The sequence below is a fragment of the Equus asinus genome, chromosome 20 (genome assembly GCF_041296235.1).
Source record: "Equus asinus isolate D_3611 breed Donkey chromosome 20, EquAss-T2T_v2, whole genome shotgun sequence".
Taxonomy (NCBI): Eukaryota; Metazoa; Chordata; class Mammalia; order Perissodactyla; family Equidae; genus Equus; species Equus asinus.
The window spans coordinates 15,892,084-16,026,337 of record NC_091809.1 but is presented as its reverse complement, the minus strand read 5'-3'; the positions used below and the strand labels follow the sequence as shown (position 1 = coordinate 16,026,337).

At 55.6% G+C, this 134,254-nt stretch overlaps 12 protein-coding genes and 1 long non-coding RNA gene across 26 annotated transcripts; 8 read left to right on the top strand and 5 right to left on the bottom strand.

Annotated features, from left to right (window-relative positions):
• Positions 1-6,942: 6,942 nt before the first annotated feature.
• TNFSF9 (TNF superfamily member 9) lies at positions 6,943-10,232 on the bottom strand. Its single transcript, XM_014843638.3, has 3 exons — positions 9,734-10,232; positions 9,134-9,164; positions 6,943-8,038 (listed from the first exon to the last, which is right to left on the bottom strand). The coding sequence occupies exons 1-3, from the start codon at positions 10,001-10,003 to the stop codon at positions 7,569-7,571; spliced, it is 771 nt and encodes a 256-aa protein (XP_014699124.1). The 5' UTR covers positions 10,004-10,232; the 3' UTR covers positions 6,943-7,568.
• A 15,071-nt stretch (positions 10,233-25,303) lies between these two features.
• TUBB4A (tubulin beta 4A class IVa) lies at positions 25,304-30,618 on the top strand. 2 transcript variants are annotated; one of them, XR_011496114.1, is made up of 5 exons: positions 25,342-25,528; positions 26,063-26,171; positions 26,262-26,372; positions 28,936-30,218; positions 30,553-30,618. XR_011496114.1 is itself a non-coding variant. In XM_014843636.3 (4 exons), the coding sequence occupies exons 1-4, from the start codon at positions 25,472-25,474 to the stop codon at positions 29,991-29,993; spliced, it is 1,335 nt and encodes a 444-aa protein (XP_014699122.1). In that variant the 5' UTR covers positions 25,304-25,471; the 3' UTR covers positions 29,994-30,618. The 2 variants fall into 2 exon arrangements, 1 of the variants encoding a protein (XP_014699122.1); XM_014843636.3 differs by having other exon boundaries at positions 25,304-25,528; positions 28,936-30,618.
• A 5,326-nt stretch (positions 30,619-35,944) lies between these two features.
• Positions 35,945-45,136, top strand: DENND1C (DENN domain containing 1C). Of its 7 annotated transcripts, none has more exons than XM_044753141.2 (23): positions 35,945-36,152; positions 37,370-37,434; positions 37,517-37,560; positions 37,653-37,761; positions 38,061-38,182; positions 38,264-38,333; positions 38,518-38,592; positions 38,688-38,753; positions 38,842-38,895; positions 39,009-39,119; positions 39,920-40,020; positions 40,119-40,164; positions 40,300-40,401; positions 40,491-40,616; positions 41,472-41,576; positions 42,414-42,504; positions 42,593-42,633; positions 42,853-42,924; positions 43,575-43,619; positions 43,689-43,796; positions 43,962-44,026; positions 44,168-44,375; positions 44,474-45,136. In XM_044753141.2, the coding sequence occupies exons 1-23, from the start codon at positions 35,960-35,962 to the stop codon at positions 45,095-45,097; spliced, it is 2,643 nt and encodes an 880-aa protein (XP_044609076.2). In that variant the 5' UTR covers positions 35,945-35,959; the 3' UTR covers positions 45,098-45,136. The 7 variants fall into 7 exon arrangements, with proteins under 7 accessions (XP_044609076.2, XP_070347924.1, XP_070347926.1 ...); XM_014843628.3 differs by having other exon boundaries at positions 36,017-36,152; positions 37,653-37,702; positions 38,061-38,180; XM_070491823.1 differs by lacking the exon at positions 43,689-43,796.
• Positions 42,649-51,943, bottom strand: CRB3 (crumbs cell polarity complex component 3). The gene is made up of 9 exons (XM_044753272.2): positions 51,763-51,943; positions 49,094-49,202; positions 48,897-48,975; positions 48,424-48,611; positions 47,871-48,098; positions 47,491-47,650; positions 46,693-46,763; positions 46,009-46,152; positions 42,649-45,659 (listed from the first exon to the last, which is right to left on the bottom strand). The coding sequence occupies exons 6-9, from the start codon at positions 47,579-47,581 to the stop codon at positions 45,588-45,590; spliced, it is 378 nt and encodes a 125-aa protein (XP_044609207.1). The 5' UTR covers positions 47,582-47,650; positions 47,871-48,098; positions 48,424-48,611; positions 48,897-48,975; positions 49,094-49,202; positions 51,763-51,943; the 3' UTR covers positions 42,649-45,587.
• LOC139041274 (uncharacterized) lies at positions 48,147-50,523 on the top strand. 2 transcript variants are annotated; one of them, XR_011496113.1, is made up of 3 exons: positions 48,147-48,209; positions 49,185-49,287; positions 50,395-50,523. It is a non-coding gene; the product is annotated as an uncharacterized lncRNA (long non-coding RNA). The 2 variants fall into 2 exon arrangements; XR_011496112.1 differs by lacking the exon at positions 48,147-48,209 and adding an exon at positions 48,807-48,945.
• SLC25A23 (solute carrier family 25 member 23) lies at positions 50,551-64,428 on the top strand. Of its 4 annotated transcripts, none has more exons than XM_014843630.3 (10): positions 50,551-50,849; positions 51,936-52,062; positions 52,642-52,729; positions 53,001-53,112; positions 54,087-54,245; positions 54,331-54,483; positions 54,640-54,747; positions 55,532-55,699; positions 59,231-59,381; positions 64,067-64,428. In XM_014843630.3, exons 1-10 carry the CDS (start codon positions 50,694-50,696, stop codon positions 64,306-64,308), a joined length of 1,464 nt encoding a protein of 487 aa, XP_014699116.3. In that variant the 5' UTR covers positions 50,551-50,693; the 3' UTR covers positions 64,309-64,428. The 4 variants fall into 4 exon arrangements, with proteins under 4 accessions (XP_014699116.3, XP_014699119.3, XP_044609149.2 ...); XM_014843633.3 differs by lacking the exon at positions 64,067-64,428 and adding an exon at positions 60,383-62,299; XM_044753214.2 differs by lacking the exon at positions 64,067-64,428 and adding an exon at positions 59,890-60,066.
• A 1,742-nt stretch (positions 64,429-66,170) lies between these two features.
• SLC25A41 (solute carrier family 25 member 41) lies at positions 66,171-71,910 on the top strand. Its single transcript, XM_014843625.3, has 7 exons — positions 66,171-66,505; positions 66,689-66,844; positions 67,349-67,501; positions 67,717-67,824; positions 70,396-70,563; positions 70,668-70,815; positions 71,591-71,910. Exons 1-7 carry the CDS (start codon positions 66,293-66,295, stop codon positions 71,761-71,763), a joined length of 1,119 nt encoding a protein of 372 aa, XP_014699111.2. The 5' UTR covers positions 66,171-66,292; the 3' UTR covers positions 71,764-71,910.
• A 1,452-nt stretch (positions 71,911-73,362) lies between these two features.
• KHSRP (KH-type splicing regulatory protein) lies at positions 73,363-84,414 on the top strand. Of its 3 annotated transcripts, none has more exons than XM_070491828.1 (20): positions 73,363-73,476; positions 73,621-73,714; positions 75,415-75,511; positions 76,159-76,197; positions 76,553-76,592; positions 77,493-77,542; positions 77,794-77,865; positions 78,661-78,718; positions 78,996-79,170; positions 79,373-79,471; positions 79,855-79,953; positions 80,089-80,191; positions 80,880-80,980; positions 81,090-81,234; positions 81,321-81,481; positions 81,569-81,678; positions 82,078-82,166; positions 82,252-82,452; positions 82,542-82,619; positions 82,695-83,149. In XM_070491828.1, the coding sequence occupies exons 1-20, from the start codon at positions 73,457-73,459 to the stop codon at positions 82,970-82,972; spliced, it is 2,109 nt and encodes a 702-aa protein (XP_070347929.1). In that variant the 5' UTR covers positions 73,363-73,456; the 3' UTR covers positions 82,973-83,149. The 3 variants fall into 3 exon arrangements, with proteins under 3 accessions (XP_070347929.1, XP_044609097.1, XP_070347928.1); XM_044753162.2 differs by adding an exon at positions 83,930-84,414 and having other exon boundaries at positions 73,442-73,714; positions 82,695-82,855; XM_070491827.1 differs by having other exon boundaries at positions 73,442-73,714.
• Positions 84,415-85,719: 1,305 nt separating this feature from the next.
• LOC106832756 (adenylate kinase isoenzyme 1) lies at positions 85,720-100,154 on the bottom strand. The gene is made up of 5 exons (XM_070491830.1): positions 100,049-100,154; positions 98,127-98,326; positions 97,156-97,269; positions 86,661-86,855; positions 85,720-85,912 (listed from the first exon to the last, which is right to left on the bottom strand). The coding sequence occupies exons 2-5, from the start codon at positions 98,292-98,294 to the stop codon at positions 85,844-85,846; spliced, it is 546 nt and encodes a 181-aa protein (XP_070347931.1). The 5' UTR covers positions 98,295-98,326; positions 100,049-100,154; the 3' UTR covers positions 85,720-85,843.
• On the top strand, positions 100,154-109,733 carry GTF2F1 (general transcription factor IIF subunit 1). Its single transcript, XM_014843624.3, has 12 exons — positions 100,154-100,402; positions 100,486-100,532; positions 101,079-101,151; positions 104,703-104,896; positions 105,694-105,864; positions 107,469-107,653; positions 108,236-108,389; positions 108,476-108,657; positions 108,778-108,851; positions 108,928-109,066; positions 109,273-109,390; positions 109,481-109,733. Exons 1-12 carry the CDS (start codon positions 100,391-100,393, stop codon positions 109,683-109,685), a joined length of 1,554 nt encoding a protein of 517 aa, XP_014699110.1. The 5' UTR covers positions 100,154-100,390; the 3' UTR covers positions 109,686-109,733.
• A 2,636-nt stretch (positions 109,734-112,369) lies between these two features.
• On the top strand, positions 112,370-113,674 carry PSPN (persephin). The gene is made up of 3 exons (XM_014843681.3): positions 112,370-112,546; positions 112,966-113,134; positions 113,221-113,674. The coding sequence occupies exons 1-3, from the start codon at positions 112,493-112,495 to the stop codon at positions 113,526-113,528; spliced, it is 531 nt and encodes a 176-aa protein (XP_014699167.2). The 5' UTR covers positions 112,370-112,492; the 3' UTR covers positions 113,529-113,674.
• Positions 113,675-113,798: 124 nt separating this feature from the next.
• ALKBH7 (alkB homolog 7) lies at positions 113,799-115,589 on the bottom strand. The gene is made up of 4 exons (XM_044753257.2): positions 115,278-115,589; positions 114,430-114,603; positions 114,210-114,334; positions 113,799-114,023 (listed from the first exon to the last, which is right to left on the bottom strand). Exons 1-4 carry the CDS (start codon positions 115,479-115,481, stop codon positions 113,861-113,863), a joined length of 666 nt encoding a protein of 221 aa, XP_044609192.2. The 5' UTR covers positions 115,482-115,589; the 3' UTR covers positions 113,799-113,860.
• Positions 115,590-117,303: 1,714 nt separating this feature from the next.
• CLPP (caseinolytic mitochondrial matrix peptidase proteolytic subunit) lies at positions 117,304-121,704 on the bottom strand. The gene is made up of 6 exons (XM_014843622.3): positions 121,423-121,704; positions 121,241-121,312; positions 120,644-120,740; positions 119,650-119,837; positions 118,737-118,842; positions 117,304-117,650 (listed from the first exon to the last, which is right to left on the bottom strand). Exons 1-6 carry the CDS (start codon positions 121,606-121,608, stop codon positions 117,481-117,483), a joined length of 819 nt encoding a protein of 272 aa, XP_014699108.3. The 5' UTR covers positions 121,609-121,704; the 3' UTR covers positions 117,304-117,480.
• Between the last annotated feature and the right edge of the window lie 12,550 nt (positions 121,705-134,254).

Below are 134,254 nucleotides of genomic sequence, written 5' to 3'. Positions count from 1 at the left end.
GCCACTGAAGTGGAGCACATGAGCTTAACCACTCGGCCACTGAGCTGGCCCCCCAAGTCTCTCTTCTTTACCCTTATTGCCAGCACCTACAAAAATGCTGGCACATTAAAAACCTTCAGTAAACATGTGTTGAATAAATAAATGAGTGAATGAAAAAGTATTCTTTAATCTCTCTCTGGCGAGTCAACTCCTTTGCACATTTGACATCTTTAAACTTTAATGAGCAATGGTATTTAATCTTTAAACTTTCATAATGTCCCTGAAAGCTTGATAATGGAGGATTTTACTCAGATTTCAAGGAGTGTCCTAACAGATTTTATTATTGGTGCTTTTAAATATCACTCAACCTAAAATAATATAAAACCTTTCTAGGGAAATGAGTTAAATCTATTCTGGGGTCTTTTGTTTGTTGTATTAGCTCTGTTTCTTCAGGTATCGGTTCTTTTCTGCGGTTGTGGAGTTTGGAATGTCTCGTTCATGGTGTTGATTTCGTCACATGCCTGGCAATACTTTGTTGTCTGCTCATTTTTGTGTTTGAAAATTCCAGTTCTCTCCTCTGTGCTATTTACTATAACTTGACTCAGGAGAGGAATACTGGTAACCTGACATTCTATATCCACTGATTTAGCCTGAGGGTGAAATATATCGTTGGATCTGTTTAAAAGATGGACCAGAGAATAGGGTAAAGCGAATCCACCCACCTTCCATGTCTTTTTCTATGTAATCACCTTGATAAATGCCCCAAAACTTCCTCCCATTTCTTGAATCCACTCATGCTACATTTGGAATTTCCTAGAACTGCCCCAGCCTCTCAGGTTGTGCTTCCCTCTGCTTTCATTCTTAGTCATCCTCATCTTGCCTAACTCATCTTAAATGAACGATTCCAATTTACATTCACAACATGGTGGGAGGAAGGAAGGGGAGACAGCAAATGACAGAGCAAATGGGGCAAAATATTAACAACTGGTGAATCTGGATAAAGGATATCAGGGTGTTCTTGGTACTCTTGTCACTCAAGCAACTTTTCTTTAAATCTGAAATTGTTTCCAAATATTAACTATTTTTTTTATAAAGCTGTGTCTATAGGCAATCTCAAATTCTTCACTTGTCACTAGTTTCTCAGACCACTCTGATGCAACTTGATCCACTCACGCCCCTGAAAGCAGCTCTTATAAAATCACTCGTGATTCTGATGATTCAAAATCCGGTAAATATTTTCAGTTCCATCTCAACTGACTCTCAGCAGTACCGGACACCAATGACCACGACTTCCTTCTTGAAACAGAGTCGTTGGAATCCGACTTTCCTCCTTCCTGTCTGGCTGCCGCTTCGCAGGGTTTTGGGCATACCTGACCTCCCACGGAAACTACATATATTGGAGTTCCTCGGGGCTTCATCTCAGACCCTCTTTTCTGCTACCTTGTTACTTGTTTTTCTAAGAGATCTCATCCTTGCCCAAAACGTTCATTCTATAAATATAGCAACAACTCTCAAATTTCCATCCCAGCCAAAGAGCTTTCATAGCTACAGAATCAACTCAATATTCCCACGTGGTCACTTCAATGGCACCTGGAAAGTCCACATATCCCAAGCTGGCCTATGATCTTCCAGGATCCCCAATCCGTAAATGCCTCCACCTTCTATCCAGTTGTATGAGCCAAAAGTCTAGGCTCCCCCCCTCTTCTCCATCTTGTCCATATTCAAAGCATGGCCAATGCCTATTCCTTCTATTATTTATTTCTTGTATGCATTCATTGCCTCTCCATCTTCAAAGCCAGCACTCCAACCCAAACCTCCCACCATCTCTCACTTGGGTAATTCCATGGGTCTCTTTGTCTCCACTCTACCTCCCATACAAACTCTTCACCCCTGCCAGATCGATCTAGTTCTAACAAGCTACTCTGGTTTCTTGTCTTCATAATACTCCATTGCTTTCAGGATAAAGCTTTGGGCTGGCATCCATGAGCCTGCATGGGCTGACTCCCTTATCCCCATCTCACACCACTCAAATCACTCTCCTACCTCTGGCCCTTTGCACGTGCCAGAACTCACTACCTAGGACTCACTTCCCCAAACCCTCTCTTTACCTGATGCACTTCCAACCTTAGATGCCATCTCTCCATGACCCTATCGATGTAATAATAACATCAGCTCCACGTATTGAATCAAGTGCCAGGCACTGTGCTATATAACCCTTTAGCTGACTTAATACCCCCAAGAGACACAAAATTTTTTCCAGTTTTACAATTGAAGACACTAGGCCTAGAGAGATAAAGTCACTTGCCCAATGATGCACAGCTTAGCTAGCACTGGCAGAACCAGGGCTTGAACTCAGCTCTGCGTGACTCTAAAATGCATGCTCTGCATGATCCAGCAATCCCACTTCTGGGCATATATCCAAAAGAATTGAAATCAGGATACCAAAGAGATATTTGCATTCCCGTGTTCACTGAAGCGTTATTCACAATAGCCAAGATATGGAAGCAAACTAAATGTCCATTGACAGATAAATGGATAAAGAAAATGTGGTCCATCCATACAATGGAATATTATTTGGCCTTAAAAAAGAAAGAAATGCTGCCAAATGCCACAACATGGATGAACCTGGAGGGCGTTATGATAAGTGAAATAAGCCAGTCACAAAAGGACAAATATTGCATGCTTCCACTTATATGAAGTATCTAAAATTTCAGCTTCATAGAAACAGAGAGTAGAATGGTTGTTGCCAGAAGCTGGGGGAGGGGAAAATAGGGAGTTGTTGTCCAATGGGTATAGGGTTTCAGTTATACAAGATGGATAAGTTCTTGAGATCTGCCCCACGACATTGTGCCCAAGTTAACAATACTGTACTGTGCCTTTAAAATTTTGTTAAGAAGGTAGGTTTCATGTTAAGTGTCCTTAAAACAATTAAAAAAAAACCATGCTCTGCTGACCTGTCTCCATGTCTTCCTCACTGTACTGCTCTCAACACACACATACGCACATGAGAAGCAGGTGCAAGGCTTGGGGCTCTTCCGCTCTGCCTCCCTCATTGGAGACTCATCCTACAGGGATGCTGGGATGGGAGGAGCTAAGAGCGGCTCCAGACTCATCCCCATCCTGGGCACCAGGAGTTTCCTGAGTAGACCAAGCCAGAGTCTGTGGGTAGCAAGAGAGGGACGAGAAGCAGCCTTGACTCTTTGCAGAAGGATTGGACAAAAGGGCATGGGAAATGCCCGCTGAGAAACCTCAGACTGGAAACGCCCCCTCCAGAGGAGTACACCCACTCTGATGGTGTGGGCGCGTCATGGCGCCATAACACCCCCACGTCTTATAAATGATCTTAATTCGCATGCTAACCCCTCATACAAGTCCACATTGCCTGATCCCAACCTCCAGACACCAGACGTGTTTTGGAATCCAGAATTTACAAGAGGCATATATTAGCCCCTCCAAGAGCTTCTAGGATAGCACTCAATAATCAAGCATATTCATATCCCTGCTTATATGAATATTCAGACTCAGGAATAAGTAACGACCATAAACACATTCACACGGGTTCGGTTAATTTGGGCTTCCAATGGAGTCATGCAAATTTTTCTGTTTGGGGATTTTTAGAGTCGTGGATGCAGGATTATGAAGCTGTGCTTGTCTTTACAACACCTCATCTTGGTGTAATTGCCTTTGTTACTTTATAAACCCCATCTTGGCAAGGGTGTCTTCCCAACGTCACAGTTGTGTCATCGTAACCCTCTCTTCTGTGAACTGTTGCTTCTTTGTAACACACCCGTGTGTCATTGTAGAACTCCGTCTGAATATTGGTGTGTCACTACTTGAGAATTCCGCATTTGCATTGTTTTCTTTTTGTTACAACTCCTTAGCACACCCTCCTATTTTCACTACATACTGTCTCTCTATTGCTGGCTTTGTCGATCAACTTTTCAACATCCCAGTTGTATCCCTGTGTTTTCGTAACATCATTTCTGTCTATTTGAGGCTCCCTCTAATAATAGTCAAAATTTACTGAGTGCTTATCAAGAGCCAGGCACTGTGCGCTGAGGGTATATTAAAGGTATCAACTTCTGCAACCTTCCGTATTGGTCTGCTAGGGCTGTCATAACAAAGTGCCACAAATGGGACAGCTCAAACAGCAGAAAATGTTTTTTTTTTTTTTTTTGCAGTTCTAGAGGCCAGAAGCCCAAAATCAAAGTGTTGGTAGGGTTGGCTCCTTCTGACGGCTGTGAGGGAAGATCTGTTACAGGCCCGACTCCTTGATCTTTAGATGGTCATTTCCACATTCACGTGGCGTTCTTCCTGTGTTTGCATGTGTGTGTCCATCTCCAAATTTCCCCTTTATACAAAGATGCCAGTCATATCGGATTAGGGCCCAGTCTAATGACCTCATTTTAATTTAATTATCTCTGTAAAGGCCCTATCTCCAAATACAGTCACATTCTGAGGTCCTGGGGCTTAGGAATTCAACATACAAATAGGGGTACACAATTCAACCCAAATTTTTGTGTATTCTATGAGGTCGCCTGGAAGTGACCAGGGTTGCAGGAAGTCCAGCTGTAGAATTCACACTGCCAGTCACTCTACCCGTTATTGGCTGTGTGACTTGGGCTGACCTCCCTGGGCCTCAGTTTCCTTGCTTGTGAACTGGGGCTAAAAATGGAATCATACCTACCTGATGGAGTCGCTGAAAAGCAGTCAGTGTGTGGGACCAATAAGCATGAATAAATGTCAACCGTGGTTATTGTCACTATTGTAGAATTCCATCTGCACACCTTGGGTCTTGGTAATATCCTACATTATGGGGCCCAAGCATCCTTACTGTGTCCTCCCAAAATTCACATCTTTCCTGGAACCTCAGAATGTAAGCTTATTTGGAAATAGGGTCTTTGTAGATATAATTAATTGAATTAAGAAGCAGGCATACAGGGGTTGAGTGAGCCCTGCATCCAATATGATCAGTGTCCTTATAAGAAGAAGAGAAGAGAAACAGACAGAGACACACAGAGGGAAAACGGCCACATGACAGGATGGAGGCAGAGATGCGAGTGAAGCAGCTAGCTGCAAGGCATGCAAGAATTACCAACGCCCACCAGAAGCTGGAAGAGGCAGGAAAGGATTCTTTCCTAGAGCCTTTGCAGAGGGCACGGCCTGGCTGACACCTTGATCTTGGACTTCCAGCCTCCAGAACTGTAGGATAATAAATGTGTGTTGTTTTAAGCCACTCAGTTTGTGGCACTTTGTTAGGGCAGACATAGGAAACTAATGCATAGGTATCTCATGTCACTGGGAAGAGGCAGGTCAGAAACTAGGTCGCTCCTCGGTCTCCCTAGAGCTCTGTGGTCTCATCTGTGAATTCCTGCACACCTTCCTCCTCTCCTCTCTCTCTGCACATGGGACATTCCACGCTTATCTCTCACATACACCTTCCCATTCCTGACTAATACCGTCTCTGAGGCCAGACCTGCCCACATTCCTGCAGAGGAGATCCGATTGGCCCAGCTTGAATCATGTGTCCCCCCGGTCCAATCAGCTGCACCAGAGGAGTAGCATCACCTGGTGCCAAGGATGCTATGCAAAACAGGCAACAACCACAGTGTAGCCAGTCACTGACCAATCAGATTTGACGCTGGCCCCTGGACCAAGAGTTCTGAGGACCACTCTGCCTCCATCAACCCCGCAGGTGCACTGGCTTTTAAGGCTTTGGATGCTGGGTCACAGGGCCATCCTAGGGGTCCAGAGGAAGCCTCCAGCAATGGGGGCAGGGAGTAACGGGCACTTGCCAACTAGTATGGGGCTAGTTTAATAACTTAATGACCGGTATGTCCATACTCATGGGTGTCAGCTCAGTGTCAGCTCTGCCCACTCAAGAGGGAGTAGGGAAGAAACTCTTTGAGAAGGGGTAGCGATGGGTCAGGCAAATGACATTTACCTCCACATCGAAATCTTCATTCCCCATCCCATACCCTCCTGTCTCGCCAGTGCAGGCCAAGCTCTCCCACCGCTGCTTCCCTCATCCCCATCCCTCCTAAGTCCCATCAAGGTCCCCGGCTCCATGGAGATTTCTGTCCACCCCAGCCCCTTTTGTCCTATGTCTGTAAGGAGCTAAGTCCAGCTGGTTTATATGGGCCAGTGGGCAGAAGAGCCACATGGCAGGGAAATTATGGGGCTGGGGGAACTGGCCCCATCTGGAGACAAAGAGGGACAGTGGTGTGCTGGTAAATGTTTAACAACCAGCTCTCTCTGGTGGGGGTGGGGGAACAAATTTATTGGCATAAGTGACGTGTAGGACGCAATTTCCAAAAATAAAACGTGAAATACTCTGCATTGCAAATTCCATACAATCAACTGATTCTCACAGACGGCCTTCTGATTGTTCCTCCTTTTGTACCCAGAGCCCACCTGTAATTGCAACTGACAAACGAGTGAAGGTAGGTTGATATTTTCCTTAAAGACTAAGAAGAAATGGAACAACAAAGATGGATGTCCGTATTCACTTGCTTGTCAACGACATGAGGCACTTCTTTGCTAAATCAGATGATGGTTTGAAAACTCTAGATGAGGACTTCCTCAATTTTTTCATGTGCTATTCACAAGGCAACAGCTACAGACAAGACACACTTTTAAGTCTGATCTCCATAATAACATCCTTTTCTCCAGCACTTTGAATATAGGCGATCAAGAAACAATAAATCACTTGACTTGGTTCCCAGGGTGTAAATACTCACCATGGCCAATTGTAAGTGGCCAGCGTGATGTCACTGAACGCACATTGGCCATCAATGTCCTGCAGAACAGCATTAGGCAGGATTTCCAGAACCAGGTATGACAGAGGCAAATCACAAATGAGAATAAATAACAAAATCCCGAAGGCATAGGGTAGTTACGAAGTCTCAAGATAACTGACATTGTCTGGCACAGAGTAAATAAATAGTCAATACAGAGTGGTCATTAGGTTTATAAATATTTTATTATACAGTACTTTGCACTATCTCATGCTCTCCCATCTGGCCCAGACACAAGGGGTTGCACACAATCAGTGTCAAGCCAGCTAGCTGACTGTCAGCTTGGCCAAAGCTGGGGTTTTTGTCTCTCTTGTTCACGGCTGTGTCCCCAACACCTAAAACAGTGCCTGATACACAGTAGTTGCTCAGTAAAAGTTGCATGAATGAATGAAGCTCACACAGCATAGAGCTACGCAGACCCCCAAAAGCTAGCCCGTGAATCCCATAGGGGGGCTGGGAATGAGTCTTTATTTCTCATATATTAACATAAATAAGGATGGGGGGGGCTGATGTTTCTCTAGCCCTGCACAGTGCCCAGCATGTGGCAGACGCTCAATAAATATAAACCGAATGGATTAATATAAAGTACACCGTCTGAGCTCAGGCTCAGAATAAATACCAAGAATGAGGCAGGGGTGATAAAGTGATCTGCAGAGTCCTCGAGGAGGGGTGAGCAGCAGGAAGTCCCTGCCCGGCCTGGTGAGGTAGAGTAGCTGGGCCCCATCACCAGGGGCCCCAACAAAGGCAGACAGGATTCAGTCTCCGTCCAGAGGGTGGTACCCAGGCCCGGTGTCACGTGGGCAGCGGTGAGGGGAGTCCAGCGGGGGCCACGCGGAAGAGGCCCAAGAAGGTGGCGCCTTGTGCAAGCTGCCAGGTAGGGGGCGCCCCAGCCGCCGCGGGCAGGTGGACGCTCAGCAGGTGGACGCTCAGGCGCTGGCCGGCGCCCAGATGCAACAGACTGCCCCGGAAACCGACAGCCCGCGAGTCCCGGGCCCCCGAGGAGGGAGGTGGCAGGTCCAAGGTCATGGCCAGGGCGGCGGCCCCAGTGCGCGGCGGCTTCAGGCGCAGAGCAGCGGAGACCGAGCCGGAGCCAGCGCTGGCCACCACGGGTTTCAGTTCCAGGTGCAAGAAGACATAGTAGACGCCGGCCTCGGCGACCACCAGCTCTTGCGTGCTCTCGTCGTAGCTCAGGCCAGGTGCCAGGGACACACCTGCCAGGCCCGGGTCGCTGTGCCAGCGCAGGAGCCCTTTGGTCAACCTGACTGTGGAAGGAAAGGAGGGTGCACTGAGCGTGGCAGCGGGACAGGGCGCATGCAGCCCTGGGGATGCGGACGGGGCTCTGAGCAAAGGTGGGGAGGGGTCTCTGAGGGAGGAAAGAGGTTCCCAGGAGGAGGTGGGGCTGGGGAATGAAAAGAGGGGATAGAAGGGAGGAAGGGAAGAAGGGCTTTCGAGAGAGGACTGTGAGGAAAAGAGAGGGTGGGGAGAGGAGGGGACAGAGGGAGAGATCCCTGGGACCCAGGAAAGCAGAAAGGAGGTGAGCAAGAGAAGATGCGATGATGCCATGCAGAAGGAGAGAGGCGAGTCTGACGGGGGAGGGGCTGAGGGAGGGGGTCAGAGGACTCCTAGCGATGGAAGGAAGGAGGCGGTTTGGAGACGGAGGTGTGGGTGATGGGGGAGCGGGGGAGCGGGGGAGGGGAGGGAGGCAGGCTGGGGGAGGGGTCAGAGGGAGGGTCACGGAGGCTGCCAGGAAGGAGGAAAATTTCATGAAGAAGGATTGGAAAACTAGGGGACTTTGGGGAGGGGGCGGGGGGGAGAGAACTGCGAGAACACTGAGAAAGGAAAAGGGACAGGAAGAGGGGGGGAGGAGGGGACTCCCGAAGGAGAAGAGAGGATGGGGAAGAGGTGTCTGACGGAGAGGAAGAGGGAGGGGGAGGGGTGGGGAGGAGGGTCTCTAGAAAGCGGAGGAGTAGAGGGGAGGGGAAGGGATGGAGTCGAGAGTCTCCAAAAAGGAGAAAGGCAGGGGGAAGGGGATGGGGGGGGGAGCGTCTCAAGAAAGGGGAGATGAAGGGAGTTAGGGGAGGGACTCTGAAAGAAGGAGGTGAGAGAGGATGGCGGGAAGGACCCGGATCTCTGGACGGGCGCGCGGCGGGATCTGAGAAAGCCCGGGTCTGAGGTGGGCACAGACGCGGGTCAGAGGAGGAGGACATCCAGAGAGGGTCAGAGTTCAAAGAAGAGCGGGGACAGCTTTCAGAGAGAGGGGAGAAAGGGTCAGATTGGGGGGGTCTCCCTCTCCCGGAACTCCTCCTTAGGGCCCCCCCCCCCAACCCAGGCTGTAGGAAACAGCGCAGGACACTCACCATCCTGAGCCACCAGCTGCGCGAACACGCCCTGCGGAGGGAGGAAAGGCAAAAAGTGAGTGGCAGCTCCCCCTTCCCGCGCCCGCATCCCCTGGAAAGTGGGGGGGTCCCCGGGGTCTGCGCAGACCTTGAGCCTTCGCTCCCCTCCAAAAGAACACACCCACACACACACACACCCGAAGGTGGCAGCCCAGCTAGCCCCAACCCGTGCCGTCTGCAAGGACAGCACACGGAGGATTCCGGAGGGAAAAGAGGACAGATTCCCTCCAGTGGCCCTTGGAACAGGGAAATCTTGGGAGGCAAAGGGGAGACCCCAGGGGTCCGGAAGAAAACTGAGGCTCTCCGGGAGTCCCCTCAGTAGTTCGGAGAAGTGCGCCGCGGGCTCCGCGATGGAGAAAGGGGTCCCCTCTGAGGCGCGGGATACAGATGGGCTTTCACAGGGGTGTGGGATGAAAAGGGCGCCCCCTGACGTCCTGGATAAAGAAAAGGAGCCCTCGGGGGGTCCTTCCACCCTTGGCCCCGGGGGTGCGGGATGGAGAAAGGGTCCCAGACGGGGAATAGGGGGTCTCCCCACGAGGCCCAGCTCGGAGCGTGTCTCACCTGCAGCGTGTTGGGGAGGCGGGCGCTGGCGTCCGGCGGCAGCTCGGGGACCTCGGGGAGTCTCGAGCTGGGCGCGGGGCCCGGGCTGGGGCCGGACGAGGCGGGGGCGCCGGGCAGAGCCCAGGCGCGGACCGCGCAGAAGGCACAGGCGCCGGCGAACAGCAGTAGCGCGGCGCTCACCGCCCAGGGCAGCGAGCGCCAGGCGCTGCCCGGGGGCGCCGGGGGCCGCTGGGCCTCGGGATCCGGGTTGGCGCTGGTGTTGGAGACCATGGCCGGCGGCAAGGGGCTGGAGCCAAGGTCGGGTGCTCCTCGCTTTATAGCGAATCCGGAAGCCCCACTTTCCGGGGCGGAGCTGGTGGGGATGCGGGCGCCCCGCCTGGTCCATTCCCGCGCGCCCCGCCCAGCCCCCTCCACCTTCCGTCCGAACTCTCCCTGACTTTCTCTCTGGATTTCTCCAACTCTCCGTCTCCTTTCTCCCTCTCGCCCTCCGTGCTCTGGCGCACTGCTTCCCCTTGGTCTCGACTAGTTACCCGTCTCCCCAGTTCTCTCTCCGTCTCCTCCTCTTTGTCCCTTGGGGTGCCCCTTTGTAATTCTGTGTCTTTCCTTTTCTCTCTTGCGTGTCTCGCTCTGTCTCTACTGATTGTCTCTGCGTTGGGTCGCAGGAATCTTTCTGTCCCTCTGCCTCATTGTTTCTGTGTTTGTGACTCTGTCTCTGACCCTCCCTGTCTCTGTCTCTCTGTGTCTCTCCTTGTCTCTCTATGTCTCTGACTCTCACTTTCTGAGTCTCTGTGACTCTCTTTGTCTCTTTCCCCTCTTTGTAACTCCCTAGCCCCCCATCACTGGGGCTACCCCTGGGAGCCCCGAAATCCAGCACTTCTGCAAAGGGGTCTTCAGAGGACAAACCCCTTCTCCTCCGGAGCGTAAGCCCCGCAGCGGAACCCTGAGCGCCATGCTCAGTCCTCCCCCCACCCTCCCCCACCTTTCCAGGACCCCTGGGCCTTCCCAGGCCTGCCCACACCCACCCACCCAGACACTTCCCGTCAGGAGCCCCCTTTGGACCCCACGAGCAGAAGGCTGGAGAGTCCAAGTGGAGAAATTCCCCTCGCAGGAAAGGGACAGTCTTGAATGAGGCAAAGGAAACTCAAACTTCCCGTTGCTCTCCCCTGGTGGAGGCGGGGGCGGGGAGGAGGAGAGGCAGAGAAGCGGCCAAAACTTGGCCCCAAAAGAGGAAGCAACCCTAGATTGAGAGATGGGCAGCCCTGGAAAAGTCCTGGCCTCCCGCAGAAGCCCTGCTCTGCCTAGACCACCCAGGTGGATACTGGCCCACAGCCTGACTCTCTCAAGGTCTTACTTTCCCTTTGGAAAATTGGAGGGCGGACCAGGCAATCGATGTCAACCCTCCGCCAGCAGCCCAGGAAATGTGGGGGAATTTTGGTTCAACTAAACAAGTATGGATGCTGGCCCTGTGGTAGATCCTGTATCAGGCCTCGCTGGGGAATTACCGGGAGAAAGCCATGATGACATTGATACACAGGTGTTAAGTACTTCCGTTATCAGAAGGGTTGATAAAGCGTGAGCCCCAAGCCAGCATCGCCTGGGGACTTATTAACTACGCAAATTTCTAGCACCTTAAATTAGACCTACTGACAGGGATCTTTGTTTGAATGAGCGTTCCAGAAGGTTCTCAGGCTCCCTCAAGTTATAGAACTCACTGCATGGTACCAAGGTTATTCCTTTGCACCTGCTGTCCCCCTGCCTGGGATGTCCTTTCCCCAGACGGGCGGCCAACGGACACCCTCTTGCCGCTCACGTCTCCGTTCCGACCGCCCTTCTAGATGAAGACGATGAATTGGGCACCAGCGTCTACTTTCACTGTCTCCTGAGACCCCATTGCAGTGACAGTTAAGTCATTGTTGTCAAGCCTAAACCAAAATTGGAAGCCAGCAGGGCGGAAAGCCAGAAAAATTTTCCTAGCAGAATCCTACCACCGATACCGGTGAAGACTGGGCTACTAGTGACCTCCACCAGCTCCGAAAGAGAGTGTGGTAGGTGGCAGCTAAAAATAGAAGACTTGTCTGAAAGTAATTACCCAATAGCCGCACCAGCTCTTCTTTCCATCAGGGTGGAAAAGAGCTGTCCGGTTTTGGTTTTCTGTTTTTGTTTTTTGTTTTGTTTTGTTTTTTGGTGAGGAAGATTGGCTCGGAACTAACACCTGTTGCCAATTTCCTCCTTTTGCCTGAGGCAGATTGTGGAAGAGCAAATATCTGTGCCCATCTTCCTCCATTTTGTATGTGGGACGCCACCACAGCGTGGCTTGATGAGTGGTGTGTAGGGTAGAAAGCAGGAATGTTAAGCAAAATTGTGAATTTGAATGCAGGAGCTGAAAATTCCTGTACCTCCACCCTCATCCTCACTCAGCATCCAGGACCTAGAAGATGGCATGGAGAAAGACTCTCCCCGCCCCCAAGAAATCTGACCAACGAGGCAGAAAGATTTAAAGATGCTGAGGCCAAAGGACCCTCCCCTGCTTTATCACGCTGCCAAGAAGCTCACAGGCCACCAGCCAATCTGTTGGTTATTCAGCCCCACCATACAGTAGGTGACAGCCAAAAAGACAAAAATGAAAGTGTCGCTCCCTTAGGTCCTGGTCACACCATCAAATTTCCTTACTAATAGTTTCCACCATCTAAAATATTTTTGTTCATTCGCTTACTTGCTTACAATCATTTTCCACCACGAAATTAACTGCTGAAGAGAAGCATCCTAGTCAGTCACGTTCCCACTCGACCGCCAGTGCCTAGAAAATTGCAGACTTCAATAATAATCATCGAGGAATGAATGAATCAATGAAATCTAGCATAATAGTTAACCGCATGGGCTCCAGACGTCAGTGAACTACCGCTCTTGAACTAGGAATTTTTCCTTTGGCTGGTTTTGGCTTTACGTGGCTGGAAAAAAAAGTCAAAAGAAGAATATTTGATGACCTCTGCAAGGTATATGGAATTCACATTTCCGTAAATAAAATGTTATCGGCACAAAGCCATGCTCATTCATTTACATATACAATACTCTAGCAGAGTGGAGTAGCTGCCACACAGACTGTCTCGCCAGCAAAGGCAAAAGTATTTACACTCTCTGATCCCTTTCAGGAAAATATTTGCCACCTCTGTTCTAGAATGTTGAATTTCAGTTCTCAAATGTCTTGCTGTGTGATCTTGGGCAAACTGCTTCACCTCTCTGAGCCTCACTGCTCACATCTGTTCAATGGGAATAACAGTCGATCTCAAAGAGTGGTTGAGAGCTTGCTGTGGGCAGAGCCAGGCATGTAGTGAATGCTTAATAAAGGTGAGCTGGCATGGTTATGATCACTGAATCTTTTCTATATCTCTGGTACACCAGCACCCCCAAAATGGGGATGCAGAAACCAAGACTCCAAAAGCTGAAGTCACTTAGCCGGGGACTCACAGCAACTGTTCTGAACAGCTCTCTGTCCTCCGAAAGGCTTGGCAGAGTTCTGTACGCCCCCTCGACCGAGGGGAAACAAGGCCTAGCAGCCCGCGGAAGGCTCAGGCCGCAGCCAGGGAGCACCATGACGCGCTGCTGTGGTCGGCACATATGAGCCAGGTGGCCCCACCCACCATAAAGCTCTCAGCATCATCCTTCTAGCACCCCCACGTTCTGTGGAGTCACACCTCTGTACTCAGCTGTCTCCCCAAGGCGAGCGTGGGCTGGGTCCTCACCCTCCCCACCACAGGGCTCAAGAGAGCCATTGGGCAGGAAGCAGTTGGAGGGGAGAGCACCCCTCTCCCACTCGGAGGCCCAGGGAACAGGTGCCTCCTCCGGGAGGTATGCCTTGATTTTTTCTAGCAAAACTCATCTCCTCTCTCTGGGTTCCTGACTGTCCCCCATCCCATATGCGGCCTTCCCCAGTGTCAACCCTTAGCTGGCCTGGATCCTCTGGCTCCCCCAGGGCAGAGGCAAGCCTCATGGAGGACATCAGTGATGTTTGTTGAGTAAGATCACAAAAAAGAGAGCCAGCGAGTGAGCGAGTGAGCGAGGGGCCAAATGGGGGTGTGAGAACTGAGCAAAGAAGAAAAAAGGGAAGGAAAGAATCAAGGGAGATCGGTCTTGAGCTGTGGGAGGGTTAACAAGGGTTGAAGGAGGAAGGAGATACAGAGAGGGGGATTGTGTGGTCAAGTTAAGTGAGTTGCTGGAACAGCCGGATCCCGAGTCTCCTGGGCCCTGGAAAGGGCAGGAAAATCCAGGCTCGCATGTGAGTGTGTGCACCCTTGTGCAGTATTGTGTAAATGCTGCACGGCATGGAGGTGCAGAGCAATTAAGCCTTGCAGAGTTGGGGTGCATACTCGGCTGCCCTGGAGATGTGTGTTTCCAATGCGATGTTGCGTGTTCAGGGTTGAGGAACGGGGGTCCATACGTGCACAGCTGTGTTTCTAGTTGAGGAACAGCCATAGCACGAGATCCAACCCACCTGGCTTCAAATCCTAGCTCTGCTTGTTGCTAGTTGCATGATCTTGAGCAAATTCTTTCCCCTGTGTGTGCCTCAGTTTCCCCATCTGTGAAGCGTGCCTAACACCAGTGACCACCTCACAGGATCACAGGGAGAACAGAGAGCCAGAATAGCACCTGGCACACAGTAGTGCTCTCAAGGGTGAGCCATCCTTGCTGCAGTGTGGTGTGACACTGTAACAGTTTGGCATCTCCGTGTGACCGTGCATAGGGGTTGATCTCGTGAATGGACCACCAGTGTCCAGAAACTACTGTGGACATCTGGGCAAAAAGATAGACAGGCAGGAATGTCTGCTGCCAAAATGTTCAGAAATAAAACGAGCAAAACAGTCATCGAAAGAGAAATAGTCATATGATGGCTCGCAGAATCAGTTCTGCGATCAGTCGTGGAATAGGTTGAGTCATCTCTTTGGGGCTCGATAGAGATCTTTAAGAACTAAGAAAACAAAGATGCAGGATGCTAACCATAGAATGCGGCTTTTGTTTCAGAGCAGAGATATATCTGCACAGCACATTGGTGGAAGGGATATAAACAACTGGGGGACTCGGGGGTGAGAGAACGTGGTCCTTTCACTATGTATACTTTTTGCTCACTTGCATTTTCCGTGTGTTGCTGTTTTGCATTGTTTTGGTTTTTTGATGCCTAGCGCAGAATCAGGTGTGCACACATAAAGAAAGAAACCAGTGGCCTGAGCTGAGTGGAAGAAGGGAAAATTTAGCACCAGTGACATCAAAGGCAGGAAATAGTGTTTTCCTGATAAGGGGCAGTGGAAGGACGTAGGAATGGGGAAGACCCAAGCAGACCAGGGCGGAGCCCTGGGGACACCTCGCAGGGGCCAGAGCATGAGAAGTCAGCTCATTCTGCTGGGAAGCAAGCCAGACTTCAGGGGAGGAAGTCCCAGCAGGGCTGGCTGCCACCTGGAAGGGACTCTCCGACTCCGCCAGGGAGGCCACCAGACAGACAGTTAGACACAGGGGTCCAAAAGACACCCCCCATATACAATCACACAAACTGAGACAGATACACACTCACACTCTCCCACACACACAGAGAGAGACATAACTGAACACATAATCATAGATACACAACAGCAGCCACCAAAAGCTAGCCAACAGGCACACACAAGGACACACACTGGGACACAAGAGATACATATTCTGGGCATATACGACCAAACACACAGAGACGAGAAGCACAACTGCAGACACACAATCGCACACCTACCAAAACAGATGTGGAGATACACAACTGGCACATATAGTCGCACACTGAAACACAAGCACAGGTGCACAAGAGCACACACGTGGACACACCCATGGCCACAGTCACTCACACCCACTAACCCATAAACAGCTTCGGAGAGACTCAAACGCCCTGGGCTATGCAGAAACACACAACATCAGACACCCAGAGACCACTGAAGGCACCCATGTCACACGCTAAAGCAGGTTGACCTGGAGAGACACCCAGAGCACTTGAAACGAAGACACAAAGTACAAGGGAACAGGGGCCAGCTCCGTGGCCGAGTGGTTAAGTTCGCGCGCTCCGCTGCGGGCGGCCCAGGGTTCGGATTCTGGGCGAGGACGTGGCACCACTCGTCAGGCCATGTTGAGGTGGCGTCCCACATCCCACAACTAGAAGGACATGCAACTAAGATATACAACTGTGTACAGGCGGGGTTTGGGGAGATAAAGCAGAAAAAAAAAGAAAGATTGGCAACAGTTGTTAGCCCAGGTGGCAATCTTAAAAAAAAAAAAAAGTACAAGGGAACACAACCAACGGAAACCCAGGCCCCATCCTTCGAATCGCCCAAGATCCACCACCCCCTAGAGGGGACTCTGGCTTTCTTTCGGGGGACCCGTCCCTCCCTCCCTTGAAGAACCTCTGGGTCCCTTTTCCTGGCAGCGGCCCCGGTGGAGGCCGCGGGCGCCCCCTGGTGGACCAGGCGCCTCAGTCCAGGGCTTTACGGAGTCGGGGGCTGGGGGTCCAGGCTGAAGGGAGGAAAAGGTGCTTCCAGGTCTTTGGCCTCAAATGCAAAGCGGAGCGGAGAGAAGGGCGGTCGGAGCCGCACCAGGCAGCGCCTCGGACTCGGAGACAGAGCTTGGGAAGCGAGATTGGAACGAAAGACCCTCACCCGCCTCCACCGGTGCAGCTCCGCGTCCCCGCCCTAAGCGCGCAGCTCCCGGGACAGCAAAAGCTGCAGTGAGCGGCGAGGTGGATTCCCATTGGTCGGCGCCCGGCGGGGCGGGGCGGCCTTTGACGCAGAGGGAAGGGTCCCCGCCCACCCAGCCAGGGCTCTCAGCCAGAAAATGACCACCAGGGAATCGCCCCGCACGGAGACCGCCGGCCCAGGAGGATTATCACTAACTCCGATGTGACTTTGACCCGCGGGACCCTGAGAAAAGTGGCCTGCACCCTCCCGGGCAGACCCCCGTCTCCCAAGCCCTGTCTGCTCCCCAGCCCCGCCCACTTCCCTGTCCATCTCCCTAGGCCACTCCCACTTCCCCAGCCATCAGCTTCCCAGGCCTTACCCACTCCCTAGCCCCGCCCACTTTCCCGTCATCCTCCCTACGCCCCGCCCACTCCTCAGCCATCAGCCTCCCAGGCCTTGCCCATTCCCCAGCCCCGCCCACTTCCCTGTCAATCTCCCTAGGCCACTCCCACTTCCCCAGCCATCAGCTTCCCAGGCCTTGCCCACTCCCTAGCCCCGCCTACTTTCCCATCATCCTCCCTAGGCCCCGCCCACTCCCCCAGCCATCAGCCTCCCAGGCCTTGCCCACTGTCCAGTCCTGCCCACTTCCCTGTCAATCTCCCTGGGCCCTGCCCACTTCCCCACCCCCCACTCCCTAGCCCCACCTATTTTCCCATCATTCTCTTTAGACCCCGCCCACCCCCATCTATCAGCCTCCCAGGCCCTGCCCACTCTCCTGCCCCACCCACTTTCTATCTTTCTCAGTTGAGCACCACCCTCTCCCCAGGCTCTGCCCTTCTGTCGTCTCCTATGTAAAATCCTCGCCCCTTTCCTGGGTTTCACCTTTCCAGAGCCCTGCACCCCCTTCCCAGTCCAAGCCTTCGACCCATCCCCATCCCTAGTCTGACTTCCCTGGGGACTTCACGACCCGTGGGTCTCTGGCCATTTTGTCTCCTTCCATTAGGCCCTGCCCCTTTCGTCCCGCCCTACCTTCTTCCAGGCCCCACCCACAAGATCAGACCCTACCCCAAAGCCGTCAAGTCCCTGGTGTGGGATGGGGGCCCCTCACTAAGGTGAGGGAGAGAGACCTCAGCTTCACCGGCCCCGCCCATCCTGGGGAAGGCCACGCCCCTTGGCCGTCTAAGCACCGCAGTGCAATGGGACCCCGCCCCTGCCCACCTGGGTCTTCCCCCTCCGGGCCCTCCTCTCCCACTGTGGCCCCGCCTGGCTCAGGAGTTCTGATCCCAGTCGGTCCACACCGTCTCCCACCACACACGGTCTTGGCCTTGCCCGAACTGGTGATCCGGTACCAGTGCCTGTGGCCAGGGGACCTGCACGGACACCCCTGGGCCGTCCGCTCCTGACACCCAAGGGGCGTGGCGAGGTCTGTCTGCCTGGCTGTCTTGATCCGAGGATCGCTGGACTGGAGGCTGGCTGTCTGCCCTGGTGTGTGTACTTGAGCCGTGTGTCTTCACATCTGTGTGTTCACCAGCGTGTTTCTGGGAAGGTGCTGACGTCCACATGTGGCTGTGCATCTTTCTTTTTTTTTTCAGACTGTCCTATGACTTTATTTTCTCCCTTCCACCATTTATTTTCAGTCTTTCACATAACTGTATTTACGATATGTCTTTTGGAGTTGTGTATCTGGGTCTGTCTGTGTGTCTGCAGGTGGGGAGGGTGTCTATTTGCATTGTGTATCTCTGTGTATGTTTGACTGTGTGTATGTTGTTCGCGAGTCCCTGGTTCTATCTGTGTGTCTGTGTGTCTGGGGGTGGTCTGTGGTGTACTTATATCCATGTGAATGTATGATTCTCCGTGTGTGTGTGCTTGTGCATGAGTGTGTGCACGCATGCGTGCATCTGAGTCTATATTTAGGTCTAGCCATGTCTGTAGTGGGGTCTGAGTGTAGAGCATATCTGTGTATATCTGTATGTGTTTGTGTGTGTGTGTGTCTTTGGGTCTCTGTGTTGCGTTGTTGTGTTATGTGTTGTACTGGCTTGGGGGAGGTGTGTTTACTGTGGGTGACCCCTATGTGTGCACTTAGTCTATGGGAACCTGTGACTATGCATTTGGGTTGGGGGTGTATCTCACGGCGTTTGTGTAGCTGGGTGTGTGTCTGAGTCTGTATGGGCCTCTGTGTATTGTGGGTATATGGTTGCATTGTGTCTGTATGTGTGTTATCTGAATCTGTGTGTCTGGGTCAGACTGTGCGGTTGTATTGTGTAATTGTGTATGTCAGACTCTGTGTGTGTGTATCTGTGTGGCCTGAGCTTGCCTAGGGTCTAGATGTGTGGCCGGCATATGCCAGCACCCGCCAACTCCCCAGTGGGCAGAGCTAGTGACCAAAGCCCCGTAGCCAGGGACGGGAGGCCAGGCTGGGACACTAGTATTGTCCTTTCAGTGTAGGAAGGGAGTTGGGGGCTGTGGAGGCTGGGTTCCAGCTGCCTAGCTCCACCAGACTTCAGTGGTGACAGAATGACAGAGTCAAGAGAAGGGTGGGAGGCCTGGGGTAGGCTTTTAGGGGTGTGAACCTGACAGAGAGCCCGGCACCCGCTGAATACAGGCCCCCCTGCCCTCCTGACTTGAGGATGGTGATGTCTGGTGAGGGGCCCCGGCCCCTGCTCAACACAACATTCGCACCAATATCTCTCAGCTCAATCAGCTACAGAGCCTTAGATATAGGCATGAACACACACAGAGCCCAGACAGAACCACACATGCACACCAGCACAACCCACACATCCGTGGACACACTGCATAATCTCACACACGCACGGATCACAGACAGATGCACACCCATCCAGGCGTGTACCCGTGTGTACCACAAACGCCTATTCACACCACATATACACATGGTGCATGATATGTGCATGCACCGAGACACACACATCTCCATTCACGTACATCCCCGAGCCCACAGGTGCACGTACCACGCCATACACACACACACACACACACACACTTCCACAAACACATGGTCACATACGTGCAAAGACATGAAGATTCACACACACCAAGAAAGACACACAAGAAAAATCACAGCCAGACTCACAGCTATGCAGAAATACACACGCACCAGGAAACATCCATCCACGTACACCCGTATATCTACACTAGGAAACATACATGCACAGAGACATACTCACGTAGCAGGTGACATAGACTTAGATATCCATAAGCACATACACACATGCACACATATTCACAGATGCAGAGACACACAGAGCCACCATCACAGCCTTGCTGCCCTCCCCCCATGACCAGGCTGTGGAGACACAGGAAGGACAGCCTGGCCAGAAGACCTAAGGAGAGTAAGCCTCAGTGACCCACCATGAGCATGGTCTTCTCTGACCCTACAGTCAGCATCCCCACTGTGCTGAGCGAGAGCCGTCTGCTAGCCCCCTACATCGGTCGGTGGCTTCTTTTGCAATGACACCACCATCAAATACCTCCCTGGTGGCCCATTACATCATCAAGGACTCGGCCCCCATCACCATGAGCTTCTTCATCTCCATCTTCATGGTGAGGACTGGTCACTCTTACCACACATGGTGGTGCCATGCCATGGGCAAGCTTCACCCCCTTTTCTGGCAGAGTGAAAGCCCTGCCCACTGTAGGCCTAAGGAAGGACGAAGGACTACCCCAGTTCCTACTGAAATGGGAAATCTCGTTGCTCGATGGCGTGGAAGAACTCTTTTCCTTGAGGAAGACATAGGGCTCACCCCTTGTTGGCATAGACTAGAAGAAACCCTCGCCTCTCTGCCTTGGGCCTGGAGCAGAGGGAGTCCAGCCCCTTCCCCCAGTGGACAGGGAGCCCTCATCCCTTATATTCCTAAAGCAGGAAGCTGTCCTGCCCCTTTTCTGGGGAGTTGGGAAAGCTCCCCCTTTCAAACACACAGGGAACATCCTGCCTCTTTCTCCTGGTGGAAAGGGAAGTCCCACCATTTTCAGGCATTTAAGAGGAAGTCCATTTTTTTCCTGGTATAACAGGAAGTCCCGCTCCTTTAGATATGGGATAGGAAGTCCTATGTCTGACATAAACTAGGAAGACGTCTCACCTCTTTTCCTTGTATAACAGGAAGTCCTGCCCCTTTAGATATGGGATAGGAAATTCTATGTCTGACATAAGCTAGGGAGATGTCCCACCTCTTTTCTTTATATAACAGGAAGCCCCGCCCCTTTAGATATGGGATAGGAAGTCCTGTGTCTGACATAAACTAGGGAGATGTCCCACCTCTTTTCTTTAGATAACAGGAAGTCCCGCCCCTTTAGATATGGGATAGGAAGTCCTGTGTCTGACATAAACTAGGGAGATGTCCCACCTCTTTTCTTTAGATAACAGGAAGTCCCGCCCCTTTAGATATGGGATAGGAAGTCCTGTGTCTGACATAAAATAGGGGGATGTCCCACCCCTTTCCTTGGTGAGATGGGATGCTATGTCCCTCGCCTTGGTGAAATAGGAAATGTGTCCATTTCAGGTACAGCGGTGGGAGAAGTCGCCCATTTTGATGGCGCGATGAAATGAGAAGCTGCACCCTTGTGCCCCACTTGGTGGGAAACCATACCGTCCTTTCTACACAAAGTGGGAAATGCAACCTGTCTGAGAGTGAGGGTTGGGGATTTCCCACTCTTGCGGCCCCTCCCCCCAGCACTCAGCAGCGATCCCTGCCCCCTCCAAGGCGGCCCCACAGATCAGCCTGGGAGAGATGATCCGTGTCCCGAGCCTGCAGCTGAGCACAATGGCCTCCATGAGCAGTGCCTCCATGGCCATGGTCTACAAGCAGCTGGGAGCCTTCCTGTTTGGTGGCATGGCCACCTCCTCCCTGACCGACATCACCAAGAGGACCACAGGTCACCCTCGGCCCCACTTCCTGGCCGTGTGCCTGCCAGAGCCGGCCTCCAGAGCACCTGCATGACCAGTTACACCTGCACCGGGCACCCCGAAGATGTCCTCCATGGCAGGCGAGCAGGATGGGCGGGGAGGGAGACCCAGGAAGCTCCCAACCCCAGCTGATGTCAGCACTGCCCACCCCCCATCCCCCAGGAAATCCTTCTGCTCTGAGCATGCCTCCTTTGGGATGTACTCCATGGTGTATCTGGTGAGGAGTGTTGGCGGGAGGCAGGCCACATACTCAGCATGGCCAGAGAATGCTCCATTGTCCCCCCCACCACCCACCCCCCATGCTTGGTGCCAGCAGTGCTGGGCACGGCTTCCAGAGAGCTTCTGTGTGCTCCCAGAGTTGGAAGGGCAAGAACGGGGAGGGCCTATCTTCTCTTAAGACTTATTCAGCATCTCTGCCTCTGAACAGCTACTTCCAGAACCCTGCGTCTCCCCCTCCTTGCAGCTGGAGACAGCCGTGCCAGGCTAGGTCCATGCCTAGGGATAGGCTCTGCCAGGAGCAAGGGGAAGGGAAATAGGACCCAGTAGAGGTGTAAGGCTAAGGTCTGGGTGGCGAGGTGGCCGGAGGAGCGAGGGAGCCTCTGGGAAGTAGCTGATGACCCACGGACCCAGTGGACAAAGAGAGCACAGATTCGTGGAAGCAGATGGCACACACTGGAGCCAGCCCAGAGCACCCGCGCACCATGGTGGGCAGACACAATGACACAGACAGAGGCCCAGGCCACGGAGCACGTGACAGTCACCCGGCTGCCTTCACAACAGCAACATTTTCTTCCTGAAAGATGACCCATTCAACTGCCAACCTATTTTTTTTTTAAGACCAAGTAACAAAATAATTTCAGCTTCCTGTAGCGATAAAAGAGCAGAATCTTTGAAGCTGGCATGTAAGGGCTCCATTCCCAGCCTTGACTGCGTGTGACACTGGGTGAGATATTCAACCTCCTGGGGCCTCAGTTTCCTCATCTGTAAAATGGGTGTGCAAACAGCTCCCGTCTCCCAGGGTTGTGGTTTCATGAGCTAAAATATAAACAAGCTGATATACTCGAAGCACATAGATCTGGCTTAAAGGTCACTGTGATTAATAACAGGCAAGACAGACTCCCTCTGTCCCCTGGGGGGGTTGGGGGATGGGGTGCATGTCAGCAATGCCTAGAGGCACACAGATGGGGCGACAATGTGGCTCCCCGTGTGGCAGACCACACACAGCTAGGAGACGGGTCTTCCCCCAGTTTTGCAGACCCCGGAAAAGGTGGCAGTTTCACGAGCAGAACGTTGTGTGTCTCGGGGAATTCTCTTGCATCTTGAGTCTTCCCCGGGTCTCTCCCTAGAGCACACAGCAGCCCCTCGCCCATTCTTCTTGCTCGTACCGAGGAAGTAAATTTAGCCCGGTGTTTCAAAATGAGACTTTTCTTTTTTCTGTTTTCCATTTCAAAATCAGGAGCCCAGCCCCTGCTTTTTGAGGGCTCCCCAGTTCCCACGCACAGGGTCTCGCTTGCACTGCTGGGGAAATCTTTCGACATCTTACCATTCTCCCGACACTAGCACGTGGTCAATGGCATCAAGCTCTCTTATGGTGATGGTTGTGGAGGCCACAGCCAATACCCTCTATAGAGGCTGAAATCCGTTTCTATACAAAACTGGCAAGGTAGAATGTCTTACCTCAGGCCATGGCTGCCCAAGGTCGGAAAGGCAGGGGGGCACAAAAAGGCAGCCCCGGGGTGGAGTCCCTGGTGACTGGCTCCCAGTGCTTCAAGGAGCTGCCCGCCTGCCCCCCAGCTCTAGGATGGGGACCATCCAGCTCCTTTTCTTGTCCCTGGCTCTGTTCACCCTGGATCTCGGACTATCAGCACCACCCCTCTGATACGATCTTTGGATTCCTACAGGGAGCCCTGATGGCTTTCTCTGGGGTAGATGATGCTATGTGGCGCTTGGGTACCAGGGAGGGTCTGCTTGCCTGGGAGCCATGGGTACACCTGGCCCTCCACCTGCCAGGTTAGGAGCCGAGCAAAGGCCAGACTAGGGAGGGGCCAGTCACGGGGTGCAGGTAAGGTCAGCCCACCCCAAACCCCTCCCCCTTTCATCCCCAAAGGCTTTCTACATCTCCAGCCTTTCTACATCTTGGGCGATGCCAGGTCCCAGCAGCTCCAGATGCTAGAAGGCCGCCTGGCTCCTGCTCGCCAACCTCTTCCCGCTTCCCCCACCCTGGATTCCTCCCCTGAGGGCCATCAGGGGAACACAGCGATGCCCTGAGGCAGAGAAAGATAGAGGGTCCCCATGGCAAGGCCTGTACTCTCCCAGGAGCGGTCCCTTCCCAGTAGACGCAACCCAAGAAGCTCCACCTCTCTGAAGCTAGCCCACGCCCCACATCAGCCCCGCTCTAGTGGAGTGACACAGGGAACCCCATTTTCCCAAATCAGCCCCTCCCAGCAGGGCCACTTGCACTTTTATATCTTTCTGACTCTTGATACATTAAAAAATGAAGAGCGTTTACGAGTTTTCGATATATATTAACATGGGTGGGTGGACCTTGTTTTTCCATCTGGGCATCATGCCTCACGGGTCAATTGTAACATGTGCGTTGGGTAATAACCGCCAAAGTCCAAATCAGGGTTTCTCGACCTTGGCCTTGGTGACGTTGTCATTTGGGGTGAGATCATTATTTGCCGTTGGAGGCTGTCCTGTGCTCTGTACAATGTTTAGCACCATCCACCCACTAGATGCCAGGAGCACACGCAGGCACCCCATCCAGGCACGACAACCAAAAATGTCTCCAGACATTGCCAGGTGTCCCCTGGGGGCAGAATCACCCCCGGGGTTGGGAAACACTGGTCAAAATTAAGAGGTCACTGGTGAATGTGTTGTCCCAGCCACAGAGCGGACCGGGCTGGCCCCACCCCCACCCCACAGTAGCCACGGGGAATGAGGAGGAAGCTCCCGGGCTGCGCGCTGGAGGCTGCCAGCAAAAGGTGGCCCCAAGAGGCCTGGCCTTTGGTTCAGGGGCAACACGGGAAGTTTTATCCAGCCCCCGATAATAATTGTAACCCTAGCAGCTACAATTTATCGTTTATTCCCGGCGAGGGGGAACTGGGCCCATCTTGATAACCGGGCCACCTCATTGGACGGTTCCAGCCGGCCCAGAGGGCGGGCATCCTTGGCTGCCCCATCTTGCAGAAGAGGAAATTCAGCCATAGAGAGGCAAAGCGGCCCAGCAAGGTCACAGAGCTAATAAACGCGAAGGGAGGGCGATGACTTGGAATAAATTACAACACTGGAGCAGAGAGACGCCGATCCGAGGGGAGCAGGGCAGCCCCTCCCAACATGTCATCCAGCCCTATGTCTGCATTAAGCCTTGATGTTCGACCCCAGGCAAGGCTGGAGGTGACCCCACCCGCCGTGGACCCCCAAGCCCAACAGAGGTGTCCTGGGGGAGCCATCGGCTCCCACAAGCATCCCCAGACGGGGAAGGAAAATCGAGGACCCCTCCCCCCAAAACAGATCGCAACGCCAGAGCTCCCAGCTGGGCTCCACGAGGAGCCCTCCCAGTTAACGCAAGGGTTCTGGCGAATGAGACCTAAATGGAATGGGGAGGGTTGCTGCGGACAGGGAAACTGAGGCAGGGCCGCCGAGGGGGGCGGCGGGGGGAGGTGTGGAAGAGAGGCAGGACCGCCCGGCGGCTTGTTCACTGGGCGCTCTCCCTCCCCCGCCCGATTGTTGCAAATCCCGGGTCGCCAAGCCAGGCTGGGGTCGGGGAGGGGTGCGGTGGGCAGGGGGAGATGATACTGACGGCGCCTGAGGGGGCTCACCCCCACGGCCCGGGTTGGGGGCGCATGGGACACCAGCAAGCCCCAGCCTGCGACCCCGGGGGTCTCCAGGCTGCTGGGGAGGGAGGTCCCTCCACCCCCCGCCCCCGCCGCCTCCGTCCGGGGGCGGGACCAGGGGGCGGAGCGGGCCGGCGACCGGCCGTGACGCGGGCCCCGCCCGCTCATATAGAGGCGGCCCCGGGGCGCAGGGACCGTGCTTCTCCGCCGCCGCCGCCGCCGCCGCGTCCACCACCAGCCCCGCCGCCGCAGCCCCAGCATCCGCATCCCCGCCTACGCGTCCCCCACCAGCGCCACCGCCATGCGGGAGATCGTGCACCTGCAGGCCGGCCAGTGCGGCAATCAGATCGGAGCTAAGGTGCGCGGGGGACGGGCCCGGGGAGACGACGGAGGAGAGCAGAGCGGAGCCCTCGAGCCCCGCAGAGCTCCCCCACCTTGGGCCTTTTGGGGGACGGGGTCCCCAGGAGGCTAGCACCCCGGGGACGGTGGGGGAGGGGCGCGGGGGGAAGGCCAGACTGGGAACAAAGAGGCCGATGGGGGTGGGGCCCAGGCTCCTGTCCGCTGGCCGCAGCTGGCTTCACAGCTGGCCCTCTGTCCCCTGCACACGCACAAAGAGACCGCGCCCCTCCCCGCGGCTGCAGTCAGGGCGCGCTGACACCAGCCCACTTGGCTGGGGTGGTGACTCTGCTCCACCCCGCCCCCACCTCTCCCTTCTTGCTGCCTCATCCTTGTCTCCCGCCTCCACCCCTTGCCTCTAAGTCCCCCATTCACCTTGCTGGGGGGCAGGTGGCAGCTAGGGAGGTGGCTGGGGGTCCCGGGCCCAGGGAGGCAGGGGCAGGCCTGACGGTGGCGGTCCCCGTCTCTCCATCCTTACCACCACCACCCTGTCTAGTTTTGGGAGGTGATCAGTGATGAGCATGGCATCGACCCCACCGGCACTTACCACGGGGACAGTGACCTGCAGCTGGAGAGGATCAACGTGTACTACAATGAGGCCACAGGTAAGACACAGGGGCATCTGCGGGGCTGGGAGGGGACGGGATGCTGGTTCCTGGCGCTCGCCCCAGCTGCCGCCATCTGCTTCCCTGCAGGAGGAAATTACGTGCCCAGAGCCGTGCTGGTGGACCTGGAGCCGGGCACCATGGACTCCGTCCGCTCCGGCCCCTTCGGCCAGATCTTTCGGCCTGACAACTTTGTTTTCGGTGAGTCATCAGCGTGGAGCACAGGCATGGGTGGGCCCTCGTTCCTTTCACCTCCGAATGCTTGATGAAAGTTCTCTACCCCCAGCATCCGAGATGACAGCGACCGCGGGGGCCCAGTGCGGGAGGCGGGACGGGCAGTCAGGGCTGTGATGGGGGGCACACACACACAGGCCGCTGTGGGAGCCCAGGGGAGACATCTGATGGGGGGGGAAGGCTTCCTGGAGGAGATGGCATTTTATTTAACAGTAGGACAAGGGCCGTCCTGGTGGTGCAGTGGTCAAGTGCGCACGTTCCCCTTTGGTGGCCCGGGGTTCGGCAGTTCGGATCCTGGGTGTGGACATGGCACCGCTTGGCAAGCCGTGCTGTGGCAGGCATCCCACATATAAAGTAGAGGGAGATGGGCACGGATGTTAGCTCAGAGCCAGTCTTCCTCAGCAAAAAGAGGAGGATTGGCAGCAGATGTTAGCTCAGGGCTAATCTTCCTCAACAAAATTAAAATAAAATAAAACAGTATGGACAGGAGCCAGACTGCCCGGATGCAAATGCCACCTCTGCCCGTTTATGCCTTCGACACTTACTGAGCACCTCCTGTATACCATGCCTACTGTATCTCCTGGGGATACAGCCGAGAACGACCTGGACAAAGCCGTCTGTCCTCCTGCAGCTGACAGCCCGGTGGAGGGAGATGAGATGCGAAGAGACATAAGTAAGACTCAGCCATTGAGTGAGCTCGGTGACTTTGGGTGGCCTCCTCAATCGCTGTGTGCCTCAGTTTCCTCACCTTTAAAACAAAAATTACAAAAAGGCCTACTCTTGTCAGGATTGCACAGCTTAAACCTGTTAATACGCGTGAAGAACTTAGAATTGGGCCTAGCCCAGGGGAAAAGGTAAATGAGCATTGGTTGTCGTTTTTATTATCCTTATCATTATCAATGTCTGCAGCCCTGAAGATGAGTAGGACGTGGGCTGACCAGGGGACATTAAAGGGAAGAAAGTGTGCAAGACAGAGGGAACAGCCTATGCGAAGACAATGAGCACATTTGCAGCACTCAGATTCAAGGGGCACGCACACTCTATGAACGTCCTTCTAGGAAACCCTTTCTGGGCCTGCTAGGTCAGGCTGGCTGCACTCCCCGACTTGGCCTCAGGCCCCAGGCTCCACCCTCCCCCAGCACCCCAGCACCTCTCCTCCTTGGAGCACGGTAGTTTAGAGTCTGGAGTCTAGAGTTTGCTGGGACAAGCTGTGTGACCTTGGACAAGTGACTTCCCGTCTCTGGTCTCTGCAAAGATTCAGCAAGATAATGACGCTGCTGTGTGCATATGGTGCACAATAGGTGCTCAAGAAATGGATGTGGAAAGACTAAATGAGGTTGGCCAAAGGATGTGAGGGCTCCTAGGGTGACCATGGGTGACCCCAGTTGGGCCTCTGGGAGGCAGGGCTGGGGTGGGTGGTGATGAAAGTGCTGACTCAGGAGCCAGACCACCTGGTTCAAACTGTTCTCTCTGAGGAGATGACGTTAAACAGAGACCTGAAGGAAGAGTCAGCCATGTGAGTACCTGGGGGGAGAGCATTCCAGGCAGAGGGAACAGCCAGTGAAAATGGCCTGGGGCCAGACCGGGCCTGGCATGTTGGAGGAACAGCCAGGAGGCCCGTGTGGCTGGAGCAGAGGGAGTGAGGGGGACCAAGGGAGGAGGGAGGGCAGGGAGGGGACGGGGCAGGTCATGCCGGGCCTGGGGGGGCTACAGGGAGGACTCGCTTCTCCCCACCACGGGAGGGGGAGCCTGGAGGGCTGTGGGCAGAGGAGGGCCGCCGACCCAGGGCTCCCGGGCGCCCTCTGGTGGGGGCTGCAGGGAGGACAGACCATGGTAGGGGCCAGTCCAGGTGAGGGACGATGGAGCCTGACCAGAGTGGAGGCAGACGAAGGGGCGAGAAGAAATGTTACCTGTTCACAAAAATACCAGCCAATGTTCTCACGCTCATCCTTGTCTTCCTGGAGCTTGTGCTCCCCTGCGCGATTACAGACAATAATCATGATTAGTAAGACGACACAGGTTCGTCGGGGCAAAGGAGAAAAATAAAGCAAGGAAGAGGAATAAGAAACGGGAGGGGGTGCCGTTGTGTGTAGGGTGATCAGAGAAGGCCTCGCTGAGGCGGACAAAGTCCTGAGGGAGATAAGAGAGGGGCCGTGTGGGTCTCTGGGGGAAGAGCATTCCAGGCTAAGAGAACAGCCTGTGCAAAGGCCCTGGGGCAGGACCATGTCTGGTATGCTGGAGGAACAGCGCGGAGGCCTGTGTAGCTGGAGCAGAGGGACTGAGGGGGCAAGAGGGAGGAGAGAGGGCAGGGCCTGGTGGGCTTGTGCTGGAAGATGGGAGTCCTGGGGTGATTTTGAGCTAAGGCGGGACATGATTCGATTTAGGACCCTTCTGGCTGCTGGGCGAAGCGGGGCAAGGATGGAAGCAGAGAGAACAGTTACCTTATGCCACTCCTAGGATGGCTGTGGGTGCCGTTGAGGGCGGACTCTCCCCATAACTGCCCGCCCGTCCCCTCGCCTTCCCCCTCCAGGCCAGTCCGGAGCCGGCAACAACTGGGCCAAGGGCCACTACACAGAGGGCGCGGAGCTGGTGGATGCCGTCCTCGACGTGGTCCGGAAGGAGGCGGAGAGCTGTGACTGCCTCCAGGGCTTCCAGCTGACCCACTCGCTGGGCGGGGGCACAGGCTCGGGCATGGGCACGCTGCTCATCAGCAAGATCCGGGAGGAGTTCCCGGACAGGATCATGAACACCTTCAGCGTGGTGCCCTCGCCCAAGGTGTCGGACACGGTGGTGGAGCCCTACAACGCCACCCTGTCCGTGCACCAGCTGGTGGAGAACACCGATGAGACCTACTGCATCGACAACGAGGCCCTGTACGACATCTGCTTCCGCACCCTGAAACTCACCACCCCCACTTACGGGGACCTCAATCACCTGGTGTCGGCCACCATGAGCGGGGTCACCACCTGCCTGCGCTTCCCGGGCCAGCTGAACGCCGACCTGCGCAAGCTGGCCGTGAACATGGTGCCCTTCCCTCGCCTGCACTTCTTCATGCCCGGCTTCGCCCCGCTGACCAGCCGGGGCAGCCAGCAGTACCGGGCTCTGACGGTGCCCGAGCTCACCCAGCAGATGTTCGATGCCAAGAACATGATGGCCGCCTGCGACCCCCGGCACGGCCGCTACCTGACGGTGGCCGCGGTGTTCAGGGGCCGCATGTCCATGAAGGAGGTGGACGAGCAGATGCTGAGCGTGCAGAGCAAGAACAGCAGCTACTTCGTGGAGTGGATCCCCAACAACGTGAAGACGGCCGTGTGCGACATCCCGCCCCGCGGCCTGAAGATGGCCGCCACCTTCATCGGCAACAGCACGGCCATCCAGGAGCTGTTCAAGCGCATCTCGGAGCAGTTCACGGCCATGTTCCGGCGCAAGGCCTTCCTGCACTGGTACACGGGCGAGGGCATGGACGAGATGGAGTTCACCGAGGCCGAGAGCAACATGAACGACCTGGTGTCCGAGTACCAGCAGTACCAGGACGCCACGGCCGAGGAGGGCGAGTTCGAGGAGGAGGCCGAGGAGGAGGTGGCCTAGGGCCCTCCGGTTCATTTCGTGTCCGCCCCCCTGCTAGGCTGCCGACCTCTGACCCCCCAGAGCCCCCCTCCCACCCCGTGAACCCCACTTCCCCTCTGACCCTATGACCTTCACTTCTCCTCCGACCTTGACCGACCTTTCACCCTTGAGCCCCACTTTCTCTCCAGCCCCCTTGAGCTGTTCCAACTTCCACGTCCCCGTGAACCCTGCTTCACCTCTGACCCCGCAAACCCCGCCTTTAACTCCATGAACTGTCCCTCACCCCTGACCTCCCCATCACCTTTGACCTGCCCCACAAACCCCATGGCACCCGCAGGCTTAGAAGACCTAGTTTACTTTTGACCCCTCCCTCTGAGCCTCCCTTCGCCTCCAGCCTTGCCTCCCCTTTGACCCCTGGGCTCCACCTCCCCTCTGACCCCACCTTCTCCCTGGCTTGTTTGAACCCCCTGTTTCCTCCCTGAACCCACGCCCCTGAGCTCCCACCGGCCTTGGCTTTCCAGGGCTGGTGGAAGGTTGCAGCTGGGAGAAAGAGAAACCCTGGAGCATGTGGGCAGGAGAGGCCGTACCCCCGACCCGACCCTCTCTCTTCCCCCCCATCTCACCTTCAATAAAGAAATTAACTGTTGTCCTGCTGTGTTTCCGTGGAGTGCATTTTTCATCCCCCCGTGGGAGGGCTGGCAAGTGAGAGCTGCCCCCTACGGATGGAGGTGGACACTGAAGGGACATCTAATCTGGGGGTTGGGGGGAAGCGGGGCAGAGATTTCAGAGTCAGACAGGCCAGGCCAGCTCTCTGGTGCTGAGTAAGCCACTTGCCCTCTTGGAGCCTCGATTTTCTCACCAGGAGAATGGGGTCACAGGGGATCATTCATGATCCCCACACACCCACCTCCGGGATGTTTGTGAGGATTCTGGAAAACTCGTGGGCACGCAGCCTGGCATGGAGTGGGTGCTTGGCGACGAAGCTGCTACCATTCTCTATGGGGCATCTTGCAAGTATGCAAAGCAGGAGGGGCGAATGTCTAAGGAAGGATGCTGGGAGATGGCAGCCTGGGCCAGCAGCCGAGGAGCAGAATAACAGTCACTAACACATAGGGAGCGTTTCGATGGCCTGGTGCATGCTTCATCTCATGAGACCTCACACCGACCCCGTGAGCTCTGAGCTTTTATCTCCTTTCAATGAAGGTTTAGAGAGACAAAGTGTATCAGTTAGTTTTCGCTGCGTGACAAAGTATCCCCAAAAGTCAAGGGGCTTAAACCAACCACCGTTATTTATTTTGCTGCCAAAGCTACAACTCGGTCAGGGCCTCAGCAGAGCAGCTTGTCTCTGCTTCCCGTGGCATCAGCTGGAGAACCTCATCTGGAGGCTGAGGGATCTATTTTCAAGGGGATTCACTCACGTGGCTGCCAAGTTGATGCCAACTATCGGCTGGGGGCTCAGCGGGGGCAGGTGGAAGGAGGGCACCAGTATCTCTCCACAGTCTCATGACCTGGCAGCTAGGTTCCCCAACAACAAATATCCCAGGAGAGCAAGGAGGAATGCATTGCATTTTTCTGACCTAGCTCCAGAAGCCACATAGTGTCCTCTGGCTTTCTGATCAAGGGGGTCACAAGGGCTTGTCCAGGTTCACAGGAATGGGATATAGACTCCGCCTCTTGAAGGTAGAGAGGCAAGACTCCAGAAGAGCATGTGGGGTGGGAGATAGGCTGTGGCTATCCTTGGAAATCACAATTTGCCACACAAAGTCTCTTGCCCACGGTCCCATGGCTATCAAGTGGTGAGCTGGGGTTCAAACCCTGACAGTTTCATTCTAGAACTCTGATTCAACTCTGTCGGCCAGAGTTCAGTGTGGGGACAATTTGAAGCATGTTAAACAGAAAAGGATTCAATACAGGGATTGATGGACTTACACTATCGTTGCAGGGGCTGAGAGAGTGGGCTGAAGGCCAGTGCTTCTTAAACTTTAGTGTGCAAAGAATCACCCAGGACACAGCTTCCTGGGTCCCACCCTAGAGTTTTTGATTCAGTAGATGTGGGGAGTGGGGCCCAAGATTCTGCTTTTTTTAAATATATATATATATATATTTTTTTTTTTTTTTTTTTTTTGCTGAGGAAGATTAGCCCTGAGCTATCATCTGTTCCAATCATCCTCTGCTTTGTATGTAGGTCACCACCACAGTGTGGCTGATGAGTGGTGTAGGTCCACACCTGGGATCCGAACCTGCAAATCCGGGCCACCAAAGGAGAGTTCGCCGAACTTAACCACCACGCCATGGGGACAGCCCTGGACTTTGCATTTTTAACAAGCTCTCGGGTGATGCTGATGATGCTGCCTATGAGACCACACTTTGAGTAGCCCTGGAATAGGTCAAAATGCCATGGAGCTGAGCCACCAGGGAGCTGCTTCCCCTGCTCGGTGAGAAAGGCGAAGAATCAGGAGGATGCTACCAGAGCTAAGGAGTTCAAGAACACCTCCCAACACCAACAGAGCCGAGATAGGTCCACTGGAATGCCGAACAGAAATTACTAGAATGAACATAAAACAAATTTACTTAAATATCCAGCAGGATACACACACACACACAGGGTTCTGCCTCACTTCTACCTTCCAGATCTCTCAGGAGCATTTCTGATTGGTGGAACCAATTCTCCATCCGGGACCAGAGCTGCAAGGGATTCTGGGAGATGTAGTTTTTTTTTTTTCCATTTCCCAGCTTCTGCCCTACAAGGAAGGCAAATCAGAAAGGCTAGAAGGCGGAGAGGAGAGATGCTCAGAGCCAATCGACTGTTTCCACCACACTCTAGGCTAGACCACCAGACCCAGACTGGGGTCCCAGCACCCTCAGTGGATCCCACTGCAGCCAGGAGGAAGGAGAAGCCTGGGGAAGACATCCATCCCACAGTAACTGTCCTCTCAGCAGGCCCAGCACAGCGCTGGGTGGGAGAGCAGAAAGACAACGGACCAGGCAGTGGACTTGGCTCTCTTTATCATCTCCAACCTAACGTGGTCACACAAGAACTCCCTATTCTGCCCCCAAAACATCCCCTTCCCCTGATAAATGGCACCACCCCATTGCTCAAATCCCAAACCAAGGAGTTCAGCCTTGACTCCTACTTTCCTATACCCAACACACTCTTCGTATCTTTTGCTGAGTCCAGTTGCTCTGTCTCCAAAACGTATCCCAAATCTGATCTCTTCTTTCTACCTGTCTATACTCTGGTATAAGCCACCATTATTGCTCACGAGGACAACCCCTCCAATCGCTTCCCTGGGCTCTCTGCTGCCACCCCTGCCCCCTGCAGTGTGCAGGGTCCTCCTTCCACAGCAGCCAGAAAGGAGCCTTTACATGCAGATAAGTATCTATCCTTCCTTTGCTCAAAACCATCCCACGACTCCTATCTTACTCAGACTGAAACCCAGTTCCCACCTTGGTCTCCACCCCTTGCTGACTACATCCCTGTCATCCTCCCCCTCATCCATTAAGCTGAAACTACAGTGGCCTTCTTTCTGTGCTCGACCATATCAAACTCGATTCAACCTCAGGGCCTTTGCACATGCTGTTCCTGCTGCTTCCTTCTGCAGATGCGTGCATGGCTGGCCCCTTCTCATCTACAGGTTTCAGTTTGAATAACGGCTCCTCAGAGAAGCCTTTCCTGCAACTCTGAATTAGCACCCACTCGCTCTCCATTAGCTATCTCGTTTCATTTTGCTGATAGCACCCATCGCTAACTCAGATTATCTTATCCATTTGTATACTTGTTTCTTTTATCTGTTCCCTTCCTTCCCCACCGGAATGTAAGCTTCATGAGGACAGGAATCTGGTCTACCTTGGTCACCACCTGGGTAGGACAGCTTGATGTAACACAGGCCCTCAGTAATTATTTGTTGAATAAATGAGCAAGTGAATGAACAAGGCTTCATGACATCCAGGAGGTGTTTTGTTTTTCTCATTTTAAAATGAGAAAATGGAGGCCTAGAGAGTTTAGAAGGGGACTTCTAAGATGACCCCTAATGATCCCCATCTCCTTTAGTCATGTTCCTCTGAGATTCCCTCTCTTGAATGTGGGCTGGACCTAACGATGGCTTCTGACCAACAGGATATGGCAAAGATGATGGGCTGACACTTCCAAGACTGGGTTCCAAAAGATTGTGACTTCTGTCTGGATGAAGTCTCTATTCCCTTCTCACCTTGCTCACTTTGGTGAAGCAAGCAGTGTGTTGGAAGGTCCACGTGGCAAAGAAGGGAGGGCAGCCTTTGGCCAACAGCCAGCAAGGACCTGAGGTCCTCAGTCCAATAGCCCGCAACTAACTGAATCCTGCCAACAGCCACAGAGTGAGCTTGGCAGCACATCTTTCTCCAGTCGAGACTTCAGACGAGACCACAGCCCAACGGACACCTTATTACAGCGGAGAGACCCTTCAGCAGAGGACCCAACTGTGTGGTGCCCAGAGTCTGACCCATAGAAACTGTCAGACAACATATTTGTGTTCTCTTAAGCCATTAACTTCAGGACAACTTGTTACATGGCAATAAATTACTAATACAGAGAGACCAAATGATGCCTAAGGTCACACAGACATTAAAGAACTGAGTCAGGTCTTGAACCCAGGTGTCTCTGACACCAAAATCATTCTCTTAACCACTTAGCTGAACTGCCTCCCATAATAATAGACAGAACATATAAAAAACTTGATTCAGGGGGCTGGCCCACTTGGCATAGAGGTTCACGTATTCTGCTTTGGTGGCCCAGGGCTCACCAGTTCAGATCCCGGGCACAGACCTACACACTGCTCATCAAGCCATGCTGTGGCGGGCGTTCCACATACAAAGCAGAGGAAGATGATGGGCATGGATGTTAGCTCAGGGCCAGTCTTCCTCAGCAAAAAAGAGGAGGATTGGCAGCAGATGTTAACTAAGGGCTAATCTTCCTTAAAAAAAAAAAAAAACTTGATTCAGGTCTGCTCTCAAAAACATTTTCCTTGAATTCTCTCATCAAACCTTTATGGCATCTCTGAAACAGGCACCATGTCTACCTATGTTACAGATACAGCAACCGACGTGCAGAGAGCATTCTGCTTTGAGGTCACCCACCAGAGACATGAATTCTTTTATCCCCACCCAATGGGTTTGCCATTGGGTATTTGTCCTGAATTGGAGTGAACTGCAGACATGAAGCGGGCCTCAGAGGTCTCTGCAGCCTCCATGCCCATCTTACTCCATTTAGACTGCGACAGCAGAATACCAGAGACTGAGTGGTTCATAAACAATGTATATTTACTTTTCACAGTCCTAGAGTCTGGAAGGCCAAGATCAAGGCGCTGGCAGATTCTGTGTCTGGTGAGGACCCACTTCCTGGTCATAGATGGTGTCTTCTTGCTGCGTCCTCACAGGTAGAGGGACAAGGGAGCCCTCTGGGGTCTCTGTTATAAAGCCACTAATCGCATACACGAGGGCGCCACCTTCAAGATCTAATCATCTCCCAAAGGCCTCCACCTCGTAATCCCATCACCTTGGGCATTAGGATTTAACATATAAATTTGGGGGGACACACATTCAGTCTGTTGCAAGGTCCAAGAGTAGGTCTCTGTGCCTGTCTGCTGTGTGTGACTATTCTAGCCTGTCTGTGTTCGTCACTTCCTGGCTCTGTGTGTGTGTGTGTGTGTTGTCTGTGTGTCCCTGTTCTGACTGCTGTCTGTCCACCTCCTGAGCTCCCCTGTGTCCACTCTCAGGCCCGGCTCCCTCTGGTGGTCCTACAGGGAATGGCCAGTGAGGATGGACCAAAGGAAAGAAGTAAAGTTGAGAGAAGAGGAAGCATTTCAGGCAAAATCTGAATCCTTGGCTGCCATAGAGAGGAGAAACCTTGGGTGCATCAGAGGTGGCCCGGGCTGGCAGGACAGGGCTGGGGGCCTGCCCTGGAGCCTGCATCACCTATTGCCCACCCATCCCGGGGAAGGCTCCGAGGCAGGATGCCTGGGTCTCTCACAGCGGTGGGGGCGGGGGCCTCCCTCTGGGGACGTCACCCGTTAAACTTCCTCTCTCAGCCACACAGGAAGCTGAGCCGGCTCAGGGCCCAGCCCCGAGCAAGCACAGGCCCCCAGGACCCCCGGGGAAAGGGACCCGCCGGGCCGGGCCTGCAGGGACCATGGGATCCGAAGCTGAGTAAGAGCCGCCCCCTCCCCCATCTTCTGGACCACGTTTCCCAGACCAGGCCGGGGCTGGGGCCAAGGGGAAAGGGGCTGGGGCAGGCCCCGGAGGGACCAAGGGCTACAGGGCAGGTGGCCGGAACTGGGGCAGGACTCCCAGCTGGCCTATAGGATGGACTTAGGGATACTCAGGCCACTGTCGGCCGCTCCTCTCTCTCTCTCTCTCTCTCTCTCTCTCTCTCTTTCTGGCTCTGTGTAACTAAGCTTGTAACTCCCAGCATGCACCTCTTGGTGTATCTGAGTGATGGAGAGCATGGCTTCCGGGGGTCAGCAGGGTAGGGGGAGGACTGCGTGTGTCTGTGTGCATGCATGATTGTGTGGGACTGGTGTCAGCTTGAGGACAAAGTGCCGGGGGGTCCCCATGGCAGGGGCTGTGTATCAGCAGTCAGACCCCATCCTCTTCCTCTGTGGCCCTCCAGGTCTCACTGTCGCTCTCTCTGAGCCCGCCTCCCAGCATCCTCTGTGCCGTCGGTGGAGGGGGTAACAGGGGAGGGCAGAGATTGCCAGGCTCACGGAGGGAGCAGGCATGCCGCCCTCCGTTCTCTGATGAGAAATTCAGGGTCAACCCCCGGGCCCCCGTGAAGTCTCCCACCCAGAGACGCACGGGCAGGGCTTCTTGCCTTTAAGACCAAGGGGTCTGCTCGCATTAAGCCAGTCACACTCGCAGCCACGCAAGGAAGCGTGGATGTTATTCGCCCTCACACCGGCTCAGTCCCGCCTGACACATACACTGGACAGTGTCATCCCTTCGGGCAGACACGGGAGAGAACGACAAACACACACACAGCTGCGTGCTCACACAAGTCATGCACACAGCCACGCACACAGCCCCACATGCTCATACAAGGTACACACACACGCACACATGCTCACACAAGTCATGCACACAGATACACACACACCTGCATGCTCACACAAGTCATGCACACACACACACCGTCACACTCTCTCACTTCAATCCTGCTCCCAGTTGGGCACACACACTCAACAGCATTGCATGCACAGCCAAACACAGCTACACCCTCACTGCCGCCACCCCAAGGGGGCATGCACACACAATTGCACCAGTCACACACGCACACACAATCACACACACATGCAGACCCCACACAAACACAACCGCACACCCAGAAGCGAGTCCCTGGACCCACTGAGCCCTTTCCTGTCCCACAGAGGGGGTCCCCCAGCTGTGTTTGACTGGTTCTTCGAAGCAGCCTGTCCTGCCTCCCTGCAGGAAGGTGAGTTGGGGGCATCGGGTGGGGGCGGGGAGACGGAGGGTGGGCCGGGGGCCCTGAACGTCAAGGCCTGCTCTCCCTGCAGACCCCCCCATCCTGCGGCAGTTCCCCCCCGACTTCAGGGACCAGGTACGCAGGCTGGCTCCTTGATCCCCTTGGGGGAGGGGCCTCCATGGCTCGGACAGGGAGGGGCCAAGCAGTGCGTGCTTCTCTCCACCCAGGACGCTATGCAGATGGTGCCTAAATTCTGCTTCCCTTTTGATGTGGAAAGGTACGGAAGGAAGCGGACACCCAAGGACCCAGGGACTCAGACCTCTCAGGGAGCCCCAGGTTCAAACACCCAGGGACCCTAGGGGCCCTGAGACTCAGACACCCAGGGACTCAGATGCTCACACTCGGGGGCCCCGACAACTAGCGACCTACACATGCAGGGACCAATTTACCCAGCGACTCAGGTACCTAGGACTCACAGATCCAGGGCCTCAGGCACTCAAGGACCCCAACAACTAGGGACCTCTACACCCAAGGCCCCAGACCAGTGGACACAGTACTAGGAGCATTGTTGAGGGGTAGGGTGGGGGTCAAGGAGCAGGGCCTGCCAGGTTTCTGAGAGCCTGTCCTGCCTCCAGGGAGCCCCCCAGCCCCGCTGTACAGCATTTCACCTTCGCCCTCACGGACCTGACCGGCACCCGCAGATTTGGTTTCTGCCGCCTGCGGGCTGGCGCCCACAGCTGTCTCTGCATCCTCAGGTGTGGGATATGGGGTCTGGGGGGAGGGGCCGGAAGGGCCTCGGCGAGGGGCACTTCCTGGAACCTGTGTCCTCTCTCCACAGCCACCTGCCTTGGTTCGAGGTGTTCTACAAGCTGCTGAACACAGTGGGGGACCTCCTGGCCCAGGACCAAGTGAGCTGAGCCCACTTCCCGCTCCCGCGGGAGTCCCCGCCCCCGCCCCACCAAGCCCCCAGCCAGGCTCAGAATCCCCAGGCCTGGCCAGAGCCCCTCGGCTCCTCCCAGACCACCCAGCCTGAGTCCAGGCCGTCAGAATCCCCAACCCATATTCGAGCTCAGACACCCCACCCCCACCCAGGTCTCGGAGGCCGAGGACCTTCTTCTAAATCTGCGGCAGCAGCCCCTGCCGGGGACCTCGGTGGGGCCGGAGCTGGTGAGTAGTCCCCAGCGCCTGGGCTTCGAACCTCAGGCAGATGGGGAGGCTGCACCCCAGCCCTGAGGACCCACACGGCTACACTTCTCCCCCAGGGAGGCGAGGTGACGATCTCCAGCGCGCACGGCATCCCGCCCCCTGCCCCGGGGAACAGCAAGCCGGTGAGCGCAGTTGGGGACCTGGGAAGGTGGGGCACCCAGGTGAGGCCACCCCCTGACAGATCGGTCTCCCCGCCAATCCGCCCACCAGCTTTCCTGCTTCGTGGCCCCCGACTCCGGCCGCCTGCCGTCCATTCCTGAGAACGTGAGTGGACACCTGGGAGGGGGACATCTGGGGGCGGGGAGAGGTCCCGAAACCCGGAGGGGGCTGTCGCATCCTGTGGTCCCCCGCTCCCAGCGCTCCTCTCTGCTCCTCAGAGGAACCTGACGGAGCTGGTGGTGGCGGTGACCGACGAGAACATCGTGGGGCTGTTCGCCGCGCTCCTGGCGGAACGAAGGGTCCTGCTCACCTCCAGCAAGCTGAGCACTGTGAGGCGGGGCCAGCCGGGCCCAGGGAGGGGCCAAGGCCTGGCTACGCCCCTCGGGGCGGGACAACAGGGGTGACTCCTAGCTCCAAGCCCACCGGGCGCGACCCGAGGGCAAGGACCTGACTCTGCCCCTAGTCGGGGAATCAGAGCGGGCTGCGCTGTGGCTCCTCCTCTTTGGGAGCGCTGAGTCCAGACTCCACCCTACTACAGGCCAGGACAAGCCTGGCCCCACCCCTCTGCGGGGTGAGCTCGAGGAGCGCAGAATTCCAGCTCTGACCCTGGGGGAGGATGGGGACCAGGGTGTTGGGGGGCGGGTGGAACTTACACGCTGGCTCCACCCCTAGGGGCGGGACCAAGGGAGCTGCATTCTAGCTCCGCCTCCTAAGGGTGGGGTCGGTGGAGCTGACTCGTGGCTCCACCCCAGGGGCGGGGCAAGGGCGGGCGCAATCCTAGCTCCACCTCTTTTGGGGGTGGAGTCCGTGGGCTGAGTCGTTGATCTACGCCTACCGATTGGAGGGTTGCATATTAGCTCCGCCCCCTAAAAGGAGAGACTAGGATTTGCTGAGTCCCGGCTCCACCCGCTCCAAGCACCCTCGTTTGTTGAGTTCTTGGTCTCCACATTCCTAAAGAAGTCTGGGTTTTCGCCTCTTACCCAGTAGAGGGTGGGAAAAGGGTGGGGGCGGAGGGGACAGGAGACTGGAGATATGCGAAATGGAGCCGGGAGAACCATCATCCCAGAGAGGGTCCTTGAAGCTGGGGGTCCAGGCCCTGACTCCACGGCCCCCCACCCGTCGTCTCCAGTTGACCTCGTGCGTCCACGCATCCTGCGCCCTCCTGTACCCCATGCGCTGGGAGCACGTGCTGATACCCACGCTGCCGCCGCACCTGCTGGACTACTGCTGGTGAGGGGCGGGGTCTGGGGAGGGGCAGGGCCTGGGGTGGCGAGAGTGGCAGACCCGGGAGTGGCGCCTGCATGACCTGCCCCCTCGGTGGTCCGCAGCGCGCCCATGCCCTACCTCATTGGAGTACACGCCAGTCTCGCCGAGGTGAGTGGGAGCGGACCTGGACCGCGGGGACGGGCGGGGATCCCTCCCTCCGCATCCCCAGATACCCTCCCCCGCCAGGGATGCTCCGATTCTGAGCGGCGGTCCCTCCTCCCCCCCTCCCCCCACCTCATGCAGAGAGTGCGGGAGAAAGCCCTGGAGGACGTCGTGATGATGAACGTGGACTCCAACACTTTGGAGACGCCCTTCGATGACGTGCAGGCGCTGCCCCCAGACGTGGTCAGTGTCGCCCCCTTCCACCCTCCTGCCGCGTCCGGGAGGCGGAGGCCCCACATCCGCCCGCTTATCGCCGCCCCCTTGTCCTCCAGGTGTCCCTGCTGAGGCTGCGGCTAAGAAAGGTCGCGCTGGCGCCCGGGGAAGGGGTGTCCCGTCTCTTCCTCAAAGCCCAGGCCTTGCTGTTTGGGGGCTACCGCGATGCGCTCGTCTGCAGCCCGGTGAGCAGTGGGGACGCCGAGGGAGACGCCTTGTGGGTCCCTGAAGGGTTCAGAATAATAGTGACACCAAGCTTTACGGCGTATTTACCCTGTGCCTCCATTCGCTCATCTGTAAAATGGGATCCCCATGGCACCCACCCAAAAGAGTGGTATGAGTCAGTGAATAAGCCTGTGCAGAATGCTTGGACAGCGCCTGGCACATGTGAGCACTCGAAAAATGCCAGGTTTTACTATTCCTATCATCTCATCGAATGCTCACAACAGTATTATGAGAGGGACACTCTTACGATCCCGTCTTACATATGAGGAAACCGAGGCCTGGAGAGGTCCCACCGCCGGTGACTGTTGAAGCCAGGACTTCGGTCTGCTGACTTAACCTTCCCCTCCAGTTTCTCACAGCTATTCTATAAAAACTTTGGGGCATTCTATCCTTTGAGCATCTGATGTTCCTGTCAGCTCTGCCCTGACAATACGTCTCGAATCTCCCCATTTGTCCTCCTCTGTCCGCCCTGGTCTGGTCCGCATTATTGCTTGCCTGGATCAAGGCGCTCGCCTCGCCCATGAGTCTCCTCTCGCGGGCTCCCACCTTCGCCCTCCACCATCTGTCCTCTCCGCAGAGGGCTCCTGGGAGTCCCTGAGCCAGGGCTCCGCCCTCCTCTGCCCACAGCCCTCCAGGGCTCCCACCACCCTCGGGGTCAAAGCCCAAGTCCTCCTCGCGGCCCAGGAGTGCAAGGAGGGCACTGCACAAGATCAGGCACACAGCAGGAGCTCAATCAATGTTTGCTACATAGAAATATGGTAGAATGAGGGTCCAGGAGAACAGCGGGGAGCTCGGGACGCGGGTCCTTCTTCCAGGGCCAGCCTGTGACATTCAGCGAAGACGCCTTCTTGGCCCAGAAACCCGGGGCGCCCCTGCAGGCCTTCCACCAGCGGGCTGTGCACCTGCAGCTATTCAAACAGGTGCGCCTGAGGGCGGGGCTGGGGCCGGAGGGGCGGGGAGGGGGTGTAGACTCCGGGTCCCTGGGGGCGGGGCTGGGGCCGGAGGGGCGGGGCTGGGGCGCAGACTCCCGGGTCCCTGAGGGCGGGGCTTGGGCCGGAGGGGTGGGGCTAGCGGCGGACGTCTAGGTCCTATGGGCGGGGCTAGAGTTGGTCCCTCGACATCCCCCACGCACGGGCCTCCAGGTTGCAGGAGGCAGGACTGAACTCTTGGGTTCCTAAAGATGGGAACCCCCAACCTGAGTTCCTGAGGGATAAGATCTACTTCTAGGCCCCTGAGGAGATTGGGGTGGGGTCAGATTCTTGGGTCCCTAAAAGGGGAGCCTCCTGGGTCGAGGGTGGGGGTCCAGACAGCGCTCCCTTTGAGGGGAGGAGGAGGCGGGCCGGGACTCCTGGGCCCTAGAGACGTGGGAGGAAAGTGGAGCCGAACCCCTCGGTTCTTGGGAGAAGCTGGGCTGGACTCCAGGCTCCTTCAGTGCGGGGATGGGTCGTAGGGTCCCTGCAGGTGGGGTCGACTTCTTCCACGGTCACTGAGAGAAGGTGAGCGGGTCTGGAGTAGCGCAGTCTGACTTCCGGGTCCCTGTGAGGGGCGGGGTTTGGCCCCTGAGGACAGGTCCCGACTCTGGGGGTGGGGAGAGTGTTGGACCTCTGCCTTCCTGAGGTGGACTCCAGATTCCTGGGTCCTGGGGGTGGGCCAGGGATGGCTTCTACGCCCGGAAGACGAACGGTCTCCTAGCTCTCAAATTCAGACGTGTCGGTGGCAACCAGGCTTCTGATTTTGACCCATCCCTCCACCCTCAGTTCATTGAAGGCCGGCTGGAGAAACTCAACACAGGAGAGGGCTTCTCAGACCTCTTTGAGCAGGAGATCACCTGCACTGAGGCCTCCTCAGGTGAGCCCTGCACCTAGCACGGAGCCCCCACCCCACCAGCGCCCCAGCCGGAGCCTGCGTTCCATGACCACCTCTTCCCTCACTCCAGGCACCCTTCGCTCCTATCAGCTCTGGGCGGACAACTTAAAGGTGAGTAACACCAAATACTTGTTTAGGGTTTATTATTGAATTAATTTAATCCCATAACAGTCCCCTGGTAGGATCATCATTTTGCTCATTTATACATAGAGGTGAAGAAATCAGAGATGGTGAGGGCCTTGTCCAGCGTCACACAGCCCCGGGTGGGGAGGTGGGGTCTGGGGTAACCCCAGATGCCCAAGCCTCTCCCCCTTGGTGTTCTCTTCCCAGAAAGGTGGTGGCACCCTCCTACATTCAGTCAAGGCCAAGACTCAACCAGCCGTCAAAAACATGTACCGCTCGGTGAGGCTAAGCTAGACAGGCCACTTATGGGGATGACAAAGGCGAGGAGACAGAGGACATTTCCACCCCTCACAGAGACATTTTAACCCCACATTTAAAGTGCAAACATTTTTATCTAAACTGAACCAGCAGTTAAACCATTAACAATTCTTCCCACTTTTATTTTCCATTTACCACACTTGTTTTGGTCAGGATCCTCTGTCCTATTTAAAATGGACAACCAGGATTCATTGGCGAGCATCTTTTGTGCTTTGCAGGCACTACCATCCCAGCTCCCGCCCTTGTGGGTTTTTTTTCCTCCCAAGCCCAGAAGTTTCCCAGGGCCAACATTCACAGTTCCCAATGTCTCCATTAGATTTTCTTCTTCGCCCGGTTTTTGAAGACTGACGCGTTTTTACGATGCTCTGTTTTTGCCACTCCCCATTTCATTTGGGGGTTATTTCCTCCAGGCACATTCCTTTTGTATTAGTCAAAAGGGTGAGAGTTTGGGCGGACTTCCTAGGTGGGATGGGGGAATTGTGAATATATTTATGACACGCACCACAAATAGATGGCAAGACGTAGCTGTCCTTGGGGACGGAGGTGCTGGGTCCCCGAATGTCTAGGGTCAAATCGCTCTTGAGTCTGATTCTCTTTTGGCTCCTCCGTAGGCCAAGAGTGGGTTGAGGAGCATGCAGAGTCTTCTGATGTACAAGGTAAAAGCCGATGACCAATGGGCAGGGGGGAGTGGGGTACGGGCTCCTGGCTTACCCACCCTCTTCTAGGATGGGGCCTCTGTCCTGCACAGAGGAGGCTCCATGAGGGCCCCAACCCTCACCAGCCGCTCAGATTGCCTGCAGCAGCGCCTACCCATCACCCAGCACTTTGGACAGGTTAAGACTCCCCCACCCCCATCCCAACACGCCCCTGGAACTGTCACCAAGTCCTCTCCCATCATCAGCCTCCTTCCAGTCATCTTGCCCCACCCACATCCCACAGGCCCCTGATCCCATAGCTCCTGGGGCCTCACACCCACCCCTCACATCTGTCCTTTGCAGAACCGGCCTCTTCGCCCCAGCAGGAGAATCCGGCTGGAAGAGAGACCTGAATCGCTGGGGGAGAGGTAAGGTTGAAAGGCGGGGAAGGGGGCAATGTTGCAAGCGGGAGGCCAGCACTGATGAAGAGGATGGTCCCCCTCCAGAGTAGCCGGACCAGGCCTGGGGATCTCAGGCTGGCATATCCGAGGCTGTCCATCTTCCCTCAGGACACCCCCTCTGAGCCCTGAGGATGCTCTGGACCCGTGCGCGGAGGAAACTCTGGACAGCAGCTTCCTGGGGTCCGGAGAAGAACTGGATTTGCTGAGCGAGATTCTGGACAGTCTGAGCATGGGAGCCACGAGGACAGGCAGCCTGCGGCCCAGCCAGAGTTTAGACTGCTGCCACAGAGGGGACCTGGACAGCTGCCTCAGCCTGGTGAGAGCCCCCAGTCCTCTCCCATCTGCCCAGCACGCTTGCCAGCCCCTCCGGCATCTCAAGGCCAGCAACTTGCTCATCTCCCCATCCCCACCCAGCCTGACATACCAGAAGGACCAAGATGGCAAGCAGATGATGAGAAACCGCCAGACCCCGAGCCCCTGTCCCTGCCTGCTAGACTGTCATCGCTGCACACCCCCCAGCCTTTGGACGCCACAAGCCTCTCCAAGAATCCCAGTTCCCAGCTGCCCTCAGAGGCCAGCCAAGAAACCTTTTCTCCATCTTCAACAGCATCGACAGACCCCAGCAGCCAAGGGGACCCCGAACCCTCTCTCCCGGAGCCCCATCCTCTAATCCTGGATCTCTCCCCTCCCCACAAGGCAGTCGAGGATCCCACAGCCCAGGAGAGCCCCTGCTCCCAGCTGTCCACAGCATGCCCCCAGCCCAGCCCTCCAGAAGACCCCCATATTCTAGTCCCCACAAAGCCTCTCTTGGATACTCCCTGGACATCCGCACCCCTTCATTCTTCCTCGGATCCCGGTTCCCTAGAAAACTCCAGAGCCCAGCCTTCTGAGGTCCTGCTGGCAGAGCACGCTCACCTCCAGCCCCCCAAGGAGCCAGAAGCTCCCAGATCCTCTGCTGCACCGGCTAGCCACGGTCAGGAGCCCCAGGCCAGGAGCCGGCCCCGAGTCGCTGAACTCAAAAAGTGTTTTGAAAGTTAAGTGTCCTCCAGACCCTCAATAAAACAGCAAGAACCCAAAGCTGGTTTTTTTTCTCGTGAGTTTATCTGGGGGCCCTCTCTTGGCTTAAAAACCCATCGTATCCACCATCTTCCCTTCTGGAGCAGCCACCAGCTGGCTCCTAGGTAGGGTTAAGAGCACCTCCCTTCCAGGAAGCGCTCCCAGCCCCTAGGACCCTCGAAACCTGACCATCCATCTCTCAACAACCTACGAACCCTGCATTGGTCACCTCCATCTAGGCTAATTCCTGCCCCCAGCAGATCAAAAAAAGGTTTAATTATATCTCACTACCAATTATATATGTATATATATATATATATATAAAGTGAGCAGCCTTGCCCTCAGGGGCAAAGTCTATGAAGCACCTTTTTCCCTTCTAAAGTGCTGGGTGGGTTTTTGGCCCAGAGACGGCTCTACCTTCCCCCAAGGTCACACAGCGAGGAAGGGTGATGGATAGAGAAAGGAGACAGCCCTAGATGGGCAGGCAGCCCCGCACCGTCTCCTTGGAGTCCTGGGCAGCCCGGGCCTCGGCTGCGTGGGAGAACTGAAAGGAAAGGAGAGGCGGTGGTCGGGCCTGTGTGGCAGCAGGACAGACGGCCGGGTGAAGATGGTACAGCAAGCGGGGAGGCGGGTCCCCAGCCCCGGCACCCCCAACTGCAGGCCAAGGCAAGCAGAGGTGGCATGCTTTGCAGAGCCCACCCAGCAGGTGCCCCGCGGCCCCCCAAGTCCTCCAGAATCATCAGAAGCCGGTGTCTCGGTGGCGGCGGCTGTGCGTGAGCGAGCGCCGGGCAGTCCTGGGTAGGGATGGCGGCTGCGGCCGGCACCACCATTCAGATGAGCCGCTCCTCGGGCGGCAGCTTGAGGTTGGGGGGTGGTGGCACGCGGGCACCCACCTGCTCCTCACTGCTCGGCCGGTAGGTGCCCTCTGTCTGCCGTTTCTCCCGCAGTTTCCGCACCAGCAGGACCAGCCCCACTGCCAGGAGCAGGACGGCCAGGAGGGAGAAGACCACGATGATAGCAGTGATGGCCCCCTGAGACTGAGGGAGAGGGGACAGGGGTGACCCACCTTAACCTGGGATGCCCGCCCCGCCAACCCCCCCTCCCCCCGACCTGACCTGAGAAGCATCCAGGGGTCCTCATCCTCTAACACCTGCCACTTTTCACGATCTGGTTCCTCCACCCAGGATTCCTGATCCCCATCTCCCATATCTGGGCCTCCCAGGCACCCCCTCCTGCCATGTCTGGGATCCCCCTTTGAAGCAACATGCTTCAAAGTGGGGCTTCTAGCTCCCGCCTCCCCCATGCCTGAGAGGCATATGGGGCTCCCACCCCCCTACGCTTACCATGTATGGTATTCATGTCCACCCCTTTCCTGGGGCTCTTGGTCTCCCTCATCTGGGGCCCTGGGTCTCCCCATTCATCATGCTGGTATTCAGGTCTCTCCCACTTGGGGCTCACCAATGTCTCCCCCTACCCTGACCTGCCACCTCTGGGGGTCTGGGCCCCTCCTCCTGTGACATGTGGGACTCCTGAAGAACATCCCTGCTGCCCTCCTCCCACATATACCCCCAACTCACCAGGGCCCTATTGGAGCCAGGGTCAGGGCCGGGGGTCGTAGTGGTGCCGTTACTTGTAGTGGAGCTCGACACTGTGGGGAGCGGGCATAGAGAGGATAAATGAGCCCCATCTATTCCTGTCTAGTCACATCTGCACCTTCCTTGGGCATGCCCCCTGTCAGAACCCTGCCCGAGTCATCCACTCTTGTAGTAGAGACCGGATGCCTGGCATGCAGGGGCCGGCTCAGCTGTTTTTGTTTCTCCAGCGGCCAGTAGCCCAGCGGAGTCCAGCAGCCGGTAATCAGTGGGGGCTGAGTTGGGGGCTATTAAAATGGATGGTGTCTGGAAGCCCAGAGCTCCCCTCCCCACGCCCACACCTCTCCGGCTGTCCCTCGGCCCTTAAGGATCTGGGCGGATGCTGCATTTCCCTGGAGTGTCTGACTCACACCTCCCCGAAGGCTGAACTGGACTAGGACCGAATGGCCCAGTGCACACCTATGGCCAGCCTTGGGCAACCTGGGCTGGGGGCCCCAGGCAGGGCTCCTCCTGGCTCCCAGCCTGCCAAAACCCTCAACCAGCCTGAGACTCAGGTAGGCAGGCCTCCACGCCCCCCTGCTCACAATCCCACCCCCTCAGGAACTCAGGAATTCTCCTCGACCAACTCTGACCGACCAACTCTGACCGTCCGAGGAAGGACTCAGAAGTTCTAAGTCCCCAGTGACCCTGTAGACTTCTGCCCCCAAGGCACACCCCCCCCCCACCTGCACCTCCCCATTCCTCGACTTCTCAGTGTCCCAGGTACCCAGCGTCGGTACCTACTTTGCCCCCAGACCTGGCCCCAGCGGGCCGGCAGCAGCGGCAGGCCGAGCGCCAGGAGCAGCCCCAGGCCGGGGCGACGGGCTGGTGGCATCGGGGACGGGGCTTCTCGCGCGCGCAGCTCCTACCGCATGTCGGGCCGGCGGTACCTGCGGCCCGGCACCTGCGGGCGGGAGAAGGAGAGAGGCCGGGACGTGGGGAAGGGGGCTGGACCGGGCGCAGGCCCAGAGGAGGGGCGACCCGCGCCGGGCACCCTGGAGTCCCGCCCCGCCCCCGCGGCCAGAGGTCAGAGATTAAAGATTAACTTGGGGCGGCGCGTTCCTGGTCTGGGGAAAGGGGAGAGGAGGGGGCGGCAGGCCACGCCGCGCACCCTGCCGCCCTACCTGGCTCGGGCGCCTTCGACTTCGCTCAGGTTCCCGATGCGGGTCCCTCTCTGGACCCCTAGGTGCGTCCGTCGGTGGCTCGATCGGGCTCCTCCAGCTCCGCCCGCTCACGTGACCCGGAAAGTTTAGTCACTCACCTGGGAGGGGAGCGCACTTCCGGCTTGTGCACCTGAGCCCAGATGAGAGGGCGGAGCCAAGCTGGGGGGCGGGGCCGCGCAGCAGGCGCACCTGTAACAGGAATCCAATCCTATAAGGGGGAGGAGTCAAAAGGGGCGGGAGCGCGCAGGTTTCAGAGGGACCTCCTGCCTGGATGGCGGGCGCGTCTGCAAGATCGCACAGGTGCGGAGACACCCTGGGCACGGAGACATCGGGGTATGAGGCACTCCTGTCTGAGGCAGACTCGGATGGGGAGCCTCTGATGAAAAAACACCCGGGTGGTACACACCTGCGTGGGAGCAAACCTGTATGGAAGACCTCTGCATTGAACCATATCTATTTGGAGTATAGCTGAATGGAAGCACACCTGTGTGGGGAACGGCTGTAGCGAACACACCTGCGTTATAACACCTGGGGCCGGCCGGGTGACACTGGTTAAGTTCGCGCGCTCCGCTTCAGCGGCTGGGGGTTCGCCGGTTCAGATCCTGGGCGCAGACTTACACACGACTCAAGCCATGCTGTGGCGGCGTCCCACGTAGAGGAACTCGGGACACTTACAACGAGGATACACAACTATGTACAGGGCTTTGGGGAGAAACAAAAAAAGGAAGGTTGGCAACAGATCTTAGCTCAAGACCAATCTTCTTCACCAAAAAAAAAAAAAAAAAGACCACCCTGACATAGGGTACAGCTGTTTTGGAAACACATCTGTATTCCCACTTATGAAATGAACAATACTTGTGTGAGGAATTCCTGTGTGAACAAGTGTTGGAAAGACCTGTATGAGACACACTTGCATTTAAGTAACCTATTTGGGACCCAATTATATGGAAACAGAACTATGTGGCTTAATACTCAACTGGAACACACCTGTGGGGGGGCCGTATCATGCATTCCTGTTGAGAAACATCCCCGAGAGGTGAAGGAAACAGCCTCGTCTGAGGAACATCTGCATAGAATTGAGCTCAGATGAGAGGAAGACCTGAGAACGTCTGCATGGGGCTCGCTCACACTGAGGCACATCTGGGGGCGGGGGCGGGTCCGGGCGCAGCAGGACACAGGCTCACCTGTACAGAGGCCCACCTGTCGAGGATGCACTTGTGAAACACCTGTTTGGGGCATCTCCTTGGGAAAACATCTGTATCCTCCATGTTGTAGGGCACCTGGAAGGAGCGCCTGTGAATGAAAACATCCGTGAGGGAGGGGACGAGGCTCGTTTATCTGGGACGCACCTGTTGGAGCACACCTGTCTGGGCAGAAGGTGAGTGGGAACCAAACGTGCCTTCTTCGCAGCTGTGCCTTTGCATAGAAGACAGTGATACTAAGACGTCTCCCTCCTGGGTACTCCAGAGTGACAGTTAAGGAATATCAGCCCCTTCTAGGGTATGGCATCGTGGGTCAGAATCCCATGTCTCCTTAAATCTCCGCTTTGTCCCTTCCTGGGCGTGTGGCCTGGGGAGAGCAGCTTAACCACCTGTTTCCTCATCTGTGAAGTGGGAAAGCCAATCCCACCGACCTGACAGGGTTTGGGCGAGGACGATGCGACAGGTGATTGAAAGGCCTGGCACCGAATTCACGTTTCTGTTCATTATTATTATCAAGCGGTCTGGGCGCCCCTCCCCCTAACGGTGAATCGAGAAACTGCGCCCGAAACCAGCGGGAGGGACTGTCGGCAGGTGCAGGGAGCGCGACAAGCTGAGGCCCCGCCTCCAGCGCTCAGCCCCTCAGTCCTCATCCCCAGCCGCGCCTGGGACACTGAGACCCTCCAGGTTGGTCCGGAGAGAGCAGTCAGCCGGACATCTGGATCCGGCCGCGGCCCCTTTAAGGCTGCGAGGCGAGCCCGGGGCCACGCAGCCCCAGGCAGCCCCGGGGTCAGCGGGGAGGCCCCGCCCAGGTGGGTGGGCGAGGAGGGGCGGGCGGGCGCAGCGCTCGCGGCTCTGGCCAATAGGAAGCCGACTCGGCAGCCGCGCCGCATGTTGATCTTCCGTTTCCCTGTCGGAGAGGAACCGAGAAAGGAGGCGCGCGGGCGGGATGAAGGCAGAGAGGGAGAGCGCCGCGTCTTGATCTTCTGTTTCTGTGGCCGAGTCGGGAATGTGAAATGAGCGGGCGGGCAGGTGGAGGGGTAGATGGCGCAGAGTCGGTTCTTGAGAACGTCTGGGGAAAGCGAGAACTTTAGTTCCTGAAGAGGATTAGGAGGGAGGGAGGTTAAGTGGAAGGGGATTACGTAATCCAATCTCTGACCTATCCCTACCCTGCCCCCTTGGGCAGAGGGTAAACTGAGGCACGCAGAGACGGAACTCTAAAAGCAGAACTGAGACTACTGGTCTCTCTAGCGCCTTTTCCCAGAATGAACCCCGGTGCCCCCTAGGCTGTGCAACACCGGAGCATCCCTGACATCTCTCCGCACACCACTCCGCCCCCCAGCTCCGCCCCCAGCCCCCTCCCCCCAATGCGGGTCGGGGGAGGAGACGCAAGTTCTGGAGCGGGCGACGACGGCTAGCAGTCACCGCCTCCTGCAAGTGCCAGAGCCAGGCGGGCAGCGCAGAGGCTGCGGTGGCCGTGGCCCCGGAGCTGGCCCTGCGGGGCCCCTGGGGGGGGGAGGGGGAACCGCCAAGCCCCCGCTGAGGCCCCCGCTGCCGGGCCTCCCCTCCCCCCCGGGCGGGCGCCATGCGGGGGGGCCCGGGCGACGCGGAGCGGCGGCAGCGCTGGAGTCGCCTCTTCGAGGAGCTGGACAGGAACAAGGATGGCCGCGTGGACGTGCACGAGTTGCGCCAGGGACTGGCCCGGCTGGGCGCGGGCGACCCGGACCGCAGCGCCCAACAGGTATCCCCACCGGGACCCCCGCCTGGCGCGCTGCGCTCGGGTCCTGAGCGCACTGGGGAACGCGAGCCCCTGAATGGAGCGCCCGGACTGCCGGTGGCTGGACTCCGGGACCTGTGCCCAGCCTGGGCGTCTCTGTCCCCTTCCCCCAGCCCACCCGTGTCTGGGCCTAACCCGACTCTCTCAAAACAGGGCCACCGAGGCCCCAGGCCTGCAGCTGGGCTGCCAACACCCGGTCCCCTCCCTCCCCGGGGGTGGGGGATGTCTGCCAGGGAATGGAGCGGTCAGCTTTCCTGCCCACTTCCCTGGACACACCCTCCTCTGAACTCTTTGCACAGCCCAAGACACGGCCTGCTCCCACTTCCAGGAGACACGCCCGCCCCTCCCACCTCCCCCTCCTCTGGGCAGCACTGCCCTCCCGGCCAGCTGCCCCAGCCGCTGGATTTACATTCCCTCTTCTGCCCTTTCCTGTGCCTGTCTCAATGCTCCAGGCTGCCCAAGCGAAGGACCAATCCTGCCTGAGACCACCCTCAGTTGGGGGTGTACCTGTCAGGCAGGAACTTGTTCCGGAGCCCATGCCGATGTCCCCATACACCTGTAGCCCCAGATGCCCCTGGAGCAGCATCCTAAGGTCTCCCATCCAACCTCCCACATTCCAGATGGGCAAACAGAGCCCTCGAGGCTGCTCTGCTGGGACCTGTCGCTGCCCCGAGCTGTCTCTAACGGGAGCTCCCGAGACTGCCATGTGGACAGGTTTTTATAAGAGCCAGCTGGGGAGACAGGCTTGCAGAGACAAGAGCCCACGGCTTCCTACCACTCCCCAGCTCTGTAACCTTGAACAAGGTTCTTGACCTTGAAGAGCCTCGGTTTGCTGGCCAGGAAAATTGGATGACCGCTGTGCACCTCACAGACCTACCGTGGCAGTGGGCAGCTTGCTGAGCAGCGAGCTGGTGGAGGAGGGGGTGACTTCCCCCGCCCCTGTCCTCTAGGGGCTGAGGGCCCCGGGTTCCTGGCGTATAAGCTCATCATGCTCCCTCCAGATCGGGGAGCAGACTCTTGGAGCTCCCTCTGACCCTTCTCCCCGGCCAGGGCATCTCCCGTGAGGGCGACACTGACCCCGATGGTGGCCTTGACCTGGAGGAGTTTACCCGCTACCTGCAGGAGCGAGAGCAGCGTCTGCTGCTTCTTTTCCACAGTCTGGACCGGAATCAGGACGGTAAGGCCCTAGGATGGGGCTGTGGGGGCCCTGGAGACGCCAGCGGGGTGAGAATTGGCAGAGCTCGGAGGAAAGGGGAGGGTGACATCTCCCTGATGACTCATAGGCTATTTTGGGAGCTCTCCTCACCCCCACCTAGGTAGTTCGGGGCCCAGCAGGCCCATCGCACCTCCTTTCCCTTCTGGGGTGGGACCCTTAGTATTATCCTTATTTTTCTAAGGGATAAAGATCCCCCGCTATGGCTCCTGGGTCTCCTATAAGACATAGACACCCCTCATAGCTTCTTCTGGGTCCCCAATATTGCCTCACGATGCCCTGTGACATAGAGACCCCCATCATTATTTCTGGATTCATTTTTTCATTCATTCATGGAACAGAGGACCACCCCCCAACATTGCTTAATTCCACCTTTCTTATCCCAATGGGTCAGGGACCCCCCACCCCCACCCCTCCTGCAAACCTCACCCTGGGGTCCCACCTCCCCTGGTCTTGCTGGACCATCCCCATTCCACGCTGTCCTGCTCCTCATTCCCAGGGTCCCCACACACATCCCCTTCCCACCTCGGTTCCCCTCCCCAGGTCATATCGATGTCTCTGAGATCCAGCAGAGTTTCAAAGCTCTGGGCATTTCCATCTCGCTGGAGCAGGCGGAGAAAATTCTGCACAGGTGAGTAGCTGGGGGTCAGAATCCCAGGATCCCTCAGCCACCTTGAGCCTCTGGACCCCAGACCCAATGCAGGGTGGGGCGAGCCAGGAAGCTGGGCTTCAGAGGCAGGCAGATCTTGGGCCAGCCTCTTCACCTCTCTGAGCCTCAGTTTCCCTCTCTATGAAATGGCAAGCTCTCAGTGCAGAGGATCTCAATCGACCCCCAAAACCGACGAAAACCTCACTCCAACCCACCCCCAGCCCCAGGCACTGATTCTGTCCCACTCTCCCAGCATGGACCGTGACGGCACCATGACCATCGACTGGCAAGAGTGGCGAGACCACTTCCTGTTGCATCCGCTGGAGAACGTGGAGGACGTGCTCTATTTCTGGAAGCATTCCACGGTGAGGTGGGGGCGGCCTTCCTCGCCTGGGGGCTGGGCTCCCTTCCCCCCCCGGGGGCCTTGCTCTAGTCTCCCCAGGACAAGGAAGGGCTGGGTCAAGACTCAGGAGGAGGAGCCACTGGGAGCACCCAAAGGATGAGGCTCAGTTCCTGTCCTCCTCCATTTGGGGCTCAGGGGAACCCCCCCCCCCCGGGGAAGTCTCTGCTATGGGATTGGAGCCCTGCAGACTTACTGTGGTGCCTCTGGGGACTGGCTGTGGGGCATCTGGCTTCTCACAACCCACACAGCTGGCCTTGTTCTGGTTTCTGTCTGCCTCAGCAAAGGATTCTGGGACTGGAAGGACAAGTTAGAGAGCCCCTATCTTCAGAGGGTCCAGTGGGATCCACCAGAAAGCGGGGAATGAGGTGTCTAGATTGCCATTTCCTGGGTGGAAATCCCTGGGCGATGCTTGTGGCAGGATCTGATGGCCTCTGGAGGGGATCCATCTGTGGGATCTGGTGAGATCCTCTTGGGAGATCCAGAGATTCCCAGCCTGGGGGACCCAGGAGGGGGTCAGTTTGAAGTCTATAAGTGGACTCTGGGGTGGGGAGTGATCTCTGTGGAGGGGATCCCTGTGGGATCTGGTGTGACCCCAGGAGGGATCTGCTGAGCTCCTTATGTGGGAGGTCCCTGGTAGGATCTTGTGTGGCCCTGGAGGGATCTTTATGGGGCAGAGTCTTGGGTGTGATCTCTAGGTGCAACTTCAGGGTGGCCCCTAGGAAAGATGTTGCCATCTTATGTGGGAGACTCCCATGTTGGATGTTTCCATGGGATCCGGTCAGAGTCCAAGAGGGATCTCCTGGGCTCTCCCAGCAAAATTCACTGGTGGACTTTCTGGGGGGCCTGGGATTCGTGGGCGAGATGCCCCCATCTAGGACTGCATCACGTCTCCCCGCCCCCCGCATGGCATGATACCCCTGGCCCCTGCCTCCTCAGGTCCTGGACATTGGTGAGTGCCTGACTGTCCCTGATGAGTTCTCGGAGCAGGAGAAGCTGAGCGGCATGTGGTGGAAGCAGCTGGTGGCGGGCGCGGTGGCGGGCGCCGTGTCCCGGACAGGCACCGCCCCTCTGGACCGCCTCAAGGTCTTCATGCAGGTGAGGGGGCCTGGAGGAACCCCCACCTCCCCCTGGGCCTGGGCCCCTGGAGGGGACCCCAAGGCCACCTCGTCTCCCCGCGCAGGTCCACGCCTCCAAGACCAACCGGCTCAATATCTTGGGGGGCCTACGGAGCATGATCCGAGAAGGGGGCGTGCGTTCCCTGTGGCGTGGCAACGGGATCAATGTGCTCAAGATTGCCCCTGAGTCGGCTATCAAGTTCATGGCCTATGAGCAGGTGGGGGCAGGCATGGGGAGGCGGGGGGCTGCACAGGAGGATCTGCAGGATTGGCTGGGGGTGTGGGGGTGTCTGCGGGTCCCCAGGAGTGGGCATCTGCTCCTGCATGGCAGGCTCCACCCTGAGGTCCTACCTGCCCATCTCTCCCACCCTCAGATCAAGCGGGCCATCCGGGGACAGCAGGAGACGCTGCACGTGCAGGAGCGCTTTGTGGCTGGCTCCCTGGCTGGCGCCACGGCCCAAACCATCATTTACCCCATGGAGGTGAGAAGGAGGGACCGTGGCAGAGGCCCCACTGCAGGATGGGGGACCTGCAATAACCATATCACGCCGTGGCGTGATAAGCATTAGGATGGTAACTTTCCCTCTTCTTGATTCGCACTGCAGCTCACTAGAGCAATGCTGTTTCATGTGTCATCTGTCCGGGGATCACAATTTGGATTTATAAATGAAGTCTGGAGGTGCAGTTCAGGGCCAGTATGGTGGCTTCAAAGTGTTAGAGACCCAGTGTCCTTCCCTCTACCTTGTTGTTCTACCATCTCAGCATGGAGCACCCACCTCATGAACCAAAATGGCTGCTTGGGCTCCAGTCATCACAGCCACATTCCAGTCAAGAAGGAAAAATAGACAAAAGAAAGAACACCTCCCTGCCTTTAAGGATGCCTTTTGAATGTCGCACATACTTCTCCTTCTTCTGTTTCATTGGCTAGGACTTAGTCACATGGCTACACACCTAGGGAAACGGAGAAATGTAGTATTTATTTCTAGATGCTGTGTGTTTGCTGAAAATTACAGTTTCTATTATAAAGGAAGACAGGCCAAGATATTGAGAGACAGTGAGCAGTGGCTGCCACATGCGACTCTGAGAGGTGTCACCATCTAAGTATGGAATTTAGGGATCATAGAAGATTCTAGAGAAAGTGAGGTTTTTTTAATTCACTTATTTTCAGGGTATCTCCTTCCAGGAGTAGCTATTTCTAGGTGTCCTCATTCCTGGAATTAGTGATGGTGGAGTTAGCTTTTCCAAGGAAAACTGGGTTCTCCCCAGGTGCTGAAGACACGGCTGACCCTTCGCCGGACGGGCCAGTACAAGGGGCTTCTGGACTGTGCGCGGCGGATCCTGGAGCACGAAGGGCCCCGCGCCTTCTACCGTGGATACCTGCCCAACGTGCTGGGCATCATACCCTACGCGGGCATCGACCTGGCCGTCTACGAGGTCTGTGGGCAGCCTGCCCCTCCCTTCCTTCTTCTCCTCTCTGGGACCTGCCCACGGGACACCCCCTTCCCATGGGGCTGACTCATTCAACCTCCAGAGCTAGTGGGGACAATCCTGGGGTGCAGAAGCGCCAAGGACATTGAGATCCTGAGGAACCCCTTCAGCCTTGGACTCCCCCACTCTCCCACCTCCTCCTGCAAGAACCTTCCATTTGCAGTTCAGCCTGCCAGGGTCTCAGGACACGTGAAAGCTGGGGACCACCCTAGCCCATGGGATCACGGGAGCAGGCAAAGATGGGCTTCAGAATTGCCCATTTCCCCCAAAACATGTGTGGGACCCAGCCTCTCTCTCCAGACTGCTGTCATCTTCAGGGCCTGCCCATTTCGGTGTCTGCTGTCACCATAAAAACCAGACCCGGTGACAGCATCGTGGCATCTTTCTGAGGAGAGCAGCAATGGGAAATGATTGCTTTTTCTCTCCTAGCAGCTTCATTCATTGCTTTTCTCTTCTCCTGGTGGGACCACCAGATGCTCCCAATTCGCACAGCCCCAGACGTCCCCGGGCATCCCCTTAAATCTGTGCATCCAGGACAGGGCCAGCTTCATGGGGAGGCAACCTGAGCAGGCACCAGGGACCCCACAGTCAGAAGGGCCAGCTCTTGGTTCACGCCATATTGAGATTGCTAGTAATCTTGGAACAAAAGACCTCAAGTATTTTTATTTTGCACTGGGCCCTGCTAATTAGGTAGCTGGTTCCAATCGAAGAGACTCTGTGCCTGCCAGCCATCCCCACCCCCCATACCATCCAGCATCTATGCAGCCAGCTGAGACAAGGACTTCGCTCATTCATTCATTTGATCGTTCATTCATTGGCTTGATCGCTTAGCAACTATTTCTGAAGCGTCCATAGGTGCTGGGCCCCGCACCGGTCGTTCCAGATACGGCAACTGGTGTGAACATCACAATTCGCGCCCTCCTGGGGCATCCACTCCGATGAGCGAGGAAGTCAGTCAACCAGCAAATAACTAGTTTCAGATCCTGATAAGTTCTCAGAAGATAATAAGACCAGATGTGTCATCGAAAGTAACAGTGGGTGGAGGGGGGTTTAGGAAACCCTCTGAGAGGTGGCATTGGAACGATGAGTTGAGCACGTTACCAAGAGCGGGTGTGGACAAGGCAGGGAGCACAGTGCGTGCAAAGCTCTGGGAGCAGGAACGAATTTGGCCTGTTGGAGGAGTGGCAGTCTTGAATTCCTAGAGCTGACTGAAGAGTTAGCAAGGACTCAGGGCTGAAGATAGATTTTGGGTTTATCCTAAATGCAATAGGAAGCCATTGAGGGTCATGAGCAGAAATAAGATGCAAACTTCTTTAATCCATTCTTCACCAAAAAAGGGGGTTCGGAGGTCTAAGCAGTTTGAGGAGCCCTGTGCCCTCTTGGAGTTTCAAAATCTACGTCAGTCCCATAAAGGCTCTGAGAAGTCCCGCAGAAAAGTGATTTAACTTTTTTTTTTCAGCCCGGTGTGGGCTGTACTTATCCAGTGATCAGAAGCTCTTTTCAACAGAACAGCTCTAAAAACTCATTAAACATCTGTTTAGCAAGTGCTGTTCCAGACCCCAAAGAAGGCTATTTAAAATTGTAAGGGCAATAATGGTAAAAACTCTTGCTTCTTATGTTCCCATTCCATGCCTGGGCCAGACATCACTAATCCATCACCGCATGGGGTCCCTCTCAACACAATTCTGGGCCGCCGTTATCAATGGATTAGAATTGACACGGGAGATGAAACCTGAGTCACTCCAGTGCCCAAAGCCAAAAAGACAATCCTGTCTTTGTAGAAGGCCGCCCTAAAGACCAAGGGCACAGCTCAGGACCCGGGTGTGGCTCTGAATGTCGATTGGCACCTTTATTTTGTGGTTTGGGGTGAATAACTTCCCTCCAGCCTCAGTTTCTCATCAACAAGTGCGCATTAGAATAGTACCTGTTTTGGTCTGAGGTCTTCCAGAAGCAGGGAGTGAGGACAAGTGGTTTTTCCGGGAGGTAGTAAGACAGGGAGGGGAACGGAGCCAAAACAGAGAGAATGTATTAGTCCCCTAGGGCTGCCTAAACAAGTACCACAAACTGGGTGGTGCCAAAGAACGGAAATTTATTGTCACAGTTCTGGAGGCCAGAGTCCCCAGTCAAGGTCTCGGCAGGGCCATGCTCCCTCTGAAACCTGTAGGAAAGGGTCATTCCTTGCTTCTCTCCCAGCTTCCGGTGGTGGCTGGCAATCCTTGGCTTGCAGACCCATCCCTCTAATGACTGCCTCTGTCGCTATGTGGCTGTCATCTCCCTGTGTCTCTGTCTCTGTTTCTCCCCTCTTCTTCTAAGGACACCAGTCATATTCAGTTAAGGGCCCACCCAACTCCAGGATGAACTTGTCTTAACTCACTGCATCTGCAAAGACCCTCTTTGCAAAGAAAGGCACCATCTGAGGGTCCCGGGGGTTAGCACTCCAACCTGTCTTTTCGAGGGGATGCAGCTGAACCCATAACAGCGCGTTAGGAAGCAAGGTACCACGGCGGGCAGGTGGAGGTGAATTCGGATGGAGACCTCGGGGAGGCAGCATAGAACGTGTGCCACTGGAGAGGAAGGGAGCTGGGGTATTGATACACCAAACCGGTCATTTGGAGGTTGCTTCTGGGGGCCTGCATTCCCCAGCACTTCCTGCCTATTCCTACGTGCTCAGAGCAGCTTTGCCTGGGACCAGAGAAGCTCCTCAGGCTGCGCTGTGGATGCTGGCAGCTGGAAGTGGGCAGATTTGAGCTGAAATGGTAAGGGATAAGGGTGGGGTGCCCACCTCGAAGAGTGTATGAGTCCCCGTGGCGGCTATAACAAAGGACCCCAAACTTAGTGGCTTAAAAGAGCATCAATGAATTATCTCACAGTTATGAAGGGCAGAAGTGCACCATGGGCCTCCCCGAGCTAAAATCAAGGTGTCACGGGGCTGGATCCTTCTGAGGTTCCAGGGGAGCATCTGTTTCCGTCCTTTTCAAGTTTCTAGTGATCTCCTGCATGCTTTGGCCGGTGGGCCCTTTCTCCACCTTCAAAGCCAGCAGCATAGCATCTTCCACCCTCTCTCTGTCTCTCTGGCCTCTGCCTCTGTTGTCACATCTCCTTCTCTGACTCTTTCAAGGAGCCTTGTGATGACATTGGACCAACCTGCATGTACTCTAGGGTCATCTTCCATCTCAAGGTCTTTCACTTAATCGTATCTGCAAAGTCCCTTTTGCCACATAAGGTCCCACATTCACAGGTTCCAGGGGCTAGGGCGTGGACAGTAGGGGGCCCGTCATTCCACGTACCATAGAGGGTCGAGGTGAGAACTGAGTGAGAGAATGCAGGTAAGGTTTGCATGGCACCTAGGAGGTACTGAGTGCTCAGCTGGTACCGGCCGTGACGGGATCCAGAAGCCAATCAGCAGGGGCCTCTGAACCCGGGGTCCTGGTGTCGTTCTCCTCCAACCCACCCTGCTCCCTTCTTCACCCCTGCCAGACCCTGAAGAACCAATGGCTTCAGCAGTACAGCCACGACTCGGCAGACCCGGGCATCCTCGTGCTCCTGGCCTGCGGCACCATCTCCAGCACCTGTGGCCAGATAGCCAGTTACCCCCTGGCCCTGGTCCGGACCCGCATGCAGGCCCAAGGTGAGGCCTGGGCGGGAGGATGGGGAAGGAAAGATCTCAAGAGTTGGGTCCCACCTCCCCGTCCCCAGCTCCTCCTCCCATGTAGACAGAGGTCCTCCTGGCTTTAGATGGCCTTAACTAAAGTCCCTACCTTTCTCTGGGCCTCAGTTTACCCATTTGCAACATTAGAATGGGAGCGCTTTATCCTAACTAGGAGAACAGAGGCAGCGGGTGCCGGAGGAGCTCCCCAGCAATCTTAGCTGAGAGGCTGCTATTGGCAGACAGCTGGCCGGCCAGGCTGGTAACTTGAGCTCTAATTTGCAAGGCTGGGTTATAGTGGGGGAGAGGCCAGGAACCGGGTAAGGAGGGGCAGGTCCAGGCTGCTTATTGTTTTATCATTTTTCTCTGTCTTTTTTTTCTTTATGGGTTTCCTTTTTTCTTTCCCCCTCCTCCCCCTGAATCTGTTTTGAGAATTTCCTCGGGAATATTTGTGTTTTGTGTTTTTTGCTGGGGGGGATGGGTGCCTAAGGCTGGGTCCCCCCACCGTCACAGAGCTCACAGGCTGGGAAGGAAGGAAGATGCTGAATAAATCATTCCACAGTTGAGTATGGATTTAGGGTTGAATAAAGGGGAGAAGGAGGAGCCGGACTTAGACTGGGGCGCCAAGGAGGGCTCCCCTCAAGAGCTGGCTTTCAAATGGAGTTTGGGAGGATGTGTAAGAGTTAGCTGGGAGAAGAGGAAGGGAATTGAGTTCCAGGAAGAGGAAAGTTCTGGGCCCTCTCCCACCACACACATGCATACCTGCTGTGTTTCTAATGGGCCCCAAACTTGGGCCCTCCAGGTTAGGGTGCAAAGGTGAGCCGCCAATTCTAAGGCCAGTAGAAGTCCTGACGCTGAGTGGTAGGTTCTGCTTTTAGTCTAATCATCTTCCCTCTTGCTGCACTGACCATCTGGTCCAGCCTTGGGGGGGCAGGAGGGGAAAGTGAGGGGGGGACCTTACCTGGCCTCCCACCCCCTCCCAGCCTCCGTCGAGGGCAGCCCCCAGCTCTCCATGCTGGGTCTGCTCCATCACATCCTGTCCCAGGAGGGCGTGCGGGGCCTCTACCGGGGCATTGCCCCCAACTTCATGAAGGTTATCCCAGCTGTGAGCATCTCCTATGTAGTCTACGAGAACATGAAGCAGGCCCTGGGGGTCACGTCCAGGTGAGGGACCCAGAACCTGTCCCCGACAAGATCCTTCACCTCAATCATGATGCTCCCTACACCTCAGCCACTGGAACCTGATGGCCCAGCCAGTGGGTCCCAGGTCCCCCCACACTCAAACCACAGGTCCCCACACTTCAGCCACGGGTCCTGCACGCCCACATCCCAGCTACTGGATCCCGTGTTTTCTTGTTCCCCCCCACACACTGGGTCCTGGACCTCCATGTCTTAACCACTGGATCCCCCACAACCCTGCTAGTGGATCCTGATACCCCAGCCCCAGGAGCACATCACCCCATATCTGATTGCCCAGACCCCAGCTGCCTCAGGCACCAGATCCAGTGTCCCCACGCAGCACTGGATCCCAGATCCCCAGCCCCACTGGTGGATCCCAGATCCCTATGCTTCAAGCCCTGGATCTCCCAGCTCTGCCACTGGATTCTGGATATCAAGAAACCTCAGCCACCGGATCCTGACAATGCAATGCCTGGATCCCGGGGCCCCAACCACTGGATCTCAGATCCCCTCACCCCAACCACTGGATTCCTGAATTCCTTTACCTCGACACTGGGTCCTGGATCCCTCTGCTTCGACTGCCGGATCCCTACATTTCAACCACTACACCCTCAACCCCCAACCACTGGATCCCAGATGCCCAAGCACCAACCCGCCAGATCCTAAAGCCACTGGCAGAGCGAGTGGGTCCCGGCCACCCTAACTGCTGGATCTCAGATCCCTTCATCGCAGGAATCGGATCCCGAAACCTCACCCCTAGGAGGCAGACCCTGACACTTCCAGGCAATGGATCCCAACATCATAACCCCTGGTTTCTGACTTGAACCCCCCAAGCACTGGATCCTAACTGCTCAGACCACCAAGTCAAGATCCCAAAGGGCCACTGGTAGCATCGTAGAGCCCACGAGCCCCCGCATCAGGCACACACTAGAGCCCGGAGACCCCTCCCCATGACATGAATCCCATAGTCTAGGGAGCCTGCAGCTGGCCCAGGTCCTGGCCTCCCAGGTCCAGAAAACCCACAGGACTCGGCCAAGGTCCTGACCCTGCGAGCTGCCCCTCCCATGCCCTGCACAGACCCCGGATCCCCCCACCTCCCAGCATGACCACAGCTCTGCGCCCTATGGAGAAACTGCTCCCTCAAGAGCCTCCCCCCCACAACGCTCTGCAGCATCTCCCACCCCCAATAACAGCTGATAACCCTCCTCAGAGCCTGGGTCCCTCTGCGGGATCCAGTTGCTCCTTCTTGGTGGCTGGCAAAGAGGGAAACTGAGGCCAGGGACACATTAAGGGGACCCTCCTCAGGCTTCAGCGTTGGAAGCCAGGAGCAAGTCTATAGAGACCGCCCTTCCCTAAACCCAAGCAGCCAATTATGCAAAAACAAACAGGCCAAATGCCCCCAAACTCACACCAGGTCTATTTTTCTACCACAGAGGAGCAGACATCCCGCCCCCCAACTAACCCAAGCCCCCAGCCCACCCCCTACACTCTGCACTTTAGAGTTGGATTCTGAGCTTAGGAGAGTTGGGGGGCCCCCTCGCTCCACTCCTCCCAAGTCCTTGGGGAACCCCAGTAAAGGACTGTGAAAGAGGAACTGGGATGTTTGGGGGAGCTGGAGGGCCCCTCCCAAGTCTTCCCCCTCCCCCCACCTCCACCGTGGCCCACCTCCTGCCCGTGTGTGTTATTTCAAAGGCAAAGAACAAAAGGAACACATTTTCTAAGCTCTTCTACTGTGGTTTTTACTGAAAAGGGGTGGGTGGATGTGGGACCACCTCAAATGCCCACAGGGAGGGGTCGTGGGTCGTCACCCGTCACGCACAGTTCCAGGAGACCAGAAAATGACTCCCTCTTTGGGCCTCAGTTTCCACATCTGTAAATCGGGGGCACGGAGAGGTCCACATTCATGAGCCCTTCTAATTTTTCCTGTAGTTTTTTTTTTTTTTCTAATCACACAGTGTGTTAGTTTCCTGGTGCTCCTGCAATAAACTAGCGCAAACTGGAGCTTACATTTTTTTTAGATTGATATATTTTTTATTGTGGCAAAATATAAATAACACCATTTTAACCATTTTAAGTGCACCATTTAGCAGCATGAAGCACATTCACAAGGTTGTGCCACCAGCCCCTCCATCCGTCTCCAGAACTTTCCATCTCCCCAAACTGAAGCTCTGTCCCCATGAAACACTGACTCCCACCCCTCCCCCAGCCCCTGGCCCCCCATCCACTTTCTGTGCCTGTGGATGTGGCTCCTCTGGGGACCTCCTGTGAGTGGACCACACAGTATGTGTCCCTCTGTGTCTGGCTCACGTCACTGAGCATCATGCCCTCCAGGTCCGTCCACATTGGAGCAGGTGTCAGGATCTCCTTCCTTTTCAAGGCTGAATGACATTTCATTCTCTGGATGGACCATATTTTGTTTATCCACTAATCTGCCAAAGGACACTTGGGGTGTTCCCATCTTTTGGTTATTGTGAATAAAAAACAACAGAAATTTATTCTCTCACAGTTCTAGAAGGCAGAAATCCAAAATTTAGGTGTTGGCAGGACCATGCTCCCTCTGAAGACTCGAGGGGCAGGTCCTTCCTTGCCTCTTCCTAGCCTCTGGTGGCTGCTGGTCATTCTTGGTGTTCCCTGGCTTATAGAACCATCACTCCAATTTCTGCCTGTCTTCACAGGACCAAACTTTTTCCTATGTGGACGATGATGTCTCTCCAAGGTGTCCCCCAACGACCTCTGCCTCTTAGTAGTTGCATTTTTTTTTTTTTTGAGGAAGATTAGCCCTGAGCTAACATCTGCTGCCAATCTTCCTCTTTTTGCTGAGGAAGACTGGCCCTGAGCTAACATCCGTGCCCATCTTCCTCTACTTTATATGTGGGACGCCTGCCACAGCATGGCGTGCCAAGCAGTGCCATGCCCGCACCCGGGATCCAAACCCGTGAACCCCGGGCCGCCGAAGCGGAACGTGTGCACTTAACCGCTGTGCTGCTGGGCCAGCCCCAGTAGTTGCATTCCTGTGTAGTCCCCTCTCTCGTTGTACCAACATGGGTCTGTACAACCAAGAGAACACAGTTGTGCATCGCTTAATGAAGGGATCCGTTCTGAGAAATGTGTCACTAGGTGATTTTGTTGTGCCAGCATCAGAGAGCGTGCTTACACAAACCTAGATGGTACAGCCTCCTACACGCTTAGGCTCTATGGTATTCATCTTACGGGATCACCATCGTAAATGTGGCCCGTTGTTGACCAAAACGTCATTACGTGGCACATGACTATACAGCAGAAGTGACGATACATTAATTCAAAGGTTAGGTTATAAAAAGACGCCACAGCTTGTTTGTGTCTTAAGCTATGGTTTGCGGGGGAGCAATCATTTGTTACGCGGCAATAGCTAACTGATACACATACACGTCATAGACATGATTTCTCACACACTCAAGTAAGGATCAAGACTTGCTAACTATTTTGTATTTTTATTTCCTTTGAATTAGGTCCTTGGGATCAATTCCCAGAAGGGGAATGGCTGAGTCAAAGGATACGACTATCTCAGGGTTGCAGCACCAGAAAAACTGTGTGCAATATACACAGCTACAAACAAGCAATTGACATGACCAATTTTACTGCAGCCATATCAGCACTGAGCGTTACCACTTACTTTCATTTAATCGAGCCAGCGAACATCCATTTTCTTGTCCACATTCCTATATCCCATTTCATGATGGCTGGGATCTAGAAGGCTCTGCTGTCTGATATGCAGTGTGACATTGGACAGGCTGCTTTTCTCTTTCGAAGCCTCAGATTCCCCCACCTGCAAAATAAAGGGTATTTCCACTGACATCTTTAAAGGCAGAAAAACTTACATTTATCAAGCGAGTACTATGTACCCTGGCGCTGTGCTCATCCCTCTAGTGTCTTATCTCATTCACTTATTCACATATTTATTGAACACCTACTTTGTGCCAGACCCAGTTCTGGGCACGGGATACAGAAGGGCCTGAAACAGACAAACATCGCTGTTCTCACAGACCCTGCATCCCAGTGGGGAGAGATGAATAATAAGAAACATATGTGAGCAACTATACAGCAGTGGAGAAAGCAAAGGCGCTATGGGGAAAAATTAAGGATGGAAGGAGGGTAAGAAATCCTGCAAGGCAGAGTTTATGTTTTAAACAAGGTGGTCAGAGAAGGGCTCCCAGAGATGACATCTGAATACAGATTAAAAGATGGTGAGGGAGGGAGCCATAGGGATGACTAGGGAAACAGCATGCCAGGCAGCGGGAACAGCTTGTGCAAAGGCCCTGGGGCAGGATCGTGCTTACTGTGTTGGAGGAACATTGAGGAGGCCTATGTGGCTGGAGCAGAGAGAGTGAGGAGGAGGGAGGGCGGGGAGGGGACGGGGCAGGTCGTTTGTGGCCTGGGGGGCTGCGAGAAGGACTCAGCTTCAAGCCAGAAGGACTCAACTGTGTCCCACCCCAGGAGGGAGCCTGGAGGGGTGTGAGCAGAGGAGAGCCTGTCCTGACTCAGGTGCTCACATGCGCCCTCTGGTGGGTGCTGTTGGGAGGACAGATTGGAGGATGAGGGCCGGAGCTGGGGACCGGGGCTGAGGCACCTGCACTGATCTAGGTGAGGCGATGACCGGGCTGGACCAGGGTGGTGGCCGTGGATATGGTAAAATGCAACCAGTTTCTAGATATATTTTGAAGGTTAAGTTCACAGGATTTGATGACACCGTGTGGGCATGAAACCGGGGAACCGAGGATGACATCAAGGTTTTTGACCCAAACACCTGGGAGGATGGAAGTGCCCTCAGAGAAGACTCTCACTCGATCCTATTGACAACACTAGGCCGTGGAGTTTACCATTACTTCCAATTTCCAGATGGGGAAACTGAAGCTCAGAGAAGTAAAGCAGATACTCCAAGGTCACACAGCAAGAACTGTCCGAGACGGGATTCAAACCCAGGTCCTTCTCACTCCGAACTTATGCCTGTCTTACTTTGGGGACCAACTGTGTCCCTCTCTCCTAGAGCTCCAGAGCCTCCCCATCCTCCCTCATTTCCATCTCCTATTGCCGTGACAACAAAATGCCGTGTGTTTCGTTTCCTACGGCAGCTGTCACAAAGGACCACAAACATGGTGGCTTGAAACAACACACAGGTATTCTTCTGGAGGTCAGGAGCCTGACATGGGTCTCACGGAGCTACAATCAAGCTGTGCACAGGGCTGTGTTCCTTCTCCAGGGAGAATCGGCTGCCTGGCCTTTTCCAGCCTCTAAAGGCCTCCTGCAGCCCACGGCTCGTGGCCCTTCCTCCGTCTTCAAAGCCAGCAATGGCTGCCCGAGTCTTCCTCACATTGAGTCACTCCGATGCCTCCTCTTCTGCCTCCCCCTTCCCCTTTAAGGACTCATGAGGTTACACTGGGCCCACCCAGTTAATCCAGAATCATCTCTCCATCTCCCCATCAGCGGGTTAGCATCCTTAATTCCATCTGTGAAATGAGTCCTCCCCTTGCTGAGGATGGACACCACACGTTCACAGGGGCGGAGGGATTAAGAAGTGGACTTTTTTGGGGGACAGACCCTCCCTCTGCCCGCCATATCCAGTGAGGTCACAAGGGCCTCTGTGACCTCATCAATTCCCTGGTACCCAAATTTACAAGATGCCCCTCCCACATGATTGCTAAGGATTTGAACCTAGATATCTGGACCTTCCAGCTGCCATGGGGGCCCAACCTGAGGAAGCTCAGGGGCCTTTCTCGAGGGTCCAGACCCTGTTGAGGACAGTCAAGGCCTCACTCAGCAAAGCTGAGCCCCTGCCCCCGCCCCCACCCCCTCCCCCACCCCTCCCCTGGAACCCAGGCTGCACGCACGTGTACGGATGTGTGTTTGGGCACGTGGGTGAAAATAATTTGGAGCATCTCCCATCACAGCAGGTGAGCTTGGGAACCACGGGTCTCCCGGGACCCCCAGCCCGCCCCATCCGCATGGCGCACGCCCTTCCAAGCAGACCAAGAATTCCACCTTGAAGCAGTGGGGCCTCTCATGGGGGGTGCTGGGGAGGGGGTTCTGGAGATGTGTCCAGCTGAGTCTGGGTGGGAGCTGGGTCTGCCCCGCAGGTGCTGGACACGGGAGAGCAGCTGATGGTCCCCGTGGAGGTCCTGGAGCTGGATAACGCGGGGGCCTTGTGGAAGTTTCTGCTCTCGGGAGCCATGGCTGGGGCGGTGTCTCGCACCGGGACGGCCCCTCTGGACCGCGCCAAGGTGTACATGCAGGTGCGTGGGGAGCCCGGCCAGCGCCGGAGCCATCGAGGTGGGGATGGACGAAGGTGGAGCTGATGGAGCTCAGGCAGGGGGTGAGGGTGCAACTGGAAACAGGCATGAGGGTGCGGTTGGGACATGGGTTGGAGTTAGAAGATGCTGAATGGAGACGGGGTGGGAGCTGGAGTTGGGGTGACGACTCGATGCCCCGTGGGGATGGGGTGGAGATCGGGGAATCGGGGCTGGGGTCTTTGGATGGCTCTGATGACAAAACAGGACTGGAGAGGAGAGGAAGATGAGGCATGAGATGGGAACGAGGGTCAGTGTGGGGTTTGGGTCTGGCCTGCGTTACAGAATTCCAGCCAGGGAAGGAGCTGGAGAAGGAACGGGGATGGGAGCGGGTAGGGTTGGGGATGGGTGGCTGAGGACAGGATGGGGTTTAGCACCAGGCTGGGATGGGGATGGAGATGGGGAGGAGGGGGGGCTCCTCACAGAGCTGCGGGGCCTCCCTACCCCCAGGTCTACTCCTCCAAGACGAACTTCTTGAACCTGCTGGGGGGGCTACGGAGCATGGTCCAGGAGGGCGGCTTCCGTTCCCTTTGGCGGGGCAACGGTATCAACGTCCTCAAGATTGCCCCCGAATACGCCATCAAGTTCTCCACGTTTGAACGGGTAGGGGGACGGGCTATGGGCTGCTTTCTCTAGCCCACCCTCAACCCCAAACCTCTCCTATAGCCCCCTCCCCGCCACCAAAGCCCAGATCCTTATCCAAGACACACTTTCACCCTCCACGACCCAGACCTCTGCCCCTGGATGGGTTTCAGGTAGAAGGATGGTTAGCTCACACTAACCGCCTCACCACCTCACGCTCCTCTCTCCTGTCCCAGTGTAAGAATTACTTCTGCGGAGTACATGAGTCTCCACCCTTTCAGGAACGACTCCTGGCTGGCTCCCTCGCCGTGGCCACCTCCCAGACGCTCATCAACCCCATGGAGGTGAGAAAATCTCGGCCCCGTTGCTGAAACACGAGGAAAATTCATTGCCAGCTGCTGCTGCTGCTTCCTCCATCTTCATCTTCTTCCTCCTCCCCCTTCTCCTCTTTTCCTTCTTCACGTGAGATGCGTATCAAACGTTTGTTCCAGATGGCTACCCAGTCACCAACACTATTTACTATTTACTGAATGATCTGAGATGCCGCTTTTGTAATTGACTAAGTGCCGGGATATATTTGGGCTTATTTCTGGCTTTTTTCTTCTTGTTGCTCTGGTGTCTGTTCCCGCACTAGTATTTTTAATTTTTAATGAATAGACTTTATTTTGTAGAGCAGGTCAACGTTTACAGAAAAATTAAGTGGAAAATAGAGGGTTCCCATATACCTCTCTCGATATATACAAAGTTTTCACTGTTATTAACACCTTACATTAGGGAGACCATTTATTGCAATTGATGAGCCAGTATTGATACATTGTTACTAATTTATCAGGCTTCAATCTCATGCTGTATCTTTCTATGAGTTTTGACAATGTTTAATGACATGTATCCACCATTACTGTATCAGAGTAGTTTCACAGCCCTAAAAATCTCCTGTGCCCCACCTGTTCCTCCCTCCTTCCTTTCCCCCAATCCCTGATTATTTTACCATCTGTAGAGTTTTGCCTTCTGTCTTAATTTTTTTTTTTTTTTTTTTTTTTTTGGTGAGGAAGATTGGCCCTGACCTAACATCTGTGCCAATCTTCCTCTATTTTTTATGAGGGATGCCACCACAGCATGGCTTGACAAGCAGTGCTAGGTCCATGCCTGGGATCTGAACCTGAGAACCCCAGGCCGCTAAAACAGAGCGCACCGAACTTAACCACTACACCACTGGGCCGGTCCCTGTCTTTAATTTTTGAGGCTTGATATTGTTTTATCATTCTCCATCCCTGCTCTTTTTTTTAAATCAATTTTCCAGACTATTCTCCTGTGTTGATTTTTCTATAGAAACTTCACAAGCAACATGTTTAGTCGAGAAAACAAAATCACCTACTGGCATTTTTTACTGGGGTGGTGTTCAATTCATAAATATGTTTAGAGGTATTGCCATCTGTATGATGTTGGGTCGAATATCCAAAAACACTTCCATTTTCTCAAGTCTCCTTTAGGTCCTTTAATGGTCTTTTAAAGTTTTCTTCATATAATTTTCGTCTCGTTAAGTTTCTTTCAAAGTGTATTAATTTTTGATTGTTGCATAATAAATTACCACTCTTGGTAGCTTTAAATGATACAGATTTACTATCTCATTGTTTCTGTGGGTCATCTCTGGGCACTGGCTTGTCAGGTCCTCTGCTCGGGGTTTCATGAGGAGGAAATCAAGGTGTCGCTACTAACGAAACCATCTGAGGCTCAGATCCTCTGCCAAGCTCCTGGGTTGTTGGCAGAATTCAGTTTCTTATGGTTGTAGGACTGAGGTCCTCAGCTCCTAGAGGCCACCCACTGTTCCCTGCCATGTGGTCCTCTCCACAACAGTTTACTTGCTTTGTTTTTTTCTTTAAATATTCAAATCCAGAATTTTTTTTTTTTTTTTAGGTATCCTTTTTGGTCAGGAAGCTTGACCCTGAGCTAACATCTGTTGCCAATCTTCCTTTTTTTTCTCCCCAAAGCCCCAGTACATAGTTGTATATCCCAGTTGTAAGTCATTCTAGCTCTTCTATGTGGGATGCCGTCACAGCCTCACCTGATGAGCAGTGTGCAGGTCCATGCCCAGGATCCAAACTGGGGAACCCTAGGCCACCAAAGTGGAATGCGCAAGCTTAACCAGCCAGCCATGGGGCCAGCCCCAGTTTGCTTAAGACCAACCAGAAAGTGTCTCTGAGTCTTCCAATCTCTCTGACTTCTGGCTCTGAGTCTCAAAAGACTCTCTTTCAAAAGGTGTGCCTGATTAGGTATGGCCCACCAGGGACAATTTTTCCTGATTCACTTAAAGTCAACTGCTTAGGGGCCTTCATTACATCTGCAAAATCCCTTCACCTTTGCCATATCATGTAACCTGATCAGGGGAGGGATATCCCATTGTATTCACAGGTCCAGCCCTTGCTCACAGTGTTGGGGGAGGGGGGGATTAGAGCATGCATACCAGGGGGGCGGGAATTTTGGAGACTACCTTAGAATTTGGCCTACCACACTTGGTGTTCTGTCTTTTTTGCACCACTGCAGAGTTGCAAAAATTTTTATATTGGGGCATTTCATAAAAATTCCAAATTTTTGGCTTCTTTTGGGAAACTGGCAGATCCGGCCACCGAGGGCTCATACTTCCACAGTGCTATGTGTATGGCTGGTGCTAGGTGGAAGTTGCCACAGACCTCACTCAGCTCACATCGCTTCCCTTCCCTCTTGACCCGTCACCCTTGAGCTTCTGGCCGCTGGGCTGAGAGCACACACAGGCCAAGGGAGCTGAGGCTCTGGGTTTGAAACCCAGCTGTGCACATTCCTGAGCAGCTTCCTCGTTTGCAGATGGGACGGTGGCCACTGTGGAGGGTTCCTTGGGAGGATTAAAGTAAATGAGCCGTCTTACTCCTCACCCTCCCCAGGTGCTGAAGACACGGCTGACCCTGCGCCGGACAGGCCAGTACAAGGGGCTTCTGGACTGTGCCAGGCAGATCCTGGAGCGGGAAGGCACGAGGGCCCTCTATCGTGGCTACCTGCCCAACATGCTCGGCATCATCCCATATGCCTGCACCGACCTGGCCGTCTACGAGGTAGGGGTCCCTCGGGGTGGGGGGTGGGGGGGGTAGGGGGCGTGGCACCAGGGGCGTGAACCCAGGCATGTCATGAGCTTCCTCCTGGCCCCTTTCTCTTGTAGACGCTCAGGTGCTTCTGGCTGAAGTCAGGCAGGGACATGCAGGACCCTAGTGGCCTGGTCAGTCTGTCGTCCGTGACGCTGTCCACGACCTGTGGCCAGATGGCCAGTTACCCGCTGACTTTGGTTCGCACCAGGATGCAGGCCCAAGGTCAGCCTGGCCCTGGTGGCCCCTGCACATGCCCCTCACCCATTGCCTCAGCTCTGGATGTTTTCGTGTCCCAAAACTGACCCCCGAACTGCCCACATCCGTTCCTGGCCACCTTTGCTGACCCCCTAACCCACCACGACTTACACTCACCCCCAAATCTGATCCCGGCCCTCAAATGAACCCTACAGATCACTAAAGTGAACACCCATCTCTCGACCGGCCCCGACAACTCACCCCAATTACGACCCAGTTCCAAAACTCAAGACATATATTCCCCAAATGACCTCCAAACTTTTTCAAATCAGATCCAGCCCTCAACTGGCTCCAAAAGTCGAAATGGCTCCTAAATTGGCCGAATCTGACCCTTAGATGTCCCAAAACTCAAAACCACTTCCGCCACTACCCTGAGAACTCCCCAAATGTGACTTCCCCAAATGGACTGTCAGCCCCTAAACCAATTTACAAACATCCAAACAGGTGCTTAGCCCGTTACCCTCATCTTGAAAATGTCCCCAAATGACCCCTTAGCACATTCCCCAAATCTCCAGATCTTAGAAATTCTCTCTCAAATAAGCCCAAATGTTCTCTAAGATGTTCCTGAAAGTGAGTCCTAAAATGCCGGCCCCTCACTCTCCCCAAACACCTTTTCAACTGACCCCAGGACCCTTGCCCCTGGCTTTGCCCTCATCCCCCAACATTTCAGCCCCTCCCAACCCCCACCCAGGAGGCTGGGTCGTCTCTGACTGAGGCCCTGATCTTGCCCCTGTCTCCGCAGACACCATGGAGGGCTCAAACCCCACCATGCGTGGAGTCTTCCAGCGGATCCTGGCCCAGCAGGGCTGGCCCGGGCTGTACCGAGGCATGACCCCCATGTTACTGAAGGTGTTGCCGGCAGGCGGCATCAGCTGCGTGGTGTACGAAGCCATGAAGAAGACCCTGGGGGTATAGACAGTGAACTAGGTGATACACCCTGGGCAGAAATGGACAGGAGGATCCAGTGTCCCTTGGCCCCAGTGAGCCCTCCAAGCTTGGGCCCCGGGGCAGTTTTTGTCAAGAGAAGCAGGCTGGGAGCCTGGGTCAGAAGATTCCTGGGGCCCCCTCCCCAGGGTGCAGCCGGGGACTAGTCCGGACTCCAGTTTGGCTCCTTGTGGCCTCTCCTGGCTCCAGGGCGAAAGGGTGAAATGTGGAGACCACCAGGAGTAAAGAGATGGTTTCTGCTGGACGTGTCTGGGGATACTTGGGTGGAGGAGGGGGGCTGGGGACCTGGATGCCTGGGTCCAAGACAGCAGCTGGGTATCTGAAATCTCTGGCTCCAAGAGGGGAGCTGGGAACCCGGGCTTCCTGGAGGAGGGCTGGGCCCCTCGGTCCTGAGTGGGAACTGGAAGCCTGGATGATGCCTGGGTCCAGGAGAGAAGTTGAAGGCTCGGATTGGAGCTTGGAGCTCGGCTCCCGGGACCTTATGTGAAGCGGGTGTGGGGTGTGGAATTAGGATCTGGGATCCCTCGGTCCTGGGAGCGAACCAATGGCCCCAGACCCTTGAGTTCGGGAGGCAGCTGAGTCCGTGAGTCCTGGAAGGGAAGTGGAGGGCTCCAGATCCCTGGGTGGAAAGAGGAGAACAGGTACAGGGGATCCCTGGGTTTCCTCCTGCTCTCTGGCCACCCCCATCCCCGGTAGCACCCGATCTCCAAGGCCTCAAGCCGGCCACGTGCCCGGCCTACCCAGCCAGGCTCCTGGGGCGCTAACCCAGACGTCAGGCCTGAATCCCGGCAGCCGGTCGCTGCCGCCCACGTCGGCTGCCATTCACTCCCGCTCCGGCTAATCCCCGCTAGCCTCCGGCGGCCGGCTCCGCCCCAATGCAGCTGCCCTTCCATTGGCTCCCACCAAAGCTGGGCACCTTCACTTCCTTCACTGCCATTTGTCCGAAGCGGTGTCAGTCACCTTACACCCGCCCCCGTCGCTCAGCCATTGGCTTAGAAGTCACGGCTGGAAAAGGATTCTGGTTAACAGAAGCAGCAATCTAGCCCAAAGCCAAGCGCATCCCCCAGAACTCGTCGGGGATTGGGTTAAATTGACTGCCAATCTTCACAACAACCGCCTTCCGCGAGTCCTCATTGGTTTGCGTACACGACTATCTCACCGGGCGCCCGCCCATTCCGTTCAAAGCGGCCTTTCGCCAGGCCCGCTCCTTCCTGTCCGCTTGACTCTTCGGAGCCCGGCAATCCGGCTCTGAAGCCGCCCCGCGATTCTGAAACTCCCGCTTCATTGGGCCTCCCGGCTTCTCGGATCGCCTCGATTTGCCCTCCCAGCGCCGGCAGCCCGCAGCCCATTGCCTCCGAGAGCTGTCCGTCACGCGGCGCCTCCCGCCCACTGCGTCTCGCGGCGCTCCAATTGGCCGCCCGCCTCCGGATCCCGCGATTGGTGTCCTGGGAGCGGCGGCCGCCTCCCATTGGCCTGGCGGCGCCGTCCGTCACGCCGGCGGCGGGAGGGGCGTCCTTCTCCCCCCTCGTCGTCTTCCCAGCCGCTGGCTTCCCAGAGTGCTCCGCGGCCGTGTGGAGCGAGGCCTTGTTCCCGCGTTGAGCCGCCGCCGCCGCCGCCTCCTCCTCAGCTTCAGCCTCCGCGCCAGGCCCGGCCCCGCCGCGCCATGTCGGACTACAGCACCGGAGGACCCCCGCCCGGGCCGCCGCCGCCCGCCGGTGGAGGCGGGGGGTCCGGGGGAGCAGGGGGCGCCGGGGGAGGCCCTCCGCCGGGCCCGCCGGGCGCGGGGGACCGGGGCGGCGGCGGCCCGGGCGGCGGCGGCCCGGGCGGGGGGTCGGCCGGGGGCCCCTCGCAGCCGCCCGGCGGGGGCGGCCCGGGGATCCGCAAGGACGCCTTCGCCGACGCCGTCCAGCGGGCCCGTCAGGTGAGGAGGCCGCGGGCCCGAGGGGCGCGCGCGCGCGGGCGCGGGCGGGGGAGGGGGCGGGGTCACGTGCGCGCGCGCGGGGTCGCGGTGGGGGGGGGCCGGGGCCGCCGCGGGGTCACGTGGGGCGGGAGGCCGCGGCCGGGGCGCCTCGAGGGCGGTTGACCCCTTGCAGGGGAAGGGGCGTTCGGGGGGGGTCCCTCGGAGCGGCCCCGGGGTGTGCAGGGGCGCGGGGACTCACTTTGGGGGCCCCCGTTTAGGATCCACGAGGGCTTGCCCCGGTCTCCTGGAAGCAGAGAGTCTGTTTCCCGTGGGGAAGGTCTTGCCTGGCCCCCAGGTCCCCATCGGGGCACTGAGCCCTGTTTCCCCCCAGCCCAGCCCCATTTCTGCCCGCTCCCCAGGATCGAAGGACTTCGGGGGGGAAAAGTTCTTCTCGCGCCTGGAAAGTGGAAAGGGGACCTTTCTGCTGCCAGAGTGGCCGGGCACTTAGGCGATATGGAGAGGGTGGGCATAAGGGGCTGGCTCTCGTGGATGCTTCCGGTGGCTTGAAAGCGTGGTCTGTCTCTTTGGGGGAAGGAGGGGAGGGTCCCCTCACTGTGTTTCGAGGGGAGATGACAACAGAGAGGTGTCACATGCTGGTGTCGCTGACCGCCCCAGCTCCATTTGCGGCCTCCCCACCGCCCTGGCGGGGAGGAGGCGGTGGCAGGTTAGGACTTTGCCGCCTCTTTCAGGAAGCAGACAATCGAGTGCGTTCTAGGGGATTGTCCCAGTGCCTCCAGGGCAGGGTGGGAGGTCCCGTTAGGTGGACGCCCTGTTTCTGCCCCTGGTCATCTGTGGCTTTGTCACCTCTGGAGTGGGATCCACCTGGGTGCTCACAGAGCTGAGCTGTCTTGTTTAAGAAGCAGCTACAACTGGGGGGGTGATGGTGGCGTCTGTTGAGGTGGGGTAGGGCTTCATTTGGGCATCCTGTGAGCTTCGGCTCAAAGTGTTAAAAAAGAGAAAGAGAGATAAAAAGATAGAGCTGTAGTTCATGGTTTGTGTTTTTCTGGAAAATTTGTAATCATCCCATAAGTAGACTCCTGTCCTGAGTCTCTTGGATTGGGGTTTATTTGAAGTTGCTCTTCTTGTGTCTAGAATGTAACATGTGGTCCAAAAGCATCTTTTGTTTTGGTCCAATGAAGATTTCAGGTGCCTTGAAGCTAAAACTTCCCCCAAGATTTTGTTCCACAAATGCAAAGATTTTGAGGGTGAAGGAGGTAAAGGGAATGCTCCTGAGCATCCCAGAAGGACCGGCCGCAGTCACACTTTCTGGATCTCTGTGCTGGGCACTCGGGCAAGGAAGTGTCTGGAAGTTCTCCCTGGTGGAGATGAGCTGAGGAGCCTCCCGGGCTCCCATTCCGTTTACCTCTAGGACGAGTCAGTGTGGGCTACAGTCTGGCCACAAACAATTTAAGTACAAATCACACAGAGAAAGGGAGTTTTGAAATTCCTGGATAGCTCTTGAACTCTGAGGCTTTAGATGAAAACTCTTTCTAGAATGTCTTAAGCAACAGTGTCTTTCTTAAATCAGGGGAAGGCCACTCCCGGGCCAGGCAGCAAGAGCTCTCGGGTTCTCCTGAGCCGGAGGTGTTCTGAGTTGATCTGGGCCCCACAGAGGGTTGGTTTTGGTGGTAATTCTTCTGTGCTTGCAACTTTATTTCTAGATCGCAGCCAAAATTGGAGGCGACGCTGCTACGACAGTGAATAACAGCACTCCGGATTTTGGTTTTGGGGGCCAAAAGAGACAGCTCGAGGATGGAGGTAACTGCCTGCCAGGAGTGGGGCGGGGGGCAGGGGGTAGAGAGCGAGGGGCCTTTGTCTGTGCGGGGTCCAGAGGACGGGAGGCCTGCTGCCATTTGGTCTTTGAAACCCTCAGCAGTCCCAGCTTTGTTCGTTCTTTTTGTTTGGTCTGCCGCCCTGAGGTATCAGGTGGCTGAGAGGAGGGCAGGCTGATTGTGACCGGGTCTAAGTTGTAAGTTCTCCAGACCGTCCCTCCCCTTCTGGTGGGCTGGGGACATGCTGGTGGTCTTATCGCGGCCCCGCAGAAGCAAAGGGTGGCCGGCCCTGGGGCACACAGCATGGCTCACAGGAGCCAAAAGGATGGACTCTGCGATCAGCCACACTGCTTTCAGCGGGGACCCCCTGCCCCCCAGGCGGGTCCCGCCCTCGGCTGGAGGGACTCACTGCAGCCATTGGTGTGCCCTCATTATAAAGGGCTGCTTTACCCTGCGTGCTGGTGGCAGGGGCGCTGAAGTTTGGACCCCCTCTGGGCTGGGTCCCTGCCATGCTCCTGTCTCAGCTGTGGTGTTGGGGGAGGGGGATTGGGCCAGGACATGTGGCTCCAGCGTCGGGTTTGAGGCAGCTGGGGGTGGGTGGGAGCTTCATCTGACAGCCCCTCTCTCTCACAGACCAGCCGGAGAGCAAGAAGCTCGCTTCCCAGGGAGACTGTAAGTCCACCGTGCGACTCAGGCAGAGGGCAGCCTCGGGGGCGCGAGAGGCTTGTCGGAAGCAGGAGCTAGAAGCACTGAGCAGACAGCACTTCTCCTTTATGGAGGCTCTAGGTTTTCGTCCTCGGGGGCCCAAGAGCTTTAGGGGTCCCGGAACCCCCAGAAATTGAGGCGGAGATACTGGGTGCGTCTGCTGTTGGGAGGAGGGTCCCGTAGCGCTCAAGTGCCCGGGAAAGCTCAGAAGCACTGTCACAAGTGCTGGTCGCCCCTGTGCAGGCAGGAGGACCTGGGGCCAGCAGCGCGCGGGTCCCAAAGAGGAGCCAGGCCAATCTTCCCTTCGCTTTTCTCTCTGCAGCCATCAGTTCTCAACTGGGACCCATCCACCCTCCCCCCAGGTGAGCTGAGCTTCTGTCCGTTGTCTTTGGCCTGTCTTACCGACCTGGGACAGTGGGTCTGGGGCCTGCGCCGTTTAGGGCCTTGTCTCCATTGCTGGTCAACCACCGAGGGGGCATACGGGCAGAGGAGCTGCGTTCATCCCTCGTACGTCCTTCTCTGGGCCATAAGAAGGAGGGTGTTCTGGTCATCAGCCGTGATGAAATAGGGCTTGTCTTTGCGCCCTGTTGCTTCTTTTGTGGGGTGGGGACAGGGGAGCACAGACATCCATCTTCCTAGAGGAAGCTGGGGACTGGCCTTGGTTTTCGCATCTGTCTTCTGCAGGGGCTTGTTCCCTGAGCTGGTGGAGCTGGGGGTCTCTCCTCCCTCCCTGCCCCGATGACCTCGGTCGTCTGACTTAAAATCCTTTCTGAAAGACCACGTTATTTGGTTTTTTAACAGACTGGAAGTTTTGCAAAATAACGATAAAAACGACTTACTAGGAAAATGAAATAAAAAAGATAACTGAATTTTTGTCTTTTTTAAGTAAAGTCAACAGGTGTGAAATGACTCGATCAGATTGCCATCAAAGTGTTTAGGGCTTGCTCTCACCCTGAGTCAGTGGGGCAGCACCAGTCCAGGGGCCATGCTGCCCCAAGCCCAGCCTCTCGTGGTCCGGATGGGGAAACTGAGGCCTTGAGAGGTGGAGTGACTTGCTGTGGGGAGACAGAGCCCCGTGCCATAGTCAGACTCAGCTCAGGCCTGTGGGTTCTTGGTCCCATGTTAGAGGAAGCAGGGTCAGAGGCCATTGGTGTCGAGGGCCCCCAGGGGCAGGGGCTGTTGCGCTAGGAGACCATGTGGCCCTTCCGTCCCCCTCTACTTCTTTTACACTTGAGACTGAGTTTCATCGTCTGTCTTTGCAGGACTTCGATGACAGAAGAGTACAGGGTCCCTGACGGCATGGTGGGACTGAGTGAGTGTGGGTCACCGTGCTCAGGGACACCCATTCTCCACCCCTCTCAGGGCCAGGGTCTGGGGAGCACCTGCGGCCCAGAAGCTTTCGGTCTGAGGCCTCTCGTGTTCTGCTCTCACCCATCGTCTCTGGGTTGGGGGCATGGCAGAGCTCTCCACGGGGAGCTACCCCCTTAACACCAGCGGGGTGGGAACCCCTGCCACTGTCTTCAGTGCCGTCAGTCTCTGATTTTCTCCCTTCTCTCCACCTAGTTATTGGCAGAGGAGGGGAACAGATCAACAAAATCCAACAGGATTCAGGCTGCAAGGTCCAGATTTCTCCAGGTACGAGAGAGCCAGACTCGTGCTAGCACGGGCACTGGGCTGGGCCCACGGCAGGCTTAGGTCTCTGTGCTTTGTAAATAACCCCCTAACTCGCTGTGACTGGAGAGAAGTGACACGGGGGGCTTGTGTTTGTTGAGCGCTTTCTGTGTGCCAGGCTCGGCGCAGTAGCTCAACTGGTACAGCTCTTCGAGGGTAGCTGCAACTGTTGTTTTCTTTCATTGTACAATTGGCGGGGAGGGCTCTGTGGAAGATGTAGAATCGACAGAGAATCTGGTCCAGACCCTGCTCTGAAACATTTGGTTAAGCCGCCCCGTAAACTAAACTAGTGGAAAGTCGGCGTGAATATGTGAGGGTCGGGGGTGCGGTAGATAGAGCAGCTTGGAGGGCTGGCCTGGGTTTCCGTCCCGGTTCTTCTGCTCACCTGCCGGCGCCTACCGGGCAGGGTTTCCTAAAGATAGGTCTAGTGCATGTGGAGTTGTTGGCTGGGAGGGGTGCTGTGATCATCAGTGGTGGGGGGAGTGGCCCAGGTTTTGGACCTTCTGGAATCGGCCTTTCCTTCCGCCTTGTCTTTTTCTTTAAAAGTTCTGACTCCCTTACTGGACTCGAAGCTTCCTGACCTTAGCCTTGCGTATTGCAGCCTCCCAGGTGTTTGGGGAGGTAAACTGATTTGTCAGGCTGCCGAGTGGCGGGAGAAGTGGCCGCTGGTTGTTCTGGAAGTTTCCTCACCCCCCTAGAAGGCCTTTCCAGTGTCCTCAGACCCAGGAAGGCATTGATCTTATTTCCTTTTGTCTCCAGACAGCGGCGGCCTGCCCGAGCGCAGTGTGTCCTTGACAGGAGCCCCGGAGTCCGTCCAGTAAGTCCCTGGCTGGGCCTGTCACCACGATGAGGGAGCGGGCAGCAGCCCTTTCGGTCCCTTTGAAAGTTGGGGTTGACTTGCACGCCATGGCCCTCAACCCCCGCCATCTCCAGAGGGGTGTGCTGACACACGGATTCCTCCGCCTCCTAAGATCTGGGAAACCTGGCCTGGATCGCCGCAGACGCATGTGTTCCAGTCGCCTTCTTCTCTGAGCTGGGGGGCCGCTGGGCCAGTGTTCCTTCAGGTGATAGCATTCTGCTCTTCCCCTTCCCAGGAAAGCAAAGATGATGCTGGATGATATCGTCTCTCGGGGTCGTGGAGGCCCCCCAGGACAGTTCCATGACAACGCCAACGGCGGCCAGAATGGCACGGTACAGGAGATTATGATTCCTGCCGGGAAGGCTGGCCTGGTCATCGGCAAAGGCGGGGAGACGATTAAGCAGCTGCAGGTGAGGGGGTAGGAGGACAGCGGTCCCTTCCATCCCAGGAGAGTTCCCTTCCTGTGTGTGTGTCTCACATGCACACACACACAGGCACATTGACTGCTTGGCTGGAGTCTTTTGTCCTTGGGGTCGCGCCCGCCCCACGCGTGCGCCAGCCCCGGGAAGTCCCGTGGAAGCCCAGCCCTGACAGTCAGCATTGCTTGCACAGGAGCGAGCTGGAGTGAAGATGATTTTAATTCAAGACGGTTCCCAGAACACAAATGTGGACAAACCTCTCCGGATCATTGGGGATCCTTACAAAGTGCAGGTGGGTGCACCCTCGGGGCTGGGGCTGCTGGAGAAGCGAGGCTGGCGAGTCAGCCGGGGTCTGCCTTTGCTGGAGACTACGATCGAGGGTAGGGTGGAGAGGTTTTGAAGAGCGCTGGCTTTGAAGTGAGCGCAGAACTCAGGTCCTGGTGCTGAACTCTTTCCTCTCAGTTGTTGGTGCGCGAGCAAGCGGCCTAAACCCTTGAGCTTCCGTTTTCTTATCTGGAAAATGTGGGTGCAGGTCGTGCCTGCCTCTCAGGGTGGCAGATAAAGTGCTCAGCCCACGTGTGTCGGTCCTCAGCCCCGTGACCCCTCAGGACGGGGGACGCTGGTGGGCGGGGGCAGCCAGACTCGCCACGTGCGCCATACCCTGTGTGTTTGCAGCAAGCCTGCGAAATGGTGATGGACATCCTTCGGGAGCGTGACCAGGGCGGCTTTGGGGACCGGAATGAGTATGGATCCCGGATTGGCGGGGGCATTGACGTGAGTACAGGCCTCCAGCCCATGGATGGAGGGCCTTGGCGTGGGGATGGCTCTTCTCCTGGCCATTGGGCAGCAGAGGGCAGCAGAGCTGCCAGGGTAGAACCCAGCTGACTGTCTGCCTCCCTCCTTCCTCAGGTGCCAGTGCCCAGGCATTCTGTCGGTGTGGTCATCGGCCGGAGCGGAGAGATGATCAAGAAGATCCAGAATGACGCCGGTGTGCGGATACAGTTCAAGCAAGGTCAGGGCCCAGCTCAGGAGATGAGCCAGGCGGCAGGGCGTGGTCAGCCACTTCTGTCCTTGTAGGAGCACTTAGGCTCCGTTGCGGGCAGCTTGGCACCACGGTTAGCCCATTCAGCCTCTTTGCGGGGCCTCGTGACTCCTAGACCAGTCTCTTTCCATGAGACAGCCACGTGAGAGTCCACGATGGGCAGACATTCCAGGTCCAGAGGGAGTGTTTTCCTCTGCCGTCAAGTGTCCCCTTCCGCCTCTCCACCCCATGGCCTCTCCCACCACGGCAGCCGAGGCGCCCTGCGCTGGGTCAGCTGGCTCCCCCAGCTTCCAGCTCCTGCCAGGCCTCAGGGAGCGCGGCTCTGGGTGGCAGGTGTGTGCAGGGCAGGCCTTCATTTACTCTTCAGAGATTCGTTGCTCTGAGTTCCGTGAGAGGCGTCCGTCAGCTTTGGGGGTGCCAAGCATAGACGGGAGCCTCAGCCGCCAACTGCCGTGGCTGCTCGGCTTCCTTCTTGGGAACTGAGCCCGCCGGCCTCCTTCGCGGCTCCCAAGTACGGGGCCTGCGGCTGGCGGCGCTGAGTCTGAGCTATTTCAGACTGCCCCCATGGCGCGGCAATGCCCGGGGAGGCAGTGCTCTAAGGCTGTGGGGTTGTGCTTCTCATAAATCCCTCTCTCTGCTCTCTGGGTGCTTGCCTCAGATGACGGGACGGGTCCCGAGAAGATCGCTCACATAATGGGGCCCCCGGACCGGTGCGAGCATGCAGCGCGGATCATCAATGACCTCCTCCAAAGCCTCAGGGTGGGTGACGGGGCCATGAGGAGGGGCTGGTGTGGGCCGAGGGGGCAGCCGGCCCTCCCAGGAGCCGGGCTGGCTTCCTGCCTTGATCCTCTATCTCTCTGTCTTGCAGAGTGGGCCCCCAGGCCCTCCAGGGGGTCCTGGCATGCCCCCAGGGGGCCGGGGCCGAGGAAGGGGCCAGGGCAACTGGGGCCCGCCTGGCGGGGAGATGACCTTCTCCATCCCCACGCACAAGTGCGGGCTGGTCATCGGCCGAGGTGAGTAGGGACCCCCCGTACCATGTGCCATCCCTCCCCCGCGCTATCCTCCCACCCTCCCTTCACTGCCTGGGACCCCCCCACAGGTGGCGAGAACGTGAAAGCCATAAACCAGCAGACGGGCGCCTTCGTCGAGATCTCCCGGCAGCTGCCACCCAACGGGGACCCCAACTTCAAACTGTTCATCATCCGCGGCTCACCCCAGCAGATCGACCATGCCAAGCAGCTCATCGAGGAGAAGATTGAGGTGGGCTCAGGGAGGGTGCTGGGAGCCTGAGCTCGGCTCCTGTCTCCCTGCCTCCCCACTGACCTTGTCCCATTCTCCATTTTCCAGGGTCCCCTCTGCCCAGTCGGACCAGGCCCTGGGGGCCCAGGCCCTGCCGGCCCCATGGGGCCCTTCAACCCCGGGCCCTTCAATCAGGGGCCTCCCGGGGCTCCCCCTCAGTGAGTATTCTCTCAGCTTCCTGGGATTTGGGATGTGGGGGTGGCTGTGTTGGCAAGAAGAGCAACCGGCCTCGTTTCCTTTTGCCACTGAGAGGGCCATCCTGCCTTCTGGAAGTTCTCATTGTGCAGGCCGCAAACACGGCCGTCCAGCTCGTCTTACAGGTGCCGTATTTAAGCAGCCGTCAGTGCCGATCCTAGCCTCCTAGTGTAATCCGGGTATTTGAATTTGGGGACTCGCACGTCCTTGGGCGCACATAGCTGGTGTCCTCACGCCTTTCTCTGGGCGAGGAGCCCGTGGCTCTGCGCAGGCCATGGTTAGGGCCTGGCCCACTTCCTCCTGGCCATCCTGCCCCTTGGAGCAGCCCCAGCTCACCTGTGCCCCTCTTTCTTGCCCCGCAGTGCTGGAGGCCCCCCTCCTCACCAGTACCCACCCCAGGGCTGGGGCAATACCTACCCCCAGTGGCAACCGCCTGCTCCTCATGACCCAAGTAAGTAAAGCCGCCCGGGCGGGGGGCAGGACTGGGCCTGGGCGCCAAGGGGCCGCCCCTCAGCCCGCCCTTCCACCTCCTGCAGACAAAGCCGCTGCGGCTGCTGCAGACCCCAACGCCGCCTGGGCCGCCTACTACTCACACTACTACCAGCAGCCTCCAGGCCCTGTGCCCGGCCCCGCACCGGCCCCCGCGGCCCCACCCACCCAGGGCGAGCCCCCTCAGCCCCCGCCCACCGGCCAATCGGACTACACTAAGGCCTGGGAAGAGTATTACAAAAAGATCGGTGAGTGTGCGGCCGCAGGGGCTCCTGGCAGCCAGAGGGAGCGGGAGGGCTGCGGCCGGGCTGGGTCTGACCTCTCGGGGCCTCCGCAGGCCAGCAGCCCCAGCAGCCCGGAGCACCCCCGCAGCAGGACTACACGAAAGCCTGGGAGGAGTACTACAAGAAGCAAGGTGAGCCGGGGGCCGCAGGGCAGGGTCGGGCCCTCTCTCCCCAGCCACCCGCACTCACCCTCTGCACCCCCATAGCTCAAGTGGCCAGCGGAGGGGGTCCGGGAGCACCCCCAGGCTCCCAGCCGGACTACAGCGCCGCCTGGGCCGAATATTACAGACAGCAGGCCGCTTACTACGGACAGACTCCAGGTCCTGGCGGCCCCCAGCCTCCACCCACACAGCAGGGACAGCAGCAGGCAAGTGGGAATTGCCACCCTCCTCCTCCTCCTTTTTCCTTCCAACCCCCGGCCACCGTCCATCCTGCCTTAGTGGGTAGCGCCGGAAATCCCTTCCCCTGCGGGGTGTGTCCTTGATGCCTGCAGCGGGGGCCTTGTGGCCAGAGGTCTCCGGGAGTCCCCGTGAGCCGGGGGACGTGTGCGCTGGGTCCACGAAGAGGCCTCCCTCCGCCGGCCCGCTTGTTCCTGTGTAACGCTGTCGTGATGCTGGGGGAGAGCGGAAGCAAACGCCAGGTGGAACTGTGGAACTGGTGGGTAGTCCTGGGGGTGGGGCAGGCCATCGCTCCAACATTGATCGCCGTCCTGGCTGCTAACTCGCTCACTCAAAATCTGGCCACTTGGGAAGAAAACGGATCTGTTTTCCCCTCTTCTGCATTACTTTTTTGGGTTTTGTTCTTTTTAGTCTTTATTTTTAAACCCACGATCTTTCCCCGTGTCCAAGTGACTGTGTGTGTTGCCGGCGGCCCCCGCGGGGGTCAGCCCTGGCTCTGGCAGGTCTCGGGGAGCCTGCCCAGGGGCCTCGCCTTGGGACCCCGCGCTCCCTCCGCCAGGGCCTGGCTGCCTCTGCCTGCGCGCCCGCCTCTGTGTCCCGGTCTTGTCTGTGAAGTGGGCATGACGATCGCTGCCACCTTCCAACCTACCTCACAGGGGTGTTGTGGGGACACCGTGATCTCTGAGATTGTTCATGTTGTGATGCGCCGGGAGCCGCCCGCCTTCCTGAAGACAGAGGGCACCCTTCTCCCTCCAGACCCTAAGCGCTTCTCCCCCCCTCTCCCCCTCTCTCTCTGTCCTTCTGCGGCCCCTGCTTCTCTCCTCCCTGCCTTGGTGTCACTCTCTCTCTCATCAGGAGCCAGTCTGACTTCAGCCGAGTCCCCAGAGCACTTGACTAGACAGTTACAAACACATCCTTCCAGCCTGAGCTCACCACAGGCCCGGGAGAGGGGCTTCCTGGCCCCTGCTCGCCACCGTCCCCTCGTCTCCCGGCCCCGCTCCCCTCCCCGTAGTGACCAATTCCTATCTCTTCCCTCTCCGCAGGCTCAATGAATCGAATGAATGTGAACTTCTTCATCTGTGAAAATCTTTTATTATTTTTCCATTTTGTTCTGTTTGGGGGCTTTTTTTTGGTTTCTTTTTTTTCCTCCATTTGGCGAGAGAGCGACGGCTGCCGTGGGGGGTGCGGGGGAGCCCTCACTGAGTGGCTCGGAGGTCGCTGCACGGGCAACGCCGGGCTCTCGCTCTCTCGCTCATTCTGTGTGTCTCACATGCTTTTTTTCCTTTCAAAATTCGGATCCTTATGTTGAGCCAGCCATAGAAGATAGCGAGAACTAAATCTCTGCAAAAAAAGAAAAAAAAAAAAATTTAAAAGCAAAACCTATAAAATTATATATATATATATAAAAATCTCTATACCTCCCCAGCCTTCCTGAAACTGCCTTTTTCAGGGGAAAGCAATTCATTTTCTCCCTCCCACCCTCGGCCCTCTTCGTGTTTTTAAAATAAACTTTTGAAAAGGAAACAAAGTCCCTCTTGCTATTTCTTTTTTTCTAGTTAGAGCTGGAACATTCCCTGGACCAGGTGTTGCTCTTGCAGGAAAGCCCCCCGCCCCTCAGTGAGCCCCTCGGCCTCTGCTCCTCCTCTCTCTCCTCCTCCCACCCCGCTCGGCTCCCCCCGCGGCCCCTCCCATCCCCCCACCCCCAGGACTGGTCTGTCGTGTTTCATCTGTTCAAGAGGACACTGAAACTGAAAACAAATTGAGAACAAAACAAACAAAAAAATTGTATGGCAGTTTTTACTTTTTATCGCTCGTTTTTAACTTCACAAATAAATGATAAAACCTCCCCGTGTCTGCTGGGTGCCGTCTCTCTCTCTCTCTCTCTCTCTCTCTCTCTCTCTCTTTTTCTCCCTTTCTCCTTCTCCCTCTCTCTCCCCCCTCCTCCTCCCCCCCCCCCGTAGAGTTTTGAAGCAGCTGTTCGTTCTCTATAGATGTTGTAAAAGCCTGATAATGGTGATTGGAAATTACAAGCTTTGTGTTGTGTTTTACCTTTTTTTTTTTTTAAGAAAACAGAATTACAAGAGAAAATAGTTTTTTGCAGGCGCGTTGTGCTTTCCTAACTCCCCCCCACCCCACCCCCGTTTTTTTTGGTTAAATAAAAGTGCTTTTTGTCTAACGCTGCGTGCTGGCCGCAGTTGTGTTCATAGAGTTGAAGTGGAACGAGGCTGGCCGAGGAACGTGGGGTCTGGCCCCCCAGAGACTTGCCCCTTCTGGTCTTGCCCTGCAGGAAGGGAACGGGCTGAGCCCCTGCGGTGCAGCCTTTCCCCACCCTCCTTAGCCCTCTGGGGACTTGGGGAGCAAGGCACCCAGGGGCTCCCCAGGGACAGGTGTTCCCATGGCTGCAGTCTGCCACCACAGCAAACCCAGGCCGTGCCTCACGGGAGTCGACCTGGCTGTGGCCTATTTCCTTAGCGAGCCTGAGGTGGCAGCCTGGCCTGTGCATGGCAATGGTGCGGTTCCAGTGCCTGATGGCAGGCCCTGGCCTCCCAAGGACGAGGAGAGAGATGGGAGAGGGAGCTGAGGGGCCACCTGAGCTGTCTGGCCCGGGCGCGGTCATCTGGAGGCATCCCGTGTGACTGGAGTGTTCATTTTGGACTTGTGGTTGAATAGCAACGCTTACAAGTGAGGTTTCACACTGAGAATCGGGGTGCACAGCAGCCCCCACAACCTTCCAAGTTTGTTAGCAACGTGTCCCATGGGAGTGTTTGTTGGTGGCCTGCCTTCCAGTCGGGCCAGGAAGAGGGGTGCTGTCGCTCTGGGGTCCCCTGGGCAGTGGGCTCAGATTAGAACCCGGGGTCCCCTCCCCAGAGGTCTTACCTCCCGGGCACTGTGCCCCCTGATGAGCCCCGTGCGGGTCCCCAGGGGACAGGGAGGCAGAGCCCCCACCGCCTCGCCTCTCACTGCAGGCTTTCGATGACGGAGCAGCACTTAGCAAAAATGTTTTCTGGAGCTTCTTCTGCCAAGATCTGGGGGGGAGGAGCAGGAGGGGTCAGTTCAGAGTCACAGCAGGGACACTGTCCACCCCTCTGACAAGGGGGAACAGGTTCGCAGGTCTCTTTATCAGGTGCTGATAAAGAAGCAGGAGGTGCAGCCCCAGGGCCGAGCAAGTGAGGACAGAGGGAACTGGGTCAGGAAGGCTGCAACACAAGGCCACGTGTTACTAACGGCTGGTCACTCGGCCACAAAAGCTGTGCGGAGAAGCTGTCCCTCGGAACAGGCCACGGGAGGGAGGAGTGTGCGGGGACTCGCCCAGTGGCCCTTCCGTCCCGTCCTCGTTGGCTGGAGCTGGTTCCACGGGGCCTCGCAGTTCCTCAGCAGCCTCGCCTCACTCACCTTCAGTCGGGATGGGATGGGAGCATCAGCAAAGTTCCCCATCTTCCTAACAGTGAAAAGTACGGGAACTGGGGGGGGGGGGGTGCTCCCCTAAGAATGAAGATATCCCTGCTTTCCACCTTGAGAATCTGCACGGCTGGGTTTGAGTTGAGCTGCGGGCCACCAGTTGTCATAACACATTTTGTAGACACGTTCTAAAATATATTTAATTTTGCAGTTTGGGAGCCAGTCATTCTCTTTAGACCTTAAACGTTGTCCTAGTTGGGAGGCCGCAGCCCGAGCCCCAACTGCCGAATGGAGGAAGTGGGATTCCCCTGGGCTGCCTCAGCTGGACCTGCCCCCCCGGGGCTGGGCGGTGCCCGGCAAGCAGGGGGCACCTACGTTTCGGAGCAGGTTCTTCTGCTGGTAGAAGGTCAGGACGGGCTCGCTCATGGTGTAGTGCGTCTCCAGGCGCTGGCGGATGGCCGACTCGCAGTCATCCGCCCGGCGCTCCACCTGGCCCCGGCACAGCGCTCTCTGGACCATCGTCTCCATGGAACAGTCAAACACGATGACGATGTTGGGGGCCCGGCCCACCTAGGCATCCACAGACGGGGCTGGGTGAGGAAGAGGCTGGTGGGCACAGTGGCCCCCTGTGCCCCCACAGAGGTGGGGAATCTAGGATTGTATGGGCTGGGAAAGAAATCGGGCCCCCCGAGTCCATTTTCTTAGTTCCGAGTTTTCGTTTGACATGTTCATTTTTTGGCTGGGTAGGACATTGGGGGAGCTCATAAGCCAAACTACACCTACAGGAAAGAGGGAAGTCTCCTTACTGTCCCCAGCCGCCCAGTTTCACTCTCCCTGGGGGCAAGCAGGCTGTCTGTCTTTTGTGTCTCCTTCAGGAGCTATTTTAGGCATATAATGTATAAGCAAATCTGGTTCTCAAATTCTTTTTCCTCCTTTTTTTATATAAACAGTGAAGACACTGCTTTACATGCACTAGAACTGGAGATGGTTCCATACTGGCACATTAGGAGGTTCCTGGTTCTTTTTAACCGCCATATAGTATTCTGCTGCACGAAGGTACCATAATTTACTTAACTAGTTCCTCATTGATGGGTATTTAAATTGAAAGATTCCTTTTAAGATGGATTGAAGCCATTTTCTCTTGCCTTCCTCTTGCCCAGACACTTTCACTGGGGAAGGCATGAGGGGCCCTGGCTCACAGCTCCACCCCACACCATCGATCTGCCCTCCCTGACTGGCCCCCCATCAGGGAGACCTTCTTGGCTCTCCAGGGCTGCCCACTGTGAGCTCCACCTCCTCCTACTTCCTCCAAAATTTCCTCATAGAACAGAATCCAACAGCACATTAAAAAAAATCACAGCCGGGGGCTGGCCCCGTGGCCGAGTGGTTAAGTTCGTGCACTCCGCTGCAGGTGGCCCAGTGTTTCGTTGGTTTGAATCCTGGGTGCGGGACATGGCACTGCTCATCAAACCATTCTGAGGCAGCGTCCCACATGCCACAACTAGAAGGACCCACAGCAAAGAACATACAACTATGTATTGGGGGGCTTTGGGGAGAAAAAGGAAAAAATAAAATCTTTAATAAAAAAAAAAAATCACAACCAAGTGGGATTCGTCCCAGGAAAGCAAGGATGGTTCAATACAATTTACTGTATTAAAATCTTAAGTTAAAAAGTCATATGCGCATCCTCAAACACAGAAAGGGCAACTGACAAAATTCAGCACGCATTCGTGATTATAAAAAAAAAAATCACCAGGAAATGATAAATTTATCTTCAGCCAGCATGTTACTTAATGGAAACTTGCTTTCCCACTAAAGTCAGGAATGAGACAAAATTGTCCACTTGCCACTACGACTTGGTGAGCAATGAGAGGGCTGGCCACTGCAACGAGATGAAAGGAAGCAATTCAAGAAACCACAACTGGAAAGGAAGAAGTAAAACCATGTCTGTTTGCAGACGATGTGATTACATTTCTGGAAAACCCAAAAAAATCAACAGATAAACTAGTACAGATTTGAGAGAATTCGATAAGGTAACTGGATATAGCATTAACATATGGGAGTCAATAGCCTACAAGAGTACAAAAATCCCCACTTAGAAATAAAGAAGAAGGCCCCATTTATACAGCAACAAAAATAAAGTATAAGATACTCAGGCAAAACTTTTCCAAAAATGTGCAAAGTCTTAAGGAAGATCTTTAAGGAAAACTTCAATAAAATATTCCTAAGTGACTCAAAGGGGACTTGAACGAAAAGATGATACAAATGTTCTTGGGTTAGGAAGACGACATTATATAGGGGCCGAGTCTTCCTAAATTAGTTGATGATTTCAGTGTGACCCAAATGTGATAACATATATTTAGTGGATTTGGGTTGATTCTAACATTCATATACAAAAATAAATAAGCAGGAATGGCCAGGAGAACCTAGGCAAGAAATACAGCCGTGGGCAGTGGGGCGGGGAGGGGGCATTCAACCCTACCAGATAGAACCTAATGAAGCCGCCATAATTAAAACAGCAGTGCACGAGTGGACAGGCAGACCCCTGGAACAGAAGGGAAAGTGCAGAAATAGACCCAAGTGATTATGGAAAGTTGGTGTATGGCTAGGGTGACGTCACAAGTCAATGGAGAAAGGACAGACTTCATCTAAATGATGCTGGGACAACTGGACCGCAATTTGGGAAAAGATGAAATTGAATCCTTACTTCATTCCAAAAACCAGGATACATTTCAGATGGATCAGAGATCTAAATGTAAGAAAGAAGACCATCCAAGTACTAAAGAAACCGTGGATGAATTCCCTTCTAACTTAAGACTGGAAAAATTGCAACCTGTATCGAAAACGGCTAATATCCCTAATAGATAAAGAGTTCCTAAAAATCAAGAAGAAACAGACCAAGTTGGGGGAAAAAATGAGCAAAAGATATCAGAGTGAGTTCCCAGAAAAAGAAAGGAAAATGGCCCCTAAACTTTGGAAAAGATGCTGGACCTCGCTCATAGCAAGAGAAAGGCCCATTTCAAACAATCTTGAAACACCATTTCACACCTAAGCAGGCTGACACAAACCAGAAGTTTCGCAGCACCCTCGTGGGTGTGGCTGTGAGGAAATGGGCACTTTCGTCCCTTGCTGGTGGCAATGCAGAATGAAGAGGAGTGCGGTGCTATCTAGCAAAACCATCTATGCATCTCTCTCATCAGCCATGCCACTCCTACGAACCCATCCTACAGATGCTAGCAAAAATAGGAGACGCCATGCGAAGGTTCGTTAGTGCGGTGCTGGCCGTGATGGCAAAAGACTGCAGACAGCTTACTGTCTGTCATTAAGGTGTCCAACAACGTATACGGCCAAACAATGGAATACTAGCTGTAAAAAGGAACGAGGGCATCTCTTGATGCCAGTATGAGGCCTTCAGGATATGTTGTAGTTAAAAAAAAAAAAAAGGGAAGACAAGTATATATAGAATGCTAGTTTTTGTGTGAGAAGGAAGGTCATACACACACACACACACACACACCTGCTTTATATTTGCAAAAAGAAACACCAGAAGGACAAACCAGAAACGAACGAGCATGGTTGCCTATGGGGAAAGGAGGGGACAATTTGGGACAGGGACGATGGAGACAAGCTCTCTCTGGACATCCCTTTTTCTGTGGCTTTGACTTTGGAATCACGCTTAATATCAAAAACCAAACGGAAACGACTGTGTGTCAATGTCATACCACAGCTACACAGAGAAGAGAATTATTTCAAGCGACCTGGTGTTTTTATTATCCATCCACAGTGAGACCTATTATAAGAACAGCCAGAGCTGCGAAGAAATCTTAAACTTCCTCCCGTAGTTTGACTTTCAGGAGTTAATACTGACCTATTATTTGGAAACCGTTTTGCATCTAATGGAAAAATGCAAATGAGTGTGTTCATGGTTTTAGAAACGAAAATGTTTCGGGAAAGAGAAAAGAGAAGGAAAAACACCGTGATGTGAAGTGTGAACTGGAAATATTCAGTATGAACTTGTGGTTATTTGTTTTTCCTTTCGCAAGTGTGTGTTTCCTAGCTCCTTTCACTGGAAAGGCCTGGAAACGATGACAACCCCAAGAGCAATGAGTAGCCCGGGCACCCACGTTGGAGAAATGGCCAATTCCGGGACTGGGCAGGAAACGTGAAGGGCGGGGATGGGAAGCCTTGAGCCAGAAAGCAAGAGGACAATGAGGACAATGTGAAGAGGGGCTGTGTCTGGAAGGACACAGTGTCAGCCTGAAAGGGTTCCTCTTGGCCAAAGACGTGACAGCTTGAGCAGCAGCAGCAACGAGAATACTGCCATTGATTGGAACCCATTAAATAGCGGAAGAAGCACGAGTTCGTAATGAGAGAGAGCGAACAAAATAACAAAATAACGAGCTTCGTTTCACCATCAGAAGTGACTGGGACACTAACTTCTTAGTCTGAACAGCGGCCGTGCAAGGGAAGGAGTTAAGCGTTTATCCCACTCAGCTGGAGGAACTGTGTCTCACGATGAGCCAATGGCTCTCGCCGAGGCAGGAAAGTTCTTTAGGGAAGAATTTCCAGCAAATCAATGTGGAAAAGACGATCAGAAGAGAAAATTATAAGTTTGCAACATCAAATGAAATAGCTGATTCAGATCAGCAATGAATGAAACCATGAGGGAAGAGGTCCATGGGGGCATTTTACAGCCGTCACTGTCGGACCCTGTACAGGTTTGCGAGGGCTGTCACAACCAAGTACCATACACCGGGGGACTCAACAGAAATTCCGTTTTCCCTCAGCCCTGGAGGCTGGAAGTCCGAGATCAAGGTGTCGGCAGGGTTGGTTCCCTCTGACCTCCGAGACCTGTCTCCACGGCGTGTAGAGGGCCACCTCTTCCCTGTGTCCTCACGTGGTCGTCCCTCTGTGCATGTCTGTGTCCTCATCTCTTCTTATAAGGACACCAGTCAGACTCGGGGGGGACCCACCCTAATGACCTCTTAAACACCTCTTGAAAGACCCATCTCCAAACACAGTCACCTTCTGGGGTCCTGGGATTTAGCGCTTCAACCTAAGAATTTGGAGGGACTCCAATCAGTCCACGACAGACCTCTTCCTAGAAGTGTGACAACCGGGCAGATAGGAGCCTCTTGAAATGATGCAATACAAAAAAGTGTCTGATCACAGCAGGCCACACAGCACCGCCAAGCAGGGGACGGACCAAACCATCGAGGAACAGAGAATGTCACAGCCCCACCAGCGTCAGAATTGGACAGAAAATGAACTCTGTGAGCACTGTGTCTCCCACCTTCTCAAGTCGGCCACCTGGACCCTGGTGAACATTCAGGGAGCTGATCCTTTTTTTTTTCTTGCTGAGGAAGATTCTCCCTGAGCTAACATCCATGTCCATCTTCCTCTATTTTGTATGTGGGTCGCCACCACAGCATGGCTGATGAGTGGTGTAGGTCCATGTCTGGGATCTGAATCCGAGAACCCAGACCGCTGAAGCAGAGCGTGCCAAACTTAACCACTCCGCCACAGGGCCAGCCCCCAATTCCTCTTAAACAACGCATTTGAATACTTTTAAAAAATAAACTGACCACAGGAAGTGGTGTACCCACAACATGACTAACAATAATGTACAACTGAAATCTCACAAGGTTGTAATCTATCATAACATTAATAAAACAATAAATAAATAAACTGACCACAGCAAAGGGATGACTAAACATTGCTGTGCCTTCCTCACTGCCTATGAAGTGTGCTTGAAAAATGGAATCTGAGGGGCCGCCCCGTGGCCGAGTGGTTAAGTTCACGCGCTCAGCTTCGGCGGCCCAGGGTTTCGGTGGTTCGGATCCTGGGCACAGACACGGCACCGCTCATCAGGCCACGCTGAGGCAGCGTCCCACATGCTACAACTAGAAGGACCCACAACTAAAATATACAACTATGTACTACGGGGATTTGGGGAGAAAAAGCAGAAAAAAAAATGGAATCTGAGTCCCGAAGCTGACTCAAGACACACCACCAATTTACAGGAAATGCAGAGGAGAGAGGAACACAGTAAGAAATACTTTGCAATCAGCAGAATCCGCGATATGCGAAATAAAGAGAACGAAAGACTCGGTTTCTTAATAAATAAAACTGCAAGGAAAAAAAAAGAGAGAGAGAGAGAGATGGGAGGAGCACGTCACCTACAGATGCCAAGAAACATCAGAGAGAGCCGCCAATGGCAGTGGGTCACCCTTACTTAAATCCTGATGAAAACAGGATGTAAGAAGAGACAGCCTTTGAGATGTTCACAGAAATTGGAATACTGATGGGTTATTTGATGGCTTGAAGGATATTAAGGTGTGCTAATGGGAATGTTACAATTTTACAAAAGTCTTCATCTTTTTAGAACTGTATGTTCAAACATTTATAGGTGAAAAAAAAAGCAGATGTATTGAACCTCAATCCAAACACGCCTGTAGTTAACGTGTAGAGGGTGAATGAAGGATAGAAGGACACAAGTTAAATAATACCATGAGAGGCGGGCCCAGTGGAGTAGTGGTTAAGTTCACATGCTCCACTTTGACGGCCTGAGGTTCGTGGGTTCGGATCCCAGGCACGGACCTGGCCCTGCTCATCCAGCCACAATGCGGCAGCGTCCCACATATAAAATAGAGGAAGACTGGCACAGATGTTAGCTCAGAGACAATCTTCCTTGAGCAAAAAGAGGAAGATTTGCAACAGATGTTAGCTCAGGGCCAATCTTCCTAACCAAAAAAAAAATAATAATTAAAAAAAATATCGTGAGGAAGGAAGCACTTGGAAAAATCGCAAACACAAGACTTTGTACAGGATAATTGACCCAGATTTTCAATGAGTCAAGGGCAGCAGGAAGCCCAGAGGACTGCCTGTCTTGGGTTAGGAGAGACCTAGCAAGGCGTGGACCTCATTGTACTCAAAATGTAACCAACTTGGCATCAAAGAGACATTTTTCAGACAGTGGGAAAATGTGAATGTGGACTGGCCATCAGTTGGTCTCAAGAGATTCACACTCATCATCCCGGATGCAGTGGGACGAGAAACACCCACGATGGGATCCAGGATATGCTTCAAAACACATCCTCGGGAATGGCGACCAGACACGTTGGCCTGGACCAAGTAGCGTGGCCAGGCCGTGGTAATGGCTTCATCTGGCTGTGTGGAGATTCCTGCGCCCAGCCCAATTTTGTGCGGGTAGGAAATGTGGCATCGCGGAAACTCCAAAGATTTCCTTGCTGGCTGTTCCGCTCAGGAAGCATCGAGCACAAAGGCCGCCAACACTTCTCTTTCCTGGTGAGGTCTGCGACCCGGGGTCTCCATTCTCTCCCGCGCTTCGGAGCACGACGCTTTGTGGGGTAAACGTTCATCGACTGACTTTAGCCGAAGTTTTCCAGACTACATTCCTGTTCACGGCCAGCGCTGTTATTTAAGACTCTGAATTCCCCCACCTTCCTTTTTCTACTTTCTTTTTTTTTAAAGGCAGTGATGGCAGTTTGGTAGGTGGAAAGTGACTGTCACTTGCCGTGAAGGAAACTGTAAAAACTAATACACATCAATGCTAGCACCCTGGTTCTGATACTGGACGCCGGATGAAGGGCTCGAGGGGACCTGTCTCCCACCTTGGCAATTTCCCGTTAGGCTCTAATTCATAAAAAGTTTTTAAAAATATGTAATTATCTGAAAATGTTCTTCTGTGAACCCCAGAACATGGTCTTTTGTCCCTCGGGGCAGGTGACACTTTGGGAGAAATATTGGCCCAGATAACGGGCCTCCTGTCCCTGGGTGTTGTTGAGAGACCGATCACAGATGCCGTAACACACTCCAGCCTGACTGGAGTCAGCGGAGCTGCCCCTGCGTTGTCTGGTCCTCCCCACCGCCCCCTGAGCGCAGTGCTTCCTGGGGGCTTCCCGCATATTCACTCGACGTGCGGCCCACCCCGGGCCAGGCCGGGCCCTCAGCAAACAGCCACGGGCCTCCCGCCCCGGAGCTCGTGTTCTCAGCACAGGGGCAGAGGAACCTGATGCAAACTCGGGAAGAGAGAGGAAACTGTCCCGGGAGTAAGCTCCACCCCCACGGAGGAGATGCTTGTAGCCTTTCTGTCCATGCTCGTGGAACATGGGGAAACTGAGGCTCGGAGGGCCGACCCGTTCATGCGGGCTGCACGTGGATGGAGAAAGTGGCTGAGTGTGACTCGAGCCCCAGTCTCACGGGCTCCAAAGCCGGTGCCTGAGTGAGGCCGGCCCTCCTCCCCCAGGGCAGGGGCAACCTCAGGTAAGTCTTCCCTCCTTGGGCCTCAGTTTCCCCGGCTGCCAAATGGGGGCGTTGGTCTCCTGGGAACGTGGAGGTGGCGTCCACCTGTAGCCTCCTGTGAATTTCAGCACGTTGGCCCCAAAGAGCTCACTGGGGGTGGTGTTTTGAGTGTCCTCAGAGACAGCAGGAACAGAAAAGGGAAGAATTCCTAGGTACCATGTTCTTGTGGTTCTTGTGGACGTCTGTTCTGGAGCTCCAGCCTCAAGCCAGACCGACTCGCCCCAAACAGAGATGGTCTAAACAGACACAGGAGCCGGTGGGATCAGAGCTGGGGGATCCAGGGACACCTTCCAACTCAGGCTCTGAGGCAGGGGCCGCCACAAACTCAAAGGCCTCACAGAGATCTAGAAAATTCTCCTCAAAGAAAACGCACTCTCGTAACACAGAGCCCTGTTGTCTTTCATGTTCTCACTCTGACAGCCACCCGAGTGCAGGAGGAAAGCCCGTGTTCTGTTCCTGTTAGCGTGAAGCCACAAGGCAAGCAGGATCCTAAATGGCGGATGACGCCCAGCCTCCATGATGGAGGAACTGCGTGCAGGGGGACCACGGCCAAGTGGAGAGGGCACACCCCATCTCCGGTAGAATGGTGGCATGGTTAAAATGGGGGGCTCGCAGCTTGAATCCCGGGCTTAAGTCCTGCCTCCACCACATAAACTGTGTGACTCTGGGCAAGCACCCCGATCCCTCTTTGAAAAATCAGGGTCCTAACACTGCGAGACATGTTCTTCTGGAATGTTCCAGAAGATCCAAGTTCATCCGTGCAGCATGTCAAGAACAGCGCTGGGCTGGGTAAAAAGCTCAGGACGAAAGGCCAGCCTGGTGGCATAGTGGTTAAGTTTGTGCGCTCCACTATGGCAGCCCAGGGTTTGGGGATTTGGACCCCAGGTGTGGACCTAAACACTGCTCATCAAGCCACGCTGTGGTGGCATCCCACATACAAAATAGAGGAGGACTGGCATGGATGTTAGCTCAGGGCCAATCTTCCTCACAAAAAATATCTTTAGGGGCCGGCCCAGTGGCGCAGCGGTTAAGTGCACACGTTCCGCTTCGGTGGCCCCGAGTTCGCAGGTTTGGATCCTGGGTGTGGACATGGCACCACTTAACACGCCATGCTGTGTGCAGGCATCCCACATATAAAGTAGAGGAAGATGGGCACGGATGTGAGCTGAGGGCCAGGCTTCCTCAAAAAAAAAAAAAAAATTTAATAATAATAAACCTAAGCCTTTAAAGGAAAAAAAAAAGCTCAGGACGAGTTCATACTGCTGTTGCTATGGGGACATGCAGGCCCCACGTTGCCAAGTCAGGCAGTTTTCGAGAGAGGCTGGAGTTTTATGTGGCATCTCCCAATTTTTGAAGGTTGGCCACTAACTTACGAAAAAAAAAAAAGCGTTAAACACTGCAGAGTCCAAACTGGACACATCGGTGGGCCAAACGGGGCTTGAGGAGCAGGAGGTTGGAGCATCTGTTCCCAGTCTTGGGGCCACTCGTGGAGTCTGTTCAGCTGGCATTTACGACCAGGCGCTGGCCCAGAGCGGCCGAGGGCAGAGAAATCCGCCACCCGGCCTTTGCCCTCGGAGCTCCCAGACCAGGAGAGGGAGCTCATTATCTTCATCACAATGAGCCCGACAGACCGGCTTCAATGGGCGTGGGAACAAAGGGCAGGGCCCCACCCGTGCATGGGGACAGCTGCCCCAGCCCCGTGACCTTTGTCTGACACCCTCAGTGCACCTTGCTCCTCCGAAGGCATTTCCCCTCGAAGCCCGCCAGTTCCAGGAAAGCCTGGAGGCCTGCACCCTGCCACAGTTTCTCTCTCCCTGCTCAGCCATTTCCAGATGCTTCGGTCCCAGCCATTCGGGGGCCCGGATGGGCCTTTCCCTAAAGTCAGCGAGGCTGGGTTGTAAAATAACCTGGAGAAATTCGCTCTGACTTGCCTGGCGCCGGCTGGCTCCTCTTCTCCATCGCTCGGTTCCCCCACGTCCCCGCTTCAAGGGGGCCACCTGGACCACCCAAACCCCACCCCTCCGGGACGGCATTCTGTCTTCCGTTCTTCCCTGGGCTAACCGCTACCAGAAATTTCTCTGTTCTGCACATTCATGGATTGCTCCCGGCCTGTCTGTTGGCATCTTAAGAGCAGCCACCGCGTCTGTCTCGTGAACTCCCGAGGACAGAGCCTGTTCTCAAGAACTATCTGGAGACAGATGGTTGAATAAATAGACGAATGACCAAATATATTCCATCTTTACGGCCCAGAGATGATGCTAAACCCACTTGCCACTCTGGGCAAACAGTTTATCTCCCGGGTGCCAGGAACTGTGCAGGAAGATAGTGAAATGACTTTGTCCCTGCCCTCAGAGAGCACACCAGCTACTCACCCCCATTCTAGAAGCTTCCAACAATCTCCTGACTGTCCCTTGATAATAGAAAACTCTATTTCCCTCTCGTCATCTCCTCTCTACGGAATCACCCCTTCAGATCTCCATCCAAGGTGGGGGGGAAGGAACAGCCTCGTGCCTCGCCACCCCTCCCACACTCTCGGGTCACTCACGATGCGCTCGAACTCCTTAGCCTGCTTCAGCTCCCGGGGGAAGCCGTCGATGAGGAAGCCCCGGCTCTCCGGGCAGGACAGCATGTTGTCGCTGATCATATCTAGGATGACACCCTGGGAAGGAAAGGGGTGACTGGACTCAGTGCCCGGGGGCCCCTCACCCACGCGGTCACCTCGGTCTGCCTCTGCGTGGACCTCAGGTGAATTCCGGGAACACCTGCCCCGCCCGGCGCCCAGGCTTCTGAATCTGCTCTGAGGCCCTGGGGCCTCTGGAAACACTTGTGAGAACTGGGCACAGTGACCATCTGCTGGGCGGGGGTCTGCCATGTCCCAGGCCTGCTGGTCTCATTTACTCATTACTACCACTGACAGGTAGGTCCTGGCTGGCTTCATTTTACAGATGAAGAAAAGAGTGCAGAAAGGCAATGATATATGCCCAGGGTCACAAAGGAAATAAATACTAGCCAATTTTATTGAGCACTTTTTTTTTTTTTTGAGGAAGATTTAGCCCTGAGCTAACATCTGCTGCCAATTCTTCTCTTTTTTGCTGAGGAAGACTGGCCCTGGGCTCACATCCATGCCCATCTTCCTCTACTTTCTATGTGGGATGCCTACCACAGCATGGCTTGCCAAGCGGTGCCATGTCCACACCTGGGATCCGAACCGGTGAACCCTGGGCCGCCGAAGCGGAACGTGCGCACTTAACCACTGCGCCACCGGCCAGCCCTGAGCCCTTCTTAAATGCCAGGCACTCTGCCAAGTGCTTTACAGGGATGACGTCATCCAACCATCACCACTGCAGATTTTGGCTGGGGGTCCAGCTGGTCTCCCATTTGACGGCTGAGGACCCGAAGGCTTAGCCCAACAAACCAGGTGCCAGGCCAGGAGCCACGGCCCCCACGGGGCCTTCCCAGGAGGTTCGTCCCCACCTACCCAGCTCTTCCCTCTGCCCCTGCACCCTGATCGCTCACCGTGGGCACCAGGAGCCCCTGCAGCATGATGTCACGGATCTTCCGGCCCCGCCAGCTGCTGCACTGGGCCTCCTGCCGCAGCAGCTGGCCCAGCCCCACGTGGCAGAAGCCGTACTTGGTCGCCATGTTCTTGCACTGCGTCCCTTTGCCGCAGCCTGGGCCGCCCATCACGAAGATGATCAGAGGGGACTTGAGAATGTCTGCAGTGCCCAGGGAAGAGGGAGAGGGGGTGGTGCCTGTAGGGGCCACCGATGTGACGGTGTCCAGGGCTCTGTGCGTTTCCTTGGGTGACACTGGACACAGGTCTGCAGGCATGCCCACCTTTGCCCTGGGGTGGCATCTGGGGGTGCGCGTGCATGCCCAATGGTATACCCAGGCATGTCACGCGTTAGGGCTGCTGGCGGCTTGCTGTGAAGGAGGATGTGACCCTGAGCAGGCCAGGCCCTTTGCACGTAGCATCTCCTTGACGTATCCTAACGACTCTATCATCCCATTCACAGTTAAGAAACTGAGGCCCAGAGCGGGGCCGGGACTTGCCCATCCCCCTGACTCATCCGATACCACCCTCCCCTTCCTTCACTCCAGTCCAGTCCAGTCCCCGTGGCCTCCTTTCTGTCCCTTGAACTTGCCAAACGCATCCCTCCCTTTCTGTTCCCTCCACCCAGGAAGTCCCTGCCCCACTGCCTTCCGGTCGCAGCTCAGCCATCAGGCCTACTCTGAGCTCCGTCTGAAGAACCTCCCCGCCATCGTTCCCTGTCTCAGAACCCCATTTCCTCCTCAGCGACGGCCACCACCAGTAATGATTCTGCCTGTTGACTTGTTCTTGTCTCCCCAGCCAGACTCTGTTCTCCGTGAGGACAAGGACTATTTCTGTCTCGCTTGTCCCTATATTACTAGTAGATGGCACAGTTCCTGACACAGAGTAGTGGGTGAGGAATAAATAAATGTCCACGGCTACCAGACCCGTCTAGGGAGTACGGTAGTTAATGTGGCAATTTCGGTGTCTTGCTTCTGGCCCCCTTGGCTTAACCAACTCCTATGCATCCCGCAGGGCCCAGCTGAAACCTCCCCTCTTCCCTGAGCCCTCAGAGCCGGCAGCCCTTTCCCTGTGGCAGCCCTGCTCCCTACTGGGTTGCAGATACTATTTTCTGAGACTGTCTCCTCCACTACACTGTCATCTCCAAGAGGACAGGAAGCTGGTTGGACACATTCACCGTGGATTGCCCAGAACGCGCTCCAGCGGATCAATGAATGGCTGCTCCGTGAGCATGCGCAGTTGTGTTACTACCACAGTCGGGGCGGGAGGGGGGCGTGTGCACACCCAGACTTGGGGGATGGGGCACTGGTACCTCCCCCCTGCCCTCCGCAGCCTCCTTCCCTTCGCCCAGTAAGCCAGCCACCCCTGCGACGTTACCCTTCTCCTGGGGCCTCAGGGGCCTGCCCATCTGGGGCAGCTTGGACCTGCACAGACCCATCCCGCTGGTGGCCCGTGGGGTGGTCGCGCCCCATCCCCACCCAGGCCCTGACCCCTCCCTGCTCGGCTCAACGTCACAAGGGCCCCGGCCCGATCATTTAGTGAGATGACGAGGACCCCCGGGGCAGGGGGAGGAAATGAACCCCAAAGAGGCTCGGGGGAGCTGCTGCGGATGGGAGCAACCGAGAGGGCCTCCGTTGCTATGGTGATGCGGCCTCCTTGGACTGACTTCCGGAGTGGGGTGGCGCATGCGCAAAGCGCCCGAGAGCGGGCGAGGGGAGCTGGGTTCTCCCTCCCGTCCCAGCATGCCCCGCGGTCTGAGAGCGCTGACGTCACGGGGAGGCGACCTCAAGCGTCAGGATCAGATTGCCCGCGCCATATAGAGAGGTCAGCAAGAGCGCCAGCGACGGAGGCCGCTTCCTTTAGCTCAGACTCTGCCTGGGCTTACCGTTCTGAAAAGGGACGGGGACACAGGTGACAGCGCGTCGACGGGTCCACGACCGCGGAGGAGGTTGCCATCGCGACGCGGCCCGCGGGAGAGTTTCGCTTCCGGGTTAGGCGGTGGCGCAGGCGCAGACGCTGCAGAAGCGACCGCCGTCGGGGACGGCCCGTGGAGCTCCGCTTCCGGGTGGATTTTCCCAGGATCGGCGGCGTCTCGGGCTCGGGCTCCTTGATTGGGGCCAGAGAGGAGACACCGCGAGGGCGGCTTCCCCGGGACTGAGGGACGCGGACCCCGCGGGAGGCCAGAAGGACCCCGATCGGGCTGGACCCGAGCCACAGACCATCGCCCATGGCGGCCCTGGTGAGTGTGCGGCGGGGTTCGGGAGAATCCCGGCGGCGGCCTCTGCAGCCCCTCACTCACCGCCCCGCCTGCTCTCCCCGCAGGGCCCCGGCAACCAGAATGTCACCGAGTATGTTGTTCGAGTTCCCAAGTAAGTCCCTAACCGCACCTCCCACTACCCCCAAAAAGCGATTAGAACCCTGCCGAGCCTCCAGGCGGGCACGACCTGAGGCGGGGCTGGGCTGGAGCTGAGGCCTCCCTGCGGGCATCCCTGGTTTTTGAACGGAAGGATGAATGAATGCATCAGTAGGTTCATGCGCAGTACGACGCAGCCCCCTGGCCCAGCATCTCCTCTGCCGGGAATGCCTTTTCCCGAGCTGTGACCCCACGACTCTTGTGGATCCTACAAAACCCAGTTCTAGTATTTTCCTCCTCCAGGAAGCATTCCCTGCGTGCCCGCCCCCCTCCCCAGGGTCGAGTTCCCGGTTATCCCTACATCTTGGGTTCCCACCTTCTGCTCTTCTTCTGCATGGGGTCGGGAGAGTAGGATCCGGCTTCCCTGATACACTGGGAACCTTTGGGGTCTTTGGTGGGTCCCCAGCATCGGCCGGAACAGAGGGCTGAGCCAGGGAGGGTTTGTTGAATGAATGATGGATTGGTTGATTGACTGAGCTCTGCCTCTTCTTTCCCACTCCAGAAACACAACTAAAAAATATAATATCATGGCCTTCAATGCAGCTGATAAAGTCAACTTTGCGACGTGGAATCAAGTAAGTCCTGGTTCTGAGGGCGTGAGAGAACCCGATCCTGGGCTTGGCGGTTGTAATAGTCACTAAGACATAGTTTCCTCAGCTCTCCCTGAGTGGAGGTGAAATGATGACTGAGGCGCAGTCTGGGCTACTGGACATCCTGTAAGATTTGTCAGGCCCCACAGGAGGCCTTCTCCTAAAAGGAGAACATATGGAAGTTGTGCCCACTGATGGGCATTTTGGGCCTAGATTTATCTGGGCAAGAGAGGGGGCTGCATTCTACAGATGGTCTCAGGTGCCCCGTTGCCCGAGGCTCTGGGAAGGACTTCGGAAGCTGTCTGAGTCTGTTCGGGAGAGATCGCGTGGCTTGCAAACAACAGAAAGTTAATGCTCACACTTCTGGAGGCTGGGTGTCCAAAATGAAGGTGCCAGCAGATTTGGTGTTTGGGGAGGGTGTGCATCCTCATTCATGGCTGGGCGCCTTTTCACTGTGTCCTCACGTGGCAGAAGGAGCAAGAGAGCATTGGGGGATCCTTTATAAGGACCGTAATCCCACTCACAAGGGCTCCACCCTCACCTCCCAAGGCCCCTCCTCTTGATTCCATCACCTTGGGGGTTAGGTTTCAACATAGGCATCTTAGGGGGACACGAGCATTGAGTGTATCGCAGAAGCCGTTAAAGGGTTTTAAACAGGGAAGTCGTAAAGTGGCTGCTGTGGGGTCAGGGGCCGATAAAGGGAGGCCACAGCTCTGATCCTGGTGAGCGATGGTGGGGCCTGGGGCACATGGCACTTGTGAGAAGCGGTTGGATTCTAGTGTGTTCTGGAAGTGGAGCCAACAGGGTTTGTTGACAGATTGGATGTTGAGGTTACAGTAAGGACCAGAGCAGAGTTACAGACCACGCCGTTCACCGAGATGGGGAGGGCTGGGGAAGGTGCAGTTCGGATGGAGCATTTGGGAATTCCCTTCCGGGCATCTTACAGTCCAGCCGCTTGTTAGGCCTCAAGGAGGCGACAGCGAGTTAGCTGTTGGAGATCTGGGTTGGGAGACTGGGTGGAGGATCTCCGTGTTTTGGGGTGGCAGTTAAAGCCCCAGAGACTGACCCCGCTTAGCAGAGGAGTTGGCCAGAAGTCTGAAGACAGCAGCTTCACACCCTCCCACCGTTGGGCGACTCTTACTGCTCATCGTGTTTGTGAGCAGTCTTGTCTTTTGACCATTTTAAAACATCGCCTCTTGGGGCTGACTCTGTGGCCTCGTGGTTAAGTTCGGTGCGCTCTGCTTCGGCGGCCCAGGTTTGGTTCCCGGACACAGACCTACAACACTTGTCGGCTGCCATGCTGTGGTGGCGACCCACAAACAAAAGGGAGGAAGATTGGCACAGATGTTAGCTCAGAGCGAATCTTCCTCAGCAAAAAAAAAAAATTGCTGCATCCACTTGAGCCAGTGAGAGGTGATAGCTCCCTGCCAGTGTGGACACTCCAGCTGTACACACATTCATACACAAACTAACACACTTTTACCCTCTCCCCCAACCCCTGGCCTTGCCTACGTTATGCAGAGAGGGTACAATGTTTTCAAACCCCTGATGCCTCAGTGGGGGGACATTCTCCATCACTGATCATACACTAGAGATGGAAGCCACCTTTGGGGACACCCTGCCCCAGATACTCTTCACCCAGAGGAGGAAGTTGATAAATATTCTGGGAACACACCACCCCCCGTCCCTCATCAAGCAGGAGAGCACCCCCCAACCCTAGAGAACCCAGAGGAGCGTGTCCCCTAGTCACTCACCTGTGCCCTTGGAGGAGCCATCCCCCTCGTCACCAGTCACCTAGAGGAGGTACAGCGCCCGCATAGTTATCACCTCGTGAGCCCTGTGACCTCCCAGCCACTAGTAACTCTGGGGGTTACACATGTCCTTTCCGTAATCATCATGGGGGGCATCTCTCCGTCACTAGTCACCCCTTGGTTTTGGTTTTTTTGGTTTTTTTTTTTTTTGAGGAAGATCAGCCCTGAGCTAACATCTGCCACCAATCCTCCTCTTTTTTGCTGAGGAAGACTGGCCGTGAGCTCACATCTGTGCCCATCTTCCTCTATTTTCTATGTGGGACACCTACCACAGCATGGCGTGCCAAGCGGTGCCATGTCCACACCTGGGATCCGAACCAGCAAACCCCAGGCGGCCAAAGTGGAACGTGCACACTTAACCACTGTGCCACCGGGCCGGCCCTGATCACCCCTTGTTTTTGTCACCTGGGGGTCATCTCCCCCTAAAAACCTAAGCACAGAGATGCATTCCCCTAAGATTCTCATTACCTGAGGGGCACACTCCCAAAAAAACGAAGGGGAGGACTACATTCCCTGGAGAAACTCGTCTTCTGGGGTTGCCACCCCTTTATCACTAATCACCCCGGCGGGGGGGGGTACAGCCCTCTAAACACCCATGAGTCCGTCACTAGTCACTCATCACCCACAGGCAACTTTTTGGCAAAAACCCCCTCCAAACGCATTCTCTCAGCAGCCGCCCCTTGAGACCCTCCCCTGGGCTGAGAGCGAACAGGCCAGACGGGCCCTGCCGCCCGAGGGTGACTGCTTTTTTTTAAGGGCCAGCTAATAATGATGTTCAGCTTTGTCGGCCAGACAGTCTCTATTGCAACTACTCAACTCTGCCGTTAGACTTCCCTCAATGAATGGGCATGCCTGTGTGCCAATAAAACTTTATTTACAAAAACAGGTGGCCAGGGGCCAGTCCCGTGGCTGAGTGGTTAAAGGTCCATGTGCTCCACTTTGGCAGCCCGGGGTTCACAGGTTCAGATACCAGGCACAAACCTGCTCCACTCATCGGCCATGCTGTGGAGGCGTCCCATTCCTCAAGCAAAAAAAGAGGAGGATTGGCGATGGATATTAGCTCAGGGCAAATCTTCCTCACCAAAAATAAAAAGAAAACAAAAACAGATGGCCAGCCCACAGGCCATAGGTTTCCACTCCACTTCCTGGAAGCTTGTAGGGTCTTTTTGTCCTCAAGGTCTGAAGTCTCTCGACAGTGGGAAGTAATGTGGGTCACCTTGCCTTCTTCAGTTAATGTGTCTTGGCACTTGTTCCGTACGGCTGCCTCCTCTTTTTGGCTGCACCGCACTCGATTGTATGGAGGAACCCCGGTGTATTTAAGCCGTTCCCCATTGGCGTGCGTTTAGATTCACTTCCAGTTTTTGGCGGCAGCAAGCTGTGCAGCAGTAAATAACCCTCTGGGCATGCATTTCCTCCTCCGCCGTCTGGAGGAGGATCCCTGGGGTAAGCAGTACGTGCATTTTGAAATTTAATATCCTGCTAACTTGCCCAGAGATTGCAGTTTGGAAAACCTCAGCCTTAACTTTTCATTTGGAAATAATTACAAACTTAAAAGAGCAAAAACAGACACAGGACAAGGCGTAACTCATCTCGCTCCGCCCGGGTTCGCGGGTGCCCTTTTGCCTAGGAGAGAGTTGGCTTTGAGGGTCTGTGGCTCAGCCTGGGGGGAGTCGAGGGGGCAGGCACCCCCATGAGAGGTTCTGCTTCCTGCCCACCCCCCCCCAGGCCCGGCTGGAGCGGGACCTGAGCAACAAGAAGATTTACCAGGAGGAGGAGATGCCCGAGTCGGGCGCGGGCAGCGAGTTCAACCGCAAGCTGCGGGAGGAGGCTCGGAGGAAGAAATACGGCATCGTCCTCAAGGAGTTTCGGCCGGAGGACCAGCCCTGGCTGCTGCGCGTCAACGGCAAATCGGGCAGAAAGTAGGTGGGGCCGGCGGGGGCCCGCCTGCATCCCCCTCGCGCCCTCACTCTGCTGGGGGGACATCTCTGAACTTCCATGTCCCATCTGTGCAGCGAGGGTGACAGCATCCTTCCTCATAGGGTTTTATTTGTGGAGATGCACCGAGTGGATGCTCGTGCAGGAGCGCTGAGGGCCAGGATGCAGGAGACCTGGGGACCCGCACAGCAGGGGCCACCAGGGGCCTGGGGGTGTGATCACGGGGACACAGGTCAGGTGGATGAAGGGTGTGTCAGGCACAGCGGCACATACAAAGACACCAAGTGGCCAGCTGAGCTCCAGGGACTCTCACAGCATGTGACAGTGACAGAGGGCGAGTGGATCGCACAGCATCGTGATACCAGGATGCAGCCGCTCTGTTGGCAGGCTGGGGCCCAGGGTTGTAGGCGGGGAAGGGGCATTAAGATTGCCCCGACTTTTAGGGCAGAAGAGGGCGAGGGCAGAGGCCGGGAGGAGGCCAGCAGTGGTTCAGGCTCAAGGAGTCTGACCACAGGGTCTGTGCTCCTCGTGGCTCATCTAACAGTCCTTCCAGAAAGGACCATGCTACGTGCAACATGGAGCCCTGAGCCAGCCCTGCGTGGTGGGGAGCGCTGGCCCGGCTCTCAACATGGAGGGCCAGCTTCAGACAGTTGAAGGGCTAGCCTCGCAGTCTCGGATTTTGCTCTGAGATCCCAGGTCGCTCTGGAGGGTGGCAGGCCTGGGGTTTCAGACAGGCGGGGGCTGGTTGGGAGGGCCAGACAGTGACCCCGGCTCCCTGCAGGTTCAAGGGCATCAAGAAGGGAGGCGTGACGGAGAACACTTCCTACTACATCTTCACCCAGTGCCCCGACGGGGCCTTCGAGGCCTTCCCCGTGCACAACTGGTACAACTTCACGCCGCTGGCCCGGCACCGCACGCTCACCGCCGAGGAGGCCGAGGAGGAGTGGGAGAGGTGAGCGGGCCGGGGCCGGGAGGGAGGCGGGATGCCCATGTTGTCACCTCTGAATCCCCAGCGGGGAACCAAAGCGATTGGATGTGGGGTATGTCACCATAGCTTTGTGCCCAGCTGGGAGCTGGGGACTCTGGGGATCAAGCCAGACCCCCACCAGACCCTCAGGGAGCTCCCAGTGCAGTGGGGAGACAGACATGAAACCCTTCGGGACACACAGGGCAGTGCGAGTGCCAGGGAGGTGGTGGCTGAGCTGAGCCCTGAGCAGGAACTGGCAGAGCAGGGGGCTGTCTCCCCGGCCGGCTTGGCTTCCCCCAGGCAGGCGGTCCCATGGCTGGATCCACTGCAGGTAAAATACATATAACCTAAAATTTACCCGTTTAACCATTTTTAAGGGTACAACTCAGCTGCCTGAAGTACAACCACATGGTTGTACAACCATCCCCACCATCCGTCTCCAGAACTTTCCATCTCCCCAAACTGAAGCTCTGTCCCCATGAAACACTGACTCCCACCCCTCCTCCAGCCCCTGGCCCCCCATCCACTTTCTGTCTCTGTGGATGTGGCTCCTCTAGGGACCTCCTGTGAGTGGACCACACAGTGTGTGTCCTTCTGTGTCTGGCTCACGTCACTGAGCATCACGTCCTCCAGGTCCATCCACGTAGCAAATATCAGTGCTTCATTTCTTTTTAAAAAAAAAAAAAATTAGGGGCCGGCCTGGTGGCACAGCAGTTAAGTGAGCACATTCTGCTTCAGTGGCCCAGGGTTTGCCGGTTCGGATCCCGGGTGTGGACATGGCACCGCGTGGCACACTATTCTGTGGCAGGCATCCCACATATAAAGTAGAGGAAGACGGGCACGGATCTTCCTCAGCAAAAAGAGGAGGATTGGCAGCAGATGTTAGCTCAGGGCTGATCTTCCTCAGAAAAAAAAAAATTAAAACATTTTACAATTGTAATAAAAACCAAAAGTTATCATCCTAACCATTTTTAATCATACCATTTGGTAGTGTTTTTTATTAATTTTTTTTTTTGAGGACGGTTAGTCCTGAGCTAACATCTGTCCCCATCCTCCTCTACGTTATATGTGGGACACCTGCCACAGAGTGGTTAGATAAGCGGTGTGTAGGTCTGCACCCGGGATCCAAACCGGTGAACCCCGGGCTGCCGAAGCAGAGCACGTGAATTTAACCGCTGTGCCACCAGGCCGGCGCCAGTAGCGTTAGGTACATTCACATCCTTGTACAACAGAGCTTCCTTCTTTTTACGTTACCCATGAATTTTGCTCATGCTTTTAGATACAGTCCTAAGACTCTCATTTAGTATGGTCTCATTTTTAAAAACTTTCATCACTGTGGTCCGTGGAAACACCAGTATCCCTTGTTGTGAAAAAGAAGGCCCCCATCAACTCCAGTAAAAACAGACGGCCCTGAATACGTTGTGCAGACTCTGTTGCCTGAGAAAGGCCCTGAGCCCGAGAGGGGCTGGGACGCCAACACCACACCACACCTCCTCCTCGAGGGACGTGGGGCAGAGAGGGCACTGGAGAAGGGCCGGCCCCTGGAGGAGGCCCGTTGTCAGCCCGCGCGCCCCTGCCCCCGCCCACAGGAGGAACAAGGTCCTAAACCACTTCAGCATCATGCAGCAGCGGCGGCTCAAGGACCAGGACCAGGACGAGGAGGGCGAGCAGAAGGAGAGGCGTGGCCACAAGAAGGCCAGCGAGCTGCGCATCCACGACCTGGAGGACGACCTGGAGATGTCATCCGACGACAGCGAGGCCAGCGGCGAGGAGGGTGAGGCCAGTGGAGCCCCCAGGCGGCTGGCGTGGGCGGCGCAGCCCCCAGATCTGTGCCACGTAGCAGTTTACCACAGCGGCTGAGTGAGGACACGGGGAGGTGAATGCCACGGAAGGAAAAGTGGGGTCACTCACGGTGCCCCTGGAAACGGGAGTGGGCACAGCGCGCCACACAGGGGGGTCGGAGGCAGCTAGGAGCGACGGGAAGGCCTTGCCCACAGCCTCTGGGGGGGTTTCCGTGGAAAGGCAAAGCAGGGCAGGGTGAGCCCTTTGAATAATTCCAGCGGGCTCTGGGCGACAAGGCTGGTCCCCAGTTGTCCGGTCTGGCCCTGGGGTGACCTGGGGCAGGGATAGTGGCCCTGGGAGTGAGGGTTAGAGAAAGGGGGTGGCCGGGGGTGTAGAGTTGGCAGGGGTTGTTGGTTTCCGCGTGAGAGCTGTGCCTCTTGGCGAGCCCTTTGCGTGCTTCACGAATTGGCTGGTCCTGGGCGTCTCCCCATCGGCAAGGTGCCGGAGATGTGCAGACGTCATCGAATATACCAAGCATGTGAGCGCCCAGCCCAGCCCCACTCCACTTCCCCAGGTGGCAGAGCCCCCAAGGCCAAGAAGAAGGTGCCGCCTGGCAAGGCGGGCAGGAAAAAGAAGAAGAAGAAGGGGTCGGATGACGAGGCCTTCGAGGACAGCGACGACGGTGACTTCGAGGGCCAGGAGGTGGACTATATGTCCGACGGCTCCAGGTGAGGCAGGCGGGAGGCGGGTGTGGGACCCTGGGCCGGCCTGGCGGACGCGCCCACTCACCCTCTGCCCGCTCTCTGTCTTACAGCAGCTCCCAGGACGAGCTGGAGGGCAAGCCCAAGGTCCCCCAGCAGGAGGAGGGCCCCAAGGGCGTTGACGAGCAGAGCGAGAGCAGCGAGGAGAGCGAGGAGGAGAAGCCGCCCGAGGAGGACAAGGAGGAGGAGGAGGAAAAGAAGGCACCCACACCTCAGGAGAAGAAGCGGAGGAAAGGTGGGCTCGGCATTCGAGGCTCCAGGCGCCCCTCCTCCCTCCCAGACCCCCTGTATGTGATAGAGCTGAGGGTGGGCCCAGGGCTGTCCGGTCCTGATGCCCCTCCTCCACCCCGTGCAGACAGCAGTGACGAGTCGGACAGCTCGGAGGAGAGCGACATCGACAGCGAGGCCTCCTCGGCCCTCTTCATGGCGGTAAGGCCCAGCCTGGGGTGGGCGGCGGATGGAGTGTCTCTTTCCAGACTCACATCCCCAGCCCTGATCTCTGCAGAAAAAGAAGACGCCCCCCAAGAGGGAGCGGAAACCGTCAGGAGGCAGCTCGCGGGGCAACAGCCGGCCTGGCACACCCAGCACAGAGAGCGCCAACACTTCCTCGACGCTGCGGGCCGCCGCCACCAAGTTGGAGCAGGGTGAGCGGCCTTCCTGTCCCACTCGCCACACCACGACCTCTTGACCTCTGTCCTTGGTCTCCCCGTTCAGCATTGGGAGTGAGGCCAGATCGGGGGGCAGAGGCCCATCTGCCCCAAGCCCCTTCTCCCCATAATCCTGCACCGCCGGCCTGGGGGCCCCCAGGGGTCCAGCCTCCCAGCCCCAAGACTCAGCCCTGTTCCCACAGGGAAGCGGACCAGTGAGACGCCGACGGCCAAGCGGTTGAGGCTGGACGCCGGGCCACAGAGCCTGTCCGGGAAGTCGACCCCCCAGCCCCAGTCCGGGAAGTCGACCCCCAGCAGCGGGTAAGTTGGCGAGGGTGGCAGGGGCCAGGCCGGGGCGCAGGGGAGCCCCTCACTGATGCCCGCCTCCCCACCCTCCGCTTGGCTCCTCAGGGACGTGCAGGTGACCGAGGACGCCGTGCGCCGCTACCTGACGCGGAAGCCCATGACCACCAAGGACCTGCTGAAGAAGTTCCAGACCAAGAAGACGGGCCTGAGCAGCGAGCAGACGGTCAACGTGCTGGCGCAGATCCTGAAGCGCCTCAACCCCGAGCGCAAGATGATCAGCGACAAGATGCACTTCTCCCTCAAGGAGTGAGCAGCGGGCCCACCCTCCCGCCCAATAAACAGGCTCTAGTCTCTAGAACGTTCCGGCTCCTAAATTCCGCACGCTCGCCGCCTCGCGTCCCGCTGCACATCTGTCACCCTCCTCCTTGAATCCCGGGCCCCCTGGTGTTACCCATTCTGGAAAAACCTGAGTAGTGTTCTCCTCAATTTACTTCTCTCACCCTCTCTAGTTCCTCCTTCTGGAACCTTCAGACGCCTCTCAGAACTCTTCCTCGCTTTATTGCTCAACCTCTGTCTCATTGGCCGAGCCTCTGCCGCAAGCTGGGTGATTTCTTTGGCTCTGTCTTCCATTTCGCTAGCACTCCCTCCAGCTGTGGCCTGTCCACCGCTAACCCGTGAAATGCGGGCACAGCTCGGAGATATAGCGGGTTCGGTTCCAGACCATCACGATAAAGCAGATAGTGCAATAACGTGAGTCACACGAAATCTTTGGTTTCCCAGTGCATATAAAAATTATGTTTAGGGGGCCAGCCCCGTGGCCGAGTGGTTAGGTTCACACACTCTGCTTCGGCAGCCCAGGGTTTTGCTGGTTTGGATCCTGGACGTGGACATGGCACCACTCATCACGCCACACTGAGGCGGCGTCCCACATGCCACAACTAGAAGGACCCACAACTAAAATATACAACTATGTGCTGGGGGAATTTGGGGAGAAAAAGCAATTAAAAAAAGAAAAAAGAAATATTGGCAACAGTTGTTAGCTCAGGTGCCAATCTTTAAAAAAACAAAAAGAATTATGTTTATACTGTAGTCTTTTCCGTGTGCAATAACATTCTGTCTTAAAAACAACATAGCTACCTTACTTAAGAAATAACTTTATTGCTAAAAAACGCTAACCGTCATCTGAGCCTTCAGCGAGTCGTAATCCTTTTGCTGGAGGCAGGTCTTGTAAAAAACGCAGTATCTGCAGAGCGTACTAAGGCCACGTCTGCCTGTCCCTAGTTTTGGTGACTATTTTCCAGTTCTCAAAATCATCTTCGTTGTTTTTAGATGGGCCCGTCTGTTTTGACAGTGTCCCGCCCCTTCTGCTTCTGACCCCTTCTTTCACATTTTGACCTTACGCATCCTTGTCTTAGAGTCTCTGCCAGACACAGGTCGTACCTCAAGCCAAGGGCATCCTTTCGTATCATCTGACTCCCTTTCATGGCTGATTCTGTGTAATTTCGGACGTGACTCCTGGCCAGCCCGGGGCCTCTATCTGCCGGCCTCCTGGGTGGTCTGTTCCGCAGGCAGGTCCTTCCCCATGGCTGTGGCTTTGCCCCAGGAGCCCGGCCTCTGCCCGTTTGGGGTGCGGGCCTCAGCTCCGGGGCCCTGTCTCTACGTGGCCACAAAACCCCACACCCCTTGGTTGCTGACGTTGGCACCTGGGCCCGCCCTGCTTTTCAACCTTCCAGGGGCTGAGCTTTCTGGGGCGTCCCTTATTTTCTTACAAGCTAGTGACGCATTTCTTTTATCCAGCATTGGCAGGTGTGCTGTAGTCGGGGGGCTGTTGGGTTTGTGGGCAGTAAGGCTGCCGGAAGCGGAATTTGGCAGCACTCGCTACTTTTGGACCTGTCTTCCGAGCAATCGGCTGGGGGCCGGATGTCAGGTCTCCGTCTCACCCGTGGCTGGAAAGTGCAGGTGGAAACTTCCCCACCCCGTTCCACAGGCCCTTGGCTGCCGAGCGGGAATGCCTGGGATGTCAGGCTAATTCCTAGGAATGTCCCAGGTCGGTCCAAGCTCCCTCCCCACCCTTCCGCCAGGCCTTTTGGGGGACAGCAGGCACGAAGCCCTTGCGCCTTGCCCTGGCAGTTCCCCCCATGCCCTCCCTGCCACGCAGACCACGGTCCAAGCCCCCCCCTGCCAGGCCAGGCCACGCGCCCTGGCGGTCAGGAGCAGGGGCCTTGCATTGAGCAGGACCTGGGTTCAAATCCCGGTTTTTCTTAATTGTGGGTGACTCTGAACGTGTGATGTCTTTTTGTCTGAAAGTCACCTTCATATTCGTAAGCACTGCAATGAGAACCACCACACCAGAACTGGCGAAGGGATCCGCTGGGGATGGAGTTCCCGTCATTCCCAGGCTTTGGCTGAAACGAAACCTGCGACGGGTGCGTCCCCGAAGGTTTCCTGGGTCAGAGGGATGCGGCTGACAGTTTCAGCGGCCAGTGCTCAACTGTGACCAGTATACGCCCCTGCCCGCAGCGCGGGACGGGCCTGAGTCCCAGACGCCCCCCAGCCGTGGGGAAGCGGACTTCCCACTTCCCACAAGAGTTTTGCCACCCGGGTGCAGAGCCCCATCCGAGTTGGAACCCACTCTCCTCTGCGTGAGATTGAGCATCTTCAAACGCACATAAGCCGTTTGTATTTCCTTTGCCTCAAAACCTCTCGCAAGCTCCTCAGTGCCCGGCACCCTGTTAAACACTAAATGCACCGTCTGTCTGTCCTCAGAACCCCATGGGGGGGACTCTGATTAGCCCCCTTCATGGGTGACGAAGGGAGACTCACTTCCCCGGGTCACGGGCCGGGCATGGAAGTCACCGGAAGGTGCCGCTGGCCCGGAGCCCCAGTGGGGCGCAACCTCCCCTCCCACCCTGATGCCCTTGGACCCCAGGATGCGCCTGGATCCCAGGGGCCTCAGGTCGGCCTTCTAGAGACCGGAGGCCCTGCAGAGTGAGCTTCCCGTCCCTCGTGTCCCAGCTTTGGCTGTCCCCGGGGCCTCTCCCTCTTCCTGTTTTGACACTGGCCCGGCCCAGCCCGGAGACACAGGCATGAAGCCTTAATCCTCCTGGAGGGGCCGTGATGGAGGATTCTGTCAGCTCGCCCACTGCCAGCCCGCCTCTTCCCCGCACACAGGTCCGCTCCACCTGGCGCACAATGCGGGGGCTCCTGAGCCCCAGCGCCCAGCCTGAGTGGGGAGGGCCCCACGGAGCCCCCCGTGTCTCCTTCTAGACGGCAGGTGGAGTGGGGACCCTGCTGCCCGCCCTGGGCTTGGCCCTGGCTGCCGGCACGACACTCATAAATCAGGGGGCGGAGGGGGTGTCGGAAACGGGCCTGTGGAATGTCTGCATTGGGTGGGGGGGTGGGCCCTTAACTCTTAGAAGGACGAGGTGTGGGGCAGAGGGAACCGGCCTGCCTGGGCCCGAAGATGTAAGAGATGAGCTGATGGGGGGACACGGGGCTCTGGTCCCCAAGCAGCGGCCGGCAGCGAAGAGGTTACTCCCCCAGCCCAGGCAGGGGGATAAATGGAGGGCTTGGGGCATCCCCACCCTTAGGACCTGCCTGTCACCATGGCCACAGGAAGACTCCTGCTCTGCTCTCTGCTGCTCCTGTCGCTGCAGCTGGGCTTCGGTGGGGACCCTGGTGCTCGGGGAGCTCTGGTGGCGGAGGGACAGCTCCCGTCTGAGCTGGCAGCACACAGAGGGACCCAGAAGCCACAGCTGGGTAAGGACCCCCAGGACCCTGCGTGACTCCCCAACTCCTTCCCGCCCAGACCCTGCCCGCTGTCAGCCATCCCTTGTCTCCCGCAGGTGCCCGCCTGCGCCGAGCCGCGGCCAGCCAGTGCCAGCTGTGGAGCCTGTCCCTGCCCGTGGCAGAGCTGGGCCTGGGCTACACGTCGGAGGAGACGGTCATCTTCCGCTACTGTGCCGGCAGCTGTCCCCGCGGCGCCCGCACCCAGCACGGCCTGACGCTGGCCCGGCTGCGGGGCCAGGGCCGAGCCCACGGCGGGCCCTGCTGCCAGCCCACCCGCTACGCTGATGTCGCCTTCCTCGATGACCGCCACCGCTGGCAGCGGCTGCCCCAGCTCTCGGCGGCTGCCTGCGGCTGTGGTGGCTGAGGATGCCCGGCTAGAGGTCCTGCAGCCACACGACAAGCGCTGCTGACTTATTTCTTGGAGATACGGATGCCGAGAAGACGAGAAGGGGGGGGTGGGCTGGGGCCACAGCAAGGGGCACAATAAAGTAAATTGCTCCTGTGGCCTCGTAACTGTGTGTTCAGCCGGGATGTGCCGTGACCCTGCCAGCTTAGCTCCCGGGTGTGGGCAGGTGGGGTCCTGGGCTGCCCCCAGGGATCCCAGCAAACGGCCAGTGCGAGGAAGGCCAGCGTGTCCATTGTCCAACTTTATTCACAAACTCGGGGTCTCTGAGAAGCTGGGGAAGGGGCTGGGGGTCAGCAGGCTGGGGGTGGCTGCCCCGGCCCCCCTGGACCCATGCCCTCGGGGAGGGAGCGGCAGATCACGGAGATGCGTCGGCCCCGGGGAACCCGACGCTCCCCGAAAAAGGACTCTTCGTCCCGAAGGATCTCGTGGGAGAAGTCATAACGGGCCGAGCCCCTGCAAGAGAACACAGAGGCTGTGGCTGCGGGGGCGGTGAGGGCAGCCCTGGGTCCAGGCCGCCTGACTGCCGAGGGGGGAATGGTAGTGTTGGCTGTGAGCGCTGAGTGGGAGAAGGGGCTCAAAGCGCTGGGGGGGGCGTCTGACCCGTTACTGGTGGGTGAGGGCTCCCTGGCTGGGTGGTACCTAAGGATGTACAGGGAGCCTGGCTCCAGCAAGAGTTCCAGCCACTCCCCCGGCTCCTGGGTGTGCACCAGACGCATGACGCTGGGAGACAGCAGGGACAGGCCGGCGATGGTGGCTCCGCAGAACTGGAAGAGGGGGCATGGTGGTGGCTCAGGCTCTGGCCTGGCTGGACCCCCCCGTCCCCCAAGCTGGGAGCTCCAAGGGGCCGGGTTCTGCCCACCTTGACGCTGTCCACGTGCGGCTTGATGTAGCCCCGAGGCTCCAGGTCCAGCACGTGCACCGGGGACAGCAGGGTCTGGCCAGGGCCGAAGGCAGCTGCCTGCACGCGCTGCAGGATGGCCCGGCTTGCCTCTGACCAGCGCGACTTCTCTGTCTCTCGGAAGCCGTGGATGGCCTGCACGGAGAGCTCAGGTCAAGCCTGGACGCTCCCAGGAGGAACAGGGAAACTGAGGCACAGGGCGGTGGGGGGCTGCAGAGTGCAGAGCAAAGGGCTGATTTTCCCAGCTGACCCTTGACCCTACCCTCATTACCCCAATAGGCTTGATTCTATCTCCCCGAAGGGTCTCAAATCTAGCTCTGGCCTCAGTCCTTTGTACTCACCCTCAGACCCCAATTTCAGTCCCAGATCCTTTCCCCGCCCCAATATTCAATTCTGTCTCCGCCCACTTTATCCCACCCAACTCCCCTGTCTCCGCCCCCAACAGGTGACCCTCCCTCATCTCGCTCCACACCTGTTGTGCCTCTAGCCTAGGTCCTGCCCCCCAAACATTCCTCAGTTCCAGGTCCTGCCTCCAGTGAAGGCCCCGCCTTCATCTCCAAAGCGCTTTCCCTGCCCGTCAAGGGCCCCACACTTCAAGACTCCGCCCCACTCCTCAGGCTCCGCCCCAGAAGTAGCCCCGCCCACCAGAGCTCTTTTCGTCCCCGCCCCTAGTGCCACAGGCCCCGCCCAAACGTAGCCCCGCCCCACACCAGAGCGCCACTCCCCTGTCCCCGCCCCTAACGTCCAAGGCCCCGCCCCCGCTGTGGCCCCGCCCCCCGCGGACCCGCCCCCTGCGCCGCCGGCCTCACCGCGTCCCAGTGATCGTATTCGTAGCGGCGGCGGCGCAGCTCGGGCTCCAGCTCGCGGCTGAGCGTCTCCTCCTCGGCCGCGCTCAGAAAGCCGGGCCGCACCACGGCCGCGTCCCGCAGGCGGCTCAACACGGCCGGGCCCGAGCCCCGCACCCAGCCCGGCCCGGGCAGCGTCCGCAGCGCCAGCCGCCCGCTCCCGGCCATAGCCCCGGAGCGGGGTCGTAGAAGCTGCCAGGGTCAGGGCAACGCCCCCGCCTCAGAGCCATTGGCTGCGGCTGCGCCGAGCCCCTGCAGCGATTGGCTCTCCTCAGAGTCCCGCCTCTCGCTCAAGGTTACTGGCTGCGCCTCTTTCCGCCCTCTTAAGCGATTGGCTCTCCACAAAGCCCGCCTCCCTTCTCGCGCTATTGGGCGCCACTGCGCAGTAGCTTAGACTATTGGCTGTGCCGCAAGCCCGTCCTGTAGGGGGCGGGGGCGGGGGCACGGGGCGCAGACAATTCTGGCATGGGGTCAGAGATCAGAGGTCGCAGAAGGATTTGGGCTCAGGCCGGGGTTGTGGAGTGGGCCAGGGCTAGAGGTTAAGGGTAGAGTATGCTCGGCTGAGATGAAGGGGTCAAGGGTAGAGGGGTCAGGGGAGTGAAGTCAAGGCCAGGATTATGGGGTGGGGCCAAGTTTGTGGAGTTAGGGGTTGCGGTCAAAGGTCAAAGGGAGGCATCAGCCAGTTCATTTTTTACTGGATCGTTCCCACCGCGTCCGAACAGGCTGGCTCCCACATTATAAACAAGATATAAACAAAAAACCCTCCTAAAACTGTCCAGAATGAAAACTTCAACCAAATGTAACCGATGAATACAGCCAAATCGAAAGTCCTCTGAATTTAAAAAAACAAAACATTGACCCAATTCTCCCTCCAGCCACAGCCCCAGGTTCTCTGCTCTCCTCTTTACAGCAAAATTCCGGGAAGGACTTGTCCAGCTCCAATTGTCCCTCCCCTTCCTTCTGGGTCCACTCCACTCTGGCTTTTGTCCCCCACAGCCCTGAAAATGACCTTATTGAAGGCCACCTGTGACTTGCACGGTGCCAGTCCTCAGCCTGCCCGCTAAGTCATCGACATCCTGATGTCGCCTCCATTTCCATTCCCAGCGCGGACCCCAGACTTACCCATGCCCCCGGATGTCCGAGGCATGTCAAACATCAACTCCTGATCCAGCCTTCCCGTCTCAATAACTCTCCATCTTTCATTCAGCTTTGGGTCAAAATCTGGGAGTTTGGGGAGATGAGGTTCTATCTCCTATCTCACATCCCACCTGTCAGCCCTGCCTTTAAAACCCGGCTAGGATCTGACCTCTTCTCACCACCCAGCCGGGCCGTCAGCCTCCGTCTGGATTATTCCAAGCCTCCAAACTGGTCTCCAGGTTTATGTGCTTGCTGCATTCCTCCCGCTGCTCCGTGGGAGCCAGTCATCCTTTTCGTTCCTCTTCTCAAAACCCTCTGTGGCTCATCTCCCTCCTTGCTAAGACCTGCCAGGCCTTTTACGATCTGCCCTCCTGTTCCGTCCCCACTCTCCCCTTCACTCACTCCACCCCAGGCTCCTCGTGGTTCCATCCACGTGCCAGGCACAGTCCTACCCCAGGGCCTTTGCACATGCTCTGCCTGGACTGCTCTGTCCCAGGACAGCAACCTGGCTCCCTCCCTCAGTCTTTGCTCAAGTGTCACCTTCTCAGCAAGCCCTTTGCAGGCCACCTCATCTAAAACTGTCACACACACATGCACCCTGCACAGCTTTTTCCCTGATTTTTTCTTTTTAAATTGTCTAACCCCTCAAGAATAATTTCCTTGACGACAGGAATTTTTGTGTTTTCTTCACATTAGGTCGCAGCCTCTAGAACAGTGTCCGGAATGTCGTCTTTGCTCAGCAGAGCGTGCTGAAGCGAGAGAGCTGAACGTTCAAGAGCAGAAGGGGGCTCATGGAAGGGCACACACGTGTGTGACGCGGTGCAGCAGGGAGCCAAGGCGCCACAGACGGGGAGCAAAGACTACAAAGATTTAATTTAAAATCACAGTGTCTCAGCCAGGATCCCCGCCCTCAGGGGCACCCCCAGATCCGGAGGTCCTCAAGGGGTCCCTGCAGGCTCAGCAGCGAGCAGTGGGCAGGGCTGCGGCCCGGCAGCCCCTCCACTGGCGTCCGGAGGGGGAGGTCCGGCTCTCAGGCGCTCGCTGGGGCGGGTTCCGCCGCGGCCACCCCCACGGGCTCCTTCTGCACCAGCTCAGGCTCGTCCTCCCCGTCCTGTGGCGGGTGCACCAGCACTTTGTCCAGGATGCCGAACTCCTGGGCCTCCATGGGGCTCATGTAGCGGTCTCTCTCCATGGCCAACTCTGCAGGGTGGGGGGCGAGCGGCGGGACGCGTGCGGTTCAGAGCGAAGCCCTGAGCCCAGGCTTGAGTACCCGTTCAGCCACTTCCTCCCCGTGTGACCTTGGCCTTCCCAGCTCTGTGCCTCAGTTTCCCCTATTTCAAAATGTTTTACTTCTTACTGTTGTATAATACAGGAAGGGGCACAGATCCTAAGTGGACACTGCGATGAATTTCAGACCGAACACAGTCACGTGGCCAGCACCCAGATCAACAAGTGCCACATGGCCAGACGTCCCCCCGGAAACCCCGCTGGGGCCCACTTTGAGTCGCTAACTCCACCTGCCTGTGATGGAGAAGTGTTCTCATTGCTCCACATCCCTGAAGGCATTTGGTGGCATCAGTATTTTCTATTTTAGCTGTTCTGGTGCACTGAAATAGTATCTCACTGTGCCCTTCATTTGCCTTTCCCTAATAATGAATGTGTGGTGTTTTTTTTGTTTGTTTGTTTGTTTTTGCTGAGGAAGATTGGCCCTGAGCTAACATCTGTGCCCATCTTCCTCTATTTTGTATGTGGGTTGCCGCCACAGCATGGCCGCTGAGTGGTGTACGTCTGGGAACCAAACCCAGGCTGCCGAAGGGGAGGGTGCCAAACTTAACCACCAGGCCACGGGGCCAGCCCCTAAGAACGAATGTTTTTATCAAACATCCTCACTGAAGATGGTGAGCACCTTATATTTCTTGGCCGTTTGGAATATTCTTTATTGAAGACCCTGTTCAAAACTTTTGACCTATTTCAATGAGGTTTCAGTGAGGATTCTGTGAATCTCATTTTAAAGGGCTTAGAACAGGGCTTCTCAAGTAGGGCTGGTTCTGCCACCCTGGGGACCCTGGGCGACATCTGGGACAGTTTTGGTTGTCACAGTTGGAGGGTGCTGCTGGCCTCCGGTGGGGGGGCCAGGGACGCTGCCACACCTTGCACAGTGGCCAGGATGCCCCCGTCACAGAAAATGATCCGGCCCCAAGGGTCAACAGTGCTGAGGCCCAGAGGCCCTGGCTGAGCACACGGTCTGACCCGGACGTCCTGGGGCTCTGCCCGCAGGGCACTCACCAATAACCTGCAGACTCTGCTTGGTGTGCTTGGCATAGATGCTGTAAAGCTGCTTCTTCAGTTTCATGATCTCCTCTGCCTGGATGGCGATGTCTGTGGCTTGGCCCTGGGGGACGTCCAAAGGGAGGGGACAAGAAGTTGTGAATCCGTGTCAGCCACTCAGAGGGAGGCTGGAGATGGGGACTCGGGACGGGAGCCCCCGGGGGCTTCAGGCTGCCGGTTTCCAGGTGGGTTACTGCGAGTCTCTCCACATTCTGCTTCCTCCTCACCACCACCAGGAAGCCTTCCTGTGTTAACTCTGTTTTCTTATTTTCTGCTTCAGGGGCCTCGCTGACTGGAAAGGTTGGCCCCTCCCAAGGCTAGCTAATTCCTAGAGAGAGCAAATGGCTCACCCACGAGCACACCTTTGACATGCAAACCAGCCAATCCGGAGCCCGCAGCCCCACTATGTCCTTTATGGGGCTCTCTCACTCAGGGCGACCACCCTCTGCCCTGATCATCGCAGGGCCAAGTGCCAGACAGCCAGGGCCAGCCCCCACGCCCCAGAGCGTGCTGCAATTATTCAAACTACCCAATCCAAAGCCTGGTTATCTTCCTTCATCGGCTCTTCACAGTGGAAGCCACAGTAAAGCCTCCTGCCCACGTTCCCCGCTCCCTGTGCCCCCTGACCCACCCTGGTGCTTCCCCGTGTGGCCCTGCCTGGTGCACTGTGCCCCCTCCTCTTGGGATCTGTAAGTAACAAAGTGTCTTTTCAATGGCCGTGGTCTCCTGATCTGTTGGCCTCACCATGGCTGAATTATAATAAACCCACATTTTAATACACTGATACCCCCACAGGACGTCCGCCCCGTCGGTCCATCTGTTGAGACCCCATCCCCGGGCCCTGAAGCAGCTTGCAGGGCCTGGCACTCACCCGGGCGCCCCCGGAGGGTTGGTGGATCATGATGCGGGAGTTGGGGAGCGAGTGGCGCATGCCCGGGGTGCCGGCCGCGAGGAGCAGGGAGCCCATGCTGGCGGCCTGGCCGACGCACCACGTGCAGATGGGGTTCAGGATGTACTGCATCGTGTCATAGATGGCCAGGCCCGAGGTCACCACGCCGCCTGCAGGTGGGAGCGCGAGTGAGGGGCTGTGCCGGCCCCTCCCACCATCCTTTCCCTGTTGTAGCCCCTGGTCCTGGGGGGGGCGCTGGTGGCAGCCCTTTAAAATAGGAGTCTCCAGGGGTGGGCAGGTGACAGAAACAGGTAACACAGGGCCAGATAGGGGCAAAACGAGAGCACTCGCAAAAGAGTGCTCTCAGAGCCAACTGTTGCCACACATGCATGTGGGCCCGGGGGCACCCGATCCAGCACATTTTCAAGAGAAACTGGAAATCGGGAGAGCGCAGTGGCTAAGAATGAAGGATCTGCAGCCAGCCTGCCTGGGGATGACCTCTAGCCCGGCAACTTATCATCTGTGTGGCCTTGGGCAAGTTACCCAGCCTCTCGGAGCCAGTGTCTCCTCTGAAATTGGAGATAAGTAAAAAGTACCTACCAAAGAGGTCGCCCTGAGGACAAAATGAGTTAAATGCATATCAAGTGCTTAGAAAAGTGCCCCGCACAGTAAGCACTCACTCAAGATTAGCCAGTGTCCTTTTTTTTCCGGGTAGGTGGCGTATGTGTGGAATTTACCAATTTTAAAAGGTTGACAACCAGGTCAGGTTGGTAAAAAGGTGGGCTCGGCGGCCCGTTGGTGAACCTAGACTTGAAAGCAAGGAAAAGGCAGCTTTTGGAGGTTTTAAGATGCTTTTGGGGATTCTGAAAGAAGCTCTGCATCCTTCGTTTCCCCAGAAAGAGAATGTCCCTGACTCGGCGGCGTTGGCCCCCCAAGTCACCCAGTGCGGCCCCCCGCACCCAGGGCAGCGGCTCACCAGGGCTGTTTATGTACATGTGGATGGGCTTCTTGTTGCTCTCCGACTGCAGGAACAGAAGCTGCGCGATCACCAGGCTGGCCACGCTGTCATCGATCTGCAAGTGGGGAGGGCAGGGGTGTCCCCCGATGGGGGCCGGGGAGAGGGCTAAGGGAGGCAGTCATGGGGTGTCGGGGAACCAGGATGGGGGTCAGAGCCCAAGGAAGACGAGTCGGTAAGAATTCAGGACCCAGGGGGGGATGTGGGGGAGGGGTGGGGCCCAGGGGGTTTGGGGTACAGGAAGTGGGAAGTCAGTGGGCTCAGTGCGCGGGAAGGGAAGGGGTCAGGAGGGCTGGGGAGAGGGTGTGGAGCCCAGGAATGGGGAGGCGGATCGTTGGTGAGGGAGGGAGGGAGAGCAGAGGGTTTGAGGAAGGGGTGGTGGGGCTGGGGGTGGGGTCAGAGGGCTTAGGTGCCCAGGAAGGGGGTGTCAGGTTGGGACCAGAGCGGAGCCAAGGGAGGATCGTGAAGGGGGAAAGGTCAGGGGGTCAAGGGGGTGGAGGAGGAGGCGCGCCCGGGGTGGGGGCCGGCGCAGGGGAGGATGGGGCGCGGGGTGCTCACCGGACCCATGACGCACACGATGCGCTCCCGCAGCAGCCGCGAGTAGATGTCATAGGCGCGCTCGCCGCGGCCCTGGGGAGGAAGATGGGGGTGAGAGTGAGGGTGAGGCTCAGGGGCCAGCCGTGCCCCCAGCCCCGGTCCGCCCCCGCCTCCCGGGCCGGGTCCCCGCGCGGCCGCTGTACCGTCTGCTCCACCACGATGGGAATGAGCGGGAGAGCCCGGGCCGCCGTCGCGTGCAGGCTCCGACGCAGGACCAGGCCGCTCTCGGGCGCCCGCTGCGGGGGAAAGCGGGCGGCGAGGCGGGGCCCCAGCGCGGGGCACCTGCCTGCCGCCACCCGGGCCCCCCCCACCAACACTCCGGCCCACATCGCGTCGCACGGCCGCCCCGGCTTCCGTCCGATGGCAGAACTACAACTCCCGGCGTGCTTTGCGCCCACGGCGCTTGCTCACTACGCCGCCCGCTTCCGGGAAGCTGGGCGGGCACGTTTAGGGGCGGGGCGAATCCGGGGGCGGAGCCTGAAGGGGGCGGGGCCAGGGCAGGGTCTGAAGACGGGCGGACCCGAAGTTTCAGAGCCGCCAGTTCTAGTCCCCGGCCCGACGAATTCGTTATTTCTTATTTTAAAAATCAACTCCGTTGTGTCCCCTGGGCCCTGGCCTCAACGAGCTTCCAGCCTGGTGGGGACGACTCTTATGAGACCTTCCCAGCCATCTGTGGTCACGTGTGGAATAGAAAGAGGAACCCCAGGCTGAGGAGTCCAGGCATGGTGTTACGGACTTGGCCTGGGAGATCGATCTGGAAAAGTTTGCTAAGAGGAGCAGGTATTGGAGCTGGGCTTTGAAGGATGGATAGGAGTTTGTTAGGTGGAGAAAGTCATTCCTGGGAGAGGGAACAGAATGAGCAAAGGGACGGAAGTAGGAAAGTTCCCAGTAGCAGTTGGGACCTCTCTTTTCCCCTAGATCGTCTCAAGGTGGATTCTTTTTTATCTTTCAGCTTAAATGTCGCCTTCTCAGAGTTGTCGCCTATTTTGTCCTCAGAGCCTAGGATGGTGCCTGATACACTGTAGGTGCTCATGAACCAAGAGATGAAAGGGTGACAAGGGAGGAAGTTTGGAGGCATCTGGCCCATGCACCAAGCTAGCTTAACCTCTGACTTGCTGTGTGATCTTAGGTGCATTGCTTGACCCCTCTGGGCCTGAAGTTTCTCATCTGGAAGATGGCGATGATCAAACCAGTCTCACAGGGAAGGATTTAAGGACAGCTGCTGCTGAGGCAGCCTACAGAAGTCACCTGAGTTCAAATTTTGGCCCCACTGCTTACTCGTTGTGTGTCCCTGAGCCTCAGTTTCCCATCTGTAAGATGGGGATAATGATAATAACCCTAGTCCTAGGGTTGTTGTTCATGAGGTCTCCAGGATGGGGCCTGGAATGTAGTAAGTACTCCGTTTGTATCAGCTATGGATGTGTATTAACTACTGACATGTTCAATCAGGAACCACGGAGGTCCAAGAAGTCTTCCCAGATGAGGGTCCTTTTGAAGTGGGTTTTGACAGATGGGTAGGAGTTCACCAGGCCGACAATGCTAGGCTCTAAACTGGATACTGGGTGTCCTAGGTAAGGGTAGCTTTTATACCCTCCATGCTCACGGGAGAGTCCCAGTCGGATGAGGAGATAGAGTCGGAGGTCCTGGAGGTCCCCCTGATGGAGGCCTCCCTGGCAGGGGTGGGGGGGAAGGGAGAGCCAGCATTTGGGCGCTGGAAGTGGCATATCCCCAGCTGGGACTGAGGAGGTAAGGGGGCAGTGTGGGCTGTCCCAGTTTCTGCTGTGAGCCAGGTGGGTGTGGCCCCCAGGGCCCCAGCTCCCACCTGGCCCTGGGGTGAAGGGCCGGGCCATCAGATACCACCACCCTGCACCCGCCCTGCCCTCACTGCCTCCTTTGTTTCACCGACCCTGCCTATCTATACCCTTCAGCCACTTTTCACCTCCTCAGGTACCACCCTCGATGACGCCCTCCTTGGTGTCCTACTTTAGCCATGTCCCGTGCCCGCTCTGGCTTGTCATTCAGCAGTCCGAGTGGGCCTCTTCAAAGTTAATTGGGCCATGTCCCTCCCTTGCCTAAAACCCTCCCCTCGGCTGCCTAGCACCCCTGCCGACCTCCACACTCACCTCCTTGCACCTTCCCCCGATCTGCTGCAGCGGCGACACTGGTACAAAGCTTTTATGCCGTGACGCTTATCCTTACTCTGAGCCATGTCTTCTGATATTTCCTATTCTATGTTATCCTGTTCGATTCCATTTATTTAAATTGGGGTTTCTCAGCCTCGCCACTATGGGCATTACGGGTGGGATAATTCTTGGTTGATGGGGAGGCTGTCCTGTGTGTTGTGGGGTGTGGAGCAGCGTCTCTGGCCTCCACCCGCTAGATGCCAGGAGAGCCCTCCCCCCATCACAACATCTGAAGATGTCGCAGACATTGCCGATGTCCCCACGGAGGGCAGAATGGCTCCCAGTTGAAAATCACTGATTTAGATTAAAGTGGGTAGAGATGTGAAATGGAAAGCACCTTTTGAACAGTACCTGGAGCGTTGTAGTGCTTTATTCTTCCAGACTTTGTTCGTATATTTTCAATGAATGAATAAGGGAAGGAAGGGAGCAAGGGAGAGAGGGAAGAAGATTTTGACTCTTGGCTACAAATGAGTAGAGAAAGGAAGGAAGGGTGGGAAGGAGAAGGGAGGGAGGGAGGAAGAAAGGGAGGGAGGGAGGGAGGATGAAAGGGAGGGAGGGAGGGAGGGAGGAAGATTTTGACTGGGCTGCAGGTGAGCCGGTCCTGCGGGTTTTCGGTTATCACTCTATGATCAGAGAGAAGCCCTGATCACAGTTGCCTTCTCTGAGATGAATGCCAAACAGGCCAACTGAATTGCCAAAGATTGAAAATTTAAAAAAGGACACAGGAACACCGAGGGCTGAAGAGGCCGTGGGTACATGGACTCCCCTGAACAGCCCAGGGACTTTGCTACTTCTCTGAAAACTAAGTTGACACCAAATTTCAAATTCGCACCGTGCGCTTCTGGTGACTCATTTTTTAAGGAGATGATCAGAGCTGAGCACCCAGATCTGGCCCTAGGCTGTTTATGGCAGAGCTGTTTATACACCTGTTGTTTCCATTAGTTATTGCTGTGTAACAAGCACCCCACGGACTTCGGGGTTTAGAACAACCACAGCTCGTCCTTTCTCACAATTGGGGCATCTAGACCGGGCGTGTCTGAGTGATTGTTCTCCGTGTGGGGTTCGCTGGGGCTGGAATACTCACGGTGACCATTCTGCGGTCTCATAGCTGGAGCCTCACTGGGCTGGCTGAGCACCTCTCTCTCCACGTGGCTGCTTGGGCTTCCTCACAGTATGGAAGTCTTTACTTCTGAAAGAGCAAATGGAAGCTACCTATCTTCTTCTTCTTTTTTAGTTTTTTGAGGAAGATTGGCCCTGAGCTACCATCTGCTGCCAATCCTCCTCTTTTTTTTTGCTGAGGAAGACTGGCCTGAGCTAACATCCGTGCCCATCTTCCTCTACTTTATACGTGGGACTCCTACCACAGCATGGCTTGCCAAGTGGTGCAGTGTCCACACCCAGGATCCAAACCGGGGAACCCAGGGCTGCCGAAACGGAATGTGTGCACTTAACTACTCCGCCACCAGGCCGGCCCCAACCTACCTATCTTCTTAAAAGCTTAGCCTGGAAGTCATATGGCTGCTCTTCTGCCACATTGTGTCAGTCAGACCAAGTCACAAGACCAAACCCAGTTTCAAGGGGAGGGGGAGGGGAAATCGACTCTCGGCGTTAGGAGCGGTGGGGGCACACGGGATGGAAAGAATTGATGGTGGCCGTCTTTGGAGAGAGTCTACCACGTTATGTTAGCAAAGAATTGGAAATGGATGTCCAGAGAGAGGGGACTGATGAAATCATTTACATTTTTCAATAAAAAAATTGTCAAGCATCCATATTGTGGCATATCTGGGGTGGGTAGGGTGGCTCTATACCACCCCTTGCAGCTCACGCCTCAGCCATCCCTTTGGGAGGGGGGGGCCCTCCTCGTCTTCAAGATCCAAAATGGAGCATCCGCTGGCACAGGCCCCTTCCAAGAAGCTGGGTGGAGGAAGGGAGGAGAAAAACAGACAAGAGTGCCCGCCAGCCAATCTTGAAGCTACTTGTTCGTTGGCTGCATACGTTCCATCCTGTGGAAGACTCATAATTTATCAAACAGACCCTTCTTGATGGATGGCTTGTTGTGATGAAAGATTTCCTTCTCCCTTATCAGATTTGTCTTTTAAAGGCACTCTTCTGCCTTGGCAGGCCCCGGGATCTTCTTTATCACACCCCTTTGGGAATCTCATCTTGTCTCCTGGCTTTAAGTACCTGTGTATCCGGTGCCTCCCAAACTTATCTCTTCAGTCCAGGTCTCTCCCAGGCTCCAGAAGTCCCTCCCTCCTGTCTCCCCGTGGGTGTCTCATTAGGCTCCTCAAAATGAGCATATTTGAGCTGGATGATCGATCTTATCTCCCGCCCCCGTGCCTCGCTCCTTCATCCTTCCACTTGCTCATACCACGCAACTCAGAGCCATCCTTGATTCCTCTCTCTTCATGGCACCCAAAATCTGTTGGCTAATCCAGTTGGCTCGCCCTCCAGATTTACCCGGAACTCAACCCCTTCTTTGCACCCCCACAGCTGCCTCCCTGACCTGAGCCCTCATCATCTGTCGCCTGCACGGTGGTGGCCACCGCCTCCCGTTTGTCCCCCCTTCCCCTCCTGCTCCCTTGCAAATTCTCCTCCCGGCAGGGGCCAAAGGAATCTTTTTAGAACCGAAGTGAGCTCATGTTAGTCTTCGAGAACCCTCACATGGCTCCGTGCCACCCTCAACTCAAAGTCCTAATAATGAGCCCATAATGCTCTACACAGGCTGGGAGATGCCTCCTTCTGCCCCATGACTGTCTGACTTCACCTCCTCCTGCTCTCTTCTTGCCCATTCCACTGCAGCCACACTGGCCTCCTCGCTGGTCCTCTAACTCATCAGGCACACACCAGCCTCTGGGCCTTTGCCCTGGCTGTTCCCTCTGCCTGTAATGCTCTTCCCTCAGATACGCCCACGGCTCTCTCCTCACCTCCATCAAGCCCATGCTCATTGTCACCTTCTGACACCCCTATTTAAAACCACAGCCCCTGCCCTCATCTCCCAGCACAGCTTAACTATCTTCTCTGCTTTCTTTCTTTTCTTTTTTTTTTTTTTGAGGAAGATTAGCCCTGAGCTAACTGCTGCCAATCCTCCTCTTTTTGCTGAGGAAGCCTGGCCATGAGCTAACATACGTGCCCATCTTCCTCTACTTTATATGTGGGACACCTACCACAGCATGGCTTGACAAGAGGTGCCGTGTCCACACCCGGGATCTGGACTGGTGAACCCTGGGCCGCCGGAGCAGAACGTGGGAACTTAACCGCTGCGCCACCGGGCCGGCCCCTCTGCTTTATTTTTCTTTAGAGAATTTATTAGCATAGTATCTTCCTACTCAGTGTGCTCTTCCCGGACCAGCTGCATCAGCGTCAGCTGGGATCTTGTTGGCGGTGCAGACTCTTCAGCTCCAGCCCAGACATGCTGAATCAGAATTTGCACTTTCGCAAGTTCCCCGTGGACTCCATATACACGCTAAAGTTTGAGAAGTGCTCCCATGTGACACCTTTACTGCTTGTTTTCTTTACTGTCTGTCTCCTCTTCTAAAACATAAGCTCACCAGAGCAAAGGTTTTTCTCTCTACCATTTTCACGGCTATTTCAGCACCGAGAACAGCGCTCGGCACATAGTAGCCGCTCAATGAACCTTCATGGACTCAAGGAAGGAACGGCTAATGGGTGGAGAATGGGTTGTGCGAGGCAATGGTGGAGGCAGAATGTGACGGTCAGCGTTGGGGGTTGAAAGCAACAGAAATTATCTTAAGCAAAAAGAGAACCTGGGGCCGGCCCAGTGGCCAAGTGGTAAAGTTTGTGGGCTCCAATTTGGTGGCCTGGGGTTCGCCGGTTTGGATGCTGGGCATGGACCTACACACCACTCATCAAGCCGTGCTGTGGTGGCATCTCACAAGGAAGAGCTAGAAGGAGTTGCAACTAGGATATGCAACTATGTACTGGGCTTTGAGGAGGTAAAAAAAAAAAAGAGGAAGATTGGCAACAGATGTTAGCTCAGGGCCAAGCTTCCTCACCAAAAAAAAAGCTTAAAAAAAAAAAAGAGAGAGAGGGGGCTGGCCCCGTGGCCGAGTGGTTAAGTTCACGCGCTCCACTGCAGGCGGCCCAGTGTTTTGTTGGTTCGAATCCTGGGCGTGGACATGGCACTGCTCATCAAGCCACGCTGAGGCAGCATCCCACATGCCACAACTAGAAGGACCCACAATGAAGAATACACAACTATGTACGGGGGGGCTTTGGGGAGAAAAAGGAAAAAGATAAAATCTTAAAAAAAAAAAAAAAAGAGAGAGAGAGTGAGCATTTTGTAGACACTAGAGGCTCTCCAGCTTGGCTGGGAGTCTGGAAGATGTGCCTTGGGAAAAACAGGCAGAAAGTTCCAGAAACTGAGCATCAGGGACAATTTGGCTAGGAGGTCATGGCTTCCTCTGGACAGCACCACCACCACCGCTGCAGGGGATGAAGTTCTCAACCCCAAAAGAAATGATTGGATGATGGAAAGCCAAAACAAGAAAAAGATACGACAAACGTACTCTGCAAAGGGAGACCAGTGGCAGGGCGGGTGTAGCCATTCAGAAGAGAAATCTAGAGGAGGAGACAGATTTGTGAAGTGTTGGGGAGGCAGAACAAGGTGTTGACGTCAGCCATCAGTTTCAGAAGCATCAAAAGTTTTGAGGATCCATTTTAGTGGGGACATTCAAGATTTTTTTTTTCCTTTTTCTCCCCAAAGCCTCCCAGTACATAGTTGTATATTCTTCGTTGTGGGTCCTTCTAGTTGTGGCATGTGGGACGCTGCCTCAGCGTGGTTTGATGAGCAGTGCTGTGTCCGCGCCCAGGATTCGAACCAACGAAACACTGGGCCGCCTGCAGCGGAGCACGTGAACTTAACCACTCGGCCACGGGGCCAGCCCCTAGTGGGGACATTCAAACGGGATGTGAGCAATAAAAATGCCATTGTGTGTTCATTTTTATTGACGTGGCAAGAGTCCCATGGTGTAATTTTTAAAATTATTGGGCTATAACATAACACTCAGTAAAGTGCACACATCTTAACTGTGCAGCTGGATGGTTTTTTTTCACATGGTGTAACCATCACCCCATTCAAGATCTGGAAAATTCCTTCATGCCCCTTCTCAGTCAATACACCTTGGACGCCCCAAGATGCCACCATTTTGATTTCCTTGATGTAATTTCTAAGGGGGAAAATAAGCAGATAATAAAACAATGTTGACACCACAATCTCATTATTGCAAATATATATATGGGTTGAGAGTTTACTTTCCTAGACGGTAGGAGTCTGTGAGTGGTGAGGTATGGGTAATTTTCATTTTCTTCTTTTTGTTCCTTTGTGTGTCACACCATAAGCATGTGGTGCTTCTTTTAATTGAGGCAAAATTCATATGACATAAAATGAACCATTTTGCAATATACAATGTGTATGACAGCTCTTAAGTTATGGCTATTTTCTCTCCCACCTCCCCACTCTCATCTGCCTCTTGGGGTGAGGTAGGTGTCCCGGGTCCAACATTGCTTCTAATTCTCCCCTAAAGTGTGTGACCACCACCTTTATCTAGTTCCAAAACACTTTCATCTCCCCAAAAGGAGACCCTATACCCATTAGCAGTCACTCCGCCTTCGTCCGTCTCCCCAGCCCTTGGCAACCCGCCATCTACTTTCTGTCCTCTATGGATTTACATTCTCTGGATATTTCAGAGAAATGTAATCACAAAATATGTGACCTTTTGTGTCTGGCTTCTTTCACTGAGCTTGGTTTCGAGGTTCTTCCTCGTCGTAGCATGAATCAGCCCTTCATTCTTTTCAATGGCTGAGTAATGTTCCATCGTATGGATAGGACACACTTTGGGTATCCATCCATCCGTTGATGGATGTTGAACATATCTTGTATTTATCACAGGCATAAATATGGCTTCAACTTTTTAGTTGGAAACCATTAAATTATTATTAATAATAGTTACTAAGAGTTAAAGGGTGGTGACGTAGAAGAAAGAGAACCCAGGAATCCATTTCAACCCCACTACTTATTTTCTGGGATATTAGATGAGGGTCTGAACCTCCCGTAGATGCTGTCTCCTCACCTGCCCAATGGGGAGAATCCCCTTCTGGGTAAGTGATTAGGTTACTCATAGAGATCTTTCTCTGTCCCTCTGCTCCCTACACACGTGCACACACACAGACACACTCTCTCTCTCTCTCTCTCTCTCTCTCTCTCTCTCTAAAAATGCAGTCCATCTGGTCGACCTCGCTTTTTAAGATTCAGTGTTCTTGGAAGGGACTCAATAGAAAGTACTGGGAAACCACAAGGCTTTCTAAACTTTAACCACCCAAGATTGCGTACCAGCTCTATGATCATCAACCTTTTGCTTCAAATCCCCTCATTTAAAACGTTTCAATATATTGATTTTAAAATAGAAACTTTAAAATGACTGCCACACGTAGAAAAAATGGAATCACATACCAGACACTGATGGAAATTGAATAAAACGTACAATGAATGCAAAGCCCTCTTTTGAGGCTCCCCCAGCCACTCACAGCTTGCCTGCCTCCAACTGCCTATGGAAACCTCAGCTAGGCCCACTGGACCCCTGACTCATTTCTTCCAGGTTCTCAAGGAGCCCAGGACTCCATCACCCAAAAGCCACAACTCTGTACAGCCCTATTTTTCTCTTCTCCCCTCCCCTGACCAACTTGTTTTAAACTCAACTCTGTTATTGACATATGATGTTCATATCATGAAATGTACCCATTTTAAGTGTACAGTTTTAATGAATTCTGACAAGTCCATGTAACCACTACCCAAGTCAGGATAAAGAACATTTCCATCACCCCAAAAAGTTCCCCTGGGTCCCTTTGCAGTCAACCCTGACCCCATGCTCATCCCCAAACAATCATTGACCTGATTTTCTGCCAATTGACATAAAATTTCCCTTTGCTAGAATTTCATATAAATGGAATCACATCGTATGTAGTCTTTTGTGACTAGCTTCTTTCACTCAGCTACTGTTTTTGAGATCACCGTGTTGTTGCATGTATTCATTGACTCGTTCCTTTTCATTGCTGAATAATATTCCATTCTATGGACGTACCATTGTATGGATGGTTTATCCATTCACAAGTTGATGGACATTTGGGTTGTTTCCACTTCTGGACTATCAAAAAAAGCCATTCTGAACATTTGTGTTGTGTACAAGACTTTGTGCGAGCATTCATTTTTGCTTCTCTTGGGGAAATACCAAATGTGGAATGGCTGGATCATAGAGAAGGCATGTATTTAACATTTAAAGAAACTGCCAAATCGTTTTCCAAAGTGGTTGCACCATTTTACACACCCCCCCAGCAGCATGTGAGACTTCCAGTCGCTCTGCATCCTCAACATGACTTTGAATGGACAGGTTGTTTCAAAACCTCGGTTCTTCCAACGGGTGTGCAGTGGTATCACCTTGTGGTTTCAATGTTCATTTCCAGGATGACTAATGATTTTACGCATCTTTTCATGTGCCTTTTGGCCATCTCTATAGCTTCTTTTGCAAAGCGTCTGTTCTAAATCCTTTGCCATTTATTTTGTCTTCTTGTCATTGACTTCTTATATTCTCACAATGAGCTGTTTGTCAGATAAAGGTGCTGCCGAGATCTTCCAGTTAATGGCATCCCCTTTCACTTTTTAATGGTCCTCTCCAAATCTTGAAGTGCTTAAGTTCTTCCCCCAAGAAGTCACACGTCCTTCCGAAGCAAAATTCCTTATATTCTCAACCTCTTCTCAAAATATTCTCTCAAATATTCTATTCTCTTCCCAATGGAAGCCTGGATCTCCCCAGAGGACTGCAAGCTCTTAAGTTATGGTTATTTTCTCTCCCATCTCCTCACGCTCTTGTGCCTCATGGGGTCAAGTAGGTGTCCTTGCTCCGCCATCGCTTCTCACTCTTCCTTAAAACTCTGTGCAGCTTCGAATCTCAGGTCATCAAATAATACTCTCTGCCATCTGTCCTTGCTGTTTCCTCTCTGAACCCTGAGGTCATGCCCTCTCATTCCTTCACTGGATCACCTCCGGGTTCATTTACCCCTTCCCCCTTCTTCTCTTGGCATAATTCTTATTGACTTCAGTGTCCATGTAGACCAAGGTTGCCCAAGCTTGGCACTATTGACATTTGGAGCCAGATCGTCCTTGGTCGTGGCGTCTGCCCTGTGCCTTTTAGGATGCTGAGAAGCATCCTTGGCCTCTACCCACTTGATGCCAGTGGAAACCTCAACCCCACCAAGTAGTGACAACCAAAAATGCCTCCAGACATGGCCAAGTGTCCCCTGGTGGGAGGAGATCGCCTTTGGTCAAGAACCACTGAGCTTGATGGTCCTTCCAGGCACGTGGCTTTCAATTCCTTCAACTCTTCTCTCCCAGTGATCTCATCCTCCCTCTACCTCAGCCCTCAGCCCTCGTGGTCTTATTTCAGACCTTGTCATTCTCAAAAACTGCATCCCTTTCCATATTTCAAATGTCCTACTCGCTGACGCACATTTCTTTTCTTTCCTGCTCAATCCGTTTGGTATTCCTACTCAAACGGTCCTTTAGTTCTGCCAGAATCTGTAATCCATGAATTCCTCTCCCTTTTCCCCTCGCCCCTCACCCAGTTTAGAGCCATGGTCTGTCATGTCAGTCACTCCTTGACCTATATCCCCAACTTCCTCTTCTGTCTCTTCCATCATCACATTTAACTGGCCAAATCTATCCAGGTTACAGCCAACCCTCCATCTGCTCCCCACCTGCACCTGGGCAGCCTCACACACAGCCATGCCGACTGGTCTCCCTTGAGATTCTTGACCACCAATCTCTTTCCCTCCTCCTTACTCCATCCCCCAGTCCCTTGACTCATCCACTCCCTCATACGGTGAGATGCCACCCTTCTTGCTCCCTCAAGCTTCCCCTTTCCTCCTCACCCTCAGCTCCCGACTTTGCTTCCAACCTTCTGCAAGAACAAAGCTACAGAAGAGAACTTCCATGGCGTCCCACCACATCCACCCGTCTCCCTACATCTGGGCTGTCAACATTGTCCTCTTTCTAGTCATTCTGACAGAGCTGTGCACGCTCCCAGCCAAGACCAACGCTGCCCCTTCGCCCTGGATTCCATTTCACTCAAGCTCATCACTTGATTAAGTGTCCTCTTCCGTCAGATGTTCTCTCTCTTCTTCATTATTCCCATTAGCCTGTAAACATGTGATAATTTCTCCTATCTTAAAGAAAAGGAGACATGTGATCCCACATTGTCCTCTAGCTGTGGACCATTTCTCTATTCTCCTTTACAGAAAAAAAAATCCTTTTAAGAGTTGGATCTCCTCTTGGTTTCCACTCCTTCCCTTTTTATTGTCTCTTGAATCTACTCTAATCGGGCTTTCTCCCCACAACTCCACAGGGACACCAGTTGTCAAGGTCACTAGTGACTTCCAGATGGCCAAATTCAATGGCTAACTTCAATGGCCAAATCCAGTGGTCAATTTCAATAGCCAAATCCAATGGTTACACAAGGGAAACTGGAAAACACTTTGAGATGAATGAAAATGAAGACAAATGTATCAAAACGTATGGGGTGCAACTAAAGCAGTACTCAGAGGGAAATTTATAGCTGTAAATGCCTATATTGAGACAGAAGGAAGATCTCAAATCAATGACCTAAAATTATAACAAATTCCATGGTCAGTTGTCAATTCCTTATGTGGTTAGTCCTGTTGGCAGATCTAACACAGTTTATCACTTCCTCCTTTTTTTTTTTATTGCAGTAAAATATATATAACATGGCATTTACCATTTTAACCAAGTACATTCACATTGTTGTGCATCCATCTCCAGAACTTTCTCATCTTCTCAGGCTGAAACTCTGTCCCCATGAAACACTGACTCCACAGCCCCGGGCCCCCACTATCTACTTTCTGTCTCTGTGGATTTGACTGCCCTGGGGATGTCCTATGAGTGGAATCATAGAGTGTGTGTCCTTTTTTGACTGGCTTATTTCACTGAACATCGTGTCCTCAGGGTTCATCCATGTTGGAGCAGGTGTCAGAATTTCCTTCCTTTTCACGGCTGAATAATATTCCGTTGTGTGGATGGACCACATTGTGTTCATCCATCATCCATCCATGGACACTTGGGTTGCTTCCACCTTGTACATAGTGTACAAGTAGCTGTTTGAGTTCCTGCTTTCAGTTCTTTTGGAAATGTATTTAGGAGTGAAATTGCTGCATCATGTGGTAATTCTATGTTTGGCTTTTGGAGGACCCACCATCCTGTTTTCCCTGTCTCAGCCTTTGAACCTCATCTTGTTTTTTTAAAGGGAAATTAGCAGATGTTAGTGGCGTGTTAAAGACACTTATCACCTGAGACTTCCTCCCGAACATAATCAGAAGAATTGAACAATTGAAAAGGGCATGACTTTCTCACGAGGTGAGTCAAGGTTCTTTGAGGCTATGTCCATCCAGACACCACCTCAAATCATTCCAAGAACTCAGATAAGCAACACTCCCAGCTTTCCTGGGGTTTTTCTCAGCATGTGGGATTTTCCATGTTAAAACTGGGAAAGTCCTGGGCAAACGGGGATGAGCCGGTCACACCACTGGAAGCTCTTATTTGTCTTGATTGATGCTCTGGGTAACACTACCTCAACTCACCAAGTCAATTGGCAGATGGAAAAACAAAGTGTATATGAGTTTCTGGGGCTGTCGTAATAAAGCACCATAGACCTGTGGGCTTAAAAGACAGCAATTTATTGTCTCACAGTTCTGGAGGCTGGAAGTC

Coding starts and splice junctions, on each gene's coding strand:
- TNFSF9 (XM_014843638.3), bottom strand. CDS start 10,003: ATGGTCTCCAACACCAGCGCCAACCCGGATCCCGAGGCCCAGCGGCCC. Junction 9,165..9,733: donor GCCTCCCCAACACGCTGCAG/GTGAGACACGCT, acceptor CTCCCTCCGCAG/GGCGTGTTCGCGCAGCTGGT. Junction 8,039..9,133: donor GCAGCTGGTGGCTCAGGATG/GTGAGTGTCCTG, acceptor TTCCTTCCACAG/TCAGGTTGACCAAAGGGCTC.
- TUBB4A (XM_014843636.3), top strand. CDS start 25,472: ATGCGGGAGATCGTGCACCTGCAGGCCGGCCAGTGCGGCAATCAGATC. Junction 25,529..26,062: donor GCAATCAGATCGGAGCTAAG/GTGCGCGGGGGA, acceptor CACCCTGTCTAG/TTTTGGGAGGTGATCAGTGA. Junction 26,373..28,935: donor GCCTGACAACTTTGTTTTCG/GTGAGTCATCAG, acceptor TTCCCCCTCCAG/GCCAGTCCGGAGCCGGCAAC.
- DENND1C (XM_044753141.2), top strand. CDS start 35,960: ATGCCTGGGTCTCTCACAGCGGTGGGGGCGGGGGCCTCCCTCTGGGGA. Junction 37,435..37,516: donor TCCTGCCTCCCTGCAGGAAG/GTGAGTTGGGGG, acceptor CTCTCCCTGCAG/ACCCCCCCATCCTGCGGCAG. Junction 43,620..43,688: donor AGAGTCTTCTGATGTACAAG/GTAAAAGCCGAT, acceptor ACCCTCTTCTAG/GATGGGGCCTCTGTCCTGCA.
- CRB3 (XM_044753272.2), bottom strand. CDS start 47,581: ATGCCACCAGCCCGTCGCCCCGGCCTGGGGCTGCTCCTGGCGCTCGGC. Junction 46,153..46,692: donor CTGGCTCCAATAGGGCCCTG/GTGAGTTGGGGG, acceptor CCTCTCCCTCAG/TCTCAGGGGGCCATCACTGC. Junction 45,660..46,008: donor GGCCGAGCAGTGAGGAGCAG/GTGGGTGCCCGC, acceptor CTTTCCTTTCAG/TTCTCCCACGCAGCCGAGGC.
- SLC25A23 (XM_014843630.3), top strand. CDS start 50,694: ATGCGGGGGGGCCCGGGCGACGCGGAGCGGCGGCAGCGCTGGAGTCGC. Junction 52,730..53,000: donor GCGGAGAAAATTCTGCACAG/GTGAGTAGCTGG, acceptor CCACTCTCCCAG/CATGGACCGTGACGGCACCA. Junction 55,700..59,230: donor TCGACCTGGCCGTCTACGAG/GTCTGTGGGCAG, acceptor CACCCCTGCCAG/ACCCTGAAGAACCAATGGCT.
- SLC25A41 (XM_014843625.3), top strand. CDS start 66,293: ATGGGGGCCCAACCTGAGGAAGCTCAGGGGCCTTTCTCGAGGGTCCAG. Junction 70,564..70,667: donor CCGACCTGGCCGTCTACGAG/GTAGGGGTCCCT, acceptor TTTCTCTTGTAG/ACGCTCAGGTGCTTCTGGCT. Junction 70,816..71,590: donor CACCAGGATGCAGGCCCAAG/GTCAGCCTGGCC, acceptor CTGTCTCCGCAG/ACACCATGGAGGGCTCAAAC.
- KHSRP (XM_070491827.1), top strand. CDS start 73,457: ATGTCGGACTACAGCACCGGAGGACCCCCGCCCGGGCCGCCGCCGCCC. Junction 73,715..75,414: donor CCGTCCAGCGGGCCCGTCAG/GTGAGGAGGCCG, acceptor CTTTATTTCTAG/ATCGCAGCCAAAATTGGAGG. Junction 76,198..76,552: donor GCTCGCTTCCCAGGGAGACT/GTAAGTCCACCG, acceptor TTCTCTCTGCAG/CCATCAGTTCTCAACTGGGA.
- LOC106832756 (XM_070491830.1), bottom strand. CDS start 98,294: ATGGGCGGCCCAGGCTGCGGCAAAGGGACGCAGTGCAAGAACATGGCG. Junction 86,856..97,155: donor CTAAGGAGTTCGAGCGCATC/GTGAGTGACCCG, acceptor GTGGATGCCTAG/GTGGGCCGGGCCCCCAACAT. Junction 85,913..86,660: donor AGAAGAACCTGCTCCGAAAC/GTAGGTGCCCCC, acceptor CCTCCCCCCCAG/ATCTTGGCAGAAGAAGCTCC.
- GTF2F1 (XM_014843624.3), top strand. Junction 101,152..104,702: donor ACTTTGCGACGTGGAATCAA/GTAAGTCCTGGT, acceptor ACCCCCCCCCAG/GCCCGGCTGGAGCGGGACCT. Junction 108,852..108,927: donor CCTCGGCCCTCTTCATGGCG/GTAAGGCCCAGC, acceptor TGATCTCTGCAG/AAAAAGAAGACGCCCCCCAA.
- PSPN (XM_014843681.3), top strand. CDS start 112,493: ATGGAGGATTCTGTCAGCTCGCCCACTGCCAGCCCGCCTCTTCCCCGC. Junction 112,547..112,965: donor CGCCTCTTCCCCGCACACAG/GTCCGCTCCACC, acceptor CCCCACCCTTAG/GACCTGCCTGTCACCATGGC. Junction 113,135..113,220: donor GACCCAGAAGCCACAGCTGG/GTAAGGACCCCC, acceptor TGTCTCCCGCAG/GTGCCCGCCTGCGCCGAGCC.
- ALKBH7 (XM_044753257.2), bottom strand. CDS start 115,481: ATGGCCGGGAGCGGGCGGCTGGCGCTGCGGACGCTGCCCGGGCCGGGC. Junction 114,604..115,277: donor AATACGATCACTGGGACGCG/GTGAGGCCGGCG, acceptor CTCTCCGTGCAG/GCCATCCACGGCTTCCGAGA. Junction 114,335..114,429: donor CGCACGTGGACAGCGTCAAG/GTGGGCAGAACC, acceptor CCCCTCTTCCAG/TTCTGCGGAGCCACCATCGC.
- CLPP (XM_014843622.3), bottom strand. CDS start 121,608: ATGTGGGCCGGAGTGTTGGTGGGGGGGGCCCGGGTGGCGGCAGGCAGG. Junction 119,838..120,643: donor CATGTACATAAACAGCCCTG/GTGAGCCGCTGC, acceptor TCCCACCTGCAG/GCGGCGTGGTGACCTCGGGC. Junction 117,651..118,736: donor GCAGAGTCTGCAGGTTATTG/GTGAGTGCCCTG, acceptor CCCACCCTGCAG/AGTTGGCCATGGAGAGAGAC.